Consider the following 122,297-nt stretch of genomic DNA (forward strand, 5'->3'; position numbering starts at 1 on the left):
CATTACTCCAATAAATGAACTGAATCACATTTTCTCATGCTTACCAGTTAACAATATCAACCTCAGGCTACATTTCCACACACTAAGACAAATCACTAAGCTGACAGCACAACACAATGATGAAACCACACTAAAGACTTCACAGCGACTGTGAACAGGTAGAAATGGAGGCTGCAAGCATGATTGCTCATCACTGCCTTTGTTACAGGTCTGAGTACTGGGCTGGGGCTGACACAGGTTTATCATCACTGTGTGTTCTTGGTTAGTTTTGTGTTAGCATGGTTTCTGTGCACATGATTGCAAAGAGCTGAAGTTGTGTTAGCAGTATAATGTGATTGTTTCTGTCCTTGAGTTTACACTTTACTGTCATGCTCTTGTCATTATGTGCAGTAAAAATAAGAGTAAAGTGTCTCTATATATTTACTCCTTAAAGGCTGTAGACCACTCCACCATTTTCCTCCTCCTGCAAACAAACTGAAATCCACTAAATGTCTCACAGGTGTGCAAGAAGAAAAGAATGTTTGTTTCCTTGTAATTATACTACTCAGGATTTCTATGTGTATCCCATATACTCCAGGGTCCTAGGCTTTTGTATCTCTGATTTTTGGAGTCTTGTTTATTATATTTTTATGTCTTTGTCTTTTGGTTACTTCCTGTTTCACTTTGAAGGTTAGTTTTCTGTTGTTTCTTGCTTTGGTTTTGCTTTCTGTTTTCCCCACCTTTATTCTTGTCAGCCCCACCCTAAAAGTCTTCACCTGCACTGATTTTTTTGGGGGGCTGTGCAACCTGTCTCAGGCTGGCTAATCAGGCCTTTGTGTTCCTCCTCATGCCCTCTCTTGCCCTGCATTGAGTGATTTCCTTGAGACTTCATGTTTTCTTTCCTTTTCCAGTTTCAAAATTGATAAGTGATCATCTGCCAAAAGGTTATTCTTGATGTTCCTGAATGTATTTTCAGTGTCCGAGATACTGTAGATAGATCAATACTTTGTTGATCCCACAAACATGATCAATTTTAAAAATAGTACTGTGTACAATAAACAGCAAAAACACAATAAAAAGTGCCAGCAGTGTCTAGTAAGGGCTTTGTACTATGAGATCAAAGAGAAAAAAAAACATATATACAACAGTAATAAACAAAGAAAAGTAAAAATTAAGTTAAAAAACATTAAAAGTAACACTGACACTGTGTCAGAGTAGTAGTAGCAATAATAAATAGTATATACACTATAAAAACAGCTCCATGAAGATATAGTACCAAAGTATTGGATCACATCAATGATCTTTATGCTTATAGCCCTGTTTTCTTAATAAGTTGTAGTCAACAGCATTTATACATAAAATGCAGAAATGATCTGTTTTGTCAGCTATCTTATGACTGCTTTATTGTCCCTACTCTCTACTCTACATTATTATCGATCTTGCCCTTCTTTGCCACTTCAAATATATTTATACAGCTGGTATTTTGTGTTTGTTGCAATGTCTGCTCCTTTTTTGGCCTGGTCTGTGTTATAAGGAGATTTTTAATCTCAATGGGACATTTTACAAGGATCTAAAAAATCCCTCTGCCAAAAGCTGATTGCAGATTCTACCTTGTGATGGAAATGTTCTTTCTGGTTTCCAAATGGCTTCATATCATGCATGAGAGATGTGTTTGGCAGATTATAGGTCAACAAGTCATTTACAACAGTTTAAATACCAGCAATCACTTTTTGGCAGATGATCACTTTTTGGTCCAACACCAGCGTTCTTTCCTGGCTTCCAACCGGCTAAACTTCATTAATGTAGCCGCACTTTTCCAGTTTTACTGACCAAAGCACTTAAAGCTGACGCTTCATGCTATATTACTCTACAGTGCTTTACCTCTCTTTCAGTCTGTTTTATGTGCTTAACCTTTTCTTATATTTCCCACAAAGTAGCTTCAAACCCAGGATATGCTGAACTTGCTTTCTGGTACAGGCCTCTGTTTGGCTCATTCTGATCAGGGCTTTAAACTGGGTCGTTCTGCCCTGAAGTCTTCCATCTGTCAGTTGAGTTACACAGGTTAAAAATAATGACAGTAACATGTTTTGATGTTATAAGTGCAGACTATATTTTTTTGTATTTTTTTAATGTCATCATATAAGGCAAACAGATAGTGGCACTGCAATAAGTAAAGGATTGCAGTTGGCCTACAGTATCTAACCTTGACATTTTACAAAAAAAAAAAAAACAAGCTTAGGAACAGAATTCCTTGTACTGTGTTCAAGATTTGACATTACATCAACTGACATCTAATGCGTGAGGTTAGAGTTTTTTTCATTTGGCAGCTATAAGGCACAAAGGCTGTACCTGCTGCGGAGACTCAGGTCGTTTGGAGTGAAGGGCCCACTCCTGAAGACCTTCTATGACTCTGTTGTGGCTTCTGCTATCTTTTATGGCGTGGTCTGCTGGGGCGGCAGCATCTCTGCTGGGGACAGGAAGAGACTGAGCAGGGTGATCCGAAGGGCCAGCTCTGTTCTAGGATGCCCTCTGGACCCAGTGGAGGTGGTGAGTGACAGGAGAACGGCGGCTAAGCTGTCATCCCTGATGGACAACATCTCCCACCCCATGCAGCAGACTGTGACAGCACTGAGCAGCTCCTTCAGTGGGAGACTGCGGCACCCACGGTGTGGGACGGAGAGATTTCGCAGGTCTTTCCTCCCCACTGCTGTCAGACTCCATAATAAAGACTTTAACTGATCAAGCACACACATCCATACATATGCAGTAATACTAAGTGCAATAATCCTTTCTGTCATCGTTGTATTTTTACTCAGTTGTATATAGTATTTGTATTTGTATTCTATTTTTATCTTATTGTATATTTATTTTATTTTATTCTACTGTATATAGTATTTTATTTTATTCTATTCTGTACAGTTGTGTACTGTATTTATTCTTATTGTATTCTAATTTTTGCCTCATAACTTTTGCACTGTCCACTCCTGCTGTGACAAAACAAATTTCCCACGTGTGGGACTAATAAAGGTTATCTTATCTTATCTTATCTTATATTTTGATTTTTATAGAAGCTGCTTACTGCACCATGGAAATGTATCCATACACTTTAATCAGTGAATTTTTAATCTGCACCTTAGGAACAGCTCACCTGTCTGTTCATTTGCTTTTACATCCCAATCAGTCATTTTTCAATGTGGAACATAATTTATTAGAAGTTATTAATTGGGCCCTGCGACAGACTGGCGACCTGTCCAGGGTGTACCCCGCCTCTCGCCATATGACAGCTGGGATAGGCTCCAGCGACCCTGAAAAGGATAAGCGGAAGCGAATGGATGGATGGATGGTTATTAATTGGTGTCCTATAACATTTCATCCAACCCTTTCTTTATAAGAGCCATAGGTGGGTTTTGTTGTTTGATGCTGCAGGTATGTCGATGGAAGCGAAAAACTAACTTCAATCATATTAACCGTTTGTCAATACTGAAAACAGCGAGATCAAACTGTAGCAACAATCAAACAACCACAACCTGCTGTGGCTGTTTGATGGAGCTTCCGCAACCTGGTGAGACAGGAGCTGCTGTCTGGAGGTTTCGTGTGGCAGCCGGCTTTGCGTGAAGGAGCTGCCTGTGAGGGGCAGTTTAGCAGTGGTGCCGAAACTGGTTGGATAATTGGCCTAAAGTAAGAATATAGTTAAAGACCTTGTTTTCTGTCTTTAAGTCATGCAGTTTTCCCCAGCTTTGATATGCTGCCAAAATATGTTTCTGACAGAGAACTCAGATCCTGAGACTTAGTGCTCACACTGACACATTATATCAACTGGGAACGCGCTTTTTGTTATTTTCGATACAAAATCTTTAATATAATCCCTTTTGACCCAAAGACGGAAACACCTACTGAGTTTCTAAATGAGTGGTTAAAATCATCAGTCAGTGACTTTTTCCCCCTTTAAACAAAGCTTCACAAACCATAAAATCAACATAACATTTGACTCCAGTTGAAGTAAGAACTCTTCACAGAAGTTAGAAAATATATCTTAGAGTTAATTTTAGATGTTCTTCTTTCAATATTTGTATATTTTCACAGTAAATTATTTATTTTATTGTACTATTTCTTTTTTTTTAATCAGAGAGTAACACCATAAAACAAATTCTGTGAAGAGTAGCATCAGCCTTCTTTTAGAAACAACAACATATACATAAAAAGATAGCTATCACTGACATACTTAGAATTACAGCACAGATATTAACCATTAACCAGTGCTTTATTGCACCATTTGGCCCGTTTAAGGTCATTATAAACCACTAATTAATGTTTTTTCTGCATCATCATATTTTTATAGTACTAATCGTTTAAGTATAGCTTTTACCTCAATAACCTGTGCCTGACTGTGCATTGATAGTACAGGAGGTGATGTACTTGAGCTGTCTGACTATTATGAAATATATTTTATTGTGTGCTTCTGTTTATATGTGCTATAAAGAGATAGCACATTTGAAATATCTTATTAAGCAAATAATGTTATTTAGATGGGTATTTAAAGAAATACAAAATGGCAAACAATAAGAGTGTGAATAACTTAATTCAATTTTTCAAAAATTATATAAAAGAATAAAGTAAGAACTCCACACAAAAGTAAAATAATACTGAACAATGGTTATTTTACCCTTCTTTTAATGCTGATATATTTTTAGTGTAAATTTGCTTTTGCTTTATTTACGTATTTATTTTTTGTGATAAGCACTGGCTTCTTCTTTTGCATTTTTACAAGATATTTATATTATAATACATGCAGCATTAAATAGGGGCTTATTATCGTGTATATTAGCCCAGTGTAACCTTTTAAAGTCAGTTATAAACCACTTGTTAATAGGGTTTTTTTCAGTGCATGATCATATTATCAAAGTACTAATCCTTTAACAATGACATTTACCTAAATAAGTTCATAGTAAGTATAGCCGGTGATGTACTCAAATGGTGCTACCAAATAGACTATGTTCTCTTTATGTTGTGTCTTTTATTTACGCCTCAAGTTGTGTTATATTGTTGGAGTTTTCTTTCCATTTTTTAGGTTCCTTACTTTATAATCAGATGACTCCCTATGCGCAAGCTCTTGGCAGGGGGGGGGGGGAATCATTTTCAACAGGAAGAAACCTTTTTTCATATTTCCAAAAATCTAAGAGCAACTGTAGTGCCTAGATTTGGTGTATAATTACCAAACATGTGTTTTTAGTTTATATAGTATCACAGACATTTTCTGTTCTCTGTTACGCTTTTATTGATTGGTCACTGAAAGGTTAGAGCATGAAAACAATGTGGATTATATGTCATAGCCTTGATAGCCACCACATCTGAACCACAATATGTCAGAATTAAAGCAGCAGCCTCCAGTGTTTGACTGCATTGAAAGTAAGTACAGATGGTGATGTACTGTAACTGTGTTACTATAATGTATGCTGTGCTATTATTTATTATTGCTCTCTTTATATGTACTATAAAGAGGTAGCACATCCAAAATAGCTTGTAACAGCTGTTATGTTATTTATATATTTATGTAAAGAAACACAAAATGGCAGGCATTACTAGTGTCTAAATAATTCAGAATTGCATCTTTCTAAATCAAGATGTTCCTCTGTTGTTGTTTTATTTTTTAATTAAAATAAACAATGTCTGGGCTACATCTTTAAACATTTATTCTATTCAACAATTATTCATATAATAGAAAATCACAAAAGCAGTCACCTCAGCATGATTTATTTCGTAAGGTACAGAACCTACAGTAATAGAGAAATCCCCAACAATGAGCAAACACTTGGCAACAGTGGGAAGGAAAAGCTCCCTTTTAAAAGGAAGTAATCTCCAGCAGAACCAGTCTCAGCGATCTGCTGTGACCAGTTGGAAGTGAGAGGAGGAAAAAAACAAATTATTGAGATCATTAGGTTGCATTCCCAGTCAGTGGTTAAAAAAAACAAAGTTAGCACAACCTCTGACATTTTGAAACTAACACTGTTTTATTTTTTTTGTATTTCCACAACACTAAGAACAAATGTACTGACTAGACTTGGTGTATAATTTCCTGACAGATGTTTTTAGTTTATACAGCATCACAGACATTGTCTCTTCTCTGTTACGCTTACATTGATTGGTCACTGAATGGCTAGAGCATGAAAACAATGTGGATCATATGCTATAGCCTTCATAGTCGACACATCTCAACCTGGTATATTTTAGACATGCTAGCTCAGTGGTTCCCAAACTTTTTTCGCTAGGCCCCCCTTTGTTTTACAAGAAAATCTTCACCATTCTTTGTTTTCAAACTCTATTGCAGTTTATTTCACTCCTCAAACATTTAGTGAATAATTAAACAAATAAAAGTAAACTGCAATAAATTACAGGTAGCAACAAAATAAACCACTAACTCTTTTACGTACACGAGTATTTTTGAAAACCCAGCGTTTTCTATGCGTTTGGACCTTTCGTCCACAATAAATGGCGTTTTGGATAACCGAAAACGGGGATTTTAAAAACTCCTGCTGGGGTGGAGATTTTTGAAAACAAAGTATTTTGAAGACAAAATACTGTTGCTGTTAAATTTACTATCTGCAGGTTTTACACGCTTACATATTCACACGTAGTTACTGTCTCTCCATTTAGAAAGGCAGAGGCGTCAGTGTAATAATTTTACGTGTACTGTAGTTGTCTTTTTCCTGTGTAATAATATTCAACATCGCTATCAATATATTTTTCAAAAAATGCCTCTCTGTGCAAAATGGGTTCAAAAACATAAAAAAAAAACCTGTGGGATACTGTTTGTTTCCCAAACAGTTATTATTTGTATCTCACTGTAACTTGACTGCATAAAGAGGTAACATTGCCAAAATTTCAGTGTTTGTGAAGTAAAATCAAGAATGTGGGATACTATTTGTCCGTAATTTGCACAGCCCAGCGCGTGCTCCCCACGCAGGGAAAACAAATTCTCCTGGGGATACCTACCTTGGCACTTGTGCAGGTGAAGCCAAAGGGAAGATATGTTTCATCACATTTTGTAGTCTTTCGCTTGGAAAGAAGTTGGTTTGGAAACATATTTGGCTTTCCTTTCTTTTATTGCCCCCTCGCAATGGCTCTGGGGCGCCCCCCCCCCCACCCACTTTGGGAACCACTGTGCTAGCTAATACTTTCTAACACCATAATCAAAACAACAAATTAAAGAACATTTTTTCTTGAGGAATAGTATTCACACTCCTTTAGAGCCCTGTTGTATTTGAGAAGTAATACCGAAAAAAAATCCAACAGAAAAACCAGAGTGTCTTGTAAGAATACAGACGCTGCTGCAACTATAATAATAAAACAAACACTTACATTTCTTGTGATATAAACCAAAGTCAGACAGCACACACTAGGAAAATGGATAAAATGAAGACAGGAAATGTTGCTGAGAGGATTTGCAGCTTTTGGAAAGTTAAATGTTTAGTCACTGGCGTACTAATTTTTCTGTAAAAGCCTGGTTTACGTCTGGATTTATACATTTTTTGTGCAGTCTAGTGCCACTTAAAATAATTGCATAACACACACAGAAGAGACGTCATTAGAGCCCTGACTAAGTAGATAGCAATCGAAGCCCTTACATGCACTTTGTGCCTGTCTGTAATTTTAAATAAAGCCAGCTGTGATAACAGTGGACCGAAACGAGGATCACTTTGATGAACTTTCCAGTCTTGCTTGAGGACAGGACATGCAGTGTTAACTTTACCAGCAGATTCCAGCCTATTCATTAACAGATTATGACTCAAGATCATCAGGGCAAAAGTTGTTAAATCATAAAATCATTTGGCTTTGCTCTTGAACTTGTTTTGTAGCAACGACATAGTAAAATTAGCATGACTGGCCACAGTGTACTTCTATGAGACATAAGCGTACGTGGATGAGGGAGACAGTAGAATGCGACAGGAGCCGGTCACATCAAGGTGCTTTGTGTTGTAAAGCAGAGAGTATAATAGAGAAAATATGTGTTAGTTTGAAGTAGAGAAAGTATCGGCATGCCGATGGAAACATTTTAAACCTCTCAAAAGTACAGTACTCTACTTGTGCCATGACACTAACACGGCTAAATAAACTGTTTATTTGATGTTAACCCCATCAAAGTTTATATCAAAGCTCTGCTGGGACTTGAACAAAATTAGAAACTTTTCCACATTCCACACTCGTTTTGACAAAAGGTTTCAGAAAGAAGCCTCACTTTTCCAGTCTAAGCTCACTTACACTGTTCACTAATGGGTTTTCTCATATTTGATGCCAGTTAATAAACACAAATCTTGGATTTATTACATATGCAAATACACATTTATTATACTGCATCAGTTAAGAGCTAAATACTTCACCAAAGGCAGTAAGGAATAAATATTTTAAGCTTGCCCATGTACACTGTTTATACTAAAACATCACCCCTGATTAAATGGGCAGACAGAGAATAACTAAACATGTCTTTCATAACAGAGGTTCTTTTTGTATGTGCCTTCATTCCATGTGCCCATCGTGCTAGCTTAGCTAATGACATCTGCCCTCTTTACTCTAAACCCTGTAATTAACTTGCCATTTGTGTCGTTATTCAGCTTGCACACAACTTTTTAACATCAGTGATTGCACTGTATAGTTTAGATAACTTTACTTGTGTTGTTTTACACATAATTGTTCCTAAGATTATGCCTGGAAATTTTTTAAGAGCACTTGCTTATCTTCAGTGCTAGTTTTAAACTGGGAAAGTTGTTTTGAAGGCGCACTATTTATCGTCTAACAATTCAGAGACCTGGTTTATTTGTCTCCAAAATTATTTTTGCTTTGTTTTTTTGTTGCTGTTTTTTTTTTCCTTTTAATTTTCCGGTTATACATATAAAACAGGGGCACTGAGTTATCAGTTTATCTGAAGCACAGACAAATGGCTGCTATTAACCAATGCATGATAGGCTTTGGGTTTTCTACCCAGGTTCTGTTCCAAGATTGGGAGTGATGAATAATGTATCTTTTTAATTCAGAATTTAACTAAAAGATGCATTAGCACAATCTCTTATATTAGTGTTGTGTTCCGGAGGAGAGTGGATATAATTATAGAATCTGATTGCGCTCCATCTTCGCCATCATCTCTGACGTGTTGTTTACGAAATACGAATCAAAGGCATAATAGACTGGCATGCACCTGATCACTCACCTGCATATAAATGGGAATATTTAGCAAGAGCAGAACTGAATCCCAAAGAACCTGTGAGTGAGAACAAGAACAAAGAGGCAGGATGTTCCAGGACCTCCTTTTTTCTTCTTTTTTCTTCATCTTTTTTATTCCCACAAACCATCTAATTATAACCAATGAACTGGAAGATGTTCATTCTTAACAGGTTTTGAACCTTCTTTTTAAAAAAAGAAAAAAAAAAGAAGAAGAAGCCAAATGTTAAGTCCAGTATTTCTGGCTTTGGATGATGCTTTTGCGACTAATATTCTTTGTGACTTACGGCACACAGAGATAAGAAACTGTGTGCGAGGTGGGGCTGCTGCAAATATTATGGTAAATTACTCCAGAGTTTGTCTGATGTTTTATTGTGTTTTTTTAAACACAGATTATACAGGATGTTGGCCTCTTCCTGACAGCGGTTGCTATAGCAGCAAGATTGCAGATGTACCCACTTAGAACGTTTTGTATATAAGAAAACTAAAACTCGCAAAAACCCCTATAAAACCAGGCAAACTAAACAGAAATGAAAGCAGACTGTGTAACATCAAGGATTCTTAAAAACAGACCCTTACTCTTACTCGACTTGGTGGTGATACCAGTTGTAGGACATCTGGTGCGTGACTAAAACCTATACACATTTTACAATCAGAAGAATAGCATTGATCATCTTGTTACAATGCACTGCAATGGTTTTTATTTATGTTGATGTTATGGTTTTGTACCACCCTCCATAGCAATGTGGCCTGCTAAGCTACAAGAAGTGCTTTGGAGGAACACAAGAAGGATCCCGATACTTTGGCACAGCCTGAAAACACTACAGAACGACAGGTTAGCCGTAAAGCACAACCTGCTTTATCCTCCTTTTGGACACTAATGATGTCAATAATATACAAAACAAACACATTGGCTGAAATAAGACTTGAAGTTCATTAAAGCGAATCTTCCGAGGTCAAAATTCATGGTTGGAGTAGAATAATTTTCTGATAGACTTTTATACAATTTTCTTTCTTTGTGAAATCAGTGTCAAAAGAATGGATGTTTAACCTCCATCTATCAGTTACACACAATGACTGGAAGGCTGCTTTAATGTTTGTGGCTGTTCTGTGTAGGTCTTGTTAATGTTGTGGGCCTTGTTCAAGCTGGTTTAGATTGTGTGCTGGGTGAAGAAAATATAATGAATGAACAGCCTCTGTAGACCACAGTTAATTCTCACATCAAAAGATGTGGTTTTGTCATCTTAAAAATGTGACATGCACACAAAAGGATGATGAAAACTTATTTTCACCTGCATTTTAAGTCCTGGTTGGGAAAAAAGGCTGTTTTGTGTCCTCTCGCCAGACAATAGTCAGGGAGCACAGCAGCGATAATCCTTCCAGTAATAGGAAGCAAATGAAAACGGGAAAAACATCAAAACAAGCAACAAGTATTCATTCTGAGTCCCATTTTTTAAAAAAAACATATATTTTTAATCATTTTATTATGTAAATTTTCACATTTTTTCTTTGTGAGGATTTTGCTGTGTACAGATTAGCATCAAATTGAAAGAAAGCACAACTCTAGTGGTTGCAAGTGGTTGCTCTGTTTTGCTGTGGAGGGCTTTTTTATGACTTGGTCCACTTGTCTCCATAGAGGTAATGGTTATAAATCAAATGCAAAATGTTACAATGTTGTTCTCGGTAATCAAAATAAAACATTTCTATCCCCATGAGATTGGTCAGGTTGACACTGTTCTTAAAGGTAAAAAAGATAAATTGAATGATTATGACCAAAAATGCCATGTCCAAGCACCCGGAATAGGTTTGAACAAGTAATAAAAGGCCTTTTTAGTGTGTTCGAGACATTGCAAAAAATAAAAATAAATAATAATAACATCCTCCACTGATAGATTTAGGATGCTTGAGTCATAGGTTTTTCTTTAGGATGCATTTTGATTTTGCTGAGCTGAGGCCTCAAATGCAAGACACAGAAATAATGGAATGAAATGGAAAAACAGAGCTTTATTTAGGCTGGTACAAAAAGTCCACAAATATGTCCAAAAATGCAAAGTAAAACTAAAATCCACAAGAGAAGCCAGGCAAAACAAGGGCACAAAGAGAAATCGGGGCTACACATCAGGGAACATGAACAGACATCTTGACAAAGCAGGAGAGGAGAGACAAGCTACAAACACTCTAAGGGCTGACTCCAAGGGAGGACAAACGGCTCGGAGATGAGACGCAGGTGAAAGTAACAACAGGTGAAAAGAGTCAGGGAATCAAAGGAAAGCAGACAGGAAGTAAAACTAATACAGGAGATAAAAGAAACTGGCCTACAGAAGAGAAAAGACTTCTCACTAACATGAAAACAGTGGCAAGGGAACAGCTGAGGGAACTGAAGAAACTCTGTTCCAGTAAAACACATATGAAAACTACTGAAAGGTAAGAGTGGTAGGAATGAGAAGAAAATGTTGGATAACACCTCCCACCCACTCCATGACATGTTGGTCAGTCACAGGAGCTCGTTCAGTGAGAGACTGAGATTACCGAAAAGCACCACTGAACGACACAGGAAATCATTCCTGCCTGTGGCCATCTCCCTGTACAACACATCCACTTAACACACTGTTTGCTGCTACAACTACACATGTTTCTTTTCCAAATATTTATTTATAAGTGACTTATGTATGTATGTATGTATATATATGTATATATTGTACTATTCTTAGTTAGCGTATTGTCTGTCTTGTCTTAATGTTGGTTTAAAATGGAGCACTGTAACAAAAAATAATTTCCCCCAGGGATCAATAAAGTATTCTGATTCTGATTCTGATTCTGAAAATAATGTAAAATAAGAATCAACACCCACATAATAAGTGAAGCTTTACATCCTAGAATGAAAACATCGGTGGGTGAAGGCACTAGATCACGGGGGCGTACTACAACGCCAGATTAATGGATTACTGAGCCATAACGAGCTAAAAGTCAGTTTAGTTGTGTCAGGGAAAAAAAGCTTCGTGGTTACTTATGCTGAGCACACAGCTCATCAAAACCAGGTTTTGTTCAGAGTTTTAGTTTAAAATTAGAAAGAAAGTAGCATTTTTCTCTGGTTCCTTTATTGAATCTGTATTGCACATGGTTTTAAGTGCAATACAGATTCTGCTCCACAAATAAATATTATTCATGCAATTTGTTAAGCAAAACCACCCAAAGAAGTCACGTGAGTGCAAGCAGTATGTGACATTGCAGCTGTAAATTGCATGTGTTCAGTTGCTGATGGTGAAAATATATAAATATGTTTTTATTCTTGATTCTAATCGGCTGCAAATTCTCTTTTACATTCCTGGAATTTCAACTGCTTTTATGTTCTTCTTTATAGGTTTTTATTACCATTTTATATTCACTGACAGTGCTGTCAGAAGAGCCACATGACTCCTTTTTTTACGTGAGCATGCACAGAGCCCAAAGCAGGAAGACTGGTTTAACAGCAAGCAGATAACAACTGTCATGATACCCATTATCACTGGCTGGGGTTTTAGATTTTGTAAAGAAAAAGCAAGAAAAACGCAAAGAAACCTGGTTGTGTTGAATTTCCTTTATAGCATACCTCTCACACTAGAGAGCACTGTGACACCTTTTTAATGGCAAGAAGATTGGATGGTTGGTTTGAGCTTGACATTAACCTGTAAAACAGCAACAGCTACAGTGTGTAGGACTACACAACAGGAATAGGGCTGAGGCTACATAATACAGTACATAAATCCACAGTTCATTACCCATTAAATATGTGCTGTCAGCACTGCTATAGATCATGGGCTGCTGGTCTGCAAGGACATTAGCCGTCAAGCGCAGATGGCGACATCTAAGCATAGTCCCTTGTCACTGTGCAGGTGTAGAAACTGTGACTTTGACATAAAACACTACACCATACCAGCAAGCGCTCTGCCAGACCTGGTATGTAACTCTTTCCGAACCGTGAGCTGATATTTAAGCATTTAATTATCCAGACTGTCTCACACCCTGTCCATTAAATTCCCAGAACCTGGATGTAAACACCTGCGGACCAGTTGTGCTCCCAAACAGGTTTTGGAACAGATCCAAAAACAAAACTAGGTCATGTGTTTGCGAAGACAATGTGGCTGTGTAGCTTATAGAACACTAGAAACCAGTTTAGTCTTACATACATTTAAAAATGATTGCTCATCTGGAATTAATCACACAGAGACACATTTGTACCTCTGATGCTGCGTTGTAGCCACCACTACACACTCGTAGCATGTGTGTACTTAAGGGTATAAGTGCAGCTGTTCTTTCTCTAGGGAATGCCGATGAGTGCATTGAGCTGAGACAAAACATCATTAAAACCCACTGCAGAATTCTACCAGTCACCAGAGTGTGTGTTACAAGTTTCCCAAGATATTCTAGCTCTGTGTGAAGTTACTTGCACCGATGAATGGTGGTAAATTGAAAAAAAAATGTTTAAAAAGGACAGGGAAGCGGTAAGAAAAAAAGAAAGAAAGAAATGACATGGAAATCGACTGAAACAGCAAACAGCAGAGTTACGTAAGGGAAGAAAATAAGTTCACCAGAACTTGCATGAGTTATGACCATGGGAACATTTTTTCTTTGTTTTCACTTGACTTAAACGTCCTAATTGTGGGGAAAAACATCTCATTACAATGAAATATTTACTTTTTCACCCTCCACATTATTCCCAAATTCAGATGAGTTTTGTGCGTGTGTTTGCACGCACAAAATGTACTTAATCTAATTCCACAATGTTGCTGTATTATGAAGGCTACTAGATTATCCACATCTTGTGCATTCCAGTTGAGTTAAAAAGGTCATTAACTTAATGTTTATTTATGACAAATCTTCTTCTATCTATAACCAGGTCAAGTAAACAAACACACACACACACACTTGTCATGTAGTTTTTTTTTCCTTCTTTTTTTAATGTTTTCATTATATTCAGCCACAGAGTATATCAAATGGACATTCTCCCTTATCTTTCATAATTGTGCTAAGTTCTGCTATGTTCTTGAGTTCCATCCAACCCTGTGTACTTAGTTCTAATGTTCCTCTCAGTGCCATGCCATTGGTACAGATGTGTACACACATGTGCACACGTTGCTTGTGAGTTATCCGCCATATTGGATGTGATACAAACATCGGTTGCAGGGGAAAAAATTGCTAGCTGTTGCTAATGGGTGCTACACCAAAAACCCGTTTGTGATTGCGTCGGTGTGTAGCTGTCATGGTCACCTGTAGTTTTCATGTAAGACACCAATGTGTCTGGTTGTAGTAAAAGTGCTGCCAACGTGCTGCCTCTTATATTGCCACAGATCCACAATAGCAGACATGTGGCACATAAACCAGATACTGAGAAATCTTGTCTTCAAAGTAAACGTTGTGCCTTTTGAGCTTAACTTTAACTTTGAAGGCAGATGTTCTCAGTTTCCGGTTTATGGGGCACAGTTTCACTAATGCCTAGAAGGTTGTTGGTGAGAGTTTGCATACAAGTTGGTGCATTCCATGAAAATTACAGTTGACTGTGGCAGTCTGCTATGATAGTAGCTGATGGTGCAGCACCTCTTAGCGACACCCAACATTTTTTTCCATTTTTGCCTTTTAACTGGTGGTTGTATCAAATCCAATATGGTAGACAACTCTTGAGCATCATGTGCGTGACATCACACAAGAAACCTCTGTATCCACTGGCATAGTGCTGACATAAACCCCAATAATCACAAACTTTTTTGTTTGTTTCTCACTTGTACCTATTGTGGAATTACATGTGATACTATAGCCTGTAATCTTTGGTTTGAGAATGTAAGCATATACAAATCAGAAATGCTTACTTGACTATTGAGCTGATCTCTTGTTGCATGTTGTTTGTAGTTTTTTTTTTTTAAACATGCACCAAGTTTTTGCATTTTTATCTCCACTATTGATCTATTCCTAGATCTATTCTAGTCCAGCCACCAGCTGGACCCTCTGCAGTTTGCCTACCGGGCAAACAGGTCGGTGGATGATGCAGTGAACATGGGGCTGCATTACATCCTGCAACACCTTGACCGCCCGGGAACTTATGCCAGGGTCCTGTTTGTGGACTTTAGTTCGGCTTTTAACACCATTGTGCCTGAACTTCTTTCCTCCAAACTCTCCCAGCTCAGCGTGTCACCAGCTACCTGTCAGTGGATCACCAGCTTCCTGACAGACAGAAAGCAACAAGTGAGGCTGGGGGAGATCACCTCTGAAACCCGGTCCCTCAGTATTGGTGCCCCTCAAGGATGTGTCCTCTCACCACTACTGTTCTCCCTCTACACTAACGACTGCACCTCCAAGAACTCGGCTGTCAAACTCCTAAAGTTTGCAGATGACACCACTGTCATTGGCCTCATTCAAGATGGTGATGAGTCTGCATACCGGCAAGTAGTTGAGCGGCTGGTACTCTGGTGCAGTCAGCACAATCTGGAGCTGAACACTCTTAAGACTGTAGAGATGACAGTGGACTTCAGGAGACATCCCTCAACTTTGCTCCCCCTCACCATATCAGACAGCCCTGTGTCAACTGTGAAGACCTTCAAGTTCCTGGGTACAACCATCTCCCAGGACCTGAAGTGGGAGACCAACATCAACTCCATCCTCAAAAAGACCCACCAGAGGATGTACTTCCTGAGACAACTGGGGAAGTACAGTCTCCCACAGGAGCTGCTGATCCAGTTCTACACTGCGGTCATTGAGTCTGTCCTGTGCTCCTCCATCACAGTCTGGTATGGAGCAGCCACTAAACAGGACAGGAGCAGACTGCAGCGGACTGTACAGGCAGCAGAAAGGATCATCGGCACCCCCCTGCCCTCCATCCAGGATCTGTACCTCTCAAGAACCAGGAAACGGGCAGGGAAAATCATCACAGACCCCTCACACCCTGGACACAGACTTTTTAATCTGCTGCCCTCTGGCAGACGGTACAGAAGCCTGCAGACCAGGACCACCCGACATAGGAACAGTTTCTTTCCCCTCGCCATCTCCCTTCTTAACAGTTGACCTGTCACACTGCTCCCACTGCCAGACTGCAACTGGACCTTATGTAGATTTTGTAGTATTCATTCCACCTCATTCATTTCTGTATTTTATGTATATAAGTTTAGATTCGTTATTTATAGTTGGTTTACACAGCTTTGTGTATGTATGTGTAATGTGTATATATAGAGATGTGTGTGTGTGTGTGGTGTGTGTGTGTGTGTGTGATTTACATTGCTGTGCTTGAGAGCCACCATCTACCGGAACCAAATTCCCTGTATGTGTCTGCACATATACTTGGCCAATAAACACGATTCTGATTCTGATTCTGATCTGTACTTTATCTAAGTATTTTTTCTAGAGTACATTGCAAATCAGACGAGTAAACTATACATGTAAACATGTCAGGTGCAGTTAGTCACTGAAGTAACTATGTTATTATTTTCTTACGTTCCTGGAAGGCAGTTTGACGGTTGGACGTGATCCACCAGCTTCTCCATTTCCTGAACGTCTTTCTCACACTTGCTCAAGCTGTTCATTGAGTGACGAAAGAGAAAGCAAAGTTTTGGCATGACTGCGCTTGAAGAGGCTGCCTTGTTGGACATTTGACATTCCACTGGCACAGCATCACAGGTCTACTTCTCCACATATCAGCTTGTGCAGCCCAGATAATACAATGTAACCAGACCAAAATAGACCATTACATTGGACCGCTGTTAGCTGCACTACCACTAATTGTGAATCACCCTCTTTGATCCAAAATTACCCTTTAATGCTTCTGAGATATGACGTACCACCTTTAATCAAATGTACAGACAAACAAATGCCTCAGACCAGAGAATGTACGAGTACTTTCTGTCTGTCATACACAACTGCCTGTACAAGGAAGCTGCTCAGTATCACTCAACACCTCTGAATGACAGGAATAACACACAACATTTCACGGAAGAGTCATTCCTGTTTATATTTCTGAAGGTTGATGTTTAACTAGCACACCTTCTTTCAAACCCAATTACAATCATAGACACAAATATACATCAGCCAGAGCTTTTTTTGGTCAAAAATAAATACAAAGCTAAATTTGTAAGGCTCAACAAGGCCCAACAATATGTCAGCACTTTTCTGTCTTCCTTCTGTAGTCCTTCAACCAAAAATGGCAGCTGAATGCAACATGCACTATGTTTTCACTCAAAACATTTCTAAACTCTTCCATTTATGTATATTATTCTTACTTGATCAGACAACAGATGAGATCAGGCGAACAACTCCTTGGACTATGATGTCTGCAAATGGCATAGTGATCTCAGCATGGATGAGAGGGAGGACAGTGGAATAGTTAGGATGGCCAAGGCGGATGGGTTTTTAAATACTTGGGGTCAACTATCCAAGCCAATCAGGGCATGTGGAAGAGAAGTGAAGAAGAGCACAGAGGCAGGTCGTTGAAGATGGCCTTCCCTTGTTCCCTCTTAGGAAGAAGCTCAAAGAGGTGGTTTATGGATGTGGTGAGAGAGCACATGCAGATGGTAGGTGTGGCAGAGGAAGATGCAGAGGACAGGAAGAGCTGGAAATGGATGATGCACTGTGGTGGCCAGTAACAGGAAGAACTTTGTTTGGGCATGCAATTAAAGCCATGTTTAGTATTTTGCAGGTTTAAAAATATTTGAAGAAAATGTATTTTTCCCCATGTCTATATAAATGCTTATGGATTCGTAAACAAATAAAAGTGAAGCTGCAGAAAAGGTTATCTCTATAGTAACATCACCCTTGTCATAGGCTTCAAATGGAAATCTCTTAAGTGTTGGGGCCACTAAAGAAATGACAGGTCATTCAAGCTCCCTTTGTCTCTTTGTCATCCTTTCATTAGCATGACCGGACAGGCAAAAAAACATTTGACGTTGCTATGGTTGGGAGGTTCTACAGTACACACAGCCGGACGACTTAGCCCTTTTTGTCTCCGATTTCTTTGGCTTTACTTCTGACTAGAAACGCTCCCAGGCAGAATGCCAGGATCCCCGAGAAGAGTTCAGACGTTTGTCCTGTGCCACTATTAGGATGCCAAGATAGAAAGAATTAGATTCATTACAAGAAATATGAATTGGGGGAAAAATGAAAAAGAGATATTCATTCTTTGCTGGGTCAAAGATTGAATCATTCGGAGCAGATTTGGCAAGTCCTTTTGTGCAGATGATGTCTCTGATACGGGCAGATACTGGAAAACACACAGAAAGGGGAAGTGATTACACTTATTTATCCTAGCTGATTTTAAGAGTGCGCACTTTATGCGAACACACAAACACAGACAGTAAATGACCTCATGAGACAGCCTGATAAAGTTGTCAGACAAAAACAACAACATCTTGTGCGTGAGCCAGCAGCTCCTTTTAATCCTACAGTACCACCCACAGATTCAGGCAAAAAAAGGCCAAAGCTCTGTCCCACACACCATGAGCTCTTAGAAAGGAAAAGCCATCCTCCCTGGGAATAAAAGACATTTAAAGTTGAAATTAAATAGCCTTGCGTGATACACTTAAATTAATCCTGTATGTTCCAGTATAGGGAGTCTTTGTAGAAACTGCCTATAAAGTCTTGGCAGTATTGGAATAATCCAAGTGTCACCATTTCAGAATGCAGCTCTAATTGTTTCAACCCGACATATGATTTTCTAGAAATATTAAAATCCTCCAAATTTGAATTAACACTATTGTGTGAAACGGGAGGAAGGAGCCATTTCATTTCCTGGCTGGTTCCTCGTGGCAATTCAGAAATATCAATTAAGTATTTTATAAGATATCAATCTTGGGATAATGAACACCTCTTCCTCCTGCCTTTGTGACAAAGATGTCAATGTGATGTTCCCCATAATTATGTCTTGCTTCAAAAAATACACAATGGGGAAAAAAATCAATGTCCCAAACATTTTGTGGAATTACTGTATTCTTCAAATTGATTGTCCCCTTCCTCCTCTCTTGTCTGTTGAGATAATCATTGCTTGAATCTTAGGACTAAAAAAGAAAAAAAGAAAAGAAAACACACAAAAGGCCTCTTTGTAAAACCAAACCATAGAGCTATTTGATAGACATTTTATTCTCTAACAAGTTTTTTATGTCAAAATCCATCCAAAACTTTAATAAAGTGACTTACTGTTGTGTTTAAAGAGATGGTTTATATGCAGTCTGGCAAAAGGTGATACAATGTCGAGAAAATCCCCCACCTACCCCTGCTCTCCAGCAGGCTACCCCTCACTGACTGTGTTCTTCTGAGAGAAGGTGATAAACGGTGCAGCACAACCCATTTTCCTGAGAGAGGACTATAGAGATTGTACGACCGTGGAACGTTCGTTTCATTAATACAGTTTCATCTGTACCAAAAGATGAACTCTCTGAACTTTTATTAACTGTGGTGAAGGGAGGGGTGTTGGCGTTTATTCCCCTTTAAAATAAGTAAAACTTATTGAGTCAAAAGTTTTCTGATTGCATTGTGGATTCAGAGAATGTTTTTTGTCAGTGAACCAATTTGTGAAATCAGGGTGTGCATCTTTTTGCAGTCTTTTAGTCTAAGTCACAGGTGTCGAACTCCAGGCCTCGAGGCCAGTGTCCTGCATGTTTTAGATGTGTCCTTGATCCAACACAGCTGATTCAAATGGCTAAATTACCTCCTCAACATGTCTTGAAGTTCTCCAGATGCCTGCTAATGAACTAACCATTTGATTCAGGTGTGTTGACCCAGGGTGAGATCTAAAACCTGCAGGACACCGGCCCTCGAGGCCTGGAGTTCGACACCCCTGGTAAGTTGAGGACCTTCAACAGATTCCTGCCTGATGATCTGGGACTGTACACTCATAGAAAAATAACAGCACATTTGTTAAAGATCCTATGGCTTTAATTGTTTTAGTCTAATATTTAAATCAGGACTGAAATGAATCTTGAGCAGGTCTAGGGCCATTCAATTAAATTCTGTCCAGTTTTATTTATACAGCGCAAAATCACAACAGCGATTGCCTCAAGGCCCTTTATATTATAAGGTAAATACCCTGCCCTTTTACCCTAGTATTAGGGTAAAGACCCCAATAATACAGAGAGATGACCCAGCTATGAGCAAGCACTTGGTGACAGTGGGAAAGAAAAACTCCCTATTAACAGGAAGAAACCTCTAGCAAAAACTGAAATTTGATATTCACTTTTCTTGGTTGATGTTTTTTCGCTACAATAGGGATTCTAAAAAACAGAAATGAAATAATAGCTATTATAACAGCCCAGCAATGAAGAAATAAAAGCAAGAATGAAAGTTATGTGTCACTAAAACACATTGTTTGGATATGAGGTTGGAGACATGGTAGCAACATGACATGGCAACCTTCTTAGTGTTTTTTTCTTTGATTAACATCAAATAATAAGGGGCAGGGAAAGAAATACTAGGGGGCACATATTCATTGTCATTTTTTGACAATAATAACATAAGAAGATGCATTATTATAGATATAAATATAACTTTTACCTGTCGGTTTAATGTAATTTGGTGGTATAAAGTGTAAAGTGGTGCCATATAGGGTTAAAATAAAATGAGTCCTTACCATAAACCCTGAGGAACTCCAGAAATCAGTGAGAGGTAGCGTGGACTCATGAGTGGAAAAAAACACAACTTTTATATTGTCATATAAGGACAAAAACACTTTGCAGCTGCTGTCTATAACATGACTAAAGTCTGATAAAAAAAAGTTTTATAACTATGAGTTGTTACATTCAGATGGCTCGAGGCCAGTTTCTTGAATGAGTGATTACACAGTCTTGAAAAATCTTGGGACACAGCCAAAGGATATAGAACCGTTAATTATCCATTACTTCACACAAAAATATGGCAAGCCTTCACAGGGCTTAAGGGGTGTTTGGGCTCATTTAAGGAGACTGGTTTAAAACTCAATATATTAAAAAATATTTTGAATATTCCTCAACAGATAGCTTACACTGATTGAAACATGAACGATTTGAAAGACTTTAGTGTATCATCAAACCGAACCAGATTCTGTAATTTGGAATGGATACATCAAAAGTTATCAAAAATGCAAATTGTTTTAGATGGAGTTACGTAGGTTTCGAAAAGGAAAAATATTCACATATTAAACAAAATTATTTTCTAGGTTATAATTAGGTACCATCTTCATTTTATAAATCAACTTTATACCATTCAGAAATTATCTGTAGTTGTTTTTTATTAACATTGCTCAATTATGGTCATTTACATGACTGTTGAACTTTTTTTTATGATAAGAAAAACCAGTGAAGATTTCAGGCGTTTATCTTTAATAGTCTTCAGGATATTCATGTTCAAACATTGCCTCAGTTTTCAATGAAAATGAAACTAGGTCAACAGATCAGTTTTCAAAGAATATATATCTTGAAAACTACTATGATGTATGAAGCTGAAGTTTCACAGCACTTATTATATAAAAAAACAAACAAATTGACATTAATAATGTGCCTAAAGCCTAATCTTCCCCCACCTCAGTTTCACTCGTCATTCTTTTCTATGAGTGCAAATGTCATAATTGATCCAGAGTGCCCAGAGTATCCTACACTTTAAAATGTGCAACCGAATCTAAAGTGGATGCAGAAACTAAGCTGAAAACACTTAGTATGCTGTTGCTACCAAAATTAGGTTAAAATTTCAACCCACTTCCATGCTTTCAAAAGCGCAAGCATATTTTGAAACCCTTGTTTACCCTTTGGAAATTACTATCAAATAAAAACAGTGATCAGATATGCAGAAGTCAACAAAATTTATGAGGCCAATACACATGCCCTTGGTAAATGCTTGGTCCAAAATATGCCTGTGATTAAGTGTAGACTGAAGAACATGTGGTGTTGTAAAACAGATTAATTAAATATGTTTAGAAACTCTGTGGCAAATGAGTGGGAGTTTTGTCAACACGGATATTAAAACAGAAGCGGAAATGATTTTTACCGCAAGCAGTGGATGATAACAGATCTGAGAAGATCTATGAAGGAGGATCACAATGTCACAAAGAGTGGGGTAAAACTACAAAAATCTTAATAAAGGGGTGTTTGAACAGTCCATCAATCCCAGTTATACCAATTACTACTGGTACAAGGTAGCCTGGATACATCGTCAGAAACATCAGCACATGCTCCATTCACACTTCACTTTTTTCCGTAATCTAAAGGTAGTTTTTCTTTGGCCTCACTGTTCATGCAGATGATGGACAATCCAAATACATGACGACATACCTCTGGTACAGCGTAATGGCCCACTAAAGGTTATGTAGATACTTGACACGTTAAAAAAATTTGACCTTTTGTATATCCTCAGGATCAAACAACAGTAGGAGTGAACAGGATGCAAAGAGTCAAGTACGGTACAGTTTGAGAGATTAAAGTAAGCTTGCTGTCTTTAATCACTTTAATACTATCTCCGTGTTGGAATGTCTTCATTTTAAAGTTTGACTTTTTCTAACTGCTACAATTTTGGTAATGAGTGTTTTTCTGTTTTAAAGAGCAACTTGACATTTTCAGTCACTGAGCTCCTTGACCCCATGAATGTGTGCACGGATCGATCTTCCTACTAATAGAAAAATAGAAAATTTGCTTTCATTTCCAGAAAACGTACCTAAACGAATTGATCGCCACCAAGGCAGTTGTTTGTACTCAGAAATACAAAGAACTCTGGGCAAAAAGAAAGCGGTTTAAATAAGGTGGCTTCTCTATACGTCTGTCCACTCTGTTCCTCGCGTTTTTCTACCACACAGATTAGGTCATTACGGTCTTCTCCTTTCCCCCTTTGTTTTCCTACTTTCCATCCCTCGCAAATGAGATCATTGCACTGATTTCATTCCAGCTGTTATGGGCTGAGGCCACATTCCAGCACACAGCCACAGATCACAGGCTTATACAGAGAGTCTCTCCCAGCTGTGTAATTCTTAACAGCTGCAGCGCAAGTTATGAGATTTGAGCAAGAACACCAGTCTTACTCAATTAAATCCCAATCCATGGTGGAAAAACGTTGAGCCACAGTATTAGTGATGGACTAATGTTGCTTGCATTGTATTGAGGGCATAACTGATCAAACCACAGAGATTTAATATGTGGCCTTTCTGAATGTTAGGTTGCTTTAACTTCTTAAACAAGTTTAAATTTGGAGGCTGAACGCCTGTGGCCCTCTGGGGACATCTAGTGGTTGCAAATAAATAGTACACAAAAAGGGTTATTTTTATGGTAAGTTTATAACCAGATTCCTCTTTTAACATTTACAGAAGAATAGAAGCCACAGTAAAAAAAATAGTTTAATGCAGTTTCTCTATATGAATCACACCCATCGCAGATTATTCTCTGGCAGATTTTCTTTGGCAGATTTTCTCACTAAACTACACACACAAAAAAAATTTCATTGACCGAGATGATTTTTTTTTAACCCTGTCGGTTTGATTTCAGAATTCTTTGTATATCATACACAAAAGAGAACTTTTTAAAGTAAATTCAACCACCAACAGTTATTGTCTGCACGTTTCTCCCTGACACTAAACAGAAGGTTACACAAAGATGAGGCTGTTCAACCTGGGCTATTCTGTCTGCCAAACCATTGAAACCACTGAATTTTCAGTCACGCAGGCCTTCCCTGCCCAATAACATACGTCACTAACCCTTGTCATCACATTCATGCTGTGATTGTTGTGTTGGCTGTTTACGAGTTAGATGAATGGGTTAGAGAAGTGAATATTGTAAAGATGTTGTAAATGCTGTCTTCAGGAAACATTTACAACATCATAAAGCTGTCAAGCTCCCATTGTTCCAGATTAGGAAATGATCAGGCGGCATTTTTTCCTGATTTAGCTGTAATGAAATCTCACTAAGCCAACATGTCTTACAGCCATACACTATGTGAACAGAACATCTTAATAATGCCATCATACAATGTCTGCAGTTACAGCTACTGAAACTGTAGACTTGTTTCCATAGAAATGTTTGAATTAGGTTGCTGCCTATTTTCTCTGATTGGGGTTTCGTTTTGTCAAGTCAGTCAGCGGCTGGGTCCCTCCCGGTGACTAAACAAATCATGATGGCTATGATGAATGTAAACAAAGCAAGAATGTACAGATTCTCCACAGGAAAGTACAGGGAGAGCTATTGAAACCCCATCAAGTACAATAAAACTGTTATTCTTCAGGACCTGATTTACACAGGTCACAGACCAAGAGATGGGTAAATCACAATTTGGACAAGTCCAACTTCTCAATTGCTAAAGAAAGAAGGTAGTTGTTTTAAAACTAATACTGTGTGTGTGTATGTGTGTGTGAGTGAATGTGCATGTGTGTGCATGTGTGTTGGGGGCTGTTCATTTTTTTGTTCTCCTCTTTTTTAATCCCCAGCTACCCGGTTTCATTCTGACTCCCTGGTTTCCCCCTGAAACCAGGAAGTGTCTTTTAATTTGTTTCAGTTTCCATTTGAAGATTTTGTTACAGTAGATATTATGTCATTACTTGACTGCTCTCTGTGACGTCTGAGAGAAATTTCTGTACCACAAATAAGCCTCGCATAGAAGTGGGATACCTAACCTATTAGGAAAACAGGTTGGGCATGCCCAACAGGTTAGCAAGTCATGACATCACAGTGACATAACAATAAATGGTGAGCTAATGTAGTGTTTGGTCCTGGAAATACTAATGAATAGGTTCTCCAGATTTAGTGTATTTCGCTTTTGTTGCATTACATTTGTTAAAAAATAAATCTACATACACAATTGCTTCTTACTGAAAAGTTGCTGTGGTTCAACTCTTTCACCATCGGAATGCACAAACATCAAATGTTTTGTCACCTGACATACATGCACATAGCAGAGCAGCCTGTCATGTCAAAAATATTCCAGCTACAAGTATGATCCAAAACAACTACAGCTGAGAGCAAATGACGAATCATGTCTTCAATGGGAATGTGCAAGGACTGGGTTTAATAATATGAATGTCAGCGACACAGTGCTTGAGGCTACCTAAGTATTTTTGTCTGAGGCCTTGGGAAGAAATGTGAGTACAGTAGATGCCTCCCCTGATGCCTGAAAGTGCCAAGAAGCACCAACGCCTATCCATATATGGACCATCATTGAAAAATTACATCTCAAGGGGGAAATGGATCCAAATTATTCCTTGTTTCCAAGGAAATAGAAATCAAAGTGATTTGAGTAAGAAGGCTTGTGGACCGTTGAAAATCATTTTGTGATCCAGGTGTGCCATGGTTTGCTTGGGCCTCCAAAATGATGACCTATGCTCCATCCTGTGCTAAAACTATGACGCCATCAGGTTCAGGCAAGTGGATCGTTTTTGTAGCTTGGTCTCAGTGTGCTAAAACATGCATGCTGCTGGTTTCAGAAAAACGTCAGCATGCACAGTTATTTCAGAACATAGAAATCAAATCTAAAATAAGTTACTTATCTTTGATTACTGCAATAAATAAATAAATAACCCTAATATTGCTTGCTGAATTGGACTGTGGTTACACAAGGTTAAAAGGATTAGTGCATCTGATTTTTGGCATGCAGTTTACTATATGAAGAAGCTATTTAAAAACTATTTGCTTAGTGGTTCAAAATTGCTGGTTCTATTTTTCTTACCATTTACTTCAGCTAGGTTTAATGTAGATTAAGTTTTAGCTGTTTAGCCACATTAATAATACAGTACAATTATCTGACAAATTTAAAGACAAGAGGGTACAGACACGTTAACAGCAGAGAATACAAAGTTGCAGTTCGATTCACTTGGTATGAGGAAATAGTGTGGCCAAAGGAAGGGGAATTTGGAAGTACTGATGATGAGGCTGTAAATTGCAGGAATTAGCCTGGCAGTAGCAACAGCCATTCAAAATATGTTTAATGTTCATTATTGTTTTGCAGAGGAAGAATGTAACCAGATTCCCTTATTGTTCACTTCTTGTACTGTTTTGAATTTTTTTATCCAAAAAGAACCAGTATTGGCCAATATAAGTTCACATGACAGAAAGAGGTTCCTTCTTTATATGTTTCTACTGTAACCTTAGACATGATAGAGGAAATCTGTTCTGAGCCATGACATGTTCCAAACTATACTTAAAATTAATCCTGGATAGGCCAACTTTGATAACTTAATAAAAATGCTCCTTAGTGTATTACGGTCCTGTATATGAATGTAAGGGGACCACTGTGGAAGCTCTGATGCTTTATTGCACAGAAAAAGTGCTTTGAATTTTAGCCCTATTCACTTACATTGAAACCACACTTCCCAGGAAGAATTCTCAAAGGCTCACTGTAACAAACCAGGTACCTGTCATTTAAACCAATGGTACTGATGGCTGTTCTAGTCACCTATATTCTAGATAACTGGTGACTGAGCTCTTAGTCTTTTTATAATATGAAAACACTTCATAAGCACATCTAAGTGCAAGACATCACAGTGTGATCAAGAGAAACATTATGTCTGTTTCCTCTGACTCTACTTAAACAGAGGGAAGACCTGTTTGCATGACTGTTGTTTTTTTGTGGACCCAAGCAAGCACTAAACGCAGATATTGTTGCACATTTCCTGCTTGTAAGTAAACTGAACTTTTCTCTAAGAGTCCATGCCCCTGACAGAACGATCGGGCCACAGAAATGGATTCAGTTGTCCAACGTTCTTTTGTTCAACATGAAGCTCAATTGGAAAGACATGAACAAATACTGCAACACATCTCTGGATAACAGGATGCCATGCTCCAAAGGCCGAGTTCACCAATGTCTAACCCAGTTTCACCCCAATCAAATCCCAGTTCTTCCTCTGTTGCTACTGTTTCTCCACCTCAGCTTACGACAAGTCTTCTCTGGTGAGTTGGAGAAAAGTGGTGGCGTCTTCACTCAGTGTTTTCTGGCATTTAGGTAGCAGAGCCATGCCTATTCATCTGACAGTGCTAAGCTCGCATTTTCTTGTAGAACTATTACAAGAACGCATGCTGCAGTGGGCACAGGTGGTCCTAAATTCTCACCCTGACCTGTCATATGTGGATTTTCTTTCCAAGTTCAGAAGTTTTTTCAACAAGGCATAGACTGTTTTCACTTCACCAAGATAAGAGAAGTTTTGCAGATTGATCCACTGATTTTTAGATTCTTGCAGTTGAAGCAGGATGTTTAACCATGTTAAATAGAAGCCTTACCTCAGATGTGAGGAAAATCCTTTCAGATTGGATTTTTGCATGGTTTATGACACAATATGGGGACTGAGTTTGCATCATAAGAACTCTCTGCCTCTTTGGAATTACTTATTTTGATGTGTATCACGATTGATGATCACATATGGGAGTATTGGTGCCCATGGGTCACAATTCTCAGGGAGCATTGCATTGGAGAGTTCCCAGCTCTGGTGGAGTTTCCACAGAGAAGCAAACTATGCTATGCCGCAAATAAGACAATGAATGAGGCCAACCCATGCAACTTGGCCTAACCCATCTCACCCCCACACCCTATATTGTCCTTCCTTTCAACCTGTTGCTACCGTGTTCACTAAAACCTGACCTGTACAACACCTATCACTTTGTCCCAATCAAAGAGTGAACTGGAAGGCTGCTTTCGACATTCACCTAGCTCAGTTTCAAGTTTCCAGTAATGCCATGTGGCCTCAATAACACACCTACAGTCTTCCAATTCTACTTAAATTGTTTTGTTTACAATAGCTCTGTTAGGTCCACCAAAAATCCTTCAGAACAAATTCTTTATTAAGGGAAAGAAATGTGAATTTTATGTTTATCCCGTTTCTTTCCTACGCCACATCATTGACATCATTGAATCAACACTGACCTGGCCAAGGTGCAGGCAGTAGTCGACTGGCCCGATCAGTCCACCCAGAAACAGCTCCAATAAGTTTTGCTAACTTTTATCACCTTCCTTACACTCGTTTCACCTCATCACCTCATCCAAATTTCCTTTTCTCATTGTTTCTCCCCAGCAGAACATAACTGTGATGTCTGTGACCAACAGCTCTTTATCGGGAAACTGAACTGGCCCTGGAAAAGTGGATACACAGGTTGGTGGGCACTGAGCATCCTTTCATTCTTTGGACAGATCATAAAAACCTCACCTACCTCAAAGCAGCCAAACACCTCAATGTCTGGCAAACTGGGTGAACTCTGTTCTTTACCCTTTTTAACTTAGTTATCACTTACAGATCCTGATCCTAGAATATAAGACCAGACCTGTCAGTTTTCATCCTCTGATTTTGCTTCTCTTACATAGGAGATTGAGTTCCTGTTGCCTTCTGACCTCATTGAAAGTGGGCCTGTCTATTGTAAGAAGGATCATGGATGTCAGGAGACATGGGAGAGGACTCCAGTCATTTTGGGATTCCCACCATTTGTATGGCATTACTAAGCACACTTGTGCGTCATCTTCAAATTACACTGCCTCTGCTCAAAAGGAGGGAAGACTTTCATTCAGGACATGATTGCTGAACTAACACCCCATAATCAGCTCCTGTCTGAACATTTGGCTTTGTTTTTGTCCATCTTCCAACTCCTGTACAAGAAATCCTGGTGTACTTTGGGAGAGAGTTTGGTGACAGCAATTATCTTCATTAGATTGTCGTTTTGTGGAGCTAAGCTTGCACTAAACAAAGAGTTTTGCACATTTCCTGCTTGTAAATAAACTTAACTTATATTCTAAGTCCCACATTTGAGTTCATTCAGTCTTTTTCCCTTATCACAGCTTCAATATTTAAAATAATAATACTTTCAATGCATTTCTTTAAAACTGGCATAGTGTCACAGTGGCTGTGTGTCTTGCAAATGCAGGACCCAAAACACGAGGAATAAACTATTAGGTGGTTTTATTAAAGTAAACTAAAGCACAAAAATAACATGAATAACAAACCCAGGAAAATCACATCTTTGACACAAGAACAGACTGCAAGGGAGGACACAAACATGAGGGAGAACAGAAGCCCACTTTAGGATGAGTATTTGTCAGACATGAGAGCAGCTTTTTCTTCCCCCTATAAACCTAACTTTTGTATTTGTCGTCAAGGTGACATAAGACGACTGTTAGGGTGGAGGCAGAAAAAAGTTGTTCAGAAGGTTGATAATGAGGTCTTTTTATTAGTTCTTTCACATTGTTATATATACAGTGCAGCCAACTAAAGCAAAATAAATTAGAAAAGTTTAAAGGAAAAAGATAACATTTCCATTTAAAGATCATCCTAACAAAATTGAAACAGCATTGTACTTCATGGGCAAACCCCCTTTAACAAGGGCCTCTGACACTATGGGCCACCTACATCATGACCTACCATACTGCCCCTCCAAGAGAGTGGCCTCCCACTCGTTGAAATAGCAGTTAAATACCACTTAAGGATTAAATAAATTAATAACGCTCAATCTGTCATTCAAATATAATGATGATAAGTTAACAGTTGGAACATTAGCAAAAATATTTTTAGAAAATGCCTCAATTCTGCAAATGTTTAAAACCAACAGATTCTTTAACCTCACCAAATGCCACCCCTCCTTCATCCTACACTTGGCACATTCCCTCCCAGGAACTTTACCATAAAAGGAGGCCAGAAATGGCTTTTGCTAGCTGGAGGTCAGGTGTAGTCTGGAGGGGAGGTGAGAAACAAAGTAGACACAAATCTTAAAATACTATGCAACTTTTTCCATGGATTTTAAAATAGTCTGTTTGCGAAATATACAGCAGTTAGATTAAAGGCACTGCGGGATGATTGGAGATCACAGGCTCCCTGTGACAATGACATTTTGTCATCATGCAGCTTATGTACTTCTGCTTGCGTTAATTCATAGATTAGCTAATAAAACTTCGGTTTTTTTGAGGGAAAATATTACAATTGTGTATTTGTATGTGACTAAGGAGGGGTTTTTTTTGTTTTGTTTTTAAAAAGTGAAAAAGTTAGGGTTCAAATTTGGTTTTATTATAAAAAAAAAAAAGGTCAAGCGGGGGGTGCTGGGAAGTGTTTTAATGCCGCAGATGAGGCGCCAAAACTGAAAGTGAAACTTTCGCGAGCAGCAAACGAGCAGGAGCTACGATTAACGGTGCTAGCAAAGACAAGATGATAATAAATAAAGGTTACACACGCTTACAACTACCGACACATTCACACTGATTGATGTTTAAGGTGCATCGTACCTGTTACTGCTTTGTTCAATGAGACACGACTGGGAGTGAGTAATGAATGGGTATATAGGTTTGTTTATTTGGACGCAGGGAAAGCGAATTTCCTCTGGACTTTTTCCCCTCCATCAGCACGACGAGGGGAAATTTGGCCATCAGCGATAAAAGGCACCCAAAATAACAGGATCTTCGTTAAGCGTGGAAGGTACTGACAAGGTAAGGTTGTTCTTTACAAATCTGTTGATATATATCTTAAAAACAAAAAAGGTTAATGTTAAATAATGACGTAATAATACAAAATAAGAGTGGTTATAAATTGCACAAGTATTATAGAAGTAGGTGTGGCTTGTTTAATATTTAAGCTCTTTGAGTTGACTGATTCCTTTTAGCATCACAAATGCTGCCGTTAATATCAACTTCTCTTTCCACAGAGTGTGTTATGACTTTATTTATCTAATCTTATTATTTATTTATTCAGGCAGTTGGACACTGATCAGAGTTGATGGCAGTGCATTTCTGCTATTGCAGTGGGTTATTACAAGTGCAGCTTTACTGCCATTTGTAAATACAGGTGTAATGTCTTTAAGCATGTGCATCCAAGAGCCTGTACTACTTTTATTGCATTTTTACTGACTTCCTTTGTGCCCTCTTCTTCCAATTTTTATTGATTTTTCATGATTACCTCCCTGTTCTGTCTTTTTTTTCACTCAGATGAAGTGGTTTGCTTTCAGCATCATCTGTGCAGTTTTCCAAATCAGTTACCAGAATCCAAAGCACTGGACTCTGTTGCCCAACAGTAAGTTTGATAGTTGGGAGAATCTGTCACCCTAAGTTTAAATGATTGATTCTTTTCAATCCCTTGAATGTGAATCTGTCTCCCGATAGTTCTGGTTTTGGAGGTGGATGGCACTTTGGCTGAGCAGAACCTGTTGTGTATGGAGTCGCCAGAGGAGCTCATTGGGAGTGCCAACCAGAGCCAAGAAATCTTTTGGAAGAAGAATGGAATAGATCAAGCTCAGAGGGGAAACTCATATCGAGTGCAGCTAGAGGAAAGCTTAGGGGGGGGCAACTACACCTGCCACAGTGAGGATGGATCTCTTCTCAATCATACTATTGTTCTCATCAAAGAAGATAAGAGCAAAAGGCGGAAGATACTAGTGAAAACTGACGAAGGTGTGTGCAAATTTGACACAAATTATACAGCTGAGAAAACTGGATACATTTTAAAGTATTTGTCTTGTGCTCTCTGAATCGTCTTGTTAGATTATCTCAAGTGCACGGCTCAAAATTACAGCGGCGAGTTCTACTGCTCCTGGACCTGGCACAGCAGCCGCAGTGGCAGAGTAGCATTTATCAAAGCTCATCGGTAAGCGCACGTTGTACTGCTGAAACACTTTCGGTTCTGCTCACCAATAACAACAATAAGTCATCATGTAGGAGCTGAGATTGCAGAAAGACATCCATAAACGCCCAGTTATGAAAGGAAACATGTTTGTGATTTTTAAAGGTCATGTACAGGGAACCGTATTCCATGTTTAAAAAAAGATATGATAATAATAATACAGCTGCAAATGTTTGTCCATGAGAATCTTGTACAACCACTTGACTAGAAAAGTAAAAAAAACATGCATTTCTACAGTGTTCCTGACAGCAACGCAAAGTGCTCTGTCGATACCAGCGGCCAGTGGACGTGCTCCTCAGGTTACGGCAACTTCAGCTGTACCTTGAGCGACAACAGGATCTCCTGCCTGGACAAACAGCATTGCCCTTACGCCGAGGAGAGCAAGCAGATCTGCGTCACTGTGTTCGTGTTGAGCCAGCACTTTCTGTTGGAGGAATATTTTCAGCGCTTTTACTTGTCAGAGATTGGTGAGAATTCTTTGGAGGAAGCTTCCTCTTTTATGGCTTTTCATTGTTTTGGTCTTACTCTGGTGTTTTGCTTCCGTCTTAAACAGTGAAACCTGACAAGGTGGAGATTGCTCAAGTCAACACCACAGTGATACAGTGGAGTTACCCGAGCTCCTGGAGCAGCCCCTACTCCTACTTCCCTCTCACCTTCCAGATTGCACAGCTCAAGGATGGTTGTGAGAGCTGTGACAACCCTTGCAACAACTATCAAGTAAGTGCCATTTACAGACTGTAAATATTTCCAGAGGAAGAAATGAATATAATGATACACCATATGTGTTAATTGATATGATACAGTGCATGAAGGGTACATGTATAAATGCGTTGGGGTTTTTTTTGTTTGTTTTTTTTAATTTCAGGCTTTGACGCTCCACTCTACAGACACTTTTCAGTTCAAAGTGAAGCAAAGGGCTAAGGCTGTGTGCGTCAGAGCAAAAGATGCTTTCTCTTTCTCACAATGGAGCGAGTGGAGCCATAAAAGGTTGGTGCCACTCAGTACTGTAACATGGGACACTCGGCATCCGTTTCTTCTGTAAATCTTGCAAGCCACACGTTTTTCCCCATAGGTTGTGATCACATGTCAGAGTGCCGACTGCGTGTTGTCTCTTGGCCTTGTCATTTCCACTTTTTACATAACTCACCGATGGCTGTGGTGTGTTTTTGAGCCTTAAACTTCAGTCTGTCACAGTGCCAAATGATTCTTTTATTTCTTTTCTGTTTACAGGCTGAGGAACCACAGGAAGAAGAGGAACAAGCACCTGAACAAACGAATATAAAAGAGGAGAATCGTGGCGCTTTATATATTTATTTTACAGAATAATTTTTTTTATTTATTTTTTTTGTAATTTCTAATTGTGCAAGTAAATAAAGTTGAGTTTTGCTAAGCTTGGACTTTTTGTCACCTGTCTGTTGCATAATATTGGTGAAACCAAATATAAGCTACCAATCAAATTAACACATCACCCAGATTTCAGACATAATCAGGAGACACTATAGAAGTCATTCAAGAAATGACTGTAGCACTGTTTTCCTATCAGCTTTCAGAAAGGTCAGTGATGTAATATTAAACCCCATTTTGCAGAGAACAATGTTTGAATAACACATGTAGATGGAAATCAGGTGCACAGAATTTCTGTCCTTTCCCTAACCAGTTAGGTGAGAGTGTAGTTTTTGGTAGAAACTCCTCTTTGCTCTGGGACAAAAAACAGAAGTTTCATTAAAACAATTGTTATTAGTCAAGATCTGGCACCTGTGGTTTCCTATATGTGCTTCTTGCAAGGACACTTTTTTTTTTTTTTTTTTTTTTTTTTTTTTTTTTTTGTGTCATGTTTGCTTTCTTTTTTTTTTTTTTTTCTATCAATTGCCTTCTCCATGGTTATATTACAAAATTATAATTTCAGATTAAATCATCACGCATCTGCTTTATACTGAACTAGCTGGCAGCTCTGACTTTTCCATGGGATTCTCTAAAGGACAATACTTTTCTGTAAGGTCAATATATAAACAATTTCTGCCAGTATTGATATATTAGTAGAGCAGCATTTTCCCTTAGCTAAATACAGTAATATCAAAACTGAGCTCAGAGTTCCTCAGCATGCTTGGTTTCGAACACCCCTATAAGAGGAAGCGCACATGTGATAATGTAAGCTTAGTCAAACAGCTCGGCAGTGACCTTTAAACAAAGGAATTGTCAATGTGATTAAAACTATTAGTCAACACAATCTGGCATTTTCCTTTGCCAGTAACTCTTCTTCACAGTGACATTGGCACATCGCTACAAGCATGACTGGTTAACAGCCTAGCGCTGGTGGCAGTAATGTTTACCCTACACACTTTTTTTATATAGTTGAGGACAAAAACAGTGCCAGGCCTGAAAAAAGAATAATCCACAGTAGATGAGCAGTATCTGAAAGCCATGTCCTTAAGAAAAGGGGGGGGGGACATGCATGTGGTCCTTAAGTTTCAAATGAGACTCATCGGAAATGTTCTCAGTGGAAGGGTGACTGCCAAAAAGTCATTCTTAATGAAGAGAAACAAGGAGTAAAAGGCTGAGGTATGCCAAATTACACAAGTATTGAACTGAAAAGCATGCAGTGGCGCACTATCAGTCATGGATTGGCCTCCTCAGAGCCTGGATCTCAAATTTATTGAAACAGTGTAAGATAAACTGGACAAACAGCATAAAAGGCAGCCAACATCCAATAAAGATCTTTGAATGTCCTTCAAGAAGCATGGAGAACTCTTCCTAAAAACTACTTCAATGACATAAAAGGTTGCCTAAGAGAGTTCAGGCTGTGTTGAAGAATAAAGGTGTCCATACCAAATATCAAGCTCGTTAGAATTCCACAAAATATATTATTGCCCGATATGCTGTGTTTCCATTTATGTGTCCAAATGTCTGAATAAATTGTTGAAACTACTTCCCATTTTCCAAGCAAAATAGAAAGAAATGAGAGATGGTTCAAGACTTTTCCAAAGCAATATAGCTATAAAGAATTCTGTGTTTAATACTGTGTAATGTTCACCTGTAGTTATAACCTCTCCTATGAAACTATCTTATGCAGTTATAATAGTTTGCAATACCAGTACCCAGTCACTGATGCCCACTAGGACTTTCTTGGCAAATATATTGATAAAAAATATTATTCTCAAACACTATTTAATATGTCAAATGTTGATGTTAAAAAAATAGCTTTTAGCTTATTTAATCCCCGTTATACAATGAAAAGGGCACGCAAACACACTTTAGTGTCTTGTGGCGCTAAAAAGTTCAGTTCAGCAGTTCACTAAATTAATGTTTACTGGTATTGGTGTGTGTGTGTGTGTGTGTGTGTGTGTGTGTGTGTGTGTGTGTGTGTGTGTGTGTGTGTGTGTGTGTGTGTGTGTGTAAAGGGTCCTAACAACCTGAAACTCCAGTCTAATTGTTAATGAAGTATCATTTAGGACCAAATTTCCATGTCACATGCAAGAAAAGTCCAAATAAACAACATCAGACCTAGTGAATCATAAGCGACTCTTGTGTGCATTGGTCTGTAGGTTATGGTTGTTTGTCGCGAGGCCGTGGTAGCTGTCGCGAAGCTGTGGTGGCTGCTCTGTTCACTTCCCCCATCTTAAAAAAGCAGAAGAGGTTAAGTGACATAATGACTTTCGGGGCGAAATACCAAACAAAAAAAAAAAGATATGACAGTCCTGATCTACGTTTTAGTTGTCTGCATGTGACAGAGAGTATTTGTTACATTTTTGAGAAATGTTTCAACTTTTATGCTTATGAAAAAGTAAAAGAATACTATGATTTATCTTAAATTTTTCATTTTTAAAAGTGGAAATCTTCTTTAAAAAGCTTCTTTAAAAACACTAAATCGGTATCTTAGGGTTATAGTAGATAGGCCTCTGAGGTCAAATGAGACTTTATGAATGCTATGACATGATCTTTTGATAAGTGATTAAATTAGATCCTCACTGGTTGCAATAACACTTTTACTGGCAGTTAATCCATTAGTTATTCTTTGATTGATGTAAACCATCAGAAAATTATTAAAAACAAAGGCTAATTGTGATTTACCCACGCTAACGCTGACATCTTACCACTGACATCTTTCTAATCTAGTCAGACCACAAACCAAAGATTTTAATTGACTTGCATAAAGAACAAAATATCAAATCTGCACACTGGACTTCAATATATCATCGAAACAATCTTGTGTTTTCAGCTTTAGTTTATAGTAGGTGTAATTTAAAGGAGACGTCTGTGAGGAATTATAACATTTGCAGCGAACATGACCTCAGCTCCAATCTAACCACAATGCTGAATGCATCATGTGTTACATTAGCCACGTGGTCTGACTGGAACAGCATACAGTGTGTCTCTGATTAATGTAGGTCAAAGGGCATGAATGAAATCAATTTGTATGTTTCACAGCTGTCAGTACGGTAAATACAATACTGTTGGTTGTGACTAAAGACAAATAGAATACTTGGTTCTGACATAGTCAGTTTCTTACAGTTTCTTCTAAACCAAGTAAAGATAGTTTCTGTCTCAGTTTCAGTGTATGGATGGATTCTTGTGCAGAGCTGGTAGAGTTTGATTTATATGCAGTTTAAATAATTGTCTCACCTGTCGGAAAACATGAAGGGCACAGCCTGATACCCACTAGAGAGTCACTGTTCTTTGCTTCCACTTAGTTCTACTTTTGACATTTTTATATACATGTATTTATGTGTATACATGTGATGTGTGATGTGATGTGTCACTTACGCCTAGTCTTTAAAAAAAATTAAAAATTGCTTAAGTTGTCTCTGTGGGGTTTACACTGTGGCCAACATATCCACGGAAATGGGTTTCTATAAGCAAAATGAGGAATGATTATGACTTCTATAAGACAAGGTCATCCTTACTGAGCCCATCAATAGCAATTGGGGAGAGGGGGGGGGGGGGGGGGGGGGGGGTGATATTTCAAGGCCAAGGTCATGTTTTGGTACACTGAGTGTATATTGTGTGCACATAAAAATATTGTTTCTTTCTATATTTTGAACAGTTTAACTTTTAAACACTTGGTTTAAATACACAACGGGATTAGATTAGATTAGATTAGAATTGCTTTCATTCATCGCTGCCGTCTTACTGACCTTATCCACTCATTTCCTGACTATGACAATCATGGTACAGAAATGCAGCCACATGGACATGCTATGCAAGTGCTGCTGAGACTTGATGGCCCTCTTGCGTCGTGTGATGTCTTTTTTACCCCACTAGATGGCAACATTGCACCTGATACGTGTGCTTTTCATAGGTCTTGACCTGAAATGAAACGAGACTGGGGATTGCTAGAGATATGTAGCCTAAAGGACTGAAAAATGTACAGCACTCATTTTTCATCACAGCAGTTTATTAAATTTCTAGTCAATATTTGCTGACGCTATAAAAGCACTTTAGGAACAACAATTATACTTGTTTTTTCCTTTCATGTTTTATGCTGATATTAAAATGGATCGAGTCTACTGGTGGCTTGACACGTTTTAAAAGGCAAACACCTATATTTGTCCACTTTATGTCGACTGGAGAGCATATTGTAAGACATACGCTCCGCTCTCATAAGCATATGCCCTGATTTTACAACTAGTGATTTTTACGAGTCTTCCGTTCAATCAGGCCATTATTATCATCAGCCCAACCTTTTTGATTTACAGGAACATCTGGCTGTACAAGAGACGGACTGCAGCGCCTACAACTCCTTTCTCATCAGTTACTTCAAAACGTCTAAATCACGCAGGGAATTTTAATAGCCTTCCCATATGTGGACACTTGAACATGAGTCCTCGTCAAGTGTCCTATACGCACACACATATGCAGACGCACCTTTACATCATTTAAATGGCGTGCGCATTCCTGTTTGCGAGTAAGGACCTGAGATATTTTGCAAACCTTACGTCCGGGTGCCAAGGAGTTAGTAAATCGCGGTATTAGCATGGCTGGGAGATCGGGGCCCAGACTGACATGCCTGTTTTTGGATACTGGGACAGTGATATTTGGGGTAACCGTGTGCGTTGGTGTTTGGGGATATAAATATACGCCACCCCGGAGGCCTCCGGTGTTCGCGCGGGCCTGCATGCCGACCAAGGCAGACAGATCACTTTGAGGGAGCCACAATCAAACAAATGTGCTGAAGGATAGATATGAACTTGTGCGTGCGTGTGTGTGTGTGTGTGTGTGTGTGTGTGTGTGTGTGTGTGTGTGCGCAAAAAAAAAAAAATCGTGAGAGACTTTTTTATCACTATTTATTGTGTCGTGTACTCACGTGGTAGGGTGCTCATATTTCTCCTCCCACAGCAGGAGACATAAATAAACAGCTACAGAAAATGATGAGATGATTGCCGCGGGTTTGGTGTCTAACCTTGACCGTTTATGGCATTTCTCGGCGGTTTGCTGGTCGCTTATTATGCCGAAAGGTCACTCAAAAAGTAATAGTTAAAAACAAAGTAAAACTTGTTTGGGGTTATTAGAGTGCCAAAATATATAACCTCATAATTCCAAATAGTCTGTATTTTGTTTTAATTATACGTGAGCTTTTTTCCCTGAGCCCGCAACCGCCAGCATCAACGTGTCAGACTCTTTCATTTGAGCCGTTTTTTGATAAAATCTTAATTTTCAGATATAGCCTCCTGATAAAAACAACAAAACCAAACGACTCTTTCATCCTTTCCATTTCATTATAATTAAGCAAACAGTACTTAGTGAGCAGATGCCTCCCCCGGACAATTCAATTTGACAATTTAGAAATGACTCTAATGATCGGAGGAAAACCAGGACTGGCGAGCAAAGTGGGGAGAGCTGCAGCAGCATCCTCATTTCCTGCTAGAGCTGCTGGATTTGTTCGTCCGGTCTTCATGCATGTGGGCTCACCGCGCAGTTTCATGGCTCCGTGAGCAACCATGCAAATTTTTTGTCACACTTTTTTTCTTCATCTCTTTTTTTGTGCTGTTATTGTTTGTGAGCAGTTGCTTTTGAGTGACTGCAAATTTCTTTTTGGGCAGCAGGACGCAGAACAGTTTAGCTGTAATCCTCATATTTATGTTGGATTCAGCATTTAGTCCCGCAAGATTTATGTAATGCATCTAATCAAAGCTAATTTCAAACCACCGGGCTGTAACACAAAATTGTGCGCAGCGGCTGCCAGGCTCTGTTTTTTCTTTTTTCTTTTTTTCCTTTGGTGCGCTGAAACTTTGTTAAGCCCATAATCTGCCGGAGTTGATACTCTGAATGAACACTTGGACTTCTCCGTGCAGTTGATTCCGAATCTCGTGTGAAAACAACAAGACGGAGCTTCAGTTAAAAAAAAAATACAAATAAATGTTTGAATAAAGTCACAGCACACGCGTGCAGAATGTGGACAATTAAAATATTGGTTTTTTGGTTGTTTGATGTTGAATTAATCTGAGACATATACGCATAAATCTGCGCGCAGATGGTGAGTGCTTCTCGGATTGTTTCACTCCACTAGTGCATGCTTTGTCACATAATAACGAGACAAAAACGAAAAAAATGTTTGTATATGATCCTCATTAGAACATTTAATCAGAATCTGTTTGGGCTTTTTGCAGATGGATGCGGGGATATTTCGTGGCGTGCAGTTTCTCTTGCTCTTCTCTTTGCTCACAGACGGAAAACTATATGGATCAAACTAACTTCCTCCCTGGAGCTGGTGTTTGATTGCCATGAACATATTAACTGTCAGCTCTAAACACTAAACACAAAAAAGATTTAACACGCACACATCACGCACGCACAGAGAGAGAGGGAGAGCGCGCGCAAAGCTTCAGGCTAAGTGGCTGGGGCGGGACAGTGCGCGGAGCGAGGCGGGGACAGAAGGCAGGCGGGCGGGCAACGTGGTGGTCGGGTTGGTGGACAGATGATTGTCCGCGTTATTAACTATGTTTGAGGCGTGCAGACCACGCCTCCTTCACCTACTAGTCCTCCCCTTTGCGTGCAGACCACGCCTCCTTCACCTACTAGTCCTCTCTCCTGTTTGGCATCCCAGAGATGGTCCAAAGTGATTCCTCAGGGAAGGAAAAAGAGCGTAAATCACCCGAGCGGGAGATGAGGAGGAGTTGAGCCGCTGCTGCCCGGGACTGCCGCTTAATTGCGCGTAATCTTCCGTTTCATTCATCTGAGCTGAGAGAGAGAGGAGGGGAAGACTTTGTAAATAAGGAAACGGAGCTAAGGAAAGCGAAACGCGTTTTCATCTCCTCGTTTTTCGTTTTCTCTTTGGACTGTTTGTTTGCAAAGAAAAAAAAGAAAAGAGAGAGAAAGAGGGGGAAACTGACATTTTTGCTCGCGTTTATGTCAGCTGCACCTTGATCCCGGGGACTGTCGCCAACTCAGTGCAGCCTCTCATCCTGCGCTTCCCCCCTCTTTCATCGTTTCTCACGCTGTTCATCTTCACACAGCTGCTGCTTCCCCACTCCGTTTTCCTTCTGGAGTCGCTGACACGAGGTGCAGCTAACCTCGGATGCTGACAGCTCCCGGCCTCCCTTTATTCTTTCTTTCTTTTTTTTCCCTTCCACATGTCGCATCTTTTGTTTACTTTGAGAAACACGCCGCAACTAAACGCCGAGTGAAACAGACCACGCTACTTTGCTCGTTCTGACAGCGCGATCAAACAGACAAGCAAGAGGAGGGGAGGCAGGAGGGGAAAAGAAGAAGAAGAAGAGAGAGAGTGAAAGGAGGGAGCCGAGGAGAGGAGGAGAGAGAGAGGGGGGAGAGAGTGAGTGAGAGATAGAGACAGTGTGAAGGTGCGTTTTGATGTTTGGCATCCACGAGAGCATCCAGAGGAGTGGGAGTAGTATGAAAGAAGAGCCCATGGTGGCCGGGATGAACGCGGTTCGGACATGGATGCAGGGCGCCGGGGTGCTGGACGCCAACACAGCCGCCCAGAGGTGAGCCCAAGGCGGCCTTGGCGGTGCGCTGACTGCGGGGCGTGGAGACCGGGGATATGGGGGGGAGAAAAGCCGCTCAGATCTGCGGTGTTAAAGACGGGAGAGCGGCTGCATCACTTGGGGCAGCACGAGTCCCCAGAGGACGCAGTTGTGGGATAATCACCGCTCCCCCTCCAGGCATTTCAAGCCCTTTTCCCCTCATTTTTCTCTTTCTTTTTTCTTTTTTTTTTAGCTCAAAGTCCGACTTACTAAAATATTGTATGTGCCTCGAAGTTTTTTATTTAACGGATTTCAGGAAGAAGGGGCTGTAACAGTGACTAAAACTCCAGGGCGAGCGGGGTTTAAATGTTCCCTCAGCATAACTTTAGTTTGAAAAAGTGAGCGCTGAGTTTTGCTTAGACTTTTCAGCTCACTTTGTTGTTTACTCCTCCTTTATTATTCATATTATTAGTATTAGTTGTGATTTTGTTGTGATAAAACCGAGTAGCTTATGTGCATATAGAATTATATTTTTCAGGTCTACAATTTCGCAGTTTTCCCACAAAATAAAAGAAAGTGAATTTGATTTCATTAAAGCTGCAGTAGAAAGTAATGACGCTAACATGGACGACAGGCCTACCATCGAGAGAGCAACTGATGTGTCCAAATTATGACGTTAATATTAAATAGTACGTCGAAGCAATTTAACTTTACGCTTTAACATTTAGCCATATTTCTGTAATTATTGTTGATGAAACTGCAGCTTTTTTATTCAACTGCACAGAGACGAATTTTGCCAGCGATGAGGTTGAATCTGAGGGCAGGTTTCTGTCGTGCTGTGATTCTATTTTCTTCATTTTATTCTTTTTTTTTATTTTTATGTATATATATTTTTTCAATGCCCGTCGTTTTGGATGCTAGTTGGTCTGTGCTTGTGTCCGCAGCGGAGTGGGTCTCGCTCGGGCACACTTCGAGAAACAGCCGCCCTCCAACCTCCGCAAGTCCAACTTCTTCCACTTCGTCCTGGCTTTGTACGACAGACAGGGTCAGCCTGTGGAAATAGAGAGAACCACTTTCGTCGACTTTGTAGAGAAGGAAAAGGTGAGTTTGCAAATTAAATATACAAACACACACACACACACACACACACACACACACACACACACACACACACACACACATATATATATATATATATATATATATATATATATATATATATATATATATATATATATATATATATATATATATATATATATATATATATATATATAAGCCTTATTATTTATTTTCATCGTCTCACTGCCTGTAATAAAATATTCAAAGGAAAGAGTACAATGTTTAAATTGCAGCGAAGCATCGACTGACGCCTGACAATATAGTCAAAGTGATAAATTACCAAACGCACACAGCAGGGATTATTACTCCCGAAGGCTTTCCTGATGTGATTTTTAGACGTGGGTTCCTAAAAAAATATAATACTTTCAGACTTCTGATTATATTTGTCATTACTCTGACTTTCTTCATAGCTGCAAAATAATGAATATTACACATATTTACAGCAACTTTTGCGCTCATCTACCGAGAACCATATTGACTTTTATATTCTGTGACAGCTCAGCACAGCATGCAGCCCATTCCTGCAGGTGCTCTCCTGACAAGCTTCTTCATTTTCACATGTTTTTTTAAATTTTCTTTAAAAAGGGAACTTTCAATATTAGTCTTTGAAGTCACATCGATATAGGAAAATGTTTTACTTATTAATAAGTGCTGCATTTATTAGCATTTAACAACGACTTCTTTATAATTAATTATAGTCAAATGTTTTTGTGCTGCCCAATAAGAAGACGTTACACATTGCGCGTTGTCGTGTTGGGGGGAGATAATAAATGTGTAGGAAGTTGTATCATTTTAAAAATAGGAAATAAAATAAAATGAAGCTGTGGGAGAACGGTAGAATAGTTTAGGTTACAAAGCTTAAAAACAAATTTAAAAAACAGTGTTTTAAAAAAACAAAAAACAAAAAAACAATTAATTATTAAGAAGTTGGGTTTCTTATTCTTTGTCAAATAGCCTCATTAAAAGTTACGGATTCCTTTTTTTTTTTTTTTCTAACTCTTCTCTGCAAACTCGATACGAAGAGGTGAGAGAGAAATGAAAACTTAATTTCACTGTAGATATGAAGTTATATATATATATATATATATATATATATATATATATATATATATATATATATATATATATATATATATCAAGTTGTAGACATGCAGTCGAAGTACCAGGACGAGGTGGCTCGCTTGTCTGCTTGCTTTTACCGGGTCTGGTTTAATTTTCATAGGAAATGACGGGGGAAAAGACCAACAATGGGATCCATTATAGACTTCAGCTCCTCTACAGTAACGGTGAGTTTGGTTTCCATAATTTTTATGGAGCAATAACAGAAGCAGCGTGTCAATGAAACGTCAAACGCAAGTGAGAAAACTCTGGAAATAAATGTTTTAGGTGGTCACTTGGTTGAGCTTCGGTTTAGAGGTTTTATAGTTTTCTTCTATGGATTTATTAGCTTTCAGGCAACATGAAAGATGATAACTTCAGATATTTTTCATAAATGAAAAAACAAAAGCATGTTTTTTAATTATTATTTGTATTATTTATGTATTTATTTATTGCTGTTTCATTTGCTTCTACCAATAAACGCAGTGTATTTCTCTTTAGGAGTAAAAAACTCCAAGCTGCAAAATAAAACGTCTTCCTTTTAAACTTTTTTTTTTTTAAAGTCTTCCTTCCTTCGTTGAACAATTAAGTTGTATTGATTATGTTTTAGTAGACTCCTGCTGTGCTTATTTTCAGTCTTAAGTTGATACTAAATATTTATGCAGATAAAATCAACACAGTAAAGACAGCAAATTGAATTTTCAAGTTCCAACCAAACTGACAGCGTGCAACAAATACTGAAAGTCATTATTAACAGTTTAGACTCATCGTTTCCATGAAGTGGCTCGCAGGGGAAACCAGAAAGAATACATTTTGTGCTCAGAGAGATTCCCCAGCCCGTAAACGCTTTGACTTTTTAACGTGTGTGTGTGCAGGGATCAGGACGGAGCAGGACTTGTATGTTCGTCTCATTGACTCTATGACTAAACAGGTAAGACGTGCTTCCTTAGACTAAAAAACAACAAAAAATGAACTCTACAATGGTTGATCTGACTGTTGCCCCCCCCCCCCCCCCCCCCCCCCCCCACCCAGCCACCCAAACCCAGCCACCAACCCCCTCCTCTTGCCCCCCCCCATGCATGCCTGTGTCTGGGACCCTCAACTTCAGCACAGCACAGCCTGCTTGATAAACGACCTGTCTTACCTGTGGAATACATTTACAGAGGCCCAGAAAAGTAGAGGACATGTGTCCTCATATTCTACCTCTGCACAGCAGCTAGTGAGGGTGTGTGTGTGTGTGTGTGTGTGTGTGTGTGTGTGTGTGTGTGTGTGTGTGTGTGTTCACATGAATGTGTGTGTGTGTGTGTGTGATTGTGAGTGTGTGAATCTCTCGGTCGTGGCGATGTGTTAGTGTTTGAGAGAGACAGTGATGCATGCCAGCTCACTCTTTGAGGACCTTGACCCTCATTTCCTCAATGTGAAACAGAACAAACTATCCCAGAGTGTGTTATTGCCAATTCAATCGCACAAAGAAATACAGAGCAGCTCATGTGGGCTGGCGCACTACTGAGGGATTTCACCGCTCGGATGAATTAGACAACGAAGAAAGTGAGCCTCTTCAGCGCTGTTTTGATATCAGGTCTTTTGTTTTGCCAATTCTTCCTCTGGTGCCATTAGGCTTGAAGAGAGTTTGTCTGAGATTGAAAAGAGTAGGAGGAGATGTTGTTTGTGCGAGAGCGTGTGTGTTTGCATGTTTATCGGCGCCCGCACGCGTGTGTGAGTGTGTGTGAGATTGTGTTTGTGTGTGTGTGTGCAGGGCGATCACAGCCCTGGAGAGCATGTTGAGTGGGGTTGGAGGGGTAACCAGACTAGATTTTTGGACGCTGTGCTGTATGGACCAGATGGTGCACTATACTCCAGTCTGGCAGTCCAACTGCTCACTGTACACCACGTATAAACATACGTGCATGCACAAACACATATGCACGAGCAGTAGTACACACACACCAACAATTTTGCTCTTACTGTCTCTGTCAGAACAGAGAGTTCCTGTTCAGGAGGACTGGATTCCCACGATACACAGATTTGCCAGATAGACAAACACTACTCCCAGATGAAAGACACACACACATGCACACACATCTTTCTGTTTTTTACTTGCCCCCTGCATCGTAGTTTGACTTTTTTTTTTTCTCTTAATACACCACTGAAAAAATGTAAACTACAATCATTTTAACTTTCTGTTATCTTTCCCCCTCCCCTTTCTTTAGGCCATTGTTTATGAGGGCCAGGACAAAAATCCAGAGATGTGTCGGGTGCTGCTGACCCATGAGATCATGTGCAGGTAAAACGCAAAGCATTTTATACCACATTTCTCACTCCGAAGATGTCTTTGTTGGTGTAAAGAGGGGGCAAGGACATGAGGAGCGCTGCTAAATTGCAATAGAAATCTTATCATTTTCCTCAAAGTGGGTTGGGGAGACGGGCCCTGGCCTATTTCTGTTGTGCGTGTATGTGTCGGTGTGTATGTGCGCGTGTGCATCCCTCTCATGTTCAGCTAATTAGGACAAGGAAAAGCTCATTACTCAAACCCATCCTCCTCAGTTTGTGTAATACATGCAGTTTGCTGTGTCCTGACAGTGAGCTATGTGCAGAGGGAGACAGACTCAAATTACACATAAAATAAAGACACACACACACTCAGTCAAAAGTAGTAAGCTGGGAGGACTCTCACAGTCTCGTTGCATGCATTCACAATCAATAAAGGCATCACACAGCGTGCGATTGTCTCTTACAAAACCAGCCATCTAGAAGAACATGTAAGAGTTGCATGGAGAAAAATGGCTAGTGGCAAAGTGCAGACACTTCCTGGTTATCACACAAGGCAATTTAGACCACTTGTTTTCATATGCTGCAGGAAACGGTCGAGATCAGAAATCTGATCTGGCTCTCCAGTCCTCTTGTCCTGGGGGACTTGAGAAAACAGGGGGAGGGTCAGTCTCTCTCCAGCCTTCTCTCACTTGCTTCGATGTCTTTCTTCATCTCCTCCCACACACACACACAGATACAGTAGATGCACACATGTAGTCAGACACAGGTACACACAGACATGCAAAGGCTCAGGTGAGCAGACAAGAGAGAGAAAGGTAGACGCAATGATACTTTTTGGGGGGGAATACAGAAGGGGGGGTGTCGACGACACACAACACGCTGTTACATAGCGGTGCAGTCAAATGATTCAGAAAGGACTCGTCACATCAGTATGCAACCCCCTTCTACCCGGCATGCACTACTCTCCAGGTCCAGTGGGACCACTCTGTGACCCACTTCTGAGAGAGAGAAAGAACAAGCGAGAGAGAGAGGGAGAGAGGCGGGATAGAGGGAGGGGACGAGCACTGAGGAAAAATAGAGAACATAAGATGTCTGGTTTTGTGATGTCTGACAGAAATGGAGCTAACCTGAGCCCTGGAGGCTAATTCAAGTTTTTATCCAGTCCCATTCAAGCTCGTTCCCGTTCTCCTCCAAACTTTGCCTAAAAATCGCCCGGCTGATCTCGCCTACTGTAGTGCAAAAGCCCCAGTCTTACCTTGACAAGCTAAACAGAAATCCAACCCATGCTTCCTCTTGAACTCCACAAAAGTCTCACGCCCCCTTTACTCCCACATCCCTCTCCTATATGCTCATCTGCTTTCTTCTCCCCTTAATGCTGCACCTTATCTTGCTCTCGCTGCTGTTTGCATCCAGGTGACTAACCCCCCATCCTTTTATTTGTCTCATCCCCATCCCCTGCAGTCGATGCTGCGATAAGAAGAGTTGTGGCAACAGGAACGAGACCCCATCAGACCCTGTCATCATCGACAGGTAAGCAAACTTTCCCCTTTGACCCCGGCACGATGATGCGCTGTCACCGCAAACACAAGTGCAGCAGGTATAACTGTGGAGGGGTGTGTGAAACAAGCGCTGTGGGCCAAGTACAGGAGCAGTAAATAATGGCAGAACATACAAAGCATGACGAGAAGCCATTTCAATTTTTAGCGAAAGAAAGCAGTTGGAAGGGGTCTTTGACATGTGATTTGGCTGAGAAATTGCAACCTGCAGGCCTAATAAAGCAGCCACAGGTTGTTTTCTGGGGGGTTTTGAGGAGCCATAATTGTCTGTGTAAGCAGAAAGTGTGAAACGGCAGTAAATTATATTCCAGCTGTAGGTTTGTGTTAGTGTGTTTGCGTGCGTGAAGTGGAGGAGCAATCACGGAGCAGTCGAGCTCTGCTTCAAGTGTGGTCAAACAGCGTTTGTGTGGTCGTGCTGATGACTTAGCTGATGAGCAGTTAGGGTTACAGCTACTACGCTCTGGTGTGTGTATTTCTGTGTATAAATCTCACTCGTGGATGGCTATTGTTAGCTGGGTTGTTTTTTTTTACACACTCACAGTCTTTTGCCTTTCTTCTGCTGTCATAAACTACCTCTGACTGATGCAGCAGCTTGCAGGATTTATAGTCAGAGAGATTTACTGTCCGGCCTCTGCCATGTGTGTGCGTGTGGCACGCGGGAGGACGAGGGAAGGTATTTTGCTCGTACTCGAGCTGTTCTCGTTCGTGCAGATTTAAGGCGGTTCTGATCAGGACTTAAAGAGAGCTGAAGAGACTTTCCATGAAGGAATTTGGAATGTATTTTCTGATATTCAACTATGTCCTAGCCACTGCGTCATTGGGTAAAATGAGGCAGATTGTAGTCTATCTGATGTCTGATTTGAATTTGTCACATTTGAGTGTATTTGTGTGAGTGTTAATGAGGCAGTGACCTGTGCTATCTGATGAACACAGCTGTCCCGTTCTCACTGCTGCTCTGTGGAAAGCTACTTTTTTACCTGTGCGAGTGTGTGTGTACATATATATATATATATATAAATATATATATTTATGTGTGTTCAAGTTTGTGTGTGTGCATGCGCCACCCTTGTTCCGCTCCACTGAAGCAGAAGGCCTCACCTCAGCGCTCCCTGAGACAGCTGCACCCCACCACGTGGCCTCAGACAACACGCCTGCCCATCACTCTGTGCCATATTTCTGATTTTTGTTTTTCATGTGTGCATACTTGTTGAATTTCTCATCTGCACGCTCCGTTGCTCCGTCTTCACGGACGCCATGTGAAAACTTTTTCTTTGGGTTTGCCGCGGTTTGAGCACGACCAGCCTTAAGTGAAGCGGCCTGATCCTCCCGCCAACAGCTTTTCCAACACTGAGCATGTGTTGTGGTCGCTCGCTGGCGGTATTCCCCCGACGCCTGATGGCTCAGGTGTGAGGGCAGCATTAACGAACAACAAATTAGAACAGGGGGAGAGAAAACAACAGCAATATCTCTGTTTTCCTCTCCAGCGAGCACTCTTTCTGGACAGCAAAATAGGTCAGGTGAGAGGAGAGCAGTTAGGAAAGGTTGGGGGGGTAGCTAGTTTTTAAAAGAGGGGGGGGGGGGGGGGGGCAAAGGGGATTAAGCAGAGGAGGGTTTATACGTTTGCTCATTTAGTACCAATATATTCTTGGCAATTGTAATAATCAGGGATTCATAAACAAACAAACAACTGTGAGGCTGAAACTGACTCAATTACCATGAGCTCCCCTCCTTCAAATTCATAAAGAAATACCATCAGCAGCCCCTCTCCACCCTTGAAGTTATTTAGTTCGTTAAATAAGGGCTCGTTAGCCCTCTGCTGTTTCTCAGAGATGATTAGATTTTACAGCCCTAATTAGCTGGGCTAGCTCTAACTCTTCTGGAAGAGTAATGGGTCTGATTGCCTAATTAGCTCTCTCTCGTTAAGATTGGAGAAACAGGCCACTGCAGCAAAACCACGGGAATGAGGAAAAATAAAGTCAGCTAATGAGAAACGTATTTGATTGTTAGGAGAACAAATCTGGTACAGTGTGGATTGGCAACGCTTTTGGGTACTGTACTCGCTCACCGGGAGAGTCTCAGCCCTTTCTTTATCTCGTCCCCACCCACCCCCTCTGTTGAAAAGAGAATTTGTTTGGGCTTTAAAGCATCTACGAGGAGCAATATGCTTCAGATGCTTTGTTAAGAAGCGTATTTGTTTAGGCAGGAGTCGCTTTAACGCGACGCCAATCTGTACCGCTTTCTTGGCTGTTTTGATTTAGGACTATCGTGGCTCGCGTTGTCATCTCTCTCTCTGCTGTCTGATGTGGATCAGCGCTGAGGAAGGAGAAGAAGAAGAAGAAGAAAGCAACTCGTGCCATATTTTATGTATTTAACCTCAGTAGCAGCGAGTTCTTGGAAATTCAGTCAGACCTTGACATGACACATTGAGTCTGTGCTTGACACTGGGCAGGAGAAGCATCTGAAAGGTGTGATGCTCCTGTGCTTCTGCTCCCCAGGGAAACATGTGTGGTCCACTTTAGCCTCTTACAGAAGCAGGATAATATGAGGGGGAGCCCTTAACCCCTAAACCTCCACTTCCACTTCTCCCCATCACTCTCGGTTAGCATGGGGTTAATCGTATTCAGCCACAGTGTATGATCGCTCTATCACGTGCCCTGATGGGCCCCAAATCACAAACACATTTCCCTCTCACCCATGTAAAGCTTTTTTTCTCTCCCTCCCTCTCTCTGAGTCTTATGTTTGTCTTCTCACTGAACTATTTTAGTATATGCACTTGGTATAATTGTGGACAAATGTGTCAGCCCTATTTGCAGTGGAGGGGGTATGGCAATCCCTCCAGCACCATGTGTCCTCTCCTGCCTCTTACCACCTGTGTCCTGTAGCCCTTTCCTGCTCATCCAGCTCCCATAGGCCTGCTGCAGGGTGTCCCCGAGGCTGGGAGAGCCTCTCTGGAGGGGTGGGATAGAAACACTCTGTGACCAGCGATAAGAATCCACTGGTTATCATGCGTAGCCCGCAATCCCTCTTCCGTTTGCAATGCCAGGACGGGCACAAAGCGGTGTCAAGTTTACATGTACAGACAATGTTATTTCAGGTTTATTGCTGTTTTTTCTTTTCTTTTTTTGAGGGTGTGTTGGTGTGTTTGCCTTTGCACACACTCCTGCAGCCCGCTGTTGATGTGGCCCATTTCCTCGCATGCGTGTCTGTGCTTGTGTATCCGCATCAGTGTTGGTTATTTCCCCAGGAGCAAGTGTGTGTTTTGATAGAGGCCATTTCCTGACAAGTGTGTGTGTGTCTTGAGTGAAGAATGTCGGGCAGGAAGTGCTCCTCCCGGGGAGGGTGATGTCATGGCCAACAGCTTCCTGTTCTCTGAGCCAGTGGAACAGGCTGACTCCTCAGCTTCACGGTGGGTAGTTAGCACTTGTGAACCAGGTTTTGGTTCACCTATCAGCTGTGTCGGGTCTACACCTTTGCTTAAAATAAAACACAAATAAACATCGGGGCAGCGTTTTTTTAAACACATCATTTTTCCAGGCTCATGTATGGCTAGTTTATCTCAGGTCCCTCTCTTGCAAGCAGGGAACCCCCTTATTGTTTTGGTTGTTATGTTTGGATGCACTTCCTGGGGTGAGAGGTCATGTGTTGCCTTGGCTGGGCTAACGTGCACTAGTGAATAATGTATGTCATTGACTTTATGTCAGCCCTGCCAGCCCCCCAAGCAGAGCCCACCCATGTTTAATTCATCCATCTCATTTGTGTGTGTGTGTGTGTGTGCGTGTGCCTGCAAATATGTGTGTGTGTGTGTGTGTCATTTAGAGGCCCAGTCTGCACCTGTCCAGCCATTAGCCCCCTTCTCATTTGCATTTGATGCTAATGCGGTTTACTGGCAGTGCCTTCCGTCCCCGTAGCTTAGTTTCATTTTCATATCCATGACTGTGTTAGTGAGAAGGTGAAGGCTCACACTTGCACCGCAGTGATCCTCTCACTGTACACGCTGACACCTGAAGGTCTTTATCATTTGCTTTTCTTTTCCACATCTTGGGTCAGTTTTATTTTATGCAAGATTGTGATTCTTTTTTTCTTTCCCTTTTTTTCTCACAGCTGGTTTTCTGTTGTCCATCTGACCACCTATCAGTAGTTTGGCATTTCTCTAGGAGGGAAAGAGAAACTAGAAGCACCCTGGGAGTGACACTTGCACGTTCAAGTTGTCTTGCACTGTCTCCCCAGCGACTTTTTTTGTTTCCGTCATAACTTTTATGATCTCGCCTTGGCTTGATTTGTTGCCTTTCTTTATTTTTTTATTTTTTTTTTGGGGGGGGGGGGGGTAATGTGCATTTTCTTTTTTGTGCAGTCTTAAGCAGGATGCTATGGGAGGCTTTGAAAAGTACTGGCCCTTAGCTGGATCTGGTTGTTTGAACGGGGCTCGGGGGCAAAGAGGCGAAGTTGCCGGCTCATCGATATGCAAGCAGAACTCCCCTACCTCAGGTGCTAACGGCCTTGCAGAGCTGCCTGAGCTGCCTCCAGCCCAAGTGCACATGCAGGCATGCGCATGCCCAGTTGCAAGGAATCCACAGGCGTTCAGAAATATAGCATGCACAGATGTACACTGACCTGCAGCTTTTTGCATCTGTTTGCTTGTGTTCTTGCCCCCCCCCCCCCCCCCCCCCCCCCCTTGCATTGGAGGAAAGCATGTCCCCAGGGTACGGGCAGCTACGCTGATTGACAGCAGGGAGTTTGGAGGTCGAGGAGCCTCTAAAACAGCGCTGCCACTTTCTCTCTCATACAAACCTACAACCTCCCCCCAAAAGCTGTCTCACTTTTATTTGCGATAAATTACCACGCAATTCTCAGAGTTTATGCCTGGGAATTGTTCTGGGGGGGGTGAGTTACTTCGTATCAAATTAACCCTGGATAAGTTCGTTTTGTGGAAAGGAAACAATTAGGTACATGTTGAACACATTATTTTATTAATGCTTTTTGTGGGCATGTGTGTGTTTGTGTGTTTTTGTTTGCTTAATTCTTTCCCCCAATAAACTAAAACTGAGCTGCAATCCCACTTTATAGGTATTTAAGCTGATTCTCTCCCCCCTGCTGAATGAAGGTAACAGCCAGTTTATTAGTCCATATAAAACATAATTTACAAATGTCATAACAGTGAAAAGTTCATAGTTTCACAACACCAGGGTTTTGGGATTTTTTTGTTTGATTTTTGGCCGGAGCCACATAGCACCGTTGTAAGCTCTATTTTCTCTCCAAACTGCTTTGTCATTACTGCTTGACATTCCCCGCTTGACCTGGCTGCTCTCCTTGGCTGTTCCCTCTGCCTTTGTGTCAGTGTTTGTTCTGTCCCAGAATGGAGGGGTTTGGCTGGCCAGAACTGACCCAAATGAGTAGCGTCCTACTTCTCTGAGAGCTATTTAAGACATTTTTTGGTGTTGGAAATTGCAGGTTAGAGAGATAGGGATAGAACGGGAGTGAAATAGAAGGAAGATATATTTGCACATGCAAAGGACCTCATGTGCGAGTGTGTGTGTGGTGTACTGCAAGTGAGGAAAGAGTAACGTTTTCCAGGATTTAGTCCATGATTCGCCCTAGAAGATGCGCTCAATTTGCTTTTCAAATGAGGCGTGAAGAGCATGTGTGTGCGCGTGCCCCTCCAAGTGTGATGCTATACATTTGGACGTGCAAAGCTGTGTGTGTTAGTGTGTGAGAGGCTTTGTTTTCCCCGTGCTCTGATGTGCGCAACCCACTAAGTGCTCTCTCACAGCCAATGTGATACACAGCTGCCCGTGTTGCTGCTCTTAATTGAATAGACACACCAGCTCCTCTCAGTGAAGGATACTCGGGCATCCTTTCGTAGCAGGCTGAGCCAGTGTGTCATCAAGCAGTGTAGCTTCAAGCTGCCCCGATCGCAGCCCTCACTGATGATTCATTGTTTACTGATTGTTTATGCTAAGTGAGGACACAGACAGTATGTCTCATGCCAGCTCCATACACCTCCCCAACCCTCCTGATGTTTCACTTCCTATCAGCCAGTAGTCCCTCCTCTGGTGTTTTACCTCAGCGCCGTTGCCCAGGATGTAAGTCCAGGTGTCCAGGATGAGCGCTTGTGACACGCTGTGCCCGAGCAAGATGTATATTCTGTTGATTGTTTTCCATCAATCTGTCCAGGAAGAATGGATCGCTGGCCAGGCGCTGCGAGCGGTGCTCTCAGTTTCACATGTCACAATGGAAGGAAAACCTGCACGCCATGTGGGAGATTGGGGGGTGGGGGGTGGGGGGAGATGTGCTCTGTGATATCGGCCTTGGGATCCTGCGACAAAGTTACAATATTAAAAGTCATCTTCTGATTATTCTGCGCAAGATTTGCTTTTAGGTCCAGCGTTTTCAAAACCATAAAAAGAAGAAGAAGAAAAAGCAACCAAAGGCTATTTAGTTACTATGTCATCCTCTCCCAGTTAAACCTCTTCATATCTGCTCTTATATATGAGTTCTGTGACACTGAGCTTGACTAATTTGAGCTGCGATGTTAAGAGACAAAAGGAAATCTTCAAAGTAGCATCTCTGCCATAATTAAATGTAAAGCAGTGGACGTCAGTGTGCAGACAATTATGGTCAACAGCTCAGTTCGATCAAAGGGATGATATATTCTTACATTCCTAATATATTCTTTTCTTTTTAACTTTGCATTAATCAACAACAAATGAGACCTAAGCACATGTCACTGTTCCACCTCAAAAAGCAGAGCTGGATTTAAAGGCCTTTGTTTGTGTTTATGTAACTCATGTGGGGAGACAAAGTAAGGCGTAGGCAATCGACTGAGGCACTTTGTTGTTTTACACCGCCTTCACCCCCCCTCTCTTCTGTGCGCGCCTCTATCGTTGTTTGCTTGTTTACTGAGTGGCTTGACCTCACTCGGAGAAATGTTCACTTGTTTCCTTTGCTTCTGCGTCTCCTTCTGCAATCTGTGTTGCTTCCTCTGCTCTTCTCCATCCATGTGTCTCCCCTATCTTCCATCTCTCTCCCTGTCTGTCTGCCCCTCTGCCTATGTGTCTTTTTCTCTTTGGTCCTCCCACTCAGAACTCCAGATTTAACTCTGGAAGCTTTTCGGTTAATCACACTTGGAATTTTCCTCGCTTTTTGAACGCTTCTTCCTCGGCAAACGCGTTCCTCCTCGATCTGCTCCTCGGCTGCAGGAGAGACTGCGCGCTAATTATCCCCCCAGTTATTGGCTTCCCCAAACACAGGAGCTGTGATTTACATGAGGTGACATTCAGTTCAAACACACAGACCTTTGCAACCTTTTTCTCTGGAAAACAATTAACAGTGCCGCTTTCTCTTCTGCCTCTCTCTCTCTCTTTGCCGTACCTTCTCTTTTTTCCCCTCGCGCGACACCGCTCCCTCCCTGCCTCCCTCTTCCTCTGGCTATTGTCTTCGCACAAACAGACAAGATTTACTGCCAAAAGAATGAAGGGGTGTGTGAGGTGTGACTGGCAAAATTTTTTTATATTTTTTTTGTCTTAGCAGGCAATTACTTGCTTGTTAATTTACAGCTATTCTGTCGAGGTAGCTTTTCAGAGAGGAGTTTGGAGGAGCCTTCGAGAGAAACAGATAAGGCGCCAAGTTTAGTTTTGTAGAGCTGAAGAGGACTTAAATTAGGTCACGTTTTTACAAAAAGAAAGAAAAAGATAAAATAAAAGCACTTTATCAGATTCGTCTGTATTTCCTCCATTGACCTGAGTAAATATGACACACGCTCCCTCACACGCACACACCTATGAAGAGACGTATAGCCTACACAGGCACGTTCAAACACAAAGACAAACTTACAAGCGTGCCGTTAATGAAGCGCATCTCTCTTCTGTCATGACGCCCATGTTAGCATGACAAGATGTTTACACACACGATCACGCCAGCACCTCTGATGTGGGCCCGGATCAAAGAGAGATAAGAGGAGAGAGAAAAGAAGAGGCAGGGACGCGACGGTGAGCGTCAGGTATGGGATGCTTTTCTCTGTTTGACAGGAGGACGGTTGTAATAGTACCCCACTGAGAGGCTGAGAGTGAGACAGATAGACAGACAACAGAGAGGGAGGCGTATACCTGGAGAAATATATTCTGAAAAAGGGAAGACTTTTCTTCTTCTTCTTCTTCCACTGCAGAGGACTTCTCTGAACTCAACCTCATTCTCAAATCTGGAGGAAAACAATTAGATCCACCCGCTTCCCCTTGTCCCGCAGTGTAGATTACAAATGAGCAAACCTGGCATTTATCACATTACTACAAACATTTATTAAAGCCGGTTCCCCTCTAAAGCTGCAGAGATAACAGTGGGTAATTGCAGAGACTGGCTCTATTAGTTAAGTATGCCTAATGTCACTGCCTCAGAGCATTAATGGACGCCGTAGTATTATGTTCCTGCACTCATTACCACCCCACTCCCCTTCAAACAGATACACACACACACATCCACACACCATTCTCTCCCCCCTCTCCATTGACCCTGCAGCAGGAGTCTGTGCCACTCTAATGAGAAATGGAAAACACCGCTCCGCGAGCTCCAAGACACGTACACACACACACACTCATTCACACATATACACGGACACACGCACGCTCAATGGGAGACATTACAAGGGGACAGAGGGGTACACTATAATCACACACGCCCAGGGAAACAATTGTGCCGTTATCAGAGTGATCACATTATAAAAGTTTAATAAACACCAAACGGCCTAATGGTGAATTAGCCCGCATCTGCCCCGTGTTGTGCCAGGCTATAATTAGTGATTTAACAGAGACAAACAAATGTTTTTTAACCAGAGTTCGTCGCAGCTTTAACAGATTTTTAGTCAGGCATAAATTATCGAGTTTGTGCCGAAATTAAAGGGAAATGAAGGTCTTTATTCTGCGCTCCTCTTGACTCCAAGACACTAAAAGTCACACACACACACACACACACATACATGCGCACACACAGAGCCATACAAACACTGAACCACCAAGAGGAGAGTTTGGCTCAAACCCCAGTCTGGTTTTCTAAGTGGCACTTGAGATGTGTATGGAGAGAGGCGGATGGGTGCTTGAGATTGTTGAGGAGGAGAAGAGAGAGAGAATGAAGGGGGGTGGTGGAGGGGGTGGAATGGAGAAAAGAAACAGGAAGAGATCGTGGTGAATGACGTGTAGTAAGTCAAGAGGAGGTGGGGGGCACTTTCTTTCTTCCCTCCCTGCATGGGCAAATGCAATTGTGTGACTGTTTTAATACGTGTGTTTTTGCGTGGACACATATGCATGTGTGCATATGTGGGCAGGGACAGGAAATCGATGACAATTTATAATTTAACAATCACAGGGACTATCAGTTTTTATACAGCCTCCATACTCATTCATCAATATTACATCAGGACTCAGACTCTCTGTGTTAGGGAGTAGGAGGGTGAGAAAACAGCTGAGGAGAGAGAATATGGCTTTGGTCCAGTGTGTGTGTGTGTGTGTGTGTGTGTGTGTGTGTGTGTGTATGGTGGGCTTGGGGGTGTTGGTAAAGGGGGGAAGGAGGGCATTTGCTGAGGTTGTAGAAAACATGGCTTCCAGCATACACAAATGTGCAAACGCACACCCCAAGCTGCATGAGTGTATGTGCGTCTGCATCTGTCCGGCTGCTTTTGTGTGTGTGTATAGGTGTGTGCGTCGTTGTGTGTGCGTGCATGTGTGTGCGTGTATGTGTGTGCTTGCCAGCTGAGTGACAGCTTACTATTGATCTGTGGGAGGCCACGGTGTCATTAGACCCAGTATGGACCAGCAGGCACACGTGGAGGTCAGGGCACAGAGTTTGTGCATAAGTGCATGTCTGTGTGTGTGTGTGTGTGTGTGTGTGTGTGTGTGTGTGTGTGTGTGTGTGTGTGTGTGTGTGTGTGTGTGTGTGTGTGTTTGAGTGTGCATGGAGGACTGGGGGACCAAGTGTTCAGTAGTGACAGGCTCAAGCCTCTGAAAGAAAATCAATCGTGTCATAAGAGGAAGGTTTCCTCCAGCCTCCTTCTCCCTCTTTCTTCCCTCCTCCTCTTTTTTCTCTCTCCTCTTCTCATCCTTTCTCCTCTTTTCTCCCTTTTTCTCCTTTTCATTCTCCTCATCTGAGAGGTCATCCACCCACTGCTCCATTTATACCTTTATCACACCCTTTTTTCTCTCTCACTTTTTTTTTTTTTTTTTTGGAGACTGTTTTTCTACCACACGCTCATACACAGCACTCCCCGTGTCATGCATGTGTGACATACGGATCAATTCAAGAGGTTAACCTAGCTAAAACTGAGCCATTAGTGAGAGAACTGATCCTGGATCAGCCCTCATTAACTAAAAGGGTACGCAAACTGTTTGTCCAGATAAAAGAAATGACACCCCCACCCAAACCAAGGCCAATTAACCGAGAATGCTGAGACTAGTTGAATTGATGGCACGCCTTGTTTTGTTTAACAGAAGTTTGGTTTTGAAAAAGAAAAGAAACTGATAAGACTTTCTTTTATTGTGAATTTAAGATGTCCTTCAGTTATTTATCATTAAGGATGAGCACACACAGACACACACACACTCTCGTATACACATAGGGCAAGCATCCACCTGTTCTCCTCTCCCCTGTCTCGCCTGAGGGGACTAGTGTGGTAGATAACAGTTTGAGTGGGCCTTCTGCAAAACACTAATCAGACCTAACACTGCCTAATTAGCACAGAGTCCACTGATTGGCTTACAGCAATAATTAACACAGGTGAGAATAATTAGCTCCCCATAGACCTGTTTGTGGCTGCATGTGTGTGTGTGAGAGAGAGAGAGAGAGAGAGAGTGAGAGAGAGAGGGAGGGAGTCTGTGTGTGTGTGTGTGTGTGTGTGTGTGTGTGAGTGTGTGTGTGAAGGATGTTATTATGCAGTCTTGGTCCCTAGTGAGACTGAGGAGGCAGAGAGAAGAATCAAACTCATTACTGAAACCAGGCCAACCTGTGTTAGGTGCTCTGCTTTCCCACACCCAGAGAATTAGCCACACAGAGATCCACCTCGTATTTCTCCTTCTCACTCACTCTCTCTCTCTTTGTATGCATGTGTGTGTGTATGCTTATACTTTTTCCCTTTTCTTCTTCTTTCTGTCTCCGTCCCTTTCCCTACCAACCCCACCCCTCCCCTCCACCCCCTCCCCCATTCCCCATTGCTGATGAGTGAAGGTACGTTTGAGGAATCTCACCGCTAGCTGAACCTGCTAAGATGAGATGAAACGCAGACGCGGAGCATCTTTCGATCACATTCTGTCTCACCGGTGGTCTGCCTCTTTCTTGTATCCTGCACCCAACCCGTCTTTCAATCTCTCTTTTCGAATAGCAAGAACGTCAGTGACTGCCGCCCGTTCCTCGTCATATAAAAAGCTTTATCATGCGCTTCACCCTCTCCACAACACGCGAAATACCGCCAAGCCGCTCAGCTGCATAAAGAGGGGGACTGAAGAGCCTCATTTTTGTCTTACAGAAACAGAGAGCGAATGGGATAATGAGGTAGACTGGGGAGGAGAGACAAAGAAAAAGAGGACGTGACATTGTTTTGCTGCAAGACTGGCCGTCGTTCATCAGTCTGCGAGCAGTGTGGTGTCCTCCATCTCACTCTCCCCAGTTATTTTTACCAAAGTGCTGCTGCTTTGATCAAGCCGACATCACAGAGAAGGAGATGGGCATAAAGACATTGAGAGGGGGGTTAATATTGGAACACAATTGACGGCTTGTCACTTTTTAGCTCCCAGGCACCAACATCGCCAAGTAGTTAGTTAGAGAGCGTAAGATAGAGAGGGGGTAACACACACATACACTCACATATACACCTCCAAGAGCTTTTTGTGTGCTAAATAAATAACAACCACTGATGTAAATTGGTGTTTCCTGTAGTGTGCGGCTGTGTATTTTTCATGTCGAGGCATTTTAGAGTGGTTTCGGAGCGCAGCATGTACAACTAATGAATTTAACCCCCCGAAACTGAGTGTAAATTCACACAAATGCACAGTTTCGCTCTCATGCGCACATGCTCACTGGGAAGGGAGTCAACCATTTACCTGACCACAGGTGAGCCACGTACCAGGCGGCTGATTGCCACCCACGTCTTCCTCTCCACACAACTGTTCTCCACCCACCGGGATCCAAGGGGAGGCGCCAGGGGTAACATCAGGCTGTAATGGCAAACTATCAGAGACATTGAGGGTGCGGGAAGCTCACTGCTGGTCGACTGATCTCCGGCGTTTCATTGACAAGGCCTCACATGTTCACTAGATTTGTTTTATTGGGGGTTTTTTTGTTCTGTTTGCTCGTGGTAAACACTCACCTCTTGTAACAGGCAGCTACTGCCTCTGTCACACCGAGGCTGTCAACACAACATTCAACCTGCACCGTAATCCACATCACACTGAGCTGCACAGCATACAGATACACACACACACATGCATGCGAGATGTACTGTATGTATGAGCGAAATAGATGTACTCAGAGGCAGCTTAAATGCATATAAGGGCTGTTAAAGCTGTGTTTATGGGAGGCATTTGCATAGTGTTCACAGCGCGTTCTGTTTCCCATACACACACAGGCGCAAGCACACACTCCTAAGAGGCACTTCTCTACCACAAACACTCTCAATACGCCTTCCTGACTTTAAAAAAAATGAAAGAAGCTTGATTGAGGCAAAACAAGAAAGGCTGTTTTTTTTCCATATTTCCTGTTTCAATAATTAATATGCATGAGTTTTATGGCCGCTTAAGATGCGATCAATTATTCATTAACAGCATGTTAATTGCATCCACAGTCGTGAATATTTAACCAAACACTAAATCAATGAGGTCGAATGAGCAGCAATATGGACACTTTATAAGCTTTGCCAAAAAATTAGGTTAGGCTTTAATGAAAAACAGGAGAGAACAGATTGAAAAGGGACAAAAAAATGTGAAGAACCAGCTTCACAAAAGGAAAGGAAGTTTGTGTTAGAAAGCAAACAACTGGAATAAATGCATGATCGTTGTAATATTATAGTCAGTAACTCTTAGCCTTTTCTCCCGTTTTGTCTCTTTTTTTCCTAATCTCCTTTTTTAAATGGAGAGGATGTAATCTCTTCATCTTTGCCCACTGTAGCCAGCCTTTTTTTCACTCTCAAAGACTCCAGACTCCTTTGTCCTGGATCTTTGTGTGCTCGTGTGTATGTGTATGTGTGTGTGTGTCTGCGTGTCACAGCGGTGTCTGGACAGTGACATTTCTCTGCTTGGATAACCATCGCGCCCTCTGTCCCTCTGTCCGTCCAGCCATGACGCAGGGTAATGTCACCTGTCAGTCTCAAACTCCTACTTACAACCGCTGTCCCCCACCCCTCCTCAACTCTCCCCCCACTCCATCCGCATGGAACTTCACCACCCGTACACCACCTTCTCACTGCGACCCTAACTGCCCCTTCCCTGGACCTCACCTGGGGTACAAAGCCCTCACCATCTTCCTTTTCCTGCTCCTTTTGTCCTCTTCTCCACTACCTCATATGACTCCATATCCTCTTGGTCTTTCATTGCACATATCCAAATGGTAACCCCACCCCTTTATTCCCCTTATTTGCCCCCCTAGGACCCCAAAATATGGCATAGGAAGACAGCACATATAGCACTAGTCAAAGTCAGCAAAGTCAGGGGGGTGGGAAGTTGACTTTTTGACTGGGCCCAGTTGCATTCTGCGCCTGTTTTCAATTATTCTCCTGGCACTGGCAGGGTGGAGGTTTATGCATTATATGGGAATGTAATTGACTATAACTGCCCTCTTAACATTAACCAGGTGTACTAGCTGAGTGTGTGAGATTAGGCCCCGGGACTTGGCTGTTATGGAGTGTTGGCCTGTCTGTGAGGTTGTGTTGTTGTTGATGTATTTATATCCTACTCCTGTGCGGTGCCGCCCATTACCACCGCATTTAGATGTGCCTTTCCCCGACTCTGTGCGCATTTCTGTGCATGCCTGTGCTTATGCGTGCATGCACTAAGCTCCCGCTCGCTCCTTTTTGTGCAACTTCCATCATGCATCTGCCTGTGTGCGTGTAAGAGTGAGAGAGAAAGTAAAGAAAGAGGCAGGATACAGATACAGCCTGCTTCAAGGGGGGCCTGACTTTACAAGGACAAAGTCAAAATGGGCCCATTCACAAGGCTGACATGCTGTGATTTGTATGTATAGTGGTGTGCAGCCTGCAGGGCACTAGCCCAGGGGCTATCACAGACACCCAGACCAGTACACCAGCAGGGGGAGGTGATGGAGGCGAATCGAGATTGTGTGTGTGTGTGTGTGTGTGTGTGTGTGTGTGTGTGTGTGTGTGTGTGTGTGTGTGTGTGTGTAGAGAAAGAAGGGTGTGTGATGGAAAAAAAAAGAAGCATCAACAGACTGTCAATCAAGCCCTAGCCACAGCTTGTCACTCCTCGATAGAGCTCATCCGGGGGAGAATGGGAGTCCCTGGGACCCCGAGAGGAGAAAGGAGCAGGTGCTGGAGGGAGGGCGGAGGCAGCAGGGAGGAGGTGACTGTCTGCCTGTCTCAGTGACTCAAGCTTGATTTGATATTTGATACCGAGCATGTGGCATTTGAATGCAAATCTATTTTGATTGTCTCACCGTCTGATAGGGTTAAAAGGAATCTATAGGGGATATGCATGCGTGCATGTGTATCAGAGGGCCGGCTGGAGACATTCACATGCACAATATAAAAAAGAGAATTATTCAGATGGATTATATTACTGACCATTTTGCCTGCATCAAGCAATCCCCCGTCTGCTCTCAAAGTGATATACAGATATTTAATAGAATAAATTCAAAAGGTAAAAAGGTCAGAGGTCACACAAATGGGCCATGTAGTCATCATCGCCTCCTTGATGTTATAGCAGAACTGAAAAAACTCAACTGTGTGCACACACATGATGTGCACATGTACATCTGAAAATCTGAGCCCGTGCAGGATAATTATTTTTCCTGTATGCACGTGGAGGATTGTGTTTAAAAGCAAGCATGCCAAGTAGGTAGACAGATGGACAGATAGATCGATGGATAAAGTCGGTATTACTGCAGTATGGAAATCTGAGGCTCAGTTCCCCTCCCAATTAGAGTAGTGACTTCTGAAATGCCATAATACCCATTAATTAGCAGGCTGCTATTTTCTCAGTGATTTGGCTAATTAGTCTGCGAGGCTCTACACTATCTGGACCATTATTATTGGGCTGAAGCCATGCAAGCACACTCGCGTGCACGCCCGCGTTCAAGTTGGTGCACAAACACGAGCGTACTCACCATGTACCTTACAACTGGAAGCACAGTCGAGACTAATTTAAGTGGCATCATTATTTGCTTGCGGGACAGCATGAAAGAGTTTCAGCTGAAGAATGGTTTGATGAAGACAGACACACACACACACACACACAAACACGCACATTGCCCTCATCGTTAGCTATATGGTCTTCGTAACATGGTACTGATACTGGCAAAAGCCCATCCTACTGTTAGAAACATAAGGAAAGCTTTTCAGCCCTCTGTAATGACTTGGCATGTATGTGTGTGTGAGAGAGAGTGTGTGTGCAGCTCTCTCTCTCTCTCTCTCTCTCTGCTTCGACAGTCCATCAGTGTCTCCCACCGGACAGACAGGCCACTGACACAGCACCACAAGGCCAGGAAACCTCTTCAATCACTCCCTCACTTTTCCTTCTCTGTCAGGCAGCAGAAAGACGTGATTGATCTGTTGTTTCATCACCACCATGATAAAAGAAAGAAGTTGCTCTTCTTTCAGTGTGTGTGTTTGTGTGTGGCATCCACCTTCTTAAAACTTTATTAATCATCTTCATCAATAACACAGCCCTAACATTGGTCATCTTATACTTCGCATGTGTGTATGTACGTGTGTTTGAGCGCACGTGTGAATGTATGCTCGCACCCCTTGCAGCCCGGTGAACTTCATAAGTGTCCCATCACCACTTTAATCAAATTACTTATGAACCAAAATTGACAGTTTTCATTAATTATAAAGGATTATTCTAATTGCAATTCAAATTTATTCATTTAGAACAGACGGCATTCAGTAATGTTTCAGGAAATTTGCATATTAAATGGAGAGGGTAGGCGATTAGCTATGCTAATGTATGCATGATTCCTTATTTTGTGATTGGTGGGCCATATGTAGCAGGCTGGGGGTGTGCAGGTGAGGAGTCTAGAAGGAGCTGTAATATGTTTGATAAACACAGAAGGATGCAAGGCCAAAACATACACGTGCACACGTATTTGCACACACACACACACACACACACACATCTGTGTTCAGTATCAGTCTCCCTCCGTCACACACTCTTTCTCTGTCTTGCATTTTCTCGGTCTCACCCCGCTCCCTGTTTCCACATTCCTCCCTCAAGACCCATTGGAGGAAACAACTTTTCACCCGAGAACAAACATGGCACACTAATTATGTTTCTGATTTCTGATCCTGCTGCATTTAGAAACATAACCTTGAGCCTGTGTACAGTCACAGTCACAGTTATGATTTAATGTGGTGTTTAAATGGAACAAAAAGAAAGAACTTTTGCGAGCGGCACATTCATCCCCACAATGTATGGGGCCGGTCCAGGGTTGACACAGTGCTCTTTATCAAGCTATATATAGTCGATGCATTATGCATTAAGTTTAACATGTGCTTAAATCAACAGTATTCAATATGAATGCATCAGTCTTTAAGTAAGGCAGAGGGGAGAACAGTTAAGGTAAATGACTGCACGGGGAGGTACACAAAGCAGGCTGAAGGGCCCGGTCTCACACACACGCACACACACACACACGTGCGCGCATGCATGCATGCGGTCACACACACCCTTCGGCTGTGTGGCGGTGTCAACCCAGGCTGATGACAGGGCCATTATTCACTGGTCAGTCCCACGAGGGCAAGGTTTGGGCTGGACAGCGTAGCAACGCGTCCCAGCATGGCAGGACAGCGGTGAGGTGAGAGGGACCAGGACCCTTCATTACTCCCGTGGTTGGGGGCCTGGAGCCTCTCTTTCTCTCTTTGTCTCTGTCTCCATCAGATTAATGGGCCAGGCCCGACAGAGGAAGTGTTTCAATCAGTGCCGCCTGCCAAGATTGTCCATCACCTAGACAGCCTGCTATTCATCATGGCTTTGATACACAGACGCACATACACACACACATGCACAGATGTTTATTTGGTTGCATTTTTCTGTGGGTGGTTGTGGCGTAAAGCCAGCCCACAGGTAGCGATCTTATCCGGCTACAAGTTGTCGAACCGGGCGCTCTTTTCTCCGTCATCAGGAAGGCTCTCATTTCCTTGTGTCAAAGCGCTCGGCGCACAACTTCTCAGCTGAATTTTGAATGATCTTTTTCGGATGAAATGGATGAAACACAATTGGTTAAGTGTCTCTGGGACTTCTGTCCCCAAGCTGGGACTTGAGCTCCGGATCCAGGGGGAAGCGAGGAGAGATCTTTCCCCAAGCAGAGCCTCTCCCCAAGCGGCAAAGGCACAGCGTGGATCCCCCCACGCTCCCTGACCCGTCGTCTCCCTCCTCCTGGGTCCATTTGTTCTGAGAAATATTTAACGACAGGGCAAATTCAACCGGCATGACGTGCACACACATCGAGCAGATAAAGAGGAGGATGGGACGATGCGTGGAGTGAGCTCGAAATGAATTTTTCAGCGCAGTGAGATGTTCTATTTGAATAAATCATGACACTTAAGATAGACATGAGGGCAGTATAGAGGTGCCCACCACTACTTTGAGGAGTAGCACTCCAAAGGAATGAAGTGCGTGTGCGTGTTTGGGAACGAGACAGAGAAAAATGGCCTCTCTTTGTCCATTTACTTCAAAGTTTTTGTGTTCAGTATTATTTTTTTTACATATTTAGTTAAATATTTTCTCTTTTTAGTCAAGTCACATCACTTTATCTTGCACCGGGTGTTTCTGTCACTGTCTATCTAAAGTGGGCCATTGCAGACTATTACAGGCTGGTGTCCGAGACTGAGGGCCAGGCCCAGAGACAGACCTGGTTCTGGATTATTAATGTCCCCCCAACCCCGTGGAGCCAGGCCGCCTCCTCCACCCAGTGCCACCCCCCCTTCCTCTGCACTACACCCCTGGGGTCAGCCTGCATGGCTCCTGGTGCAAGGCCCCCCTCATAAATCTCCCTAAATTAGTGTGTGTATGTGTGCACGCGCGTGTGTGTGTGTGCCTCCATGCTTAAACATATACTGCAGGCAGGGAGACAGGTCACCACAAAAACAAGCCAGTCAGGCTCTCGGTTGAAGTGTCAGTGATGCATGGCGGAAAGAGTGCAAGAAAGAGTTGCAGAGGAAAGAAAGAAAATGAGAAATGAAACACGAGGGGAGGAAAAGAAAATATACAAAACAGGAGTTGAAGAAGATATTTGATTCCGTGAGAGCGCCGGACTTCGCTTTTAGTTTGGTCGCCTATTTATTGCTCCTTTAATATTTTTTTCTTGTTTTTTTGTGCTGTAACATTATATTTGCTTACAAATATTTACACTTAATTTGAATCTGCCTCTGACTTCATTAGGATTGATTTCCTGAGCAAATCTTAATGCTTAATTGCTGAAGTGCAGGAACTTCCATCCTTCTACCTGCCTAGATTAGTTCAACATGTCCCACGGTGGTAACAGGCATGGGGAAGTGCTGTTGTGTCACTTAGTTAACCCCGGAGACAAATGGCTCCCCTCCGGAGCACAGTGAATTACACACCTCATGAAGCATATTAGGAGCCAGACACAGGGGCTTTTCTTCTGGAGATGATCTGTACAGCAGAAATGGATGGAGGGAGAGGAGAGGGCTGAGTTATGGTATCACCCGCAGCCATTTTTACAGCGCATCAGCATCAGAACAAAACAGAGAGAGAGAGCGAGAGAGCAGCATGAGGAGGGGCGAGGGAGAAAGAAATGGCAGAGAGATGTCCAACAAAAGGTGGAAAAGATGAATAAACCAAAGCTGCGGAGGAAGATAAAAAACCCAGAGTTCCAAAGTTATCTGTGTTAGATTTGACAAGGAAAACAACTCTTTACCTCATTTGTGGCTAATGTGGCAAAATTATTAGAAAATATAACAGCATTGTCCCTCGGAGGCTTCATTGCTGTTAGCTAATCACTTAGACAATCTTTATCACCACAGTAATAATATTTAGATGCTACAGGGATTACTTAAAAGTTGTGTTATAATTGCTTTTCCTTGTTTTGTTTTTTATGGGCAGAGGGTGAGTTTGTGTTTAATTGCTCCAAAGTGACAAATAATGCCCCTTATGATATGATGAAAGTGTGAGATCATTAAATTACTACGCCGACTGGCTGCGTGTGTTTATTCGTTCAGGGTTTTTTTTTTTTCTGCTTTTACAAATTTATGCCATGAGGCTTCAAGAGGCCAAGCAGTTATTTTCACAAATTCACTTCCACAGCCATTTCTAGATTTGGAGGGGGGGTAATTACGTGAAAGCAAAATGGTTTTATTTCATTTAATCCAGCCGGCGCAGCAATTTGCACTGGTAATATTTGTAGCTGTGGAGTCTGCACAGTAAAACAGCTGAAAACCACAAGAGTTTCAAATACAAACAAGGTAGAGGGAGGCTGTAATCGAAGCACGACCGTGCGCGGGAGACAAGGGTGCGTGTAAAGCAACTGAAAATTGATGTCTTCAGAGAAGATGCTGTTTTATTTTTACATTTACTATGTGTAAGACTTAAAAAACATCATATGCTGGCCTGAGGAATATAAATACAGAAGTAAGGAGGCAAAATCCCCAAACACACACACAAATAAGTTGTCAGGTTATCCAAGTGCTTTTCGGCGTTCAGCTTATTCGTTTCATTATTTTCTATAAATCTTATACAACTACATTCCCCTACGTCTCCCTGTAGTAAAAAAAAGTAAAGAATTAAAGATACTGACTTTGGTAGGACTAACTCTGTAGGTCCTGAGCCTGATAAGATGTAATGTGACCATGATTATTTTGCTTGGTGTTCCCATTTTCTTGGACCAAACTACTCTCACACGCCGCCATGTGCATGGAGAGAGTGAGAAGCAACAATTGTTAAACATCAAATGGGTCCCCTATTGATCAAAAGCAAAGAAAACAGTATAATAGGGAGCTGAATCGAGCAAATGAGAGAATTACAGGCTATCTGTCCATATTTACCGGTCAGCTGTCAATCAGATTATCCATAAATCCGTATGGTAATCTCCTTGCTAATGCATATCCACCCCCCACTCCTACAGCACACACCCACACTCTGTTGATCCATGTAAATGTGTGCCAGTGGTGATTCCAGTCCCCTCGGCTCTCCCTGGGAGACGAGATGGAGCACAGAGGAACCAGCTCGCTGCAGTTTTGTAATGTTTCCACACGGCTGACTCGAGACACCTTAAGTCATGTAAATAATGAATCAGATGATGCGCGGTTGTGGGAGATCCGCATGCTGACATATAGAGCAGCATATGAGGCGTGCTGACTTTCTCTCGCTGTGTTTCAGGAGCAACCCAACCCCCTCCTCCAAACTCTAATATTTAACCCTCTGATTTGGTCACCTCTGACTCGGCTGACCCTAACTTTTCTCCTTCCACTTATCCATCATCTATCTGTCATGAATAGCGGAGCAAGAGGAGGAGGAGGAGGGCAGTTGAAGAAAGCGTAGAATCGATGAATTAAACAGGAGGCGCAGCTAGGAAGGTGGAGTATGTTGGACAAGTGGAGGTAGGCCACAGCTGTCTGTGAGGCTGCTCCCTGACCTCGAGGAGACAAGAAAGTTGGGAGACCCTCAGTCTGTGGGGTCTAACAGCCACTGTAAAAAAAAAGGGGGGGGGGACTCCATCTCTCTGCTTCATGAATTATTGAGATATTGGCCTACAGCTTCTAAAATATACAGGAGGGTGGTCTGTCTCTCCTTTCAGATTTCACATACTGTCTACTCGTCTCTCTGTCTATGTTTCTATCAGTTTCTCCTCTCACTTTCTGCCTCCTCTGTTTTTTCCCCTCTTTTTCTCCCATCCCCTTCTCATTTCGATTTGGCCGCTCGAGCCAGCGAGACTGTAAATCAGAGCACAAACAAAGCCAAAGAATAAAACAGAGCATCAGAGAAAGACAGTTTGTTATTGAGAGCATATAAGAGTCTTTTTTTCTTCTTCTTCTTTTGCTTCAAGAGGAGCATCTACCACTAACCAGCTGTCACGCATTTAAAAGTTGTCAGGGATAAATTCACGAGTTCTTGTGTTACATCAGATGCTTATAATGCACACAGCAGTAGGCTGGCCCTTGGAATGAGACATAACTCCAGCTTGTCCATTTATCTTCTTTGCTCCTTTCTCTCTCTCTTTTTTTTTCGTATCCCTAGATGAAGCAATTGTCCAAGGCACGCTGCTACTTACAGTGTTTCTCTTGACATGTTTCTGTATGTGTGTGTGTGATGCGCTCACTCGTGCATGATTATATCTGAGGCGGTTGGCTCCAAACGCGCTGCCCAGTGCAGAATCCTAGCCATAACAAATGAACAGAGGGGAGAAAATAAGACATATGAAAGAAAAGCTGAGCAAAGGAGTGATTCTCTCACTGGCTGGTCGAGATCTGTATTGTAAGCAGTTTCAGCTGTCAGCACTTCTTTGAGCTACCTCAAAGGGAAGTGGGGGGGGGGGGGGGGGGGGGGATTGGGGGCGGGGGGGGGGGGGGGGGGGTCGGTGGTGGTGGTGGCGTGTGTTGTAGTTTCATTTTTCCCCTTTTGAGGGTTCCTGTTTATTTGTACACGGCGCTGTTTATTTTCGCGGCTCATTTGATTTTGGTGTTTTTTGTGTGTTTTCGTTGTTGTTGTTGTTTTTTAAGACAGACAGACAGCGCAGAAGGGAGAGTGACGAGACGTACAGTGGTGTAGGTTAAGTTAAAGAAGAAGTTGTCAGGCTTCGAGCCTTGAGGTGGGGCTAGGGAATAAATTGTCAGCCGTCCCCCTTCCTGCTTTTCAGCCCACCCCCACAACTCTCCCCTTTACTCCTCCGACCCTCCCTCTCTCCCCCGTTCTCCTTCCCCTCCCTCCCTCCTTCATTAAGTATTGATGCGGGTAGCCATACTTGCCATCTCAGCCTATTAATAATGCATGGCAGGTGCTGTTGATGTGGTCCCTCACACTGAGATTGAGAGAGGCAGGAATGACAACACTATGCTGCAGAGTAGCTACAGCACAACCTCCGTCACACGGCTGTGCAGCTGTGGGGGGTGGGGGGTGGGGGGGGGGGGGGTTCTGCGTCTGCCCTGGTGAGTTTATGGCAAGCTGTGACAGCAGCTCCAAGAGATGGATATACAAGGTAGCATCTTACTCAATATCCCGGAGCTGTTTTTACATAGAAAAGTGCCTTTGTCATAAACAACTGATGGATGATGGTGGGATAGTGTATGAGCCTTGTCTGCCACTGCTCTTTTATTTGTTTTATTTGTGTTGTGTGTTTTATTGAAGGGAGCTCGCACTGTTTCAGTGACTCACAGGTGCTGTTGCAACAGCTCATTCGGTTCTCTTGCTGTTTGTTTCTCTTGCACGTGCAGGTTCTTCCTCAAGTTCTTCCTGAAGTGTAACCAGAACTGCCTGAAGAATGCAGGGAACCCTCGAGACATGAGGCGTTTTCAGGTGATACATAACTGTCTGAATGCCTAGCTCAGTGTTTATAGTGGACAGGAGTAACACTTCTGTCTGTTTCTTCTTCTTCTTCTTTCTTTTAAGGCTACACACACAACCACAGCAGAATCTCCTTCCCTTCAAAGAATAACAGAAAGAATTCAAAAGATCTCTTTCTAGTAAAAATGTCCAGAAGCCACAGAGCATAAATGTTCGAAAGTTACAAAAGAATTAATAAACAAATGTCCTGAGGACTCAGAGAAAAGCATCACAACAAAAGAACGTTCAGTTCTAAACCCACATATGAAAACGCCACAAACAAAGCTGCAAAATGCCTCATGAAACGATAAGTAGATGTGAACCCGTTAGGAATGATAAACCCAGCTTTCTATTTGAAAGCTCTTCAAAGCATCTTTCTGCTCTTTGCTTTGACAACTCTACAGGTTTGGATGACTCCTACTGCTCTCACAGCTTTGTTTTTGGTGGCAGCCACTGGCTCCTTTAAGGGAAAAAGCTCTGAGAATCCACTGTGCACACACTTCCTGTTCCTTCTGGAAGAAAGGCTCGCCACTGGCAGCCATCTTGGCAACAAATTTGGTGGTTATTTTGAAGCCCCTCTCTAAGTGAATGAGGAAATAGCAATAACTTTAATTTCAAAGGGACATAAGTGTTGCATGTGTAGAATCACCAGTGAATCAGAATCGATTTTTAAAAGTTTTCCTAACAAGTTACACTTTAACTCTTCATGTTATAATAAAAATACAAAATACTTTGCACGTGCATTTGTGCATCTAAACTGGCTAATAGATGTCCAGATGTGAACAACCCCCATATATGCATTCAAGGAATTCTCCTATGAATTTCTATTACGGATCATTGGTGTCATGTGTCCAGTGCAGAGAGCTGCTGGCAAAGGTAGAGAGGTATTTAGCAGCTAAAGAGCACGCCATTTCTCTCAGAGGTTGGTGGAGACCAAACCATAGCTAAAAGGAGAGTGCTCCACATCTACAGGATGTGTAAGTAGGCAAATGTAGGCTATGGTTTGCTAATACATCACCAACACATACTGTGTGTTCCCAGCTATTTTCTTAAGTGACCAAAGTGGGTTTTTTTTTTTACTAAACAAGCACCACAGATATGGTAAAGCAAGCAAAATAATGTCAAATTAACCCCTCTGGGACAACAAATAATAGAAGTAAAACTTAAAAAGTGTAAAACATACTGTTCATAAAAAAAAACAAGTCCTAAAAGCCATGAACGTGTGAGACTATACGAATAAATATTATAATGTAAATAGGAGTATTTGTTAAACGTAGGTTAAAGATTATGTAATGTGTGTAAGCGTGTGTGCGTGTGGGTGGGAGTGAATCTCAGGGTACACGTATGTATAGCGCAGGTGACTGGCAGGTCATGTGAAAGTAAGATATTGCTGTCATTCATTAGACAGGAAGGAGCAGTAGGGTCATATAAGTTTATACTTCTTCCTACTCACGTTCAAGCATAAAACTTGACTTACTTATATACAGATGATTAATATATTTGGGTTTTTTAATATTCATACATGTCAGTTGTGCTTTATTCTTTTACATGTTTAAAATAAATGTATATACTTTACAAAAATAGTGATTCATATGTTAAAACCCATTTATTCCTAGAAAATATATCAACCAGTCTTCATGAAGTGTTTGGTAAATTGTAGATATAACAAAAGAAGTATAAACATGTTTACTTCAGTGTGAAAGTAAGTTAATCCACATAGCATTTTGCAAGAACTCCTAATGCTTGTCCGGCGTAATCACGACAGCGTTCAATTACTGAAGATTTGTAAGCAGCCACAACAGGGTGCTGGTTGTTGTTTTTAACACCTTGTTTCTCACTTTCTTTTGGTTTTCCTTTTTCTCAGGTGGTTGTGTCGACTACGGTGAGCGTGGAGGGTCACGTTCTGGCCGTCTCCGACAACATGTTTGTGCACAATAACTCAAAACACGGGCGCCGAGCTCGGAGGCTGGACCCGTCAGAAGGAACGCCATCCTACCTGGAACACGGTATTTAAAGCGAGAACAAAACACCTCGGCTCTCTTCCCCATCTTTCTTTGTCTCCTTCACTTTATTTCTCTCTCTATGACTCCACTCCTCTCCCTCCCTCTCTCAACCCCTTCCCCCCTGTCTGGCTCCACACTCAACCCTTCCTCTGTCTCCCACTCCACTCCCCTCCAACCTCCTTTCTTTCTTATCTCTCTCCTGTTTCCTCCTGGATTCTCACTTTCCTCTCTTGTAGGGTTTCTAACTCGAGCTAAGAGAGGAGTGAGTGGTAGCTAGTGAGTCTCTTGTCTCTCCCTTGTGGCTTGCTCCCCTCAGGTCTCTGCCTCTGGGCCTTCTACTCTGCCTCGCATAAGCACTATGTGTCTTATGAGGTCTGTTCTGCTTAAAGCCAACACTGGCTTTATTTCCTCGGAGACCTGCTTTTATCCTCCAGCCCTCCATCACTCCCCATCCCTCAGGTTTTCAAACACACCCATACACATACTGAAAAGCCCCTTGCACACACATACATACACACCCCCGCATGCACAGTCAAACCCAAACCTTTAATACTTCATAATGACATGTGCACATGATTTAGGAGCCTGCACTGATTCCCAAGTCCCTAATCCAGTTATTTTCTCATTTCGATTTCCCAGACATTGAATAAGAGAAACATATTTTTTTTTCTTTGAGGAAAGTCAACCTCAGGGATGATAATGACAAAAAAATAAGCGGGGATTTACATGATGGCCTATAGTAGATTGCATTAAGATTGAATGTTATGGTTAAGTCTTTCTAATGACTATTCTCCAGAGGCAAGGTGGACCACTTGTCCCTGCGACTGGTCTCACAGATGATTAGAAAAGTTCACAAAGATGAGACATATTGGAGACGTCAGCGAGGCTTGGATCTTGCACATAAAGAAGAGTCCACACAGGACACCAACAGATGTTTCTCGTGTTATAGAGATTTGTTTGGGAATTTCTTCCCCTCTGATTTTCAGTTTTCCCGGTGATGGGAGTTAAAAAGGAGGAACAAGAGGAGTAAAAGGAACAGAACAGGTTACAGGGAGAAATGTAAATGTGATGAAAGAATGGGGGGAAAGTGCCCAACAGTGTAAAGAATAGAGAAATAATTTTTTTCATTAAAAAGAGGACAGTAGTTTCCCATTCCCCCCACCCCCTTTCTGGTGTGGGTTCAGTTTGTGTGCAGGATGCGCAACTTTGGGGCCCATTTCAGGCGGTAATAGATGAGCAGTGCATAGAGTTGAACAGATGGCACCGAGGAACACCCCAAAGTATAATCCTATCACATGGATTCACGTTCCACCATCTGGTTAATCCACACACACACAGATACACACATAAACACACACATGCACATCGAGCGCACATAATATCAGCGGCTGTGAAAAGGAGGCATCTTAGGCCATGATTACGGCCACAGATTGCTGCTTGGTGAACGCTGATCTCTGCAGGCGTATCGGGGGGCTAAATATCATTCCAGCTTGTTGGGGAGGATCAACAGAACAGGGAGTCAGGCAAAGAGCAAAGGCTAGGCTGCAGGGAAAAAAGTCAGCCTAGTCTAAAGTGGATTATGCCGCTTTACAGAATTACAGCATGTCTGACAAGCTGCATATCTGTTAAGGAGAGGAGATTTAGCTTGTATAAACATGTATTTTCCCAATGCTGTTCTTTTCTTCAATCACACCCAGCAATCATAACACCAAGAGATAAGGTCAAAAAGCACACTGAATGGCAGTTATTGAAAATGCTGTTTATTGTTGTGGTCCCACGTACTTTGTCCCATAAGATGCGAAGAATATGCTTAGAAGGAAAACACTGGGAGCTTAGAAAAACCCATTACAAATGTACCGGGCAGAAGCTGGAAGGAGTCCATGTGGTCGTGCTCTGAGACACTGGCTACTACACAGATATATGAAACAGGCAGCTGAGCAAGAGCTAAGTGTTTGGCTAATGAAGGCAGTGTATTCAGAGGGCAGAGCTACTGTTGGCTCTGCTGTGTTCCCCGGTCGCATGGCCTTTGATCAGACACTGAGCACACCTGACATTTACACGCCCGCACGCTTTGCCACGTGTCATAAAACAAGTGCACTGCCGCTACCCTCACACGCGGGGCAGGGGTGATGTTTAATAACAGGGCGAATATAATCACTCTGATTAGTATTCCTCACTCGCCCCCCGACCCCTGGGAGAGAGGCGATAGGTGATATATGTGTATGTGTGTGCGCATGTGTGTTAAAGAGAGGGAGAGATGGAAAGTAGAGAGGACTATGCATGCTGCCAATAGCAAAAGACCTTCTAGGCTTTCATTAGGATAGCAGTTAATCTGTTATATATATATTTTTTCTTTTTTTTCCAGCAACCCCCAGCATCAAAGCCATCAGCCCTAGTGAAGGCTGGACCACAGGGGGCGCAACAGTCATCATCATCGGGGACAACTTCTTTGACGGCCTACAGGTCATCTTTGGGACAATGCTGGTCTGGAGTGAGGTTAGTCACAATTTAGTCATATTTGTGTTGTTTTGTTTGTTTTATTTTTATTGTCTTGGTACACTTCTTATATAGCCAGTGTGGGCAAACAGTCTTTTAAATGCTTCATTTGGGAACCATTATTTTTACATTAGATTAAATACATAATTGTGATTTAAAAGTGCCAAAAAAAACTTGTAACACTGTAGCATCACACTTTTGATAATGTTGTAATTATTTTATGGACAAATAATATAATCAGATAAACCCTTGTTACCCACACTGCATGAAATCACTATTACTAAACAGAGAGCAACCATCTGCAAATAGCCTTATTTAAATTCCACCAAAACTACATCAAATGTTGAAAATGAGGCATGTTAAGTTGTTTCCAGCATATGGAAAAGCTGGGCAAATGCATAAATAAAAATCACCTGGAGGAAAACATGGATCAGTGTGTGACGCTGTTGTCGGATAAAAACCAGAACCCTTAAAAAACGATTTTCCTTTATTTGAACAGAACAAAGCATATGTCGTTGTTGAGTCATGTTCAGCAGTGCTGATCATCTGAAGTCCTGCATCAAGCGAGAACAGGACAACATTTGGCTTTCACAACTACTCGGTTCCCAAACACTTGCATCGTGTTGTTAAAAGAAAAGGTGATGCAACACATTGGTAAACATGTCCCTATCCCAACTTTTCTAAAACGTGTTGCTGGTGTTAAAAAAATCTAAAATTTGAGATTTTTTTTCAACAAAGCAAAGTAAATCCTTTTAGTTCCAACAAATCATATCACATGTTTATGCAATTCCTACATTATTATAGGGTTTAAATGAATGGGAAAGCACAGCATTCTGTTTTTGTTTGCATTTCACACAAAGTACCAGCATTTTTGGAAATGCTTTTTAATTGAAATAGCAGTCATGATTAATAAATGATACTATAAGAAATAACTGTTTGCAGGGCTATAAATGCATATTAGAAATACTTAACAATCTCAATAGAAGCCTATTGTTGCATTTCTCTCTGTCAGCTCTCACTTCTGTCATATTGCTATTCACCTCTCTTCCTGTCTTTTAATACGTTGCTATCTTCCGTCTTGAAATATATTCACATCATACAGTATGAATCCCTTTGTAAGGAGCATCTGCTACATGACTAAAATGTAAATGGAGTCTATGTGTGAAATTGAAGGTCAGTGAGCAGTGCAGCTAAACAGCTTTCTCTTTAGTAAAGGAATAATTCTATAAAAAGCTCCTATATTATCTCGCTGAGAGGTGAGTGGGGCCAAACAATGCTAGAATGAAAGCCTAGCTAAGTGAGCAATGAAAAGGACAGCTAGAACAACACACACACAGATGCACACATACATGCGCACATACACAAAGCGCTGGCAGCAGCAGTGATAGCTTTTGAGCACTGCTAGTTTTGAGTGCTCGTTCACTACAGCGTGCAGGAAACAAGCACTCAGCGAGGTCTCATCTGTGTTTTGTCTTGTTACCGTTTTCCTTCAAAGACCCTTCAGCGTGAACACACGTGCGTGGCGAGCGGGCTCATCAGCTGCACTAAGTGAGCCTGTTTAAGACACAATTGTGCTTTAATGTGACTAACGGCAGCTTCAGCTGACAGACACGGAGACAGGGGCAGGCGCATTATACATTAACTCGCATTGTTCAATAGGCGTACGCAGAGGAAAAGTGTGTTTTATTCATAAACAGATAACTGCTTTTGAACCCCTCTTACAGAGTCCATGTCAGCACCGATAACCATCCCAAGCCTCACAGTGACATTGCCTTAGGCTACGAGGCCACCTGAGGGCTCGTAGCCAAGCGCATCATTTTCAGGCCGATTATACAAAGAAAAAAAGTCAAAGCTGCAGAGGAAAGGTCCGAGATGAGCCGAGAATACCCCCACCCCCACCGGTGCACATGTTTAGATATGAAGTATCATCACATTAATCTGCCTGGCCTTTCTACTTTTCCTGTAGCTCATCACCCCCCATGCCATCCGCGTCCAGACTCCACCCAGACACATCCCCGGGGTGGTGGAAGTCACACTCTCCTACAAATCCAAACAGTTCTGCAAAGGCACACCTGGACGCTTCATCTACACAGGTACCTTTACACTAACATTTACCAATCTGCTGGCTTTTCTCCCAGTTTCTCTCAATTCTACATACAACTCATGTAGAAGAAATTGACAGCTATAAGCACATCAAAATCTTCACACGCTGACTTTAAGTTTTATAAAAATCTCACTTTATTGTTATATATATATATATATATATATATATATATATATATATATATATATATATATATATATATATATATATATCTGTATTCCTAAAGTTTTGTCTTTCAGTTTATAAGCTGTCATTTCTCTGGACGGTTTCTGGTGAAAAATGTGCATGCTAAGCAACTTAAAATTCAATAACAGAACTCAATAATTCAGTGGAAAAAGCCTGCTGATCAGAGGAGGAAAAGCATTTGCCCTCTTTTATGAAGCAGGTGAAGGTCAGGAGGAGGATTAACCTTTTGATTGGTGGGATTATTGAGAATTGACCCTGTCGAAGACGCGATTCAGAAAGGAAGAGGTCCGTGTGGAGTGTGTGATATTTATTTATTTATTTACTTTATTTTTTTGATGGTCAGCACAGGGGCATGAATAGCTCGAGTGTTACATCAGAGCACGCTGGTGCAGAGTGAAAAAGGCGCCGCGAGAAGAGCGGCACAGAGAGAGTGAATGTGAAGCTGTGATTAACCAATGCAAGGCCACAGGTCCTCTGGGAGACTGTGAATCACATAAATCTGTCTGTAATCTCAACCACTGATAGACTTAGGCCGTAAGCCCCGGCTGGAATTACCAACATTTGACAAAATCACAATTGAGAGAAAGCGCGCGTGCGTCACATTGCTAGCGTTTCCTGCATCTTGTGTGTTCCTATGCGTCACAGCTATGACTGTGTTTTGTGTTCTTGTGGGGAAGACTGCAATAGGATGCCTGTGTTTGTTTGCACGTAAGTGTGAACATAGTCCAAGCGCACACATGCACACTGACAAGTAACTGCATTACTAAGACACAGGGCAGATGGGTGGGCAGCCTTTGCCATGCCAGAGCTGTCCAACAGCCCACACTCTGCCAAACCCATAGAGCTATGCGTGTGTGTGTTTGTATAAGTGTGTGTAGGTGTGCATATGTGTATACGCAGCCTTTTAATGTGCCAGACATGTGGCAACCGCATGCATAAACGCCCTATCGCTTCCTAGTCCTCCAATCTTTCACCTTGTCACATTCACTTATTCAAAACTCGGCTTCTTTGAACAAATTCATTCTTTCCCCGCTTTCTGTCCCTCCATGCTCGGCTTCCGTGGAGGCGCATAGAAGAATCTCAACAGGTGAGAGGTAGCAAGAGGTCATCCGCTGGGTGCCGAGCGCATGCGCCACGGTGCCGCGTGCCAAGAGCTGGCGGTGACAGAGTCAAGTGTGTCGAGGCACAGACCCCAGTTCTACTTTTCACACACTTCATTCCAGCCACCCCCGTGGGCAATTGTACGTCTCAAATATAGGTTTTTGTCATTTTACTTTCTCCCAGTGAGGAGGAAACCTGCTCACATTTAGCGGCGGGAAAAAAGAAAAAAAAAGAAGGGGAGGATGAGCAGGGCATTTGGAGCAGAAAAGCAATCGATGTGAGTGGAGAGAGAGAGAGGTGGATGAGAAAGAGGAGAGAGGAGAAAGATGGGAGCGAGGGATGGAGGATTACCATGGGCCATGTTGCCCTCCTGGGTCTGTTTGGCACCAGTTTGAGCCCAGTTGCCAGTGGGTACTAATCATGGAGGATTGGCAGCGCTGCGTGGCAGCTGGCAGCCGGCACATACACACACATCAACACATCCCCACACTCACAGACATGCATATACTCCTATATTACATGTGCATGCGCGATCACACACACATGCACGCTCTGAATTACATTGGGGACAGCTGGCATTGCTAATCAACTTCTGCTGAGGAGAGGAAAGCGAGCAGCTCACAGACCTAATTAAGTCAACACATACCCGATACTGCTGCTACTGCTGCTTTGCAAACATACCCGACACACACACACAAACCTACCCACATAGCCCTACCTATAGGTTTATCCCCTCCGCCCTTCTCTGCATCATTATCGATACTCTAGAACCAGCCACCACCAAAATGAAAAAAAAAGAAGAGACGAGAACTTTTGGTGCAGAGAAAATTCGAAGAGAAGCTATTACAGTAATGTGTCCTCTGCCGTCTCTGAGGACTCCTGTGCCATTAGACTTCAGAAAGCTCCAATTAGACTCATCAAAGGCAATTAAGCTATCCACTGATAAGAATAGAAGAATGTTTTTTTTAATTCCCTGCTCTTCCTCTGTCTTTTTATCCCCTTATCCCCCTTCTGTTCCTCTCTCTGCCCTCTGCCTTACCCACCTTTGGGGCTGAGAGCTTTCCCTAATCTCCCTCACTTTCCTCTGCTCTCTCTCCCTCTCTCTCATTATCAGGTCAACCCCCCCACCCCCCCTGTACAAATGCATCTCCATGTTTGGTTGTGTATCACCTTTTACTAGATTGCTGTCTTTGTAACATTCATCAAGGAAGCTCTCTCTTTTCTTTTTGCCATGCAACATAAAATGATAATACCCAACCAGTGCGGCCTATGTGTGTGTACCTGTACTCATGTGTGTGTGTTTGTGCGACACAAGGATGCCGGCCATAGATTGGGGGAGTTGATGAATCACCCTTGTCGTTCAAAAGGCAATCCCTCCCTCCTCAGTATGCAGCCTTGTCTGCTTAGTGCTTCCACTACAGCTTCTGCTGATATTAAAAGGCTCTGCTGGCTCACATTAAGGCTGGCACCGCGCACGGTGACACGCATCCGCGCACGCACAAACATTAGGGGTAGTTTTTCAGCGCTCAGTGCAGATTAGGTGTGTAGGAAACATCACTCAGTTGCGGCAAAGAGGCGCAGGAACAGTGAGGGGGGGGAGAAAAGACAAAAGTCAAGAGCAGAATTTAAACCAGCTGCTGCTGACATCTCTCTCCGTCTCTGCACGCCTGCCTGTGTGTTCCAAATTAGTTTTAGGACTGTCAGTTGTCTCTCATTTTATACAGTGCAGACACTGTATTGTAAAAGTGTGACACAGGTAAGTGCTGCAAACAAGAGTCTGCAGTTTAAAGTTAGTGCTAGCTCTAATTAAACTGTCCCGAACTGTGGTGAAATCTGCTGGTGATGCACACTGAGAAGCACTGCTTTAATTACAAATCACCAGAGTGCTTTAAATTCCTAAGTATATGTGATCCTGGTTGTGTTGATATCATAATTTTGGAGACGCGTGCATGATAATCAGCGGGAAAATCTCCCGCACATGTTGCTGCATAAACAAACTTAACATTAACATAGACAGACGTAGTCTACATTCATATACACACGTGGATCGCCGCATGCATGAGCACGTTCGCACATCACACAGATGCACGAATGTGGCACGAAGTCATCTGGCAATAAAAGTGGGGTGCAGCCACGAGCTGGTCAATTACTTGTCTTGCTCCTGTTTGTGAATGCTGTCTTTTATTGAGCCTGGGCGGGATGCCTGCTGTTGATTAAAACGGCTGGTCTACAGCTGGAGACAAGGCCAGCTGAGATAGCTGCATACATTCCCGTTTACGGCACGCAGTCTTAACTGCGAGGAAATTCACACCTCTATTTGAGATTGAGATTAATTTTCTGCACCATGTGGCTTGTCTTGCCTCTTTAGCATGCTCCGTTCTTATTACGGGAGCATCTGCTCCATGATGATGATGTAAATGAATTTCGAATGTAGATTATTTTGTTCCCCGCCGAAATGAGCGGCGCTCACCGGAGGAAATGATTTCTCGTGTTTTCTTATATCTTAATTCAAGCGCACACTTTTCATCTGGATTTTTCAGAATTTGCATTCTCCCAGCGAGAAGCCATGCTGTCAGGTATTGTTAACTGTCGACATGCACTTCTTTTTTTTTTTTTGCAACAGATAATTAGAGCTTAGGTTGTAGTAGTATCCACACCTCCATTGATTTGTAGAATCTCTCTGCACACACACACACCCAAACACACACACACATTCTTTCCCTCCTTCCAGCCCTCTCTCAGGCTCAGCCTCTCCTCTCCTTTAGGAGCAAAAAGCTCTACTCATCTGTTTTCTGTGTATGAATTTCCAGCCATGCATTAGTCTCCCTGACATGTTCAAGCGTTGCTTTATTTAGCTTGTCGGATTCTGCAAATAAACGCAATCTCAGGGTTTATGGAAAAATGGATAAAAATTAGATTGTAAGGTATTGATCTGGATTGTGAGTAGTTGGTGGGGGTGCTGTGCGTGTATGTGTGAGAGAGGTGGTGTTGGAGGTGGGGGGACGGGGAGCTCTCATGTGTGTGTGTGTGTGTGTGTGTGTGTGTGTGAAGAGGGTGGGGCGTGGTGGGGGTGAGCAGAAATGAAGCCGTAATTCAGGGCTATTGAACCCCCTGCCACTGGCGGCATCGATCGCCAGGCAGCGGTTATGAGATCACACCTGAGCACTGGAGACTGCAGAGGGGAGGGAAGGACGGGGGGGAGCTGTGCGGGCAGGGGTGGGGGGAGACGAGGGAAGGGGGAGACGAAGGAGTAAGGAGCGAGGAGGAGAGAGAGAGAAACAGAAGGTTGTGATATGATCAGCTCCTTACCCGCTGTCTGAGGGCCTGTTAAGGTGTTAACATCAAGCCTCAGAGCCAATTACCTAACCCTGCAAGTACACTACCCACTCACCTCCTCACACTCACAGTGTTGTGACACAGAAGGAGAAGAAGACAGGGCAACTGGACGCTGGCTGTTGTTCTCCCCTCCTCCTGCTCTGTGTTTCCAGGACAACTCCACTCTTCTGACCTCTCAATTATCCCTGATCCCCCCCCCTCCCCACTCGACCTTCTACTCTTTGCACCCCAAACATCCATCCGAAACCCCCACCCACCCACCCCTTCGTACACACTCCCCCTGCGGCTCTGTGGGTTATTATAGTGAAATATGAAGCGATGTGGATTCTAGGCTTCATGAAATTTCCATGAGCATTGATCTGATCTGATGTGGGTGATTGCTAGGTGAATCCCTCCAGTCCAGAGCTGTTGCTCATCTATTCATTTATTTATGGCAGTTATGTTTTACTGGCTTTGATTTGCTCTTCTGGAGAGCGACAGCTAAGGATTATAAATATACCTGAATAGGAGAGTGTGCTTGGAATCCTGGAGGGCAGCAGCGCACCACTCCTCTTTCCAACTTGGAAAGTTGTTTTTTCTTTTTTTTTCTTCTTCTAGCATTAATTCTTGGTGTAAAATGTGAGATATTGAGCATGGATATAAGGGCATAAAAAAAATAAGACAATCCCCAAAGAGGCACAGGCAGATAGTTAGTGATGTGCTTTGTCCCCCACATACTCGTCTTCTGGTTTATGGTCCTTGAAAACGAGCAGAGACAATATCACTTCCTCTCTCAATTACCAAAATTGTCTCTTTATTTGTAATAGGGGTATCTATGTATGTCTTGGGTTTTTATGCTATTGTTCACTCGAGGCTCATTTGGCACATTGTGGGGAACTGATAAAAAATTCATCATAAAAACAAAAGCCTCTGAGACGAAAGAGAGGATGTTGTCGGAACAATCCCTTCCTCAGACTGAAGGCCTAATCCAGGGCAAATCCTCCTTAAAGCTTTAGAGAGATCAGAGAATAGGGAAGTAATGTCAAATATTTGTCCTCGGAAATAATTCATACTTTATTTGTTGCATGTGATCGCCTCATTGTTTTGGCTTATTTTATCAGCAAACCAGCTGGCCCTGTAATGTGTGTCATTCTCTGTAAGCTGAGCCAGCCTCTGGCATCTCTACTTCGACTTTTCCATCTCTTTGCTGTCTTTGCTTCTAGCTATTCACCTTTCCTTTCATTCACTCTTATGGATCGCTGGAACACTCCACTGGGAGAGCTGTCCAAATACATTTGTGTTGCCAAAACAGAGCATCACCCATTCTCGCTCCCGCACGCTGTTTTTTTCGGTCCGTGTGTTTGAGCGGGCGGGCTCAGGAGGAGCCGTGGTGAAGTCACTGGAGGTCCAGCAGGACAGCTTGTACTCATAGCCTCTAGGGGCCTTTTTTCTGGGGGCCGCCTAGTCAGCCTGGCTGCTCAGATGTGAGGCGAGCAGGGCATCAGCCCCCAGGAAACGTCCAAGCTGCGACCCACAGGGGAAACAGACGGACGGCACAGACGCATACAGGCGATTCTCACGTGCAATGGCGCCTTTTCTTTTTCTTCCATACAAGCGCACATTTACTGTTTCAAACTCTGTCCGGAAGCAGCGTCTTAAAGGCTGTAGCGCAGGAAAGTTGTCAAGACTGTGCCCTGACTCCCCGAGGCAGCCCGCAAAGACAGGAGAGGGAGAGACAGTACATTAGGAATGAATTATGTGGAGAGAGCACTTATCCAACAATCCTCCTCTGAAGTGTTTGTACTATAAGCCTCAGATCTTCATTGTATTTATTCTAATGTTTAAATATTCATGGTAAACCTTCTCATATTCAATTACCGAAGCACGACCACAGCATGCAGAGAGTGCTTTCTCCCTGCTGCCTGGATGATCTGACTGTGTGTGTGTGTGTGTGTGTGTGTGTGTGTGTGTGTGTGTGTGTGTGTGTGTGTGTGTGTGCGTGCGCGCATGTGTGTGTTTAGCTTGTTCCCTGGAGCGATCAAGCCTTTGTTATATTGGAACCAAGCTCTGTAATTGCTTATATTAGTCGCTGATCAACGCAAGACCACAGGACACACACACACATTCACTTTCCCTGATTCCTGACAGTCTTTTTATTAACCACCAAAGCGGGCGACAGAGAGAGATTCATTACATCACAGGCAAACAAAGACACACACCAGACCTAATAGAGAAAACCCACATTTTTCAGCGTGGTTAGTTTAATGTTGAAATATTCATGGATTCAGTTATGTCTGCTGTCACTTGCTTCTCCCGCCGTACCTTCTCTGGTGCTTTTGAACATTAGGTGTTTTCATCATTAAGGATCAAGCTGTAAATGTTTTTTTTCTCTCTCTGCCTGCTTCCCTCCACTTCCTGCTCAGCGCTGAACGAGCCAACCATAGACTACGGCTTCCAGAGGTTACAGAAGGTCATTCCCAGACACCCTGGAGATCAAGAGAGATTACCTAAGGTACAGTGCCTCTGCTCCTCTCATGTGTCTGCTCAAGCACAATAAATTCACAAGAATCTGTCTTGGTAACACTGGTACAAAGATGTATTGAAAACCTCTTGAGTTTCATAGTACGTAGGATATACATGGCACAAGGACAGCATGACCTCTTAGACAGAGGAACAAACCATGCGCTATAGACAGTAGGCCATACATGACACTATGCACTATGCACATAAACATTTAACCACATGTTCATGGTCATTTTCTGTTCAAACAAACACTTTATTTGTGCAATGAATGCACAAGCGACTCTATTCATCCTTCCACTGAGTATAAGGTCATTTGGACTGGCAAAGTGGGAAGAGGAAAGGGGATAGATGGAGAGAGGAAACGAGAGGGAGAGAGAGAGAGAGAGAGAGGAAAGGAGGTTGAGGGGAGAGAGAGAGGAAGAGAGAGGCAGAAGCAGGTTAGGTGATCCATCATAGCTGTCCAGTCTTACCTCCTGCTGGGTCAGTGGATCGAAGTCAACCCCGGGTGGACTTTATTACTTCCAACACACACACTTATCCACAATGCAGCACACACACACACACACAGAAATGCACACAGACTTCTCTATGCCTTCATGTGCACGCACACACACACTCAGTGGAGGGAAGTCACCACCAGGCAGAGATGGAGAGCACAGGTAGATGCAGAAGGAAGATAGAGAAATCACTTGTCCTCACTGTGTGTCATGTCTGGTGGATACAAGAGTTGTCCCGGTGAGTTCTGGTCTTTAGCCTATCAACCCCCCGTATCTCTCCAAATATCTTTGTATCCATCCATCTCTTTTCCTCTCCTCCTCTTTCTCCCTCGCTTGGCGGTGTCTCTTTCACTTCTAAATGAACAGCGGTAGCTGGCAGGCCTGGTTGTTCATTTCAGCTCTATTGATTTGTGCCTTTATTGAGGTAATAACAGTTTGTTGACCACGCTTCTCTCTCAACTGTTGGCCTCAATCATTAGAGAGGGGCAGGAGAGGGGCATATGCTGGCAACTTCTTGAGCTACAAATGTCCATTCAAAGCTACCTTGGCACAAGCCTCTGTGTGGCTGTTCTTTGGTGGGTCTTTAAACTAGATTCAACTGACTGGGACTATAATATATTCCAATATATTGGCACTTTGACGAACCCGCCCCACCCCCAATACACATACAGCGTGCAGAGAATAGGCAGGATATATACCAACCCCTGTTCTATCTCTGTATGTTGCGATAATGATCCAGTGATCCAGCTGAAAACAGCCCCATACTGTGCTGTAGAATAGTCAGGCAGTCAGACTGAGCGGGGACTGCTGGGTAGCCAGACTGCAGGGTGTTTAGCTAAGGCTGCGGTGTGGCTGGGGGTCTGGGGCTGGCTAATGAGTGACCGCCCTGCCAGACGAGGCCAGGCTCTGCTCTGGATCAGGTTCCCCTTCCTGTTGACGTCTCTGTGGGCCTGACTTTACGGGAAGAGACCCTGCGCCCAGGAAATGGTCTCCCCTTACAGCAGCAGGGCTAAGGAGGCAGCATGGCGCTAACCACATTTATCTGTTTATCAGAATGACTCTGGAGCGCTGCCTAATCGCGTTTAGCTACTGGACAGATCCCTTCGCTAACGAGAGACTGATAGGTACAGACAGGGCACAGGAGCATGAGAGAGTGATTAAAGGGGGGGGGGCAAGTGAAAGTAGTTCGGAGGCTCAGGTGAGGGGAGAGTGAATTATAAATGAGGAGATGCACGCACATAATAGACCTAAGGAGAACGAGCAGAATGGCTGGTGCAGAGAGGGGCAAAAAAAAAATTAAATAAAGAGACTGATGTTGCACGAGTGCTCCCGGAACACCGTTACACTCCAACTGCAGATCTGTTCATGTCCTAATGCCTCGCACTTCCTTCATTTCCCCTCCTCCCCCGCTTTCTTTTCCTCCTCCTCCTCTCTTTTTCCTTCATCCATCCATCTAACTATCTAGCAATCCCTGGGAGGCATGGGGCGTCGAGGAAAAGCAGAGAGAAGGAAGCGAGGAGCAGTGCATACATACTAAAGAACCACTTACCTTCCTAGGGCCTCTACATCTCTCAATCACCTCAAACAGGCCTCCTTTCTGGTCTCCCCTCTTCCCAGCTCTCACCCTCCTCCTCCCCTCGCCTCCTTTTCTGCCTCCCCCAGATAGTGCTAGTAATGGGAGGTTAACACAGAGGCAGCGCTCCCATTATTGAGTGAATTTAGCACCTCGGACAGCGCTCTACAATCTTTATTGCTTTGCTGACCCTCTCGTCATGTCCTGGGCGTGCTCGACAGCCTCCACATGTGCATGGCTGCGTGTGCGGTTACACTCGTGTGTGTTTGCGTGTGTGTGCAATATGAGGTCTGATTGAAAGGCGGCGTGTCACGGAACAGAGAGCACACATGCTCCGGGGCTTGTTCACAGCGAGGGATACACTCAGGAGAGTATAACGCACAGCGTGAGTGTGCGCGAGTGGAAGAGAAAGAAACGAGGAGAAGGTTGGAGGGGAGGGGGCTGCAATTTTCTGGTTGTCGCGCCTCCAGCATATATCCTGGCCCCGGCACATTAACTTTTAAAAAGGGTTTTGTAGGACTGTAGGTGTCGACATCACACACACACACACACACACACACACACACACACACACACACACACACACACACACACACACACACACACACACACACACACATATATATATAAAGACTGCCTGGAGTCACACACTCATACACTCAGGGAGGAAAAAAGAATAGAGACAGAGAGAGGAGGGAAAGGGTTGTAAGCGGTGGAAAATGAGTGCGGAGAAGCTGCGTTAGGATAAATGTTTGATGTGGGAAATTCCACTCGGCGGTTTTCACCTGAGCAATGATGTTCTACATTTATCACACAAAGTGGATACAGGGCTATTCACTCGGATCATTACCAGGGTTAATACAGGGCAGGAGACGGGTGTGTCCCGGCTGACGAGGAGAGTTGTATAGCCGTCAACCTGATGATATGTTGTGTTAAATGAGATTGATGCGTGATCATGTGCGGCGGGTTCGTGATCCATCAGCGACAGAGGAGAGAGAGAGAGTGAGAAGATGTGGAAGATAGTTGACTGATAGAGAGATATAGGCTCATGTTTTATTCACAGATAACAGTATCTTCCCTCTGCTCTCCCAAACTGCCCAGCTAGTAACAAAGTGCTGGGATGGGCCCATTTCTCTTCCTCTCCCTTCCTCTGTCTACCCCTTTCCTCTCCCTCACACTCTCTCTGTTCTGCATTCACAGCATAATGCAAGGAGTGAAATGTAATAAAAGTGACTGAACTCTTTGAGCCGCCACACTTGTGATCAATCCCCCTTCCTCTGTCTGCGCTTGATTGCAGGAGGTGATTTTAAAGAGAGCGGCAGATCTGGTGGAGGCCTTGTACGGGATGCCTCACAATAACCAGGTAAACTCTCTCTTACACACACACACACAGACAAAAACACAAACAGCAATATCTCTTATTAGACATTATTATTTGTTTGTGGTTCGGGCCAAGTGGCAGCATCAAAGGCGCTTATCTCTGCTGGCGATGTAGCACCCTGCCGTGTTCGCGCAAGATCTGGGACCCACAAACATGCACGCTAGACTATGTTAGAGCTTTTTATCAATGCAGAGGGTGGAGATGAGATTAGAGGGAATGCAGAAGGCAGTTGAAGAGGAGGAGTGGCATTAAGGCTTGAGTCTGAAGGAGGAAGAATGGAAACCCAAAACAGGGAGGAAGAGGCAGGCTAAAGATCTGATGTGTCTGTTTAATGAGCCTTTCCTCCATTTACTGAACCAATCCCACCACTCCCAGCGACAACTGATAAAAACCACTCAGCTCTGCTAGATTTACATGTGCAGTATCTTGAGTGGAGATCTAGCATTCTTATCAGGCTACAAAGCCAACATCAAGGGTATATTTTCCCTCTTCTCTTCTCTTTTCTTCTCTGTTACTGACCACCACTCTTTTTTTTTTTTTTTGTTCCTTCCTCATCGTCAGGAGATGATTCTGAAACGAGCAGCGGATATCGCGGAGGCCCTCTATACAACAGTCCCAAGAGGGCACAACCAGCTAGCCAGTCTTGGCAGCAGCTCTGTTCATGCTGGCATGATGGCAGTAAACTCTTTCACCGGGTCAGAGGTGGCACAAACAGCCAATCAGGGTGAGCAAACACACCAGGAAACAATTCTGGCCTATTGTCATGGGAAAAGGAAAAAATGTTTATTTGCTGTTGTCCATTTAGGGATGACAGCAGGGTGGGGGGGGGGGGGGGGCGGCAACTGGCATTTTATTTTTCATGTGGGAAATTTAGAGATAGTGATTTAAGAGCATGGAGCAAATAAGAAAGTGTGAAAAAGGAGGACAGGAGGAGGAGAGGTGACAGTAAGAAACGGGGAAAACTTGAAAGAAAGATGGTGAGAGAGTGAAGAATGGAGAAAAAGAAAGCCGTGGATGGAGTACGATGGAGAAATATGAGTGGGTCCTAGGGGTGTGTATATTAGACTGGGGTCGGCCCCTGTCTGACAGAGAGAGATGTGGGTGCAGTCAGTGGTGATTCATCACATGTATCGGGGGAACCAGAGGAGAGTGGATGGACCAGCCTCTGGATGCATCTCAATAATTCCAAGGCGCTTCCTCTGCCCTTCATTTTCATCCGGAAACATTTTTAACCTATCGTTTGTTTCACCCTCATATTAGATGAAAATGTAAACTTAATCAGGGAGGAGCAGAGTGATGAAGAAGTGAGACAATACTTGTGATGAGTAGCCTTTGTTACACTAGAGCAGGGGTGTCAAACATAAAGCCCGGGAGCCAGAATCACCTCAGTAAAATCCGTTTTGACATCCCCACACTAGAGAGTGGAAATTTCAGATGTTCAGTTCCAGCCATTTTTCCCCCACCTATGTTATCATGTTGTATATTGTATAGATATTGTGTAGGCTCACTTTGTGTCTTCAAAGCAGCTCTGACCCATGGGTGCCCTGTAGTGTCTGGTACTGGGATGTTGGCAGTTTGTGATGTGGAGTGATGCATCCGTGTATGAGGGATGTTCCTGAATCCTGTAGAGTTTGAAGGCCGGGTGAACAGATTGGGCACCATTCATGTGCAGGCAGGGCACACCGTCGTGCAGGGCAATGTGCAGGTGGGCGTTACCACGTCACATGAATGGCAGTACCCGAGGCTTCACAGCAAAACACTGCAGTGAAACAATGATTTTCACTTTGCCCGTCAGCGGTTTTAGTGTTGTAGCTGATCAGTGTGTATTTATAGTCTTCCATTTTACATTGTTCTCCTTCTGTTCACTGCCCCTGTAAAGCATGAAAGGTCCTGTCAGAAATACTAGCTTCATTCTTTGTAAATTACAAGAGAGCCGCCAAGGCCTTTTACCGTTAATTGCCTTATCAATATATCTAATTCTGAAGAGGAGCCAGCAGGGTGATAGTCCTCTTGTTTCAGGCGTTGGAGGGGGGGTGCGGCTATATCCCTCTCATATCATTCTTCCTCCACTCTGTTCATTGCTTTTTTTCTCTCCCATATGCTGTCTAAGATTTTCTAAGAAAAAGCAAAACATTTCTTCTGGCTTGTAATGCTATGTCCATTAGTATGAAAAAAGGAGCATTTGGCAGCAGCTGCATGTAGGCTTTCTTGTTTTGGTATGCCTGCCATCTGCTATACCTCTAACACTCTCCATCCCCCTTTCTTTCTCTGTCTTTAGGTTTCAGTAGGAGTACAAGCAGTGTGTCCCCTCATGGTTATGTCCCCAGCTCTACTCCCCAGCAGAGTAGCTACAGCTCTGTCTCCACTAGCATGAATGGCTACGCTAACTCTGGCATGGCAACCTTGGGCACCTCACCCAACTTCCTCAATGGATCTGCAGGCAACTCGCCCTATGCTAGTGAGTAAATACAGTGCATACTAGAGCTGAAAGTTTGGGTGGGGATCAGCATTTTGTAAATGACAGAAGACATCTCTGAGAGGAACTGAGAAGCACGGCAGGAAACAAGAATCGACACGACAGGAGAAAGTATTTCAGTTCAGCTGGCTCATCTGTTTCTTTAAGAGCAGAGTCAAACACAAATCCCCGCTTTATTGGCCAGGGGAGGAGATCACCTAGCACGTCCCAACACCTCCTCGACACACACGTGCACACACACACACACACACACACACCACCTCTGCTCACACACACTCACCCTCTACATTAAAGACTCTTGATTAAATCAATAAACTAATTGCTAGAGAAGCAATTCCATTTCAGCTCTTTGATTCCTGGGTGTTAACAAGTATTTTAACAGGCTCATCGGCCCCACACAGACACTTTCAATCAATGGCCCCTCGGCCTGCCTTTGTAGGTCCAATTTTCATTAATTGATTAGTTAGGCCCCTTCATAAATGGATTATGACTTTATTGCAAGGATTTGTCAGGAAGAGCCATAAAAGCTAAGTGTTGGATAATAACAACAATAAAGGCAGAAGCAGATATCACAGGGCAGGTGAAATACGGCTCAGCTGATTGTAAAATCACTGAAGGGGGAAATGCTCTTAGTGTATTAGCAGACAAAAGACAAACCCGAGAGAAGTGGATGGATGGGATGATGTCAGAGGACATGATTTGGATTGTGAAGAGTTGGGTCATTTGGCTGTGTGTGCCTCTCATGAGGGTGAATTACAGTGGCCACAGTAAATCCAGCTAACGGCTATCTTGTACAAAGCTTTTGATTTCATTTCAGAAGCACTGAGAAGCTCTTTTAGATATGAATATGTTCAAAAAGTTTCTCTATCTTGCATTTGAAATCTTCAATCCACCGTTCCAGAGGGGATGTCCCAAAAGTACAAATCCACATCTAGCCCTTAAATTACATGACATATGGTTAACAACTGTTTAGAGTGCTTTTAAGGTGGTGAATGATGCCTAATGTGCAGTTAAAATGCAAAGAGCCAGTGGGCAAGCATATTGCTTATGTATTCTAATTTTTTAAACCTTGTTGGTTAAAACCTCTAGCATAAATATCTGTGATAAAGTAGATGTGTGGGAGCTTTGTTTGTAAGTTGCCCTGAAAACAAATTACAAGTTACAGTACCTAAAGTTGCTGAGGAGATGTTTATCATCCCCTGAGCACAGGATGAGTCATCAAAACAGATTGATCAGAAGGGGGAAAAAACGACCTCAGGCCATTTTCAGCATTTTCCAACTAAACACATTTTTGTGTAAGATATGGAAAATCTCTTTGCCAAATAATTGCTTAACAGCACAACAGGTAGCAAAACAAGTCTGAGCCAGTTGATCTGAAAACAACATGTCACCCCTCCTGCCATCATCCATTGACCAGTCCCCTTCTGTTCGTCCCATCTGCCTGTCCTCTGCCCTCGGCCCTCTCTCTAACCCCCTTTCTGCCATCGTCGTCCCTTCCTGTCCTTCTTCCCTGACATACACCTATGACGCCCCTTCCTAAAACACCCTCTCCTGCCCGTCTCTCTCTCTTTCCCTCAGTCGTCCCGTCCAGCCCGACGATGGCGTCGTCGACCAGCCTGCCCTCCAACTGCAGCAGCTCCTCTGGCATCTTCTCCTTCTCTCCAGCTAACATGGTGTCTGCAGCCGTCAAGCAGAAGAGCGCATTTGCCCCCGTTGTCCGACCCCAGAATTCCCCTCCTCCCACGTGCACCAGCGCTAATGCTAACAGCCTGCAAGGTAAGCCGCTAAGTAGCCTCACGCTAACTTGCTGATGAATTTGAAATTTGCAGTATGAGCACAGTAAAAAGTTTTAGTAAAAATATTTGCTAGGAATTGTTCACCCTCAAGCTTTAATCCTGCTTTTCCTCACCTCCTATGATAACGTCTCACTTTTACTCCTTCGATTTTCCTTTTTCTTCCTCCACTCCTTTTTTCCCCCCCCTTTCTTGGCCCTCCCTCCACTCTCCTTCCTCACCGTAGATCAGTCTTTTGTGGACTCTAGCAAGTACTCATCAGCCAGCTCTCTGCAGGGCCTGGCCTTCTCCTGAAGTATGTTACTCCTCGCTTTCATTTTTCTCTTTCTCTGTTTTGGCTTTCCACTCCACGCTATCCCAGACCGCTCATTTGCACCATCCTGCCCTGCCCTTCCTTCTCGTTTCTGTTTTTATTTGTCACTCTTGACTTGTCAGATAGTCATCATGCTACCCCATATGTGTTATATTTCCTGTTTTCACTTCCTGCTTCCTGCCCGTCCTCTAGTTGGTGCGTCTGCGGGGGGAGGGTGTGAAGGGAGGTCGTTATGCCACCACGGGTCACTCTGTTCTCTCATTTCCATCGAATGCGGCACGGGGTCTGTTCGTCTGGGCAGGATGTTGTATGGTGCTGAGATCCTGAGAGAGAGAAATGATGGATGGGAATCTTTATCAGAGCCCCAAGCTAAGCACTTCCTCACTTCCTTCGTCGGCGTTGATGAGCTCTGACCACTGTGACCTAAGGGCCAATGGCCACTATGCTCTGATCACACTGACACGCGCACACACACACACACACACACATGCACACACCATTCTGTTAATCCCAACAAGTGGGAGACACTTAGGAAATAACCTGGGAATTAGTGGATTGAAGAGTGGGGGAAATCAATAAGGAGCCAATATGTTATATGAAAAATTTATATCTGTGATGGTTTCTGTGTAAGAAAAAAAAACAGGATAGAGGGAAGGAGTGATGGGGGGAGGTGGCTTGTGGGGAGGCGGAGGTGCAATAGTTGGTGCTATACGGAGGTAAAGATGTGAGTATATCTCATGGATTTCATTTCCATGTTTGAGCCTAATTTTCATCACCTCTGTCATTCCACATCAGTTCATACTCTCCCCACCCTCTCGTTTGAGTCATTCTCCATAATGCACATAATAGGCTTGCACCATGTAGCTGTTAACAATTAACAGCGGCAGCTCTTGCATGAAGCTGTTTAGGAGGCCTGTGAGAAGCTGAACAATGTTGTCGATGCGCGGCCAAGTCAGCGGCAGCGGCGGAGGGAAATGTTTTGATTCCTGGGGCCTCGGAATGAAGAGATAATGAGGGAGAGTCGTCTTTGTTCGCCAGATGCTGGAGCACATTGCTGTTATGTGACTGTTGTGATGACAGATGAAACCCAGCAATCACATGACTGACCTTTCTCTCTCTTTCTTTACCCCTCAATCTCCCATTCACTCCTTCTACCTCCCCCTCTTTTCCCACAAAGCAGCGATTCCCGGGATGATCGTTCCACCCATGTAGAGGATCTGGGATAGCTGGAGATTTGGGAATGTTGAGAGGAAAAAAAAGACAGTAGCGGAGTCTGGTGAGTCTCTGTTATGCTGCAGAGCTAAAGTGAAGGAAGTCAAGATAAAGACGCAGGACTCTGTTAAACTCAGGCCTTTCCATTGGGATTTCATCTGAAGGCGATAGGAGAGAAAGAAAAAGGGGACAATATGAACCTTTTGTGATGTTATTTCCCTCTTGGTTGAAATAGTGTAGCTTCTCTGACACCATGTTGGATGGAGTGTATAGAGACTGATAGTTTGCCCACAGTGTGACACTGACCTCATGAAAAGAGCATTTATTTATCTTTGTGTTTATGCCTGTAAGGTTTGGGTTTGATTACTGGAGGCCCCCACGCCGCCTTGCAATCCATAACTCACACAAACAACAGCGAAGTGTTGGTTTGGCCATGACGTTTACAATAACTTCAGTCACAAACAAAGGAGCTTTCCTTACCGTTTCCGCCTCTCTAAAACCGCAGAGCGACACAGTGGCCAAATGGAGAAGGAAAAAAAAAGTTCAGCAACACAGAAAAAAATAGAAAATCAACCATTGATTTTGCTGCTAATTTTCCAATAAATCTTAAAAATTGTCTAGCAAAACTGCCCCAAGCTGTTTAAACATCACGCCTTGCTTTTATTTTATTTTATTTTTTTAAATCTCTCTCTCTCTCATTTTGGTTGGTTTGTTTGAATTTTAATAAAACTGTGAGGATAGAGCTGTTTGCAATATGCTTTTTCTGCTTGACATGTGAAGACAAGGTGATGATGAGAATTTAGCCAAAACTGACGAGGTTTTTAGTGAAGACTTGAAAAGCCAGAGGATGTGTGTGCGTCCAGCCAGCACTGTAACTGAAGGAGCCTAGCAAATATCAAATTAGAATAAATGCGTGATATATGTGATATATTTTTGTATATATAAAAAAAATGTTCATTTTGGGGTTTTTTTCACTTCTTTACTCTTTTTTTTGCGATAGCTCTAGTTTGAAATGTAAACATTAAATGTCTTAAGGCAGCTTCTCAGTACAGAAGATAGATTTACTGCGTCTTGTCAATATCTCATTTGCTAAACATGAGAAACATGGGTTTGGATACAAAAAGGGGATCCCTGTAAAATACCCTATAAATAATGTATTTATCCCTTGTATTTGTACATTGACTCTCACCCTCGTTTAGTTGTGTTGTGTAAGTTTAATACAGTAAGTGAACACTTTTCGCAGTGTTTCGTTTCATTATTTGCTGTTGTCTCTCACTATTTAAATGTGACTTTTTTTTAAAATCTTTGTTCCTTTTTGTTTTTTGTATGTTGTTTTGCATCAGTATGCCATGCTTCTGTTTGTTGATTCAAAACATGCCATTGTCTATTTTTGTATTATTTGTAAGTTAATAAAAAAATCTTTTTTTTTTCCTTATGAAAATGTTTATTGTACGGCAAAAAAAGTAGCATCCTATTCAGAGTATTTCGTTGAAGTAGATTTTTTAAGAATATAAACACACATTAATATATACTGTAAATCTATATCTTTTTGTTTGAACTCTGAGGCTTTCAGATTGATACTGTTCTTGAACTGATAATATGCATGGGTTCTTCTCTTGAGTGACTCTTTCTTTATGTGTGTGGAAAACCAAGAGAACAAACAAATTGCTCTGTTTTTCTTTCTTTGTGTTCCTCTTTTTTGCCTCCCTCCTCTTCCTCCTCCTCCTCTGTTCTTCCCTATGTTATTTATGCCTGCTTACATACTGTATCTATATACTCTTTCTTTTATTTCTGTCACTGTAATCTTTACCAGCAGTCTAGATGCCTTAACAATGCAAACCCATTCTTCATTCAATCATGTGTACAGTTTTTCTACCCTCACCACAATTGTCTGTTGCCACAGAGGAATTCATGAGAACTTGGGGACAAAGCACAAACCCACTCTGTTTGGTGGTAAAGCCAGACTAGAATACAAAGAGCCATAATTCAACAATCACACACACACCCCGATGTACTATAATACTGCAGCAATGGCACGCTTTGAAGGACAAGTCGGAGCGGCCTTTCTCAGCTGTGCTTCCTGCACGTTCGGAGAAACACTTTTTGTAGCAATTATGTAGCTTTTTTTAAATGATTTTGGCAGCATGATAGTGACATTTCTCATCAACCACAGGATCACAACAGTACGACAACACATGGCTGTTTTTATTGTAGTACAGAGGGGCGCACAGTGAAGACAAGCGCTGCCACAGCACAATTTTAATCTCTACACAGAGTCGTAGGTCTGACTCCAGTATCCGACAGTCAACCCAGCCCCCAGTCCTTCACCGTCTGTATTGGCCTTTGGACAATACAGCTTCATTTCAAGCTAAACAAGACTAAAAAGAACATGTGATGAACCACAAAAGGGAGCTCCTTGGCCCATCAGACATTTCTGTAGTCTTTTTTTTTTCTTTTTTTTCGTGTCTGCCGTGTGTCTTCAAGCTGTTGCTGGACAGAGAATAGGGCTTTTTCTCTCTCTGCTTTTTCTTTTCTAGAGCCTGGTTTTGTTAAGGGGGTAGAAAGGACAGTTTTAACAGAGGCGCCTGCTGACAGACGAGTGTTTTTCAGGCACTTGTGTGCCTGTGGCGGTCTGGGCCAGGGCGGGAGGGGCCGCAGCATATCTGTTTCAAATGAACTACAGAGGTCTGTTGTCATACAATGGCATCTTTGTAAGCAAAAGTTCCATCCCAAATATGAGTATCAGTAATGGGTGACAAAGTTTTTGTATTTAGGTAACAAACAACAAAAAAAGAAGAAGATGCAAACCAAATAGCTGGTGTCTATTTTTTCCTCTGTTTGTCTTTGACTGCAAATACACTGAACAGCTCTATGATATAAGGGAAGAAAAAAAATCTACTGTATAGATTGTTATTGTTTTTGATGAAAATTGAGCTGTAAGATAACTTTTGGAATCTCACAATGTTGAATTAAAGTTACCTCTTGTCTGTGACTTTGTCAGGTGTCCTTTTATTTCAAAATATGCCTCATTCCTGATTTATTTTATGTTACCGGTTTTCTCTGGGCTTTTTTTTTTTTTCACTGAAAATGCCTTCTCCAATTAGCTGACAGGCAGCTGACTAAGAATAGAGGAGGAACGGCTACGGCTTATTCCACAGGTCAGAAACAGGCCTGCATCCTTTCCCCTGCTCGGCTCCTTTCTCTAATGAATCTAATTCATTAATGCATTACTGATGGCATGGTGAACATGGTTAGCCTGACAAGTTTCCTCCTAAACATATTAGTTAATGATGATTCCAAGGTTATTAATTGCAAAGGCACCAGCCCACCATAATTGAGTCATCATTTGCATACCCGGTCATCAGCAGAAAATTAATTTCTTTTTTATTTTTTGCATATCTAATTTAGAAGGCTGCGATTGGATTAGCTCGTGAAAACAGCGGATCCCAGGATTCTGCTGACCTCAAAGTATTCCAGGGTCTCCTCGGTAACTGGAGGCTTCCGCAACACCAAGGGGCGGTGAGGGGGGAAAGCAAGACGACCTGGAAGTACTGATGAAATAAGGGCTCGTAAACACTGCGTGCGCTTGTGTGTGTTTGCCTCCCTAATTGCCTAAAGGTTCATAACAACACACAGTCTTATTTTCCTCTCTCTACTAAGTCTAATAACAGAGTTGATAGTTTGCTGACAAACAGTAAAGTGGGTGGCGGCGTGCATGATTTAGCAGTAAGAGGTGGGATATTGAATTATGGAGGTTGCACACTTAGTCCCGAGGAAAATGAATCCTGGAGCCTAATGTTTTTGATTAGCAAGCCGAGCACCAATGCCGCGTTGCACCGAGGGATTCGGCTTCCCCTAAATGTAGCTTGCAGTGCAGCACATATACACACCTACACACACTGAAACACGCACACACTCATAAATCATAAATACACATAGACAAAAGGTGAACGCATTTTGCTCTTTATTTCCAGCTGCTTTTCAGGCCCCAGATAGACTGGTCAGTGTGGGAGGAGGACAATAGGAGTGGGAGGCCGAGGGCAGCGTGGAGCCAGCAGACCTCAGCCCTCTGGAGACGTAACATTAAAGACGCTATTCCTGGAGAACTACTCCACTGGATAGAGCCGGCAGAGCCCTCGCACATCAAGAGAGGTGCTGTTCAGGAGCTTCTGTGCTACTAGTACCCTAATGAAATATATTAATGCACACATTCCTCGCTCTCCTACTCCACCTCCTTCTTTTTTCTCATTCTCCTCCCTGCATGGACACATGAAGGGAGGAAGAGCGGAGAGATGTATTTGAAAGAAAAACAGGAGTCCCCATGGGGATCTCGGATAAAGAAGAGGAAAGGAAAGAAATGGAAAGGAGAGAGGATGTGAGTGTGTGTGTAGGGGGATATTCAGAATGGAGGCAAGGCTTAGACAGCGAACAAAACACAAGGAGAGGAGGGATGAATATTAATAATATTCTGTGTTGGAAAATAGTCACAATGGACATCATTGAAAGACGCAGAGAGGCAACGGGAAGCAAGAGCCATCCCCGGCCTTACTTACTGAGCGTGTGCGCACCTTCCTGCATGCGCACGAACACGCCTGCCATATTTGAGCACACCTCGAACAAGTGTGTACTCACAGTCGGGTTTTGCGCGCCCGCTTGCGAGGGTGTGTGGTCGTTTCCCACAGTAATTATCCCGATGACTGTGGGTGTCTGTCTATGATCTGTGTGGTACCTGTCAGAGGGAGCCCAGCAGAGCCCGTGCTTTATATTCCCTGTAATTGCTGCTGCTAATTTACTGTGCGTTGGCCTAATGAGTAGGGAGGTGAGGGGCTGGGGTATGTAATGGATGTTAGAGAGATAGAGATAGAGAGATGGATTTCATCACTGGCGGCACACAGAGAGGGAAGAGGGGAGGAGGCCGGCGAACTGTGTGTGTTAAGCAAGCATGTAGAACACTTATCTTTATTGTTCTACTAAAATGAAAAAAAAAAAAAAAAGCAAAAAACCAAAACAAAAGATAAGCTATTTGCCCCTCCAACACCACCACCACCCTCCTCCTCCTGCTTTCCCTCTCCCTCTTTCTCCCCCCTCCAGCTGACAGTACAGTGGCGACTACAGCGAGCGCATTAGACGAGCTTTTTGTTATGTTGATTAATGATAAAAGCAAATCCATAAATAATATAGATTATTTATTCCATTTATTCACATGCTAATTAGAGCTAGAAACAGATACCTCAGAGAGATGGCCCTTTTTTTTTTGTACACCCCCCTCATCTGTTCCGGTGCAGTCAGATAGATAGACCAGCTGACATTCACCCACACGCATAGACAGTCACACGTTAATGTCATTCACACTTTGAAGCACCAATGGTATCTTGTGATGGGGACACGTCCACCCTTCATTTCTCCCTAATGAGGTCATGATAGAGGCCAGCGGTTTCGGCACGCCGCACACACCCCTCTGTTTTTCCAGGCGCACACATTCGGCGAGCGCTGGATTGACAGGGTCGTCTTTGATTGATGCACCGCGGTTCTTCCACATGTTCTACAGCTCACTCATTTAATTATGTTTCCTAAGCATCATTAAGTACCATTATATTCTATCATATTGTAATGAGAGAGGTGGCCAGTCACAGGACAAGCTAATGGTGATTAATGTTGTGTATCAGTGAGAGACGAACGCAAGATTGGCCGTTTAATGACAAAACACTGTATTTAAGTGCTGAATGTGTAAAAAAACACAAACAGAGAGGGGAAATTAGAGAGAGTGTGATTGAAATCAAAACAGATATGGCCTCTTAGAGGTCTAATCTCTCACCTTTCCCTTCACACACACTCAAACACACACCTCCCTCCCTTCCCTCCTACCTTAAACACACACAAACTTCCTGCATTATTCTGAATTGTTCACCTCTTAGCTGCATTAAGGACACTTACTCAGGTAATGCTGGAGCCTGTCTCTGCAGACATAACTTACCTGCTCCTTGAGATTAACCGCTAACTCAGTATTGATGCACTGGCTGCATCACAGGTACACACACACACACACACACACACACCCAGCACACAGATACAAACATCCTCATCTGGTATTGATACGCCGCGCGGCTGTAGGTGTTTCCATTTAAGGTCAGTCGATTGCCTTAAGTATGTAATGTTAGGAGGGGGGTCCGTAAACATGTCAAATTAGCAGTAATGAATGACCAGGCACTGACAGGGGGAACTGTCAGGGTGCACGGCCAGGACAATACATTACCCTGAGTTATCCTAGTCTGTCCTCATTGTAACACACCCACAGTGACTGAGCAGACACGGGGTGTAAACTAGTGGGACCCATTCAGCGGTCACACACTCCACTTTAATGGTCCGTGTGGCTGATTGGTGCCCAGGAGATGAAAAAGACTCGAAACAAGAAGTAGACACGTCACCAGAGCACGGAAAGTTCAGGGTAAAATATTCTCAAAGCAAAGTTTAAAGATTGATGGACACAACCAGGAAGGTAGAAGGGGAAAAATGCATGAAAATAGATAGAGAGATAGATAGAGGACTAAGCTAGAGGGAGAGAAAACAAACTGTGGTATTTATTTTTTCTTCTCAGTGTTGAAACAGGAAAAGGACCTCTGGTTTAATAAACCATGAATCCTTTCACAGAGGGTTTGTATGTTATTCTTCGGAGGAACAGATACGTGAGGAGGAGAGGAGAGCGAAAGAGAAGCAGGGAGCAGCAGGGGGGGAAAAAGAGAAAAAAAAAGATGCTCTGCAGCCATATGAAATTTGCTCTCCCCACTTTACCAACACACACACTTATACATCCACTCTTCAGCCCACTTCCAGGCTGTATGTTAGTTTTGGGTAAGAAGTGTGGGATGAGGAGGGAGGGATACACATCCTTTCCCCCTCCTCCTCCTCGGACTGGAACTGAAGAAGCATAAATGAGAAGTAGAAGATATACTTTCCATCTGTAAACACTCAAATTCCTCTCTCTTCTTCCTCTCTGCATTGTGAAAACGACCTTCTAACATATCCTGTCCACACGGAAAATCATCTGTTCACCACAGGAAAGCGCTCGCATCAGTATGTGGCACATACGCACAACGAGACTGTCCACTTTAATTTCTGAGCTTGTCCCAACTATATGCACAGTACTGTGGCAATGGTGATAAATAAACATGTACACAAGCGTGAACCTACTGTTTCTGTATGTTGTCTCCTCGCCTCCCACACTCCTCTCCACGTCTTCTCTCTCTCTCTCCCTCCCCTTCCTGTAACAAAGGTTACATTGATCATGTTTCTAAAAGAGTCTCTGTATTTCCACATGGCCCAGCCTCTGATATGTTTTTCTTGGCAGGTCCGACTTCTACTTTTGTCATTCACTCAGCATATTTTAACAAATTAGAAACATTAGAAACCGGGATCGCGGCAATGTTTTGGTTTGGTTTCGAAACTCTTACAGTCCCCACAATTATATTTCAAAACACGGGCGAATTGTTTGACAGCCTGAGCGGAATAAAACCCCTAAAACAACTTATTCATTAGAAACACATGCTCTCGCAATTACAGCTTAGCATTATGTTAATGTGTGTTTGCACTGGTTCATTTGTTGTCGTGTGAAAGGCTACGTCGCCAGAGTGCGAGCTCGGGTTCGAATGTGTGCCTGCTTACACGCGCGTGCCCTCTTGCGCGATTGCGTGCCGCATGTGTGTGCGTGCGCGTGTTTAAGGGACAAAGGGACACAGTGCTCCACATAACAGCATTACAGATGGCTGTTGTGAGTGGTTGTGACAGTGAAAGCGAGTGAGTTCCCACTCCATACAGATGTACTCTGAGTGACCTTACAAACACAGTGGAACTAAAACAGGCCCCCTACCTCTCGCTCTCACTCTGGCACACACTGTCAATTCTCACTCAGCCCTTGCGGGGCACTAAAAGTTGTTTCCTGAGCCAGGAATACATCAAGGGCCAAGAATATATAAGCAGGGAGCAGGAGAGATGCATAGCTAGGGTCCAGGAAAGCATAACTTGGACTAAGTAAATATTGGACTGAAGGATTAGTAGCTTTTGCCACCTATAAAAGCAAGGCTGCTATGCCAGGGGAAGTTAACGACCACACGCTCTGACTTTACCGTGGATTGTTTTACCAAGGAGCTGCTGTGGACAAAGAGGACATTTCAACAAGATCACGTTATGGAGGAAAAGAGGAAAACGAGAAATGACTTAAACAATTGCCCCCTTCCTTTCACTGACTTTGAGACAATTCAAAAACGACTCGAGTCAGGAGAGGGGTGATCTTTATGTTTCACTTTGTGAAAAGCCCAGGCCCACCACTGTTGCTGCTACTTTTAATTTTCTTTTGGATCCTCCTCTCAAGTAAGAGAAAAATGCTTAACTATTTCTAATATCTCGAAATTGTATAGCAACATTATTTGCAATGATTACAACAGGTATATGTAAAAGTTAAAATGGTGCTTTTCCATTTTTAATGTGTGTTCAGAGGTCTTGTGGAATACTTCTACATATTGGTTGGGAAAAAAAAAATATATATATATATATATATATATATAATTTGGTATTTTTTGACAGAGCTGCTTAAACTTTGATAAATTCCCAAGCTTCTCAAATGTGAAAATGAAAACATCAAAAATCAGGGGATGTGTAGAAAGAAGGCTGCTTACCAGATTTAGCTAGCACCTTGAGGCTACATTCAGATGGGTTAACACTCACTCGTCGTCTCTGGTTTCTTCCGTGTTTTGGGAACATCTCCCAGTGCCCTTTCATTTTGCTCTTTCTTCTGGAAAACTCGCTCAGTTTGCATGACCCCTCAAACTCTATTATGAACAGACCGTTTAGATTCAAAACAAAATAGCTTGCAATCTTAGCTTTTATTTTCACCACTTTCTCTCCTTGCAGCAAAGACAGCAAAGATTAAAGAGCAAGATTTTAAAACACCAAAATAAATAATGGAGTTGTCTAATGTTTGAAACAGGGAGTTGCAGTCTTTGGTAAAGTTGGAAAGAGTTTTCTAAAATAAAAACTTTTTTTAAAGAAAGAAAAAAATGCAGCTACCACTAAAATATTAAAACAAACAGTTATCCTGAGACATGGACAAACAGCACTGGTATCAGGTACTACGACCAACTTTAAAACTTGTTTTTTTAAGATAGAAAATTTATTTTACTTACCCAGACTGCACCCTCCATCACCATAATGTCAGCGTTACAGAATAAAGCACAGCGCAGCAACTTGCTGTATATATATACTGTGTGGGTTGAGGTAGCCACTATGTAGCGGAGACGTGTGTTTGCTCACTGGGAAGAGGTCATTTAGCTTTGCCTATGTTCTACCTCTTTGTGTGACCCACATAGCGAGAGATTTGGTAGTGCTAATGTAGCTTGCTTGTTGGCAAGAAGTCAAGGCTGCGTTGCTTGCCTCCGCTTTTCTGACCCCACCCAGGATGCAATGGGGTAGCTTGGAGATTGTTTGGGGCATGAGTAGTGTAGGTGGATAACGTAATGCCAAAAACTATGGCGTTATTTTTGTGCCACTATTCTGAGCGCGCGTAAAAAAAAGTTTGCAGGTGTAAGTGTTGCATTTTGAGGAGAAATTTATTTTGAGCAAAGAAAAGCTGAATATGAGTGAACAAAATTCATTCCTGCATGCAGAAAATGTTTTTCAGTGTTTGCTATTATCCATACACACACACAATAGCAGCCCCTCTCGCTCAGTTTTTATATTTGCGCTCGCCCGCAATGTGTTGCTCGCGCTCTCAACATTTCTGCCCATGCGCGCTCAACTCTTTATGTATACCGTTATATTTGTGCCACAAAACCAGCCAATCACAGACTGACTGAAAAATCTGATTGGCTGTTTTGGTCTCCAATCAGCTCGAAATGACGAAATGCAATATCCCAGAATCCATTTCGTCCAAAACTCAAACAAGGCAGTGGCGGAGGAACACAGAGTGGCAGAGTTTGAAATATTACTCTTTCTGGGTCACAAAATAAACTTTTCAGATATTTTCATGCGAGAGTGGTGCTGTGTAAACTTCTAATATCTGCTTGATTCATCAAGACATCACATAAGTGCTCTAACGTTTTCAGAGATGCCTGTTACCCACCAGCTGACCGGGTGGTCACTGGTGGGTCACTTTATTCTATTTAGTAGGAAATAGAAATGCTTGATACATTTTAAAACATACAATAGACCACGGTTTGGGCGAGATACAAGTGCGTCTTACGAACATTGCTTGGAGTGCAGTAGGACGTGGCTAAAGCAGCGGTAAGCTACATCGATGCTACATCTTTTCAGCGAGAAAACAAAGTTCATGCTACTTAATGTCAGATCATTAAGACAGAGAACAACCAGTGATTAGTGACGTTACCCTGATGTCTTACTGCTGAGAACGCTACATTAATGCTAGAGTCGCTGTGTGTGTGGGTCACCCAGAGACAGTTGGAACATAGAGCACTGCTAAGCAAACAAGAAACGACCTCTTCTCAATTGGTAAGCACATATTTCTGCTCATAGCGGCTACCACTACCCACACAGCAGTTATATTTCAGCATTACATCACTCTGCTGTCTGGGTAGTGTACCTTTATCAGTTAAATCTCTTCACACATCACTGATCCCCTTGATTACACCTTGTAGATTTTTATTTTTTTTGGGGGGGGGGGCTTTTTCACACCGGAAAAGTCACTATCACAATATTTCACCAAAATCGTTTCACGTATGTCTTAAATTAGGTGTTCCTAGCCTTAACACAGCTAAATCAAACACTAAACCGTTGGTGGTTGAATTCTTCGTAGGTATAGAGAGGGACAGAATTATTAGACCCCTTATGTAATTTAAAGTTTCTGTCAAAAATCTTTCCAAATGCTTTTTTAACAGCGCAAGGGAATTTCAACATAACACTCCTAAACATACTATGAGCAGTGATGTGCGTTAACTTTGTAATGCTCATACCTTGTAAAATCATGTTAAAACAGAGGTTTATCTTCCAATTTACACACAGTGTAAAAATTCCAGCAAGAGTTTGAGCTGTAACATGAGAAAGCAAGAAATCAGATTAGACTTCAGAAAAAGAATTGTTGATGCTCTCCAAGCAGGAGATGGATGTACAAAGTTATCGCAGCAAGTGTCAAGAACTGGAGTTAGAAGCCACACAGTATTCTGTACTGTGTGGCTTCTCACTTCTCACTCCTCACTCAAACCTGAGGTAGGAAGTGAAAGATTTCAAAGACTGTGGAACAAAAGCTAGTGAAGGATATATCTAAAGACTCCATAACAAGTGCCAAGGCACTAGTGAATGACTTAGCCAAGCTGGGAACTGTCTCAAAGAAGGCAATTACTAGAAGCGTGAGAGGTTGCACCCTAATAAATATTTTAACTTTTGCAGAAAAGACACTTTCAGGCCGATTGAAGTATGCTAAGGACAACCCGGAGAATCATTATGGATGCTGGAATTGTGTCCTCTGGTCAGATGAGACAAAACTACAACTTTTTGTGCCACAGAGTTGCTGCTTATGTTTGGAAAAAGAAGGGAGTGACGTACAACCCAAAAACACCATCCCCACCGTGGAACACGGTGGTGGGAGTATTATGCTGTGGGGATGCTTCTGTCCATCTGGAACTGGAAATCTCAACAAGGTGGAAGGAATCATGACGGAGAAGGATGTGTGAAGTTTTTTAAAGAAAAACTCAAGCAGGCAGTAGAAAAACTTGTTGATCTCAGTGCTGCAAAAAAAATTGAAAACTGGTAAGTATCTATTGGAAAGGGCATAAGAGAGAACCCATCAGAATTCTTAAGTTAAGGCTTGCTTTGTGTATTGTCCTTGCATATTTTGTTTATATTTATTTGGTTACTCATTCTTGTCTCTTATTCTAGTACCAGGAGTACTTGCATCCATCTGATGTTCTTTACCTTCATCTAATTGTCTTCTCCGTGTATATAAGTTTTTCCCCCCATGTCCTCTGTGAGATCATCTAATCTTTCCATGTACTTGCCCCTGTTTTGTCTCCTGGTTTTTGCCTCTGCTTGCTCTTTTTGGTTTTGCTTGCCAAATGAAACTGATCAGCCATGTCCCTTTCCATGTGCTTTTACTTCATACAAATTGCAAATTCTAACCTAGTCTGTAGAATTGTGCATTTGGGTGCACCCTGCTTGTCATCACTGGCTGAAAATTAGTTGACAGCTACTTCCCTTGTGCTACATAATCAAAATGGTGATCATGCAGCATATGGAGCACTGCATATTTGGAAACAATTAGCACTCCATACTGAACCATCATGGATCTCATATTGTTCTAGGAGTGCAATGAAAAATGTCTGTTACAATTATGATTAGTCATGGCATATGGCTAAATACACTCAAGGGCCATTTAATGTGTATCTTCTTGAAGACTCTCCCAAGACAAGGATAAAATAAACAGTAAATGTAAGTAGAATGAGAAAAAAAACGATCCCATACATCCCTTAGAGTTATGACTCTTGGTCTCCATCAAAGTACAAAAAGATACTTTTCCGACCCCCTGTAATTTCTGTGCAGTCCCTCATTGTGCCTCTCTGTTTTCTTTTTAAATACAAATATATTTTTAAAGGGTATGTCTTGGAGAACTCTTCTGCTTGCTGTGATGTTGAAGCTGATTTTGATTTTTTTTTTTTTTTTTTTTTACTTTGCTTGCTCATTCTTTTATTCATCCTCTGAGCCAGCTCTTTTTCTGGTGGTGGATTGTGAAACAACAAGAATGTTTTTTATCTTCGTGCGGTCTCACCCGCAACATTTGTTTCCAATTTGACAGATTTTGGAACAGAAATTCTTGGGAGAGAAACTGATGGTTGCATGATGGTTCAAAAATAAGCTCTTTGCAAAAGTCCTCCACCTATTCCTCAAATCTCCACCCCCACCCCCCTCTCATCAGCGCTCTAAGGCTCTCTCCACTTTACTTCCTGCAGCCCTTCTCTGCTTTCCTCTATTGGTTTAAGTCCAAACAAAGTCACCTCATCGTGTATTGTGGGAGAGATTGTAAAGTTTTCATCGAGTCCATGTGGAAGTGATTTGGCTGTAATCTCCAGTAATTGTGACTGTAACACAGAAACAAGCTGGAACAGATTGGCCTCATATTTTTTCTTCAGGGTCACTATGGGCTTATCTCAATATTTAGCGACTTGCCTGATTGAGTTATCATATCACATTTGCTGTTAAGAGCTGAGTGATGTCAACAAACGTAACTAGAGAGCGCAAGATGTTGCTTTAAATCACAGAGAGGAAGGTTCCTGTTTGAAGAAAGCACACACATCAATGTCAGCGTGACCCGCGGAGACCCGACTTTTTAAAATGCATGACATTTAAGAGCGTTGGTGGAGATGTGAAACAGAAATGCTGTTAAAAAAGGCACCATTACAGCATGACCTATCCTAGATCTGAACCCAGTTTCCCCCGACCCATGTCACACACACACACACACACACACACACACACACACACACACACACACACACGCGCACACACACACACACACACACACACACACACACACACACACACACACACACACACAGAGAGAAGTCAAGAGCACTCTGCTCAGTTGCTGCTGAGGTGCAAATGGTTTGCCTCTATGCATCATTGACCCAACGCTGCTCCTTCACCTACTCTCACTCCTCTGCCTGCTCCTTCTTGACTCTGTCCATCAGTGCTCCACCTCACTCACCCCTCTCTCTTCATATGCACTTTTTGTCTCCCGTGCCCTCTTCCTCCTCTTGTCTCTTTGTCCTCTGTTCATGGTACTTTTTTCTTTTTGCCATTTTTCCAACTCATGAATTGTTTTCTCTATGCTCCCTCATCTCAACGGCTCTCAGTCACACGTCCTGATGAATGAGTAATCTTGTTTCATTGTACTCAGCCATGCCTTGCCCGTGTTCGATAATGGCTCATTTGATTCTTTCCCACTAGCGTTTGGTGGATGGCAGAGACTGGGAGCTGGGAGCCGTGCAGTTATCATAAAGAGCATGTCAACTGTGAAGCCACAAAGCCTGCGAGTGATTAAAACCCTTCAACTCAGGGTTACTTCATCACGATCATTAGTCTTTTCTTGTCCTACCTTCTGGCTGTAAAACCCACACAGCCTAACCCTCCCCGTCCGTTAATAATATTCACTCAGCTTCTGATACATTAGCCAGTGAATGATAGGGCAAAGCCCTGGCCTAATTGCTTTTCTTCTTGTAAAGTCTCAATTCATTTTTGCTGAGATGTGTGCCTATAGTGTGCACACGTATGAGCCAACACACACGCACGCACAACCTGAAGCGCATACTTTCACACACTTGCACTTACACACAACCCCACCTTCCCACTGCTGTTTTATGATGGATGGGGCTGAGGATGCACGGGGGAAGGGGTGGGGGGATAGACTGTAAGGCTGCGTGTATGTGTGTGTGTCTCTGTGCACGAACAAGTGTGTGTGTTGGTTGGAAAGAAAGAAAAAAGGAGAGGGAAAGAGAGAGAGAAGCTGAGCTGAGGAGCTCTGATTAACGACACAGAGAAGAGATCCCAGAGGAGTTGGGGGAAGAGCAAAACTATCTGGGGCCAGCTGAGAGAGAGAGAGAGAGTGTGTGTGTGTGTGTGTGTGTGTGTGTGCGTGCGTGCGTGCGTGCGTGCGTGTGTGTGTGTGTGTGTGAGAAAGATAGAGAGAGAGGGCACAAAAAACAGGTATAAAATGGGGGCGGGTGGGGGTGGTGGGGTTGAAGATGTTTTCTTTTCATGCCTTTCATTACAAGAGACTCACAAACACATGAAACTCTGCATATCCGTCATGATCATCTGCAAACCGGAGTATCAGCTTTATCCACTTTAGCCCCGCTGCTACCCGGTGCGTTCCTTCTCTCCTACCTACTAGATTCGACACCCACCCATCAGATTAAATCTTCTCACTTTACCTTACTTAGGATCCTGCAGCCCAGCGCCTCCGGCTTCTGTCCACACAGCTGTCAGAAGGAGAAACAGGGTGTGTGTTGCCAGAATACAGGCCATCACCTCTCTCTGATTGCACATGAGAGTAGAGGTAATGGGAGTGTAATAGCACCTTAAGTACCCTGCTCTCACTGACACTGGCTGTATAGCATTACCCCTTGGTCTGACTGTGCGGCAAAGTGTATGTGTGTGTGTTTGGTTGAGGGGGGGTGTATGCATTGGCATATGCACAAGTTTTTCTTCTGTCAATCTGCTTGTCTGCTGTGGATATGTGTGTGTGTGTGTGTGCGTCTCTGCTAACACAAGTCTGATCCAGGTTTGAGTGTGCTGTGTTTTCCCTGAGGGTCGTCTGAGCCGTAGCGATCAAAGAGAGAGATGGAGGTTAACTGACCAGACCCGAGAAGCTCCACAGAAGGACCGGAGGGACTCCTCTCTGTTAGCCCAGGTACCGATCATCTGACACATAAACACACACAATCAGTAGAGCGGTGAGTGTACAAGGGGGCAGTTTGAGCGATCCGGGGGGATTTTAAAAAAATCTGTAAGGCCCAAACTAACTTTGTCACTTCACTCACGCAGCCGTACCCTTTCACACAGTATCCATTACCTCAGATACGTTTGCTACAAAACATCAAATAGCTTTATCCCAACTCCTACCTCAGTTCTTTCACAGAGAGATGCCTTCCACTGATATGGAAGTCCTGTAAAGTGAGTATAAGGTATATAGCAGTGCTCCCTGGAGAAAAACTCAACGACTAGTCTTGTACTAGAAAGTTAGACTGTATTCCCGAGCAGCTCAAAGTGATGACTTGTGCTGAAGGACTAGGGAGTGGCACACTTCTGCTGGAAGTTAAGCTGGAAGTTGTGTTCTCGAAAAAAGAAAGAGGGAGAAGAAGAACAATCGCGTTCGTGTGCGCAAACGTGTGCAACCGTGCAAACGTGCGTTGGGTGTGGGCGTGTGCGCGTGTGTGCGCGTTTGTGTTTGTTTAAAAATGAATGAGAGATAACCATCACAGGCAGCTGCCGCAGTGAGGAGAGACGACTAGCACCAGCTATGCGGCAGAGAAGTTTCCGTGGAAATAACATCGGCTACTTGTTGATTCCACGGCTGCTTACATGTCTCGTACATTTTTATCGCAAGAAGGCAGATCCTTTAATTGCTCGCAGCACTACAGTTTAATGCTCTGCTCTACACAATTTAAAGTCCTGCATTTTCAAAGCATGCTGATAAAAGTGCAGAAGTGGTTGCAGCAAAATGCAATTGAGTGTTAAAAATAAAGCACTCATTAAAGTCCTTTTCACACTGAAGTGATGCACTACTGAATTCCACATTGCAATGAACTGTAGTAACAGTATTGGTCTGTGTAATCAACACTGTTTATTCCGCTGTCCCACGCAAACAGAAATGATCAATAAGACAATAATGGGCCACACTGTTGGACTGGGTGGCATTTTTTCTTTATTGTGACGAATACAGACATTTCTTTGATTTAATTCTGACTAGTCAGTTTCACTGGTAAAATAAGGAACTATGTTTTCGTGTCAGAACAAAAGAAGTGTACAAAGTGTCATTTAAGTCGAAAATTCACCCACTGCTTCACTGGGTGAATGGGTTAAAGGACGTCTTTCTAACTTTCGAGACTTTTTTGAAGATCAGCGCACTAAACCTGTGGTGGCTCGTCATTTGCGACCTCTCGAAAACTCATAAGTTGATGTTTTTGAACCGTAGCGGTGAGTGAGAGGAAGGACGCTAGCATCAACTAGCTAGCCGGTCGTCACGGCAAAGCTACAAGAGCGTCTCTCAGCATGGGCCCGAAAAAAGTTCTGTCAGCCGAGGAAGGAGACGATATTAAGAAGTCGCTGGAGTTTATGACAGAGGAGATTTCTACTGTCAAACTGCAGCAGAAAGCCATCCTGGACCTGGTCGAGGAAGTTAAGGCTCTCCGCATCCAGAACGCCGAGAAGGATCGGCGGCTGGCGTACCTGGAGAACAGAGTGGCGGATTTGGAGCAGTACACCCGGATGAACGATGTTATCATCACGGGGCTTCGCATCAAACCCCGGTCATACGCCCAGGCGGTCGCCACTGACAATGTAGGAGGGCCAGGAGAGGAAGATGTCAACTCCACGGAGCATCAAGTGGTTACCTTTCTACGGTCCAAAGGTGTGGAAGTGGATTATAACAACATTGAGGCTTGCCACCCTCTACCCCGAAAAAATGACAGTGACAAACCAGCCATCATTGTGAGATTTGCAAACAGAAAACAGAAAACAGCACTGTTAAAACAAGGAAAGAAACTGAAAGGATCCGATGTCTTCATGAACGAACATCTGATAAAAAGAAATGCGGACATTGCCAGGAAAGCACGTTACTTGAAGAAACAGGGAAAAATTCAAAATACATGGACCACCAACTGCAAAGTATTCATTAAACTCAATGGAACACCGGAACAAGCCAAAGTGTTGGTCATCAGAAATATGGAAGAGCTGGACAAATACTGAGGTCAACTTACTCTGGAGGTATGAATACACATGTGACGTGACACACAACACAACACATGGCACAGTCCAAAAGAACTTCATCTGCATCCGGCAACAATATCAACATAACTCATTGGAATTCTCTTTATGATAATCTGGAACTGAGAATATTTCGATACACAGACCATAATGTTCTAGACTTAGAAAAGGATATAGACCCGGAAAATAATTTCTTCTACAACATCAGCTGTAACTGCTGCTACTTCACTGATGAACAGTTTAAGCACACCATCAACACGGAAAATAAATTATCAATAATCCATTTTAATAGCAGAAGTCTGTATGCCAACTTCAACAATATAAAGGAATATCTAAATGAGTTGACAAATCCATTTGGAATTATTGCCATTTCTGAAACATGGATCAATGCGGAGAAAGGAATGGACTTTGGACTGGAGGGATATGAAGTGAATTTTGTAAATAGAAGGAACAAGAGTGGAGGGGGAGTAGCTGTGTATGTGGATAAAAACCTAAACTACAAGGTGGTAGAAAGTATGACAACTGTAATTGACAATTTACTAGAATGTATAACAATTGAAATTTATAAGGAAAAAGAAAAAAATGTAATAATTAGCTGTATATATAGAACACCTGGCTCTAGTATTCAAGTATTTAATGACTTCATAGAGGAAATATTCTCTAAAACAAATCAAAAAGTTATGTTTATCTGTGGTGATTTTAATATTGACCTGTTGAATCCAAAAAAGCATAAAATGACCGACGAATTCCTAAACACTATGTACAGTTTGAGTTTACATCCTAAAATAACCAGGCCTAGCAGAATTACACCACATTGTGCCACCTTACTTGACAATATTTTCACTAACAATATGGAAAACAACATTGTGAGCGGATTATTAATTAATGACATCAGTGATCACCTACCAGTTTTTGCAGTTTATGACACTAATTATAAGAAAAATCAGCATGAAGAACAACTGAGATACAGACGTGTAAGGACGGAAGAAACTATGACTGCATTTAAGAACGATCTACTAAATCAGGACTGGGACAATGTGTACAAAGAAGCTGATATTGATATTGCATATGGCATATTTTTAAGAATATTCATGGAGTTGTACGATAAAAACTGTCCAACAATAAAATACAACAGAAAGCACAAATATTCAGATAGACCATGGCTCACTAAGGGTTTACAAAATGCATGTAAAAAGAAAAATACACTCTATAGGGAATACCTAAAACAAAGAACAAAAGATGCTGAAAATAAATATAAAAAATACAAAAATAAGTTGACCAATATTATACGTGTATGTAGAAAGGAGTATTATAGTAAAATATTGAACAACAATAAACATAATATGAAAGGAATATGGGATGTTTTAAACGGTATCATTAAAAATAATTCTGGACAACAAAGTTATCCACAATACTTTATCGATAATGGCAATATTATGGAAAACACTGCTGATAAGGTCAACAGCTTTAATCATTATTTTGTAAATATTGGACCAAAACTGGCAGAACAAATTCCTGAGTCACTGCCATCAGTAGACTGTAGTGAAAACCTGATTGATAGGAACCCTAACTCAATGTTCCTCACATCAGTGGAGGAAAAAGAAATAATTGACATTGTACACATGTGTAAATATAAAACATCTACTGATTGTAATGATATTGACATGAAAATCGTCAAGAAGGTCATTGAAGGAATTGTAGGACCTCTAACATATATTTGCAACTTATCATTTCAGACGGGAAAAGTGCCAAACAAAATGAAAATAGCTAAAGTTGTGCCGCTGTATAAAACCGGGGATAGACGCCACTTCACAAATTACAGGCCTGTTTCTTTACTACCACAATTCTCCAAAATCCTAGAAAACCTGTTTAATAAACGATTAGACAAATTCTTAGATAAATATAAATTACTCTCTGACAGTCAATATGGATTCAGATCAAAAAGATCAACATCTCTGGCATTAATCGAATCAATTGAGGAGATTACGAATGCTATAGATCAGAAACAGTATGCAGCTGGAGTATTTCCGGATCTCAAGAAAGCATTCGACACAATCAATCATGACATATTAATTAATAAACTGGAACGGTATGGGATTAGGGGGGTTGTACTGCAATGGGTGAAAAATTATTTAAGTGACCGGAAACAATTTGTGAAGCTGGGTGTCCATTCCTCATCATGCTTGGACATTGCTTGTGGTGTTCCACAAGGCTCTGTACTGGGTCCAAAATTATTTATTATTTATATAAATGATATTTGTAAGGCATCTGATATATTAAAATTAGTATTATTTGCAGATGACACAAATATTTTTTGTTCTGGGGGGAATCTAAAGGAGCTGCTGGATACAATTACTTCAGAAATGTGCAAAATTAAAAAATGGTTTAACAGGAACAAACTATCGCTAAATCTAAGTAAAACTAAAATTATCTTATTTGGGAATTCCCTTAGAAATGCACAAGTGCAGATTCATGTAGATGGTGTGGAAATTGAAAGAGTACTTGAACATAAGTTTCTTGGTGTGATTATAGATGATAAATTAAACTGGAAGTCTCATATAAATCATATACATAACAAAATTTCAAGAAGTGTCTCAATCTTGAGTAAAGTAAAACACATTCTGGACCACAAATCACTCCACATTCTCTATTGTTCCCTGATTGCACCGTATTTGAATTACTGTGCAGAGGTTTGGGGCAATACTTACAAATGTTCGCTATCATCAATCTTTATATTACAAAAAAGGGCCATAAGGATAATCCATAAAACTGGTTACAGAGATCATACAAATCCACTATTCTTAAAATCAAAAATTCTAAAATTCACAGATCTGGTTCATTTTCTCACAGCACAAATTATATATAAAGCAATAAATAACCTGCTTCCTGACAATATTTTAAAAATGTTTTCTAAAAGGGAACGGGGATACAATTTGAGGGGGGAATTAAATTTAAAACATCCTCGTATCCGTACAACATTAAAAAGTTTTTGCATCTCTGTGTGTGGAGTGAAGCTGTGGAACAGACTAAGTAAAGATATGAAGCAATGTCCAAGCATGGCGCAGTTTAAAAAGCGGTTTAAGGATATGGTTTTTACAGGGTACAGGGAAATGGTAGAGATTTGATAGGGTGTTCTTGTCTAATATTTTCATGTGTGTGCGCATGCACGGGTTTGTTGGTATGGGTATATATATATATATATATATATATATATATATATATATATATATATATATATATATATATATATATATATATATATATATATATAATTGTAGGCTGTGTATCCTTGAGGTGTTAATGGGGTTATTGAAAATGTGTATATGTGCGTATGTGTGTATATACGTATGTATGGATAGATAGAAACATATATGTGTATATATTTTAAAAAAAAAAAAAATTACACATAACATATAATGTAATTGCAAGGAGGTATTTCTGTAGTCTATTGATACTAGATAGTGGAAAAGGGGTGGGATTAAATAAGCTTCCTGCTCCTTTTTGAACATGGACGTTATTTGGAGTTGTGGTTGCTCGTTTTCCTTTTGTTTGCTTTGTTCATTTGTCTCTTTTAATTCTATTTTTTTTTATACTTTTTCAACATGTTCAAAATAAAGATTCAATCAATCAATCAATTCTGCTGATTTTTAAAATTTATTCTATTACATATGTGTATGCAGTTGGCATACACAATCAAATGATGGGGAAAAAAGCTACACAGATTTCAAGCCCAATGAGCCTGCATGTCATCACAGGAGCCACAGGAGATAACTTTTGCAACTGTGAAGGTGGCTACAGTCAGACAGAGATTACACTAATCTATTTTACATAGCACAAAAGCCAGGAGAAAACTTTTACTGTCTGAAAAAGAACATGAGATGAAGAATCCAGGCTAAGAACAGACATTTATGAATAAAGGTCAAAGATTTTTGGTCACACTAACAGAGGATCTGCTTGGCACAAATAAAAGGTGATATTTCTGGATAAGAACCTCTATCCATATCCATATATGTCAAAGAAGAAGCCACCTCAACACAAAAGATCAAAGATGCCTTATCCAAAGATGAAAATAGTCTTCAACAAATGCACTGTTTAACTCCATTTTAGACAACTCGTGCAAACGCTACAGTGGCCATGTTTGCTTTATAAGAAAATATATTAGTCAGCTGTATGACAGTAAAAATTAATATCTTAACTCTTAGAAAGAAAGAAATTTGCTTTGAAAACCATAGGCAAAGCAGAGAAGTTGTGATGGAAAGTATTGAGAGACAGATTAAAGTCTTTTCATGGAAAAGAAAAAAAATATATAAAATAATGCCAACAATAACGATGTGGTTTTCTTGAAACTAATTCAGATGTACTATAATGTATTTTCCAACAACACTCAGAGCCAAAAATGTACCTATTTCGTGCAGCCACATTCAAAGATGGGACTTTGTGTGGCTCGTTATGGGTGATGTGAAGAAGTCTCTCTCTCTCTGTGTCTGCAATTTACGAAGTTGCAGACACACACACACACACACACAAAAAGTAAGTTGTGAAAAATAAGAATGAGAGAGAAATACTATGCTTGCTTTTACTTTCATGCCTCCTCATACCCTGTCAATTGCTCCGTAACGTGAGAACGGATGTGGGCTCGTCTGTTTCAGAAAGTTGTTCAAATTGCTGGATCTGGCACCACCTGCAGAAGCTGATGAACAGAGACCCGCCGAGGCTTTTGACTTGTGAATTTTAACATTTTCAAATAGATTGTTAGCCTCAATGTAATGCTTTTATGATTATATCTAAAAGTGCATTTAAAAGTGTGCTGCAACTTGAAATGTCTATATTCAGAAAAACATAGAAAAAATACCAAATTAATTTGCCCATTACATATAAATAAAATTACTTTTCCAGCACTGCTGTGGCATAACCTGAATATTGCTGCCCCGTGCGGATTGCATATTAGCCGTATTTCCTGTATGTGAGGAATGGTCAACTGTCCTTTTCCTGGAATAAACAAAGTATATCCTTATCTTTCAAGTTAAACATGACCCTAATGGTGGCATTGGAAGCCAGGTTTTTTGAGTAGGTGATGGTAGTGTGTGTGAGAATTCCTGTGTGTATATGTGTACAAAGAGAGGGGGCGGGGGCCACAGGATCCCACTGCTGGGTAACATCTCTGTCAGGACGGCTTTGCTCCATCACCACCCCGCTTCCACGCACACACACACGCACCCTCCATCAGCACCCGCTCAGGGCTCATCAGTCGCAGTGGCGCACATGTGGCCGGAGTATTCCAAACAAAGGTTTATAAAGAGCTCAACTAAGACAGGCTGATGTGACAGTCAGAGTACTAATGACGCCTGGAGACCGCTAAATACGCCACTGACAGACCAACAGCCTGCATGCCACACACACACATATCACACACAAGTTTTCATTTTGGCATGCAGCAACAAACTTTTGCAATCACTATGGCAGGATGGAACACATGCTCACTGTGGCAAATACACAGATCCACACAAACCCATACAAACACACACACACACACACCTTGTGCCCAAGGGCATCTGTCCGCAGCCTAAGAGCTCCCAACTGTTGAGGAGAAACAGCTCAATTAGCTCAGTGAAGGAACTAACGAAACACATCTATCTGTGCACACACACACACACCATCCATCCACCCACCCACACACACACACACTCGGAATCGCATTGATCCTTTCCCAGTCTGTGGCTCTAATTGGTGTGTTGATGATACTGTGAGAGTGTGAGATCCTTCAGGCATCTATAGAATGACTTCCAGCTCTTTATTTCTCATTTAAAGTTAAAAATACACCCACGAACCCTTCCAGTTACATGCTGCAAACTATATTCTCCCAAAAATTCCTTCTGAGAATCTTTTTCTTATTGCTGGGTTTAAATCAAATTTTTCTGGTATGCACTAATGCCATATCTGCGATCACAAAAAAACACACACAGTGCAGCCAAAAGAATCCATTCCAATGCCATAAATATCTAATGGCTTGATGACTTTGTTGCTCCCAGTAGATTGAACAGTTGTAAAAACCATCTATCCATTATGTGCATGTCCATTAAAATTACGCACGCAAATGCTCAATGAGCACCTTCGATTCAAATACACACCACCCACACCTACCGGCGTGCACACGTACACTGCTACGGCGAGTTATTGAGAGCAAATGGGGTAGAGTTATTTCCATAAAGGGTCTCAGTGGGTCTCAAAGATCTCTATTCCTGCCGACTGGGAGCGATTTAGCGCACCACTCTCTGGTATATTAGTAACTAAAGACGTCTGGGGACAAATCTGCTCTCTCTAAAACCCTATCCCTCCACTGTGACCTCTAGAGCATTCACAACTAGGACTGGGAGCCACTCTTCATCTTTTACCTTCTCTTTTCTGCTGACTATCAGTGTGTTTCCTCTTTCTTCTTGACTTTTACTTCTTGTTTTTGTTTTTTGGTTTTGTTTTTTTTGGGGGGGGGGGGGGGGGGGGGTTACTATCTTCTTCCCTTTTTGAGTGGAGAGTTTATTTTTTTTACCATTATATATATATATAATAAAAAAATATTTCTTTCTCTTTTTGCATTCCACTCATATTCAACCCTATTTTCCACATTTCTTCTCTCTCTCTTACATCTATCCCATCTCTCTCTCTTTTTCTCACTCTCTCTCTCTCCATCTCCCCCTCCCTCCCTCCTTGGCCCCAGGGACGGACTGCTGATAGACTGTGTACACCAGCTGCCCAGGGGCTATTTTTAAGGAGCATTTGTCCTTCTCTTTCCCTCTGGAGACTGACTCAACCCAACAACATCTCGTCCGTGCACATTCACATGTGCACACAAACACACACACACAGGCATTAACACATGCACTCATTAGCCCATGAGCATGCATGCCCCACACTTTTTTCCTTTCGCACACATCCTCCGTCCAAGGGCATTCTGTAAATGTAGGGGCAGCTTGTAGAGCTGTAGCCTACTGCTTAACTGCACAGGAGCCCAGGCGCTCCCCAACCAGCCTCAGAGGGCTCATAAAGCTTCCCTCCTCCCAGGGCCTGGCTAATATTCTCCCTTGTTCTAACCCTGCCTTACAATAGTTTGTAAAACAATACTGTAAAACACTGTTGCCGACTATTGCGTCAGGCTGCTTTCATCACTAAACCCACAGCAGCCAATAGAAGTCCTTGAATAATGCATACAGGAAGTCGGAAGATTCAAGTTCCATGGCGCCTGGCGTACTGCAGCTTAACATTGCTGTTGTATGTCTTATTTGACCCTGCTGTCCTATCATTTATGCAAATGAAAAGTGATATTTAAAGCTGAAAAATACAGCAAAAATAGTAGTTGGGTCTGTAGTCACTGGAAGACGGCATGAATAATGTCATCAGTCTGCTTACTCCAAAAACAGTCCTAAAAAATCCAAAAATGATTTCAATTCCCATTTGTAACCTTGGTAATAATTGTAAAGGAATTTGTTAACAAGCTACTAAATCATGTTCAAAGCGTAAAATCTAGGCTGTGAACCTTGCTTTTGTGTTGTGTTCAACCACTCCTGCTCAAAGCGAATGTAAAAGATAAAATGAATCCTCAAACAACTGCTCCAGCAACCTCGTTAAGACATTATTTACTTTCATCGTTAGCCAAAGAAGAGGACACTAAAAATCTGTCAGCAGCCTGAAACGCCTGCTCGAGTGTCTGAGCACTGTTTAATTGTGCCATTTATCAGCCAAAAAAGCCTACACACTCATAAATAAACACAATGCCTGTGCTAAGGAATTATAAAAATGTCACGCCAAGCCCACAAGTGAGGCCAGCGTTGATGCATATTAAGCGATTTAGTCAGTGAAGGAGTGGAGCAAAAAAAATATGATGGTTAATTTAAGAGTCATTAAAATTGTATGAATGTGCATTGCGCCTGCTTAGAGTGGGATTTTCTCTGATCGGTAACGAAGAGGGAGAAAGAGCAATACAGGCTGCCACACAATGTGGTGTATAAACCCGCTGATTGACCATGGAAGAGACAAGCAAACCTGAGAGAAGAGGTCCAATCAATGTTTCTGGAAACAGGGAGACAGGCGGGTGGGGGCCATGTGTGGGTGCAAGTATGCATTTTTATGTATACTTACATGCAAGTGTGCACTGTTTTGCCTGTATATGTTTACAAGCTTGTGTTTCATGCATATTGAAGCGCATGCTTGTGTGCGTGTTTGTGTGTGCGCATGTGTGCAAAGAGACTGTGTGCTTCCCTCATTTGAGGAAAGACAATGTTCTACATTCCACAGGGGAACAGAGTCATTACCGAAGCAGGAACTCAAGCCTGGAGGCCACGGCTCTGCATGTAGTGTGAATAGATCGAGCTAGTTTCTCGCTGAGACGTGCTGTAGAACACTCGCTCCGCCATTACCAGTGCCCCGCAGTTCAAACCTCACTCCCACCTTATTTCAGCTGGGGAAAAAAATAAAAAAGTTGACAAAAACAAACAAGTATCTCACCGTGGCAGCTCTGAGGTGGTTTTATCGTTGCTTTACATGCAAATACTAACTAAATCATTTGCATTTCATGTAAAATGACTGTTTAGTGGACATTTTGGAGATGGCATGCAGATCTAAACAGTCTGATTCACCATGAAGCAGAGCTTCTTTGGCCTGGCCTCTGAGGGATATGTTGGCTCTGAAGCCCTCTGCTGCCCTCTGTTGGCGGCTTAATCTCAATCCTAACCACCATTCATTCACACACAGTGTAGGTGAAGATGGACATATGGCAGCTGCCTGTCAATAAATAACAGGTATGGGAATGACTCTTTGTTCTCACACTCCACTTTTGTCCGTTTCCCTCCTGACATAAAGCAGACTCTGGGTTAATTTCCCACGTTGCTGATACACTCAGGTCGTTAGCATGCCCCACAGGAAACTATTGTTGCCTCATAATAGACAGTAATCAGAGGTGAGGTCTGATAACGCCTGCTGTCACCTGATGCTCCATCTGTTTGCTTGTCTCATCCTCTTTTCTTCTCAGTTTCTTATAGCATGAGGACCAGATGCTGTGTGATGCAGTCTACTCACACTTACAGATCTATTCTAAATGTACATTTCACAGCAATTTGTAGGTTTTTTTCACCCCTTTTTTTCCTGTACTCTTAGCCACTTAATTAGGCGTGACATATCTGGGTTGCGATAACCCTATAACACATCTATACGATGCTGAATCTCTTTTGATAACACAAATACACGCATATGCACACACACTTTTAAAAGAAATGTCTGTTTCTTTCTAAACCTATCAGTGAACTTATTTTCTTACATTTATCCAACTTTAGGACCTTTTCCTTCTTTGGTCCAGATCCCATTATGCATTTTCGAAACTAACTCTAGCACCAACACCTGGTCCAGGACCTTGCAGTCATAAACATTGTTGTAGACTTTCAGTGCCCTCACAGTATAGGCACAATAGCGTTGATTTTGATTGACACCACGGGTGATGTGCAGAAAAAAAATGAATATTTACAGTATTAGTATTAGTCATGGTAAAAATTCCAGTCACATCACATACATACGCTTAAACCACCCTTGATCTATAAACAGACTGAGAACGAGGGCCTTGATTGGCTGAGAGAATGATTGACAGTTGAACGAGTGGAACCTTTGAATGTGGAACTCAAAGGGAAGATGGGAAGTGTGTTTGTGCAGGTCCCAAGGGGGGAAAAGCCTGGATTTCACACACACACACACACACATGCGTGCATGCATGCATGCGCACACACATATACACAGAAATGCACACACATTGTGATCTTGCTCTACTTTGGGCTGTGCTCCACATGAAAGCATAGATGCTGCCTGCTGTTTGAGACGAGCTGTGTGTAGCACTGCAAAAGAACATACAGGTCTGTATATACATGTAGACGGACAGGTCTGCGTGGAGACCAGAGCAGGTGAGATTGTATCCATCTTGTGCTTTGTGGAATATCTCTCTTCCTTTACCTCTCTCCATGTCTGTTTTTTTTTCTTTTTTATATATTTTTTATTTATTTTTTATTTGCCTCTTCCTTCTTCTTTTTCGTCCTCTTCTGCTTCTTTTTTCTTCCTTTTATTCTTCTCCTTCTTCCTCTCCTCTTCTTTTTCTTCTTCTTCTGCATGTCCCCAGAGAGTAAAGTAAATGAATTTCCTTCTTCCTTCTTCAGATCAAACAGCAAATATCATTTCTTCTGTCAGTTTCTTTTCTTTACTTTTTTTAAAGAGATTTTTTTTAATCTGGAAATTTAAACGAAATACAAGCATAAAAAATTCCAGGTTTCGTTGTAATCATATTTTTCATGCTCCTGACTAATCACTCCCTCAAAAAAAAAAAAAAAAAAGCGAATATAGAAAGAGAATGTATCATTGTGTTCTACAAATGGCACTCCACAAATGTGGAGGCACTGTGCCCTTGACTATCCCCCTGCTGAAAGTAAGTCTTAGCCAATTAACAACGTCTTCCACTAGGTCTACATGTGCACACGCAAACACACATGTGCGTGCACTCAAACACACCCAAACCTCGCAGCTCATGGGACTAAACCTCATTAACTGCTCTGAGACAGACACTCTCTCTTTAATCAATCCTTTTCTAAGACTGCGTGCGCACAGAGGAGCGTTGACAATACAACGTGCAAACGCACACTCGCACACAAACACATATATTTGGGAAGGGGGGGGGGGCTTAGATACATTCACACACTGGTCTCCCAGAGAGAAAAACATGGTCATTTGCCAGGGTGATTCAACTCTAAAACACCCTAATTACATCGACAAAGCCACTTTGTTTTGGTGCTGGATGAAATGTGAATGATTTTGCATATTATTATTATGCCTCTGAAATATTAACCAACCCCAAGGGAGTTTATCTGCTCTTTTAAATATATGCAAATTATTTTATTTTGGTTTGGTTTGTTTCCAATGACTTTTGTGAATTGTGTTTGGATAATTAAATGAGTGCGTGCAGATGTAGAATCGCAGGCAGTACCTACATGATATGATGATCCGCCAGATTAGCATACAAATTAGGAATGTTGCACCTCGACTGCTAATCGACTAACTTTTGTTTTCGCTGTAACCTTGACCTATTTGAAACATCCACCCAGTGCTTCACCAACCGAGAGGGAATGTAAACACTGCTCCCGCGGCATATGAATTGATAAGGCTCGTTTGATATTGTCCTTCATCCCAAACACTCCTCGTTTCACGTGTGTCAAGCTCCTTCAATTATGACTTGGCCTTCTATCTCGCTGATTCGCGTAGCTCCGCTGGACTGATGCTGTGCAGGAGATTTACTGCGAGCACTACAGGTACTGTGGCTTTCAAATGACGTATTGGACCTGGAAGAGTTGATGTGCAGAGCGCCAACATTTCAGCTCTGTCTTACCTCACTGATTGCCTTGTGAATCCCTGATGGGTTCCGCTTCGTACATAATCATTTCCCTAACATGGGATAATTTGATTCTATTACTCTAACAACAGCGCAAACAAATTGCCTACGTAATTTATTGTGCCAATAATAGCAAAAACAGATGTGGTAATGGCACTGCAGTTTTCCAACCCCACATTTATATGGACTTAAACCAAACTGCATATAATTGTTAAAATACATTTATGAACACCCACCCAACATTTTCATTGCCCAAACATGTCTAATTATGGTTTGGCAAAAAGGGGGTGATCTCCAGCCCCCGTTTCTTAATTCTTTTATACTTTTACACAGCTTTCAAAACTCCCCCTAGGTCTGTTTTTTCCACAACTTCCCCCATCAGTTCCACAGATTCCTCTCTCCTTGTCCGAGTCGATTCCTGGTTAAAGGTTCAAGAGGCAAAACAACCTCAGATATGCTGTCTTTACTGTATCTCAATCCTCTACAGTAGGCCTTGCCTCTTGCTCTCCTCTGCACGCTCTACCTCTCCTTTCACTGGTGTTCTTTATGCCCTCTAAAGCCCTCTGCTCTGTCCCATTTCTCCCATTGCCTCGGGTCCTTTTTGACACCACTGGCATGTTAATGGCCCAATCAGAGCCACTGTCCTTGAGACTCTCACTTTGGCTCATTTTCATACACCTCACCACCCCACCTCCCCTCTCAGATTTATAACCTCTGCTGCTTACTGCTCCAGATGTTTTGTTCTGTTTTTTACTCTCTGTAATTGCTAATTCAATCTGGCTGTAAAGGAGCAGATGCTCTCAGGACTCGAGAATACCTGTGTGGGTTTCACTCTGTGTGTGTCTGCGTGCGTATGTGTGCGCGAATGCTTTCCTGCCCGTGTTTAAAGCAACACGATCGACTCTAACACCCCTGACTCATAAACATAACCCCCTCACAATTACGCCTAGCTCACTTATTCTTGCAGAGAGAATAAGACAACAGCGGTTTTAACTCGCACACAATTGCACACTGGCATCAACTTCCATTACACCCTGCATTACTGTCACCCTTA

General features: G+C 42.2%; 2 protein-coding genes across 2 annotated transcripts; both read left to right on the forward strand.

Annotated features, from left to right (window-relative positions):
• Positions 1–30,501: 30,501 nt before the first annotated feature.
• Positions 30,502–33,002, forward strand: il12ba (interleukin 12Ba). Its single transcript, XM_085369165.1, has 8 exons — positions 30,502–30,534; positions 31,030–31,114; positions 31,204–31,491; positions 31,582–31,684; positions 31,958–32,187; positions 32,274–32,437; positions 32,586–32,707; positions 32,951–33,002. Exons 2-8 carry the CDS (start codon positions 31,030–31,032, stop codon positions 33,000–33,002), a joined length of 1,044 nt encoding a protein of 347 aa, XP_085225291.1. The 5' UTR covers positions 30,502–30,534.
• Positions 33,003–40,492: 7,490 nt separating this feature from the next.
• Positions 40,493–91,124, forward strand: ebf1a (EBF transcription factor 1a). The gene is made up of 16 exons (XM_085364226.1): positions 40,493–40,659; positions 41,583–41,739; positions 42,983–43,046; positions 43,734–43,789; positions 45,069–45,142; positions 46,591–46,659; positions 69,274–69,355; positions 71,247–71,388; positions 73,751–73,881; positions 75,848–75,974; positions 83,011–83,099; positions 86,478–86,543; positions 87,123–87,285; positions 88,840–89,019; positions 90,616–90,813; positions 91,057–91,124. Exons 1-16 carry the CDS (start codon positions 40,526–40,528, stop codon positions 91,122–91,124), a joined length of 1,800 nt encoding a protein of 599 aa, XP_085220352.1. The 5' UTR covers positions 40,493–40,525.
• The last annotated feature ends 31,173 nt before the right edge of the window (positions 91,125–122,297 follow it).

Source organism: Diplotaxodon limnothrissa, linkage group LG2, assembly GCF_057381915.1.
Source record: "Diplotaxodon limnothrissa isolate DT_005_m linkage group LG2, D_limnothrissa_male_GT1.1, whole genome shotgun sequence".
Taxonomy (NCBI): Eukaryota; Metazoa; Chordata; class Actinopteri; order Cichliformes; family Cichlidae; genus Diplotaxodon; species Diplotaxodon limnothrissa.

What these genes read in the sequence shown, in the direction of transcription:
- ebf1a (XM_085364226.1), top strand. Translation starts at nt 40,526, where the DNA reads ATGTTTGGCATCCACGAGAGCATCCAGAGGAGTGGGAGTAGTATGAAA. An exon ending in ACCCATGAGATCATGTGCAG is followed by an intron (nt 45,143 to 46,590) that starts GTAAAACGCAAA and finishes CATCCCCTGCAG; the next exon opens with TCGATGCTGCGATAAGAAGA. An exon ending in GGATGCCTCACAATAACCAG is followed by an intron (nt 86,544 to 87,122) that starts GTAAACTCTCTC and finishes CCTCATCGTCAG; the next exon opens with GAGATGATTCTGAAACGAGC.
- il12ba (XM_085369165.1), top strand. Translation starts at nt 31,030, where the DNA reads ATGAAGTGGTTTGCTTTCAGCATCATCTGTGCAGTTTTCCAAATCAGT. An exon ending in CTGGACTCTGTTGCCCAACA is followed by an intron (nt 31,115 to 31,203) that starts GTAAGTTTGATA and finishes GTCTCCCGATAG; the next exon opens with TTCTGGTTTTGGAGGTGGAT. An exon ending in GCATTTATCAAAGCTCATCG is followed by an intron (nt 31,685 to 31,957) that starts GTAAGCGCACGT and finishes GCATTTCTACAG; the next exon opens with TGTTCCTGACAGCAACGCAA.